The sequence below is a fragment of the Drosophila willistoni genome (assembly GCF_018902025.1).
Source record: "Drosophila willistoni isolate 14030-0811.24 chromosome 2L unlocalized genomic scaffold, UCI_dwil_1.1 Seg168, whole genome shotgun sequence".
Lineage (NCBI taxonomy): Eukaryota > Metazoa > Arthropoda > Insecta > Diptera > Drosophilidae > Drosophila > Drosophila willistoni.
The window spans coordinates 1,941,112-2,079,356 of record NW_025814047.1 but is presented as its reverse complement, the minus strand read 5'-3'; the positions used below and the strand labels follow the sequence as shown (position 1 = coordinate 2,079,356).

At 38.3% G+C, this 138,245-nt stretch overlaps 21 protein-coding genes across 25 annotated transcripts in view; 11 read left to right on the top strand and 10 right to left on the bottom strand.

Moving 5' to 3' along the window:
• Positions 1-13,506, top strand: part of LOC6643300 (lachesin) — a 17,124-nt gene extending 3,618 nt beyond the window's left edge. The window contains exon 2 of the mRNA XM_002066077.4: positions 12,382-13,506. Coding sequence (XP_002066113.3) covers positions 12,382-12,923 — 542 coding nt within the window. The 3' untranslated portion in view covers positions 12,924-13,506. The remainder of the gene's footprint in view (positions 1-12,381) is intronic.
• Positions 13,507-13,990: 484 nt separating this feature from the next.
• On the bottom strand, positions 13,991-16,376 carry LOC6643301 (augmin complex subunit dgt5). Its single transcript, XM_002066078.4, has 5 exons — positions 16,212-16,376; positions 15,868-16,145; positions 14,618-15,815; positions 14,357-14,544; positions 13,991-14,289 (listed from the first exon to the last, which is right to left on the bottom strand). Exons 1-5 carry the CDS (start codon positions 16,304-16,306, stop codon positions 14,030-14,032), a joined length of 2,019 nt encoding a protein of 672 aa, XP_002066114.1. The 5' UTR covers positions 16,307-16,376; the 3' UTR covers positions 13,991-14,029.
• Positions 16,377-16,428: 52 nt separating this feature from the next.
• LOC6643282 lies at positions 16,429-17,460 on the bottom strand. Its single transcript, XM_002066079.2, has 3 exons — positions 17,079-17,460; positions 16,907-17,017; positions 16,429-16,840 (listed from the first exon to the last, which is right to left on the bottom strand). Exons 1-3 carry the CDS (start codon positions 17,178-17,180, stop codon positions 16,499-16,501), a joined length of 555 nt encoding a protein of 184 aa, XP_002066115.1. The 5' UTR covers positions 17,181-17,460; the 3' UTR covers positions 16,429-16,498.
• Positions 17,461-17,721: 261 nt separating this feature from the next.
• LOC6643283 (CWF19-like protein 1 homolog) lies at positions 17,722-19,718 on the top strand. Its single transcript, XM_002066080.3, has 7 exons — positions 17,722-17,741; positions 17,799-17,965; positions 18,033-18,358; positions 18,419-18,736; positions 18,796-18,904; positions 18,966-19,452; positions 19,519-19,718. The coding sequence occupies exons 1-7, from the start codon at positions 17,722-17,724 to the stop codon at positions 19,667-19,669; spliced, it is 1,578 nt and encodes a 525-aa protein (XP_002066116.1). The 3' UTR covers positions 19,670-19,718.
• On the bottom strand, positions 19,484-21,639 carry LOC6643284 (farnesyl pyrophosphate synthase). 2 transcript variants are annotated; one of them, XM_002066081.4, is made up of 7 exons: positions 21,393-21,639; positions 21,036-21,130; positions 20,754-20,965; positions 20,336-20,697; positions 20,055-20,281; positions 19,768-19,989; positions 19,484-19,649 (listed from the first exon to the last, which is right to left on the bottom strand). In XM_002066081.4, exons 1-6 carry the CDS (start codon positions 21,548-21,550, stop codon positions 19,808-19,810), a joined length of 1,236 nt encoding a protein of 411 aa, XP_002066117.1. In that variant the 5' UTR covers positions 21,551-21,639; the 3' UTR covers positions 19,484-19,649; positions 19,768-19,807. The 2 variants fall into 2 exon arrangements, with proteins under 2 accessions (XP_002066117.1, XP_023032050.1); XM_023176282.2 differs by lacking the exon at positions 19,484-19,649 and having other exon boundaries at positions 19,755-19,989.
• A 221-nt stretch (positions 21,640-21,860) lies between these two features.
• On the top strand, positions 21,861-24,031 carry LOC6643285 (uncharacterized protein DDB_G0283357). Its single transcript, XM_023176306.2, has 2 exons — positions 21,861-22,133; positions 22,199-24,031. The coding sequence occupies exons 1-2, from the start codon at positions 21,983-21,985 to the stop codon at positions 23,599-23,601; spliced, it is 1,554 nt and encodes a 517-aa protein (XP_023032074.1). The 5' UTR covers positions 21,861-21,982; the 3' UTR covers positions 23,602-24,031.
• Positions 24,032-24,401: 370 nt separating this feature from the next.
• LOC6643286 lies at positions 24,402-32,305 on the bottom strand. Its single transcript, XM_023176363.1, has 18 exons — positions 32,245-32,305; positions 31,840-32,187; positions 31,481-31,762; positions 31,273-31,405; positions 31,062-31,204; positions 29,584-29,770; positions 29,371-29,483; positions 29,037-29,300; positions 28,830-28,976; positions 28,002-28,712; positions 27,426-27,891; positions 27,148-27,335; positions 26,907-27,085; positions 26,044-26,844; positions 25,813-25,982; positions 25,528-25,752; positions 25,273-25,395; positions 24,402-24,688 (listed from the first exon to the last, which is right to left on the bottom strand). Exons 1-18 carry the CDS (start codon positions 32,303-32,305, stop codon positions 24,634-24,636), a joined length of 4,596 nt encoding a protein of 1,531 aa, XP_023032131.1. The 3' UTR covers positions 24,402-24,633.
• LOC111518729 lies at positions 24,804-25,137 on the top strand. The gene is made up of 2 exons (XM_023176316.2): positions 24,804-24,905; positions 24,967-25,137. Exons 1-2 carry the CDS (start codon positions 24,839-24,841, stop codon positions 25,089-25,091), a joined length of 192 nt encoding a protein of 63 aa, XP_023032084.1. The 5' UTR covers positions 24,804-24,838; the 3' UTR covers positions 25,092-25,137.
• A 2,889-nt stretch (positions 32,306-35,194) lies between the features above and the next one.
• On the bottom strand, positions 35,195-38,865 carry LOC6643287 (odorant receptor 47b). Its single transcript, XM_002066084.2, has 6 exons — positions 38,738-38,865; positions 38,486-38,654; positions 37,893-38,410; positions 35,576-35,780; positions 35,349-35,507; positions 35,195-35,285 (listed from the first exon to the last, which is right to left on the bottom strand). Exons 1-6 carry the CDS (start codon positions 38,863-38,865, stop codon positions 35,235-35,237), a joined length of 1,230 nt encoding a protein of 409 aa, XP_002066120.1. The 3' UTR covers positions 35,195-35,234.
• Positions 38,866-47,091: 8,226 nt separating this feature from the next.
• Positions 47,092-47,919, top strand: LOC111518748 (ficolin-2-like). Its single transcript, XM_023176364.1, has one exon. The coding sequence runs from the start codon at positions 47,092-47,094 to the stop codon at positions 47,917-47,919; it is 828 nt and encodes a 275-aa protein (XP_023032132.1).
• A 7,344-nt stretch (positions 47,920-55,263) lies between these two features.
• On the top strand, positions 55,264-61,511 carry LOC6643380. Its single transcript, XM_023176318.2, has 8 exons — positions 55,264-55,482; positions 55,673-55,750; positions 55,832-56,044; positions 56,562-56,672; positions 56,738-57,067; positions 57,137-57,618; positions 57,673-57,918; positions 57,986-61,511. Exons 1-8 carry the CDS (start codon positions 55,278-55,280, stop codon positions 61,175-61,177), a joined length of 4,857 nt encoding a protein of 1,618 aa, XP_023032086.2. The 5' UTR covers positions 55,264-55,277; the 3' UTR covers positions 61,178-61,511.
• Positions 61,512-65,602: 4,091 nt separating this feature from the next.
• Positions 65,603-77,779, top strand: LOC6643382 (probable cytochrome P450 4aa1). The gene is made up of 4 exons (XM_002066087.4): positions 65,603-65,682; positions 71,780-71,963; positions 72,034-72,420; positions 76,499-77,779. Exons 1-4 carry the CDS (start codon positions 65,665-65,667, stop codon positions 77,494-77,496), a joined length of 1,587 nt encoding a protein of 528 aa, XP_002066123.2. The 5' UTR covers positions 65,603-65,664; the 3' UTR covers positions 77,497-77,779.
• Positions 66,380-67,204, top strand: LOC6643381 (cytochrome c oxidase subunit 6A, mitochondrial). Its single transcript, XM_002066086.4, has 2 exons — positions 66,380-66,975; positions 67,037-67,204. The coding sequence occupies exon 1, from the start codon at positions 66,517-66,519 to the stop codon at positions 66,838-66,840; it is 324 nt and encodes a 107-aa protein (XP_002066122.2). The 5' UTR covers positions 66,380-66,516; the 3' UTR covers positions 66,841-66,975; positions 67,037-67,204.
• On the bottom strand, positions 77,478-123,533 carry LOC6643383 (myosin light chain kinase, smooth muscle). Of its 4 annotated transcripts, XM_047009730.1 has the most exons (25): positions 123,446-123,533; positions 121,804-121,987; positions 119,747-120,038; positions 118,202-118,686; positions 118,037-118,128; positions 117,396-117,608; positions 102,162-117,338; positions 98,471-99,253; positions 97,506-98,255; positions 95,752-97,377; positions 93,213-93,920; positions 92,973-93,145; positions 92,527-92,614; positions 90,687-92,001; positions 90,493-90,625; positions 89,233-89,401; positions 86,448-86,493; positions 85,093-86,385; positions 84,683-85,025; positions 81,681-82,019; positions 81,040-81,314; positions 80,122-80,979; positions 79,962-80,063; positions 79,720-79,900; positions 77,478-78,827 (listed from the first exon to the last, which is right to left on the bottom strand). In XM_047009730.1, exons 1-25 carry the CDS (start codon positions 123,516-123,518, stop codon positions 77,769-77,771), a joined length of 26,757 nt encoding a protein of 8,918 aa, XP_046865686.1. In that variant the 5' UTR covers positions 123,519-123,533; the 3' UTR covers positions 77,478-77,768. The 4 variants fall into 4 exon arrangements, with proteins under 4 accessions (XP_046865686.1, XP_023032078.2, XP_023032079.2 ...); XM_023176310.2 differs by lacking the exons at positions 102,162-117,338; positions 117,396-117,608; positions 118,037-118,128; ... (2 more) ...; positions 121,804-121,987; positions 123,446-123,533 and adding an exon at positions 99,323-101,109; XM_023176311.2 differs by lacking the exons at positions 84,683-85,025; positions 85,093-86,385; positions 86,448-86,493; ... (14 more) ...; positions 121,804-121,987; positions 123,446-123,533 and adding an exon at positions 82,471-82,494.
• Positions 87,561-89,227, top strand: LOC6643384. The gene is made up of 3 exons (XM_002066089.3): positions 87,561-87,820; positions 87,882-88,078; positions 88,133-89,227. The coding sequence occupies exons 1-3, from the start codon at positions 87,693-87,695 to the stop codon at positions 89,152-89,154; spliced, it is 1,347 nt and encodes a 448-aa protein (XP_002066125.1). The 5' UTR covers positions 87,561-87,692; the 3' UTR covers positions 89,155-89,227.
• Positions 123,534-124,657: 1,124 nt separating the features above from the next.
• On the bottom strand, positions 124,658-125,952 carry LOC6643434 (palmitoyltransferase ZDHHC3). The gene is made up of 4 exons (XM_002066092.4): positions 125,497-125,952; positions 125,213-125,434; positions 124,928-125,140; positions 124,658-124,857 (listed from the first exon to the last, which is right to left on the bottom strand). The coding sequence occupies exons 1-4, from the start codon at positions 125,776-125,778 to the stop codon at positions 124,699-124,701; spliced, it is 876 nt and encodes a 291-aa protein (XP_002066128.1). The 5' UTR covers positions 125,779-125,952; the 3' UTR covers positions 124,658-124,698.
• A 67-nt stretch (positions 125,953-126,019) lies between these two features.
• On the bottom strand, positions 126,020-127,237 carry LOC6643435 (peroxisomal membrane protein 11B). The gene is made up of 3 exons (XM_002066093.4): positions 127,091-127,237; positions 126,782-126,897; positions 126,020-126,714 (listed from the first exon to the last, which is right to left on the bottom strand). Exons 1-3 carry the CDS (start codon positions 127,144-127,146, stop codon positions 126,161-126,163), a joined length of 726 nt encoding a protein of 241 aa, XP_002066129.1. The 5' UTR covers positions 127,147-127,237; the 3' UTR covers positions 126,020-126,160.
• Positions 127,238-128,000: 763 nt separating this feature from the next.
• LOC6643436 (protein FAM8A1) lies at positions 128,001-129,457 on the bottom strand. The gene has a single exon (XM_002066094.4). The coding sequence runs from the start codon at positions 129,160-129,162 to the stop codon at positions 128,137-128,139; it is 1,026 nt and encodes a 341-aa protein (XP_002066130.1). The 5' UTR covers positions 129,163-129,457; the 3' UTR covers positions 128,001-128,136.
• A 1,469-nt stretch (positions 129,458-130,926) lies between these two features.
• On the bottom strand, positions 130,927-133,158 carry LOC6643410 (stromal membrane-associated protein 1). Its single transcript, XM_002066095.4, has 2 exons — positions 132,667-133,158; positions 130,927-132,498 (listed from the first exon to the last, which is right to left on the bottom strand). Exons 1-2 carry the CDS (start codon positions 132,788-132,790, stop codon positions 131,021-131,023), a joined length of 1,602 nt encoding a protein of 533 aa, XP_002066131.1. The 5' UTR covers positions 132,791-133,158; the 3' UTR covers positions 130,927-131,020.
• Positions 133,159-133,205: 47 nt separating this feature from the next.
• On the top strand, positions 133,206-133,938 carry LOC6643411 (transmembrane protein 14 homolog). The gene is made up of 2 exons (XM_002066096.4): positions 133,206-133,365; positions 133,422-133,938. Exons 1-2 carry the CDS (start codon positions 133,290-133,292, stop codon positions 133,685-133,687), a joined length of 342 nt encoding a protein of 113 aa, XP_002066132.1. The 5' UTR covers positions 133,206-133,289; the 3' UTR covers positions 133,688-133,938.
• Positions 133,939-134,035: 97 nt separating this feature from the next.
• LOC111518749 (angiopoietin-related protein 7-like) lies at positions 134,036-136,633 on the top strand. The gene is made up of 4 exons (XM_047009728.1): positions 134,036-134,536; positions 134,729-135,018; positions 135,082-136,229; positions 136,294-136,633. The coding sequence occupies exons 2-4, from the start codon at positions 134,923-134,925 to the stop codon at positions 136,448-136,450; spliced, it is 1,401 nt and encodes a 466-aa protein (XP_046865684.1). The 5' UTR covers positions 134,036-134,536; positions 134,729-134,922; the 3' UTR covers positions 136,451-136,633.
• Positions 136,634-138,245: the final 1,612 nt, after the last annotated feature.

The window sequence follows — 138,245 nt, the reverse complement described above, 5'->3', positions numbered from 1 at the left end:
CAAAAACGATTTTGAAATACATAATACGATTTTTTTCAATTTCAATTTTTTCAAAAATGATTACCAGAAAATTTACACGATTTTAACGTCTGTGACTTTTAGTGAGTTGAATCAAAAGTTAGTTGACAATTAACTTTTTTATATTTTTCAATAAATGCTATTGAAAATTGTTTCTTCAATATGTCTTCAATATGCTGAGAACAACAAATTGCAAAAATTATACACATGTTTTTTAAGGCAACGAAAAAACTAAAGTGATAAAAATTGAAATTCCCCTAATCTCATTTCTGCATGTTCTTAATTGCTTATAGAGAAATTTTTATTAGTTAGCAATAACCGACGAGAAAATTCAATTTAAAATTTATGTTGCAACAATTAAATTCATTAGCATTATAATTGAATAAGAAATCAATCAATTTAAGATACATTTAGTCATATTATAAACATATTAGGAATATGTTGTTTTATTATGCTATCCTTATTATATTTGGTTTATTTTTAAAGTATTTTTAGACCGAATTGAAGCCTAAAAGAGAATTACTCATGCTTTTGCTTAATATATTCTGCCAAAAATTGTTGAGTCAAGTTTTTCTTTTTAAGAGCTATGAATGAATCATTTGATTATGTCTATAGAAAAGAATAGTGTAAGAATGGAAGTGATTTCTTTTTGTGTAGAATTTCAATTTTAAACATTGTAATAACATTTAATTTTATATATCTAAATTGTGATGTATAGATAGTTTTCCTGTGATTTAGGTTCAAGTGCAGGAAGTATCTATAACTTAAGAATAGGAGTCTCTCTCTCTCTCTCTCTCAGTCTAGGCGTTATCATACTCCACTCAATTGACATTAATTGGTCAATTATGTGGAAAAAAAGATCAGTAGACGATCCCTCCCTTCCTCTCTCTGTCTGTCTGTCTGTTGCTGTCTCCGTCTTGTGTTCGTCACCCTATAATGAAAGCTACTTGAGTGTAAATAAGTGAAAAATTCATTTTTCAAGTATTCCAATTTTGCTAATGAAATATCTAAAATGCAATTTTAATCGTTTGTGGGGGGAGGTGGGTCGGGAGGGGGAGGAACATCTCATCTAATCAGAGAGGGTGAATTTTATGTAAATTTTGTTTTTGGTATTTAGATTGAATATTTAATTTACGCAACGATAAAATTTCGATGCGCAATTGATGCTATCACTTGAGATCTCAATGGGGCGTGGCATGTGTGCATGGATAGCAAATTAGTTGCCCTTTGCCGAGAGGGTGGCCTTCTGATTTGGTTAGTGGGAATGAGATGAAAATATTTGCAAGTAATTAGGCTTTGGGCAAATAACAAATAAAAATAGCCAACTGCAAAGTGTGGGCAAAAGGGATTGCCTTCTCTCTCCCACTCTCTCTCTCTCTCAAACTCTCCTTTCTAATGCTTCTGTTTGCTCTCATTCCCATTTCGTTTCGCATCCTGTTTCCTGTTTTAACTGATGCCTGCAATTGTTATTGTTGTTGTTGTTGTTGTTATTATTATTGCAGAAGAAGAACTACCAAAGCGCAATGCAAAAAGGGAAAAAACTGAAAAACTTGTTTCGAAATGTTGGTTGCTGGGGCAACGACCATAGCAAAACTGAAAGAAAAAGAAACAACAACTAAACTGGGCAACTGACCGCTTCACGAGGAGGAGAGGAGGAGGTGGAGGAGCGGCTTCTCTCTTCTTTGTGGTCATATTGTGTCACTAGGTGTGTGTGTGTGTTGTGTGTGTGCAAGTCATAACTCTTTGGGTATTGTTGTTCTTGTTCCAATTTCTCATTTATACAGTGAAAACTTTCTTGCTCGGCTTAAGAGGGACACAATTTTGAAAAGGAAATGTTAGTTGCAGAGATAAAGTCCACGCAATGGAGGTGTCGCTTTTTGCTAGTTCTCACTGTAGTTACCTATGCATAGAAGTTTGTATGTATGTATGTATAGTAAGTCAAAGAAGTAATGCCACACTAGAAAAATATTCAACCATCAGGACTTTTGTTTCATTATTCAAAAGAAAATGTAAATATTAAATGAACTCGATTTAATACACAAGAAATTTTATTTCATTTTATTGTAGAGGCCATAGAAAAACCAAACAATATTTCTAATTACAGTAAAGGATAGTGTTTAATGAATAGAATGTTTTTATGCGTTTTGAAGTCGAACTTTTCTATACACCTAGACCTCGCTTTGCGTTGAGGATACGTTCCAAAAAAACACGACGCAAACTGAAACGACGCAAAGTGAATTAAGATTTTCTATAGGCAACCATGGAAAGATCAAAGATAGGTTCCCGGGCCATGAAAATACTACTTTTTAGAAAGAAAAATTTAACAAAGTAAACATTTAAAAACAAAAATGTTATTGCATTCATTCATTAAAAAAAAAACTGTTTCCATTAAATCAAAATAACCTATTCAATTATTTATCTTTATGAGTTTTTAGTGGCTTCGTTCACCAAAAGTTTGTCCAGAGTTTGGTGAATAGCTTTTTTGTGTAAATTTAAATAAATTTCTTGGTAGCAGTTGATGTTTGCAGCTACCGCCTGGGATACCTTAAAACTTCTGTCATTGTCAGGATCGTTTTTTATGAAAATTCTCCATTGCTTCGTCAATCAAGCCCATCGCTTTTGAAATTTGTTTGGAGGTTAAACACTGTTCTACGAACATTTCTACTAAACCCCGAGTTTTGATAGCAAGACGCAATTATAAACAGAAGTACATAGGTAAGCTAGATGTCAATGTTGAAAAACGTAAAACTGCCAAAAATTCAAAGGCAATGTTGGTAAAAGTTGATATTGGCGTTGCCACAATAGCTGATTAAGAAAAAAAAGTTAAAAACTCGAACTCAAAACAACGCAACAACGAGAATCTAACGACGCACAGTGAAAATTAGTACTAATAAAGCAGCGACGCAACTTCGAAAAAATGCAAAACGAAACGACGCAAAGCGAGGTCTAGGTGTACTATATTTCTATATAATGAAGTTCTGTTCACGGTGAATTCATATGAAGCTTTTTCTTAAATTTTCACGAGCTCTATCGAATTTCTACAGTGAAGTTCTAAATAGTAAACAAAATCTTCAAAATTTAAGTATTCAAAATGAATTCAATTTATTCTTATGAAGCGAAATAAGTACTTTTGAGTAAAATATACGATAATGTTTATCTAGGTGGCTCACTTGAGAGATTCTCCCACAAATGTATTCCAAGTTTTCTTATCAAGTAAGAACATATATGTACATATATAATGAATCCATTATTTTTGATCAGAATTTTAAAAGGGATAGGATAATAAGGCATATATTCAAAGTAAGAAGAAACTCTCATTACTACCAATTATGATAAACTTCTTCAACTCTTGATGAACTTGACATAATGTTAAAGACAATAATAATTTGCCAAACAATATCTTTAAGTATTGTAGAAGACTTTTTTGAGGATAAAGGTAAAAGATTGTAAACTAAAGTAAAAAAAAACCATTTTTTTTTTAAATGCGATAAAAAATTGTACAATTTTAACATTAAAAGTTACATAACTCAAGGGAATTGTGAGACCTTTTTAAAAGTAATGGTATTTGTATGTGTGTATATAAAATTGTTTTTGTTATCCTTGGGTACTTCATTATAAGGAATTTGGATTTTATTATGCTAAACCTTAATTAATATCGACTTGGGCGCGTCTTTGGCAGCTTACAGATATTCAATTTTTCTAGGACTATATGGACGATGATTCATGATTCCCTTTAAACACTCCAATAGATTCATATCAAGAATCCTGATACCTCTATGAGTCACTGTATGTGTGTGTTTGTGACTGTGACTATGTGACGCCATTTTCATTTCCCTAGGCCGTTTTCAGCTTATCACACATTAGCAAGAGAAGAATATTTCAAATTTAAATTCCCTTTTTTTCTCTCCCCTTGTGTTATTTACTTAGCACTTTTCATGTGTCCATGTTATGTCACCTCAGAGTCGTCCGGTCGGTCGTCCGTTCGGTTGGTCGGATCTTTTTAATCCTTATCACAAGGGCAGGCAACGGCAAAATGTCTCTAACTTACTATTTGCTCAACGGCTTTGAGCCAATATTTATTTAGGCTCGGCTCGGCTCATTCCATGTAAGATTTATTATATACACGGAAAAATACATACATTCATCAGGGTGGCAATCTTTTACTTTCTGTGTGTTTTTCTTTTACCTTTTTTGGCATAATTGCTATTTTAATAGTGTGTTCATCATTTTCAAGTACAGTCTGCCCTCAATGAATTGCAATTGCTCTTTTGTGTGTCTCTTTCTCTTTCTCTGCGTGTGTGTGTGTGTGTGGATATGGAAGTGTAATCCAATAAATGACATTGTCGTCGGGTAGAGATATAATGTTCAACTTGTGCTCGAAGAAATCACTTTTCAAAAGTCAACAACTAAGACTGTCTGCCTGTTATGCCTATTGAGGGTTGAGCAAGTCGTCGGTGGTTTGCTTAGTTCGTGGGTGGGTGGGCGGTTGAGTGGGGTTTTTCTGATTCTCAATCTTTAAGGGGGTTGCCACGGGTTTTCTGGTTCGTGTGCGGTTTTCCTTCCTTTTTTTTTTATTTTTGCACCAAGAAAGGCAAAGACCAAAGTGGGTGCATTCACATGTCTCAAGAGCTTGTTATATGCTCAATATATGTACATATGTGCATGTGTGTGTGTATCGGTGTGTGTGTGTGTGTGTGTGTGTGCAGAACGACAACAACGCTGGAGCCCCCTTTCACTTCTTGATCCTCTTTCCACTCATAATGTTGATGTTACTTGATGAGTTTGGGTGACAAAACAGGAAGAGGCCACAAATTTGCACAGGCTGGCAATTTTTGCTAGAACAACAACAAGAGACCAAGCAGTGCCAAGAGGGAGAGAGAGAGAGGGAGAAAGAGATAGCGAGAGATGATGATGAACGATGGGACACACAATGATCATCATTGGGGCCAGGTGTTATTTGTGGCCATTCAATTTAAATGAAAATTTCAATAGTTCAAAATGTTTTTTCGAAAGGGGGGCTGAAATATAAACAAACAAGTGCAGACGAAGCCAAAAAACAACAGGCATCATCCCTTTGTAAACCTCAAGCACCTCGGCATCTAACAGAGCTATGATTCTTAAATTTTGTATACGCTAATTAAAGAGTTTTAAACAAAACATACTTCAAAATCCATAAAATTGCTACTATAAAACTTTAAGAAATCGACTGTTAAAATATGGGTTTCAAAATATGTTTGAGAAAATAAATGTTTAAGATCTACATATATCTATCAGTAAAAGTTATATGGGATTTCTTATAGGGAAATTAAACTCATTGAAACCCATCAAATTTCTAATGTCAAATTACTTTTACGGTTAAAGTAGAAGAGTTATGTGTATAAAAAGGTTTCAGAAATAAAATGTTTCAATTTTATCGAAAGATAATTTGGAGACTTTAATTTCCTAACAGTATCAGTTCAGTAGAAACCTCACAAAAACATTAAAGAGTCAAATATGACACATTAGTTTATAAAAATCAGTTTCCTTACTCAAGTAACTTACGTTACGAGGTAGAAAGTCTAAGTTTTTATATAGACAAATTTGACTATATTGCAATGCAAACCTTGACATCCATAGAATTGCGACTGCTAAAACAGTCAATAATCTTAAAATAAAGGTTTCCAAACAAGATATTCTACTACAATACACATACATCTTAAAATCAATCTACTTGCCATTTCAAAACCAAACAAAACAGTATCTCACCTGAAGTAACTGACATTCTAAATGAGTTACTGCTCTAAAATTTTGTATAGGTATAGCTTAAGTCGTAATATAAAACATACTATCGAATGAAGTGATTCACCACAATCCTTCGTTTTGAATCCTCTAAGAAATATGCCTATCCAGTCGTTGTCGACCCAGAATTCTTTTGTTATCTAGCATTTCATCTATAGACCTACATTCATATCGGGTCTTTGGCAAAATTCCATTTCAAATGGCTTTCATTTGGGCAAAAGAAAAAAGTATTAAAAAGTGAAAATCCATTCGACAAGCAAACATCATGGCAGAGTAAACTCTTTTAATTGGATTTGGCAGTGTAGAAGCATAAATGTGGATGTGGATGTGCGTGCCTAGAGCAACCATTCTGGATCAACTGGGTTGAGTTTTTTTGGGCTTTGGGTTCGGGAGTCTGAGTCTGAGACCGGGTCGGGGTCTGGGTCTGGAAGTGTGCAGCAGGCGCAAATAATCTGAACCGTCATTAAATGCACACCCGTTTGTTGCCCAGTTGCCGCCGTCGCTCTATTCCCGTTGCCAGGCTTTGATTATGATGAGTCACACGTGGTTATGGCTCTTGGTGGTGGTGGTGCATTAACATTCATAATTTCCACATGGCAACGTTTTATGCTACAGAATTTTGTTGACATTTGAAGTGTTCGAAAGAAGAGTTGAAGTAAAAAGTGGACTTGCATATATGTACATATGTAGTTCTCTTTGCCAAAGTACTTTTCCACGAATCTAGCTTTCTTTTGATTTCTCTACTCTTTCTCTTTCGCTCCCTCTGTAATGCCGCGACTTTGTCGAAATTGCAGGAAATTGAAAAGGAAAAACAAATATGGCCACAGGCGCTTTTCCATTCCAAGCATTTTACAACGAGTTTGACTTTTTATTTTGGGCCCTTCTCTGATTGGTGGCTGATCCGTTTACGTATCTTATGTCGTGTTTTTTTTTTTTTTTTGCATGCCATTTAATTTCCATTTCCATAAACGACTTCTAGTTGTTGTTTTTCGGTGGTTGATTACACAAAATGGCCGTTGAGCCCTTTCCCTCCGCTACTTCTCACGGGTGTTTTTTTAATATAGTTCATCAAATTTGTTGTTGCAACCCTATTAAAAAATATTTTGTTGTCGTCAAACAACAATTTTCCAAACCAGCGCGTCCAAAACGAATGTGCGATGGACAAAAAGTCATTGAAGCGACTCGAAAAACGAAAAGTGAACCCAGGCGTAGTAGGAGGTGTAGGTGAACCTGTCAACATGACAAAGTCCCCAGTCTAGTCATTTCCTTCTAGCCCGGCCTAGGCTGAGTTACAAAAGATGAGCCTAAAACCTTTTTCTTTTACCTCCTAGACCTTAACTTACCTGCCGTGTGTTTGTGTGTGTGTGTATCTTCTCGAATCCTTTTCAAAGGTTGAGGCCTAGTCTTGGTCTCTTTTCCTCTACCTGTTCTTCACTTTTCTCACCTTGCACAATTTTCGTTTTCTGCTTTTTGTTTCTTTTTGTTGTGTTTGTTTCACTTGCCTTTAACTGACAATTTATCTCGGCTTGAATGTTTGCCCAAGGGATGCAGAGTTGGAGTCGGTTGCATTCTGTTTGAGCAAGAGAGAGAGAGAGCGAGAGGGGGAGGAGGTGGAGGAGACAGTGAGATGATGCAGACAGGTTCCTAAAAACAAATGGCTTTTGCCTCTGGTTTCCTCTTCTGTCTTTGCTGTCTGATTTTTCATTACTTGCACCTCTGTCGGAGTGCTGGAGTGTGTTTTTCTTTCATTAGTTGCATTTTCCAACGCGTCATCATCATCGTCTCCTCTCTCTCTCTCTCTGTCTTTCTCTCTCTCACTCTCTGCTAGAGGGGGCCAAAGTGTTTTTAATTCTCTCATTAGTAACAGAAATTACACCAAACACATACACAGCATTTAGACACGGGAGAAACGCATAGAGAGTTGAACAGAGAAAGAGCGAAAAAGATTTCCGGCTTTTGCCCTATGCGGGTCTGCAGTCACTCACTCCGTCACTTAGTCATTCATTCATCCAGTCAGTCAGTCAGTCAGTCATTCAGCACTCTCATTATAAATGATTGAACTCTATTCCTCGACTGATCCCCCTCCCCTTCCCCATCATCATCATCATCATGTCTCATAGAACTTGTAATTTGTCATATTAATGGAAACCCAAATACCCTACTGCAACAGAGCATCCTGCATCTAATGGTTCTAGTTATGTTTTTCATTCATTTTTTCGGTTTGCTCCTTCCTTAATTATATTTCTTGTTTTCCAAAATGATATATGAGCCAAAGCACGCTCCAATTACATAAGAGTTTGAAAGAGTTTTTCATACATAAATCTCGAATAACCCTCAAAAAGTGTCGGGAAACATTCTAGAATACATTTTGAGATCATATTTCTTTGTCTCGCCGATCTTTAACTGTGTGTGTGCATTGTGTTTGGCATAAATAATTACCAATTAAATATTTGCCACTAAATGTCATAGTCAGTCTCGACAGTCTTCGACTGGGACACGCCCCAATTAATTTAAGAAAAACTCTTCTTTGTCTGTTTTTCCTTGTCTTTTCCAACGACTATTATTGTTTGTGACTTGTCTCTAACGGTTGACATACGAAAAAACGTTAAATGGATATTTAAATTTCTGCTGGGAAAAAAGAAAACAAAATGTATTTGGAAATTAAATAAAATGTACTTTGTATCTTTTTAAACCTACCTATGTATCTATTTATGTATCTACCTACCTGACTTGCATATCATTTCATGCAAGAGTTGAGCAGAAAAGTTAACACTTTTTTTTTATTGCGTACTTTTTTCTTTCATTTTATTTATTTATTTATTTCTTTCTTTCTACCATGACTTTTCTCTTACCCTATACTTTGGCATAGAGTGAAGGGGTATATTGAAATTTGAAAAGAATTTCCAGCATGCTTAATTAACGTCAAAGTCTATATCTCATTATCTCCTTAAATTCTAAACAGAATTTAAAAAAAAACACTCACAGGTCAAGTCGAGAAAAGATTAGCTTCGTTTCATCAACACTCATAAAAATATTATATATTCACTTAACTTATCAATTTGGGGGTACAAGTTCATCTCTAAATCACATTATAAAACGTTCTTTTTAAATCAGAATTGAATTAATTAAGATTAATAATGTAGGTACACCTAATTAGCATTTGAATTTTTTTAAATCAATTTTTAAAGGACTGATTATTTGATCTATTATGGTTTTAAAATTCTCTGTAAGAGTTTTATGATGATTAAATCGGGTATATTTTATTCAGGATTTGATGATTTTTATTCAATTTTCTCTGAAACATAAAAGACTTTAGTCAAAAAAACAGAAATGTTTAGCTTATGTCGGCTATGTTTTATTTAAATATCAGATACGATCAGCTGAGCTACATATATGTATGTATTCTAATTTTCTAGAGTTATTATTGTTTAAACCTTAAAATTGTTCGTAATATTTTCAAAAAAAAGAGTCACAATTTCACAAAGTGTGAAAAGAAACTTGAAGGGCACCATCAGTCATAAAAAGATATTGTGGTTTTGAGAAAAAATCAATAATCGTATTTTTTAAAAAACTATAAAATGTAAATATTATTAGACAGAAGAGAAAATGTACACAAATGTCAAGGCCAAAAAATAAATAAATAAAATTAGCTAAAAAATGGCTGGAGAAGTTATTTTGAACTCAAAAAGAGTCTCTCTGCTTTTAAGTTATTAAAAAAATTCTTTAAAATCATAATAATATAATTTTTACATCTGAAAATTTTAGCATCTGAGAAAAAATCAATAAACAATATGTATATTCTTGACCCTTTTTCACTTGTTCTTGGTACAATGTCAAGAAAAAAGTATTGTATAAAAATGAATTCTTGTTTTTTAACACACAAGTGTGTAAACTTTAAAGATACATATTTCACAGCTGTTTTTAAAATTAATGAACATTTGAGCTTAATTGGTTTAGTAGGCAAATCAAATGTGTTTTCGGAATATAAATTTCAGCTATAATAAATATTAAAGAGTGAATTCAAGTTAGTCATTTTTACAAGTCGATTGTTGCATTTTGAGTGTTTGCCTAATATTGCAGGGTATCTCAGCAGTCAAAGGCAAGCTGAGCTTAATGCCCTTTGGTTTGTGTATAGCAGCTGCTACTGTTTTTGTGGTCAGGCTTTTAGAGAAATGAAATCTATGAAAGTTTACAGATAGAAGCGCAACAGAGAAGTGAAACCTGTTTCATGTGGTTGGCTTATTGTGTGAGTGGTCAAAAGTTGTTTAGGCAATTGTTTTTCGAGAGACATTCTGTTTGACAATTGGCCAATTAAACATTTGTCTATACACAAACACGCCGTCATGTCTTCGAATGCATTTTATGCCTCCTCCTCCTCCTACATCAAAGATATATTGAAATGAATTTGTTACCATTTGGCCCGCATCACGACCGTCTCTCCCTGTTGCCCTCTTTTGAGTTTACGAGTTCGTTGATCGTCATCAGAGAGGGAGGGAGAGAAAGAGACATGCTGTCAATTCAATTTTAATCAAACATCATGCTTTACTTCAATAATTCCCAGGCGCAATTAATTTGAAATGTTTTTGCCAGGCGCACAAAATACACACACAAACCCTTTCAGTTTGAACTCCCATCCCCTCCCATCTTTCCAGCATCGCCCGCATTTGAATGTGGCATTCCTAGCGAGCTTGGTCAATGGCTTCTCTTTAGCTTTTCTATGTAGTTTTGTGTCAATTGTTTAAGCTTGTTTGAGTCGGAGTAGACACCTCCTCGCCAGCTCCTGGCTCAGCTCAGCCTATGTATCATTCTCCTATCCATTTGGCACTCTGCTGCCAACTTCCGGTTATGTTCTAAGGGGCACCTTTTGCGAATGCGAATTCGCATTTACGCTTCAGTTGGCTTGGCAGGCGCCTGCCCACCCTGCACCCTCACTCTGCGCACTGCATTCCCATTTTGAGAAGGGCCCAAAGTGCATCTGCTCCCTTTCCCTATCTCTCATGAAATTAGTTTGCACTGCAAATACACACTAGATGGTAGATGGTTAGAAAAAACGCTTGGTTGGCTGGCTGGCTTGGCTTGGCTTGGCTTGGCTTGGCTTGGCTTGTTAGAGGTCATTAACGTTTCTATTGTATTTGGATCACAACCTCTAGAATCCATTCCATGGACAATCAAAAGGTCACCCACTACCGTTTAAGTGCTTACGGATGTTGTGCCAGTTGGGTGTATGCAATAGGGATTTTACTTTTCGTTCGTGGCGGCTCATTAAAACCAGATTTAAATCTCTAACAACGACAACGATTACAACGGCTGCACAAACACAAAGGCCCAGAGCGTTTAAACGTGTTGTTCCATTCAATGGAACACTTCTCTCGGTGACATTTCTCACTCGAACGCGCATTATCAAGCAATGAATACAATGAAAACTGATATTGACTATATATACACTTACTATATAATCATTATATGAACTTGCTACCTACTGATACTGCAGCCAGTTCATTATTTTGTTGTTCTAGCTAAATGTTTTGAAAAATTAATGGCTCCGAGCTGCCATAGTCCCTAAGGGATCTGGTTTGATTTAGGTCGGGGGTTAGACAGGGGTTATTGCGGAGAACCGTGAAAAACGGTTTGAGTGATTAAAAATCAATTTGCTTTTACAACTATTTAGAACAACTCGTTACAATTCTCGTTAGTTTGGGTAACGAAAGGCAATTGATGGATATGTGTGAAAAATTGAATTTTTTTCTATTATATTCTATTCTGAAATAAAATTTATATCATTAGGAAAGAAATGCAAATTGAATGTAAAAGTTATATCTAAGATTGTTTAGTCAATATTTGTTAGAAAGTATTTGAAACATTTCCCTCTAAGCTAAAACAAAGTATAATCGTTTAAACCTAAGAATTTCGTAAATTTTTATAGAATGGAACGCGAGGTCCTACCAAAACTACAATTAACTAAAAGGTTAATAGGTTAATATTAAACTTCATAGTGTAAAAAGCAATAACTTATAACTGAATAAACAGGAATTCGAACGAATTCATGCTAAAAATATAGTTTTTTTTTAAGTCTGTGCCAAATGAAGTTATAGATTTTCTCTCTACTAAGGTAACAAAATAGATAGATCTTTAGTAACTCAAGTAAGACTATTTATGATAATAAATATGGGTAATTTTTTAGCCTAGGGTTCCACTACTGGAGAAGGTTACAATATGATAGACGATTAAATTACTATTTCCATTCAGCTAACAAGGGGAACTTCAGGTATACAAATCACAGATTTGGATGAATTTTGGATATTTTGTAGAATAATAAATCGCGTTTAAAGCTATAGCTTCTATGACTATGACTATGACTATGACTTCTATTTTTTAATCTTAACTCTAGTTTCTTTTTAGAAATTTTATAGAGCATTTCGTTTATTTGAATGTTAAATTGGAAGTTCTTCTTTGGGTTTACTTATTTGTAATCTGTTTTCAATGGGTTTTAAAATTAAAGCATTCCTTAGAAAGTAGTTTAGTATCTTAACTTGTACATGTTAAAACACTTAAACTAACTCACATTTAATTCCTTTTCATTTACAGACAGTGCCACCTATGTGGGTAATATATTGCGCATAAAATCGGTGAAGAAGGAGGATCGCGGCACTTACTACTGTGTGGCAGACAATGGTGTCAGCAAGGGAGATCGTCGTAATATAAATGTGGAAGTTGAATTTGCTCCAGTCATAACTGTGCCCCGTCCTCGTCTGGGTCAGGCTCTGCAATATGACATGGATTTGGAGTGCCACATCGAGGCTTATCCACCACCGGCCATTGTCTGGACCAAGGATGACATTCAATTGGCCAACAATCAGCACTATAGCGTATCGCACTTCGCCACCGCCGATGAGTACACCGATTCCACATTGCGTGTGATCACCATCGAGAAGCGTCAATATGGTGATTATGTGTGCAAGGCCACCAATCGCTTTGGCGAGGCCGAGGCTCGTGTCAATCTGTTCGAGACCATCATTCCCGTATGCCCGCCAGCTTGTGGACAGGCCTACTATGGTGGAGCCGAGACCGGAGCAGCTACCTCTTTCGCTTTAGTAGCCATTGTCCTGGCTATGATGTTTGCCAGATAAGCGATTACGTCTCTTCAGTCTTTCTATCCAATGCCTCAGCTCCCAAATTGCTTCAAAATCTCCCTAAGAAACCAACTCCAAAATTCGAATACATTACATATAATAGGAATCTGCATAACTGATGATGATATACATACAAACACCCAATAGATGTCTATATAAACCATAACATTCCAAGTCGCAAAAGAAAAAGAAAAAAAACAAAAACGTAATAGAAAACATTCTAGAAATATTCCACAATTTTAACGATTTCTATTATAATTTCCAAGTTTCAAACGTCCAATATATATTAGTTGCTTTAAGTTAATTATGCTAAGTGAGAAGAATTAAATGGAAGAAAGCAATATACTAGATCTGATTTAACTTTGGAATGTCTAAGTTATTGTAGCACCTTAAAATTCTCGAATATCGAACTCGAATCCAATGCATTTCAATTCTCTGCCCGTTTTAATTTCTAATTCTTTTTTTTTTTTCGTTTGTTCTGTTTTATGTTTAAGCTAAGAATGACAATTCTCGATATCACATCACAAGCACTAAATTTAGCTTAAAAGGAGAATAAACTTTATTTTTTTATTAAATAAAACAATAAAGTTTTTCTTTCGTAATGGCAAATTTTACAACTAATTTTCCCTATTTGACAACTCGTTTGAATTTGTTGTGCCCAGTTAAAAAAAAAAATCGAAAATGTAACAACAACGAATCGAGGCAAGCATATATAGAATTCCATATCATATATATCTTTACATACATACATACTATATAAAATCCAAATCCAAATCTGTGTACATCATTCTTTAGCTCTTAAGCACACAAAACACACACACACGAACAAAAACATTTTTCGAATTACTTTTTTTGAGTAACAAACAACAAACAGAAACAAAAACAAATTTTGAACCCAATTTTTTAAGTGGGTGTAAATAAATATAATAATACATAATAATAAAAATAATACCTAATATTAACAATTTCGACTTTGTAATACAAGAAAAAGAAAAAAAAAAACATACGAAAAAGAAAATGCGAAAAAAATCAATAAAAAAATCTTAAAAATATGAAATGTTTCATTCAATTTTTGTTTTTTGCTTAGTTTATAATTTTTAACTCTAGTTACGAATAGCTCCTTGTGGCGTCATGCGCAAATATAGAGTGTATTCCGATTCAAAATCATTGAATGAGGCATTATTATATCTCTTTGTGGGCGGCACATAACGCCTCATGGGATTATCTTGAATGAATTTTGCGAGGCGCTCAACTTTTTGCACTTGATATTGGGTCTTGGCGCCAATGGCCTTCATATTGTCCAAGAGTTCGGTTATTTCATCATTCTGGCGTCTCGATTTTAACTTCAAATCATGCGGATCAACTGAAAGAGGGGGGGAGCGGAAATGAAACAAAATGTCGCGACGCCAACGAATCGAGTTTGAGCTTACCAATTAAGGGCTCCAAATTGAATTTCAAGTCAGACGTGTGTGCGGCAATTGCCGACGCCCACAAAATGCGTTTACGGACTTCCTGCAAAGCACCATAAGGAGTGAGAAGATGCCCCGGAGCCAATTGAACGGTGGATGCCAATTCCTGGGCCTCAACGATGAGCGGATTGGCTGAGAGCATATATAAGCTACATAAAAGAAGAAGGGTTGACAAACAGGAAGATTACTCAATGCTTGGACTCCTGTCCACTCCATACTCACCATGACTTTGGTATGCAGCTAAGTCTATCCATTGGCGTCTCGGCAAACGTATTCAACTCGAGGAGATGACACGGCATATTGGGGGCTTCCATTGCTAGCACAGTGGTGTCGGCGTAGCTTCTGCCCAAAATGGTATTATCATCGAATTCCAATTTGGTGCTACAAAAGACTGTATCGTTGGCCGAGGTAAAACTTTCCATTCCCATTAGTGACATATTGTTGACCTTCAATTTGGTGCTGACCAACTGAGACTTTGCATTTTGATTTTGTGTAGCCGCCTGCATATCATCCAGACGATTCTTCATTATATTCTTCGAATAGAGAATTTTCCCCTTGATCTGTGATAGTTGCAGCATTTCATGTTGGATGCGATTCACCGATGTATTGATATCACCATAGACCTGTTTAATGGAGCCCAGGAGAAGCTCATGATTCTCCAATTGCTTGGCTCCGGTCTCCAATTCCAGACGCAAGCGTTCAATCTCTTCAGCTAGATAATCATTTCGAGCAGTATTGAAATTACGCATATTATATTGAACTAGAAAATCAGAGATTATCTCTTCGGCATTGTCTATATCCTCTACGCTGGTTAGACCATTGAAAGCGTTAACCTTTCTCTGCAGCTCGTCGACAAACGAGCCATAGGCTTGGGCAAATCGTTCCTCCAATTGATTGACCTCTGTACAGACAGCCAAATATTTACAGACCATGGCCAACAGATCTCCCTTCGTTTTCAGTAGTTTCTTATCAAAGTTATTTAGACGTGGCTTGGATAGAGTCTTATTGATGGAGGAGTTATGCTCCAGTGTCGTTTTGTTCAACTCCATCACATGCTGCAGCTGCTGCTCCTTGATTTTCATTACACACGAGAAGAGCACAGGATGTGGAATGCCAGCAAATATATTGCGCATTTGGCTCCATAAATTTTGCTTGGCTAGCAGCATATTGGCACTGCCATCTTTATCACAAATCTCATAATACTTTTCCAGCTCTTTAATGGCCAGTTCCACTGCCTTCATGGCCTCCTTCTCACTGCCATTACTTGAGTTGAGACTGACTGGTATGGTGGACAATATTTGAGTTTTATTCCGTAATTCCTTTTCATAGGTTTTGTTCATTGATTCCAGTTTTAGTTCCAACATATTATTCCTGGCCTCCAGTTGGTTACGCTTGTGCTTGGCACTGGTGCATTGAATGCCTTGAAAGAAGGAATCAGAGATATGGTCATAGGTGGACTTGATTCTACTTACTTTTGCTTTTAATACTGGCTGCAAGTGCTTCGTATTCCTTTCTGACCACTGTTAATTCGCGATCGGCCTTCTCCTTGCGCTGTTGCAGCTCTTGCATGCGCAAATGGGTTTGGAGCTTGATGGGAAGAAAACTCCTGGAGGCCATTGGCACCAATTTATCTTTGTGCTTGGCCACTTCAGCAATAAGGAGATTTTGACGCACTTGCTGGACAACATGATGTGGCTGGATACGTGCCTGGAGTTGCTCAAATAGATGACTTTGACCCGATTTAAGAATGCTGCAAGAAGATCAAGTGAATTTCGAACAACAACAACAAACAAGGTATTTTCCCTTTGACTCTTACTTTTTAAGTGCCTGATCAGTGGGCAACGATTTGGGCGGGCATCCCATGTTGGTGGCCCATGTCCGGAATGACTCTATACGTTCATTTAAACTCATAATTAATAAACAATTTTAAACAAAAGCCGCGCGAAGACCCAATTGACCAATAAAAAAATAAGTGTTGGTCGTCTACCAACTTTTAGTGTTGAGTAATGAAAAACCAGTTATGGGCAAAACTGTTAAAATTTGAAAAACTGTTTTATACAAACTATTTTAAATACTAATAAACAACAATACAAAACAACAATCTCAAGCTCCCAAGCCACATTGAGTTACAAATGTCTTGGCTAAAGCACATTCCGTACTCTGGGTCCAACGATTGGCTGGACAATTCTTAAAGTACTCCATATATGTGCAACCCAGGAGAATGGCCGAAAAGGGACTGCATTTTGGTTGCTGACGTTGTTGCTGCTGGATTACGGCAAGTCTCTGTTGTGCCTGTGGCTCGCATTTGGTGAATGCCATGGACATGGCTTCTACATATTCCTTATCGGAGAACTTGGCCGACAGATTATTCCGAATGTTAGTCGCATTGATCTTCTGGGGCTCTGTTATATAATTGGATGTGGTAAGTATGCATTCCGCTAGACACTAAAAAACGAGAAGAAATATTAATTATTAATCATTAAAAGACCTTAAAGTAAACTTTAAGCTCACCGTGGCAGTTTCTATCGATGGTGGACCATTGGCAGCTGATCCAACAATTTTCTGAGCACATTGCTCAGTAATCTGATCCCGACCGCCATCTCGACAACATAATGATGGATCCTGTTGCGGAAAGAAAAATTGAAAATAAATGTGTTTTTAATTCTGATTCTCTTTAACTTACCACTAATTGAGGTGGTCGCTGGCAATTAATCTGTGTTTGACCTCGGACATTTTGTGCCAGCACTAAGCAGCAAGTTAATATCAATAAGTGACTAGCTGACATGGTTATAAGTTGTTGAATGAATTTGATTTGATTCCAACGACCCTTTTTATATACATCAACAAATTGCCATTTAATGGAAGCAGCCACGCATGACACGAGAAAACCCCAAGTTGATCAGGTTCATTGTTGCAATCGGATGTCATTTTTGGGGCCAATGTCATTTCTAATATTCAAAATGGATATGGATGGAAAACTATATATTTTCGGTTATTGACATGTCATCCAAAGGTTATATAAGAGTTTTGAACATTTGCAGCATTTGAATATGATTTCGATGATGGCTTTTCGGTTAATTAAACATAAATTGGCATGTGGCAAATTAACCAAATTCATCAAATGTGTCATGATTTCAAGGCGAGTAGTGAGTAGTGCTTCACCAGAAACATTTAAGTCCAACGGTTATAAGTGACCAGTGTTAACAGAGTTCTGTTAGAAAAAATTAAACCCCTTTCTAGAAATAGGGGCCTGCGCTCATGCTCATGTGCCATATGATGTACACTAGAGCGTTTTCCAACACTCATAATTTTTTTTGGCGCCGGTAATGGATGCAACAACAAAAATGTAAGTTAGTGGTAAATAAAAATATTATAAACGTTTATAAACTAAATTCGCTTTCAGCTTAGTGGTGGGCGATGTGCGGGGTCGTTTCAAGCAACTTTTTCAACGTGTCGAACAGGTGAACAAAAAGGCGGGACCCTTTGAAATTCTTTGCTGCGTCGGCGACTTCTTTGGCGAGGAAAAGCAAAACGACGAACTGATTGCCTACAAAAATGGTTTCAAGCATAGTAAGTTTTGTAGATTATAATCATAATAATGGAAAGGATAACTAATCTTTTTGAACCTTTTCAACAGTCACCGTGCCGACATATATACTTGGTCCCAATCGCAAGGAGCACCAACAGCACTTTGAGAATCTGACGGATGGTGAAGTTTGCCCAAATCTCACATATCTCGGCAAACGTGGCGTCTACACTCTCAGCAGTGGCGTAAAGATTGCATATTTGAGCGGCATGGAAGCAGCTGTGGGAGATGCAGCTGCCAGTCATGAGTTCACCAAAGCGGACATTGGAGCGGTGCGCAACTCCTGTTTAGTGTCCAAGAACTGCTCTACGGAATATCGTGGTGTAGATGTGTTGCTAACATCGCAATGGCCCTATGGCATACAAGAGAAGGAGAATGTATGAGAAGCATTCCTTTAATTCCAAATAGATTCTGAATCTTTTTGTCTTTTTTTGTAGACCAACGCCTCCAAGTTGATATCATTTTTGGCGCGTGAGATTAAGCCACGTTATCATTTCTGTGGCATTAATGGCAGCCACTTTGAATGCCCGCCCTTTCGTATGCCCAAGGACGAGACAACACAATTCGAGCTCTGCACACGGTTCATTTCCCTGGCCGAAGTTGGAAATGCAGAGAAGGCCAAATATATCTATGCCCTGAGTTTAAAGCCAGTGGATAAATCACGCCTTCTAGATCTAGTGCAAAAGACCACCAATGAGATAGAATGTCCATTCATTGGTCTGGATTTAAGTGGCTCAATCAGTAAAAATGAAACGGTGGGTACTCGTTAGTCTTAAGACTGAGATAGCATAATTAAAACACTTTAATTTCTTAGTCGGAGAATCGTCAGTATTTCTATGACATGGACTCGAGTGGCAATCGCAAGCGTCAAGGCAATCAAGGCGGCAAAAATAAACGGCCTAGAATACAACAAATTGATCAGGGTAAATCTATTAGAATTATTTAAATGGTGTTCAATATTTATATTCCCATTTCTTTTTTCAGAGAAATGTTGGTTCTGTTTGTCCTCACCGGATGTGGAGAAACATTTAATTATTGCCGTTGGTGAACGTTTCTATTTGGCTTTGGCCAAAGGACCCATCAACAGTCATCATGTTCTAATAATGTCCACCAAGCACATACCCTGCTCGGCGCAATTGAGTCCAGAGGACTGGGAGGAGTTGGATAAGTTTAAGAACAGTCTGAGACAATTTTTCAAGTCGCTGGGTCAGGCTGTGTGCTTTACCGAGCGTCACTACAAGTCCGTGCATTTGCAAATCAATGTCCTGGCCTTCGAAGAGGGCTATGCCTGGAAGATAAAGCATAGTTTCGAGGACAAGGCTGAGGAATTCAATTTGGAATTCGAAACACTGCCACAATTGACATCGGCGAAAATGTTACCCGAAATGGGACCATATTTCCTAGCAGAATTGCCCGATGAATCTACATTAATTACGCGACAGATGAAACATTTTCCTTTGCATTTTGCCAGGTGCGTTTAAAGTTAATAACAATTTGTGTGATTTCAGTTCAACTATTATCATTTTTATTTTTTCAGGGACGTTTTTTGTTCGGAGAATTTGCTGAATTGCGATGAGAAAGTCAATTGGAAGGAATGTCTTCTGGAGAAAGACGAAGAGCTGGCACATGTTGAATCATTCCGTAAAGCTTTCCAACCATTTGATTTTACTGATGACGATGATGATTAAATAGAAAGAGATAAGTTTTGTTTTGTATAAAATCTCATGTCAACCTTTAGTTATTTTTCGTTGTAAATGAATTAGAAACTACAAATTTGAGTAAGTACCTTATATTAATATTAAGACAAGCCATTTAAAAGTCAATGATTAGGAATCCCGTCGATAGATCTTGTTAAGGATTTGCAAGAAACTCTGATGTGGGACACCGCGTGATGTTTGTTGTATATGGGTTTTAATCATATTGTAAGATTCCTCTTCAAAGGTCGCATATGTGGTAGGCAAACTGAGCTCTTTATATAGATCCTTGATGCGATTGACTTTTATGGGATCTAAAATTAGATTATGGCAAAGATGTAGGATAAAGTTAGACATGTTTCGCATTCCCATCACTCACCTTCCTGGCCATAGCAGTCCATCATAATTTGTTTTTGCTCGGCATTTGCACGCTGCATGGCCACAACGGCCAGCCAAGAGCATTTATTATCTTGGATATCGGTGCCAATTTTGCCAGTTACGTCCGGATTGCCAAAGCAATCCAAGAAATCATCTTGCACTTGGAAAAAGTGACCCATCTCAAGAAGTATGGTCTTTGACTGGCGAAAAGCTTCGGCATCTTTGAAACTAAAATGCCAATATTAGCCGAAAGGTGATTAGAAATAAATGTATTAGGCTTACCCAGCTAAATGCATGGCCAGGGCAAATGGTAGATAAAAAGTATAGTAGGCAGTCTTATTATAGACAATAGACTTATAATTATCCATTGTGAATTCCGAGACTTTTCGATGTGAATTAATCTGGTCCAATGTTTGGCCACAAGTGGTTATGAAGCTTATCTCATGGAAAAGCTCCATTAAATCCACATAGCAATCAAGATGACTAAAGTGCTTCTTTAGTACGGCAAACATTGCGTTCTCAACCATAAGGGTATCATTGATGGCTGTCAAACCAACTCCCTCCACTCTGTGCCAACACAACTGACCACGTCTAGTCGTGCTATTGTCCATTACATCATCCGACATGATGAAGAAACTTTGTAGCTAGAAACAAAATGAATTTCTTGAATGCTCTTTTATCAGAATAAACAGATCAATACCATTTCCACACACCAGCCCAAGTAGTGAGCCAATTTCAGGGATTCTGGTGTGATTTGATCGGCTGGGACCAAGTTCTTATAGGTCAAGACGCATAGAATGCCACGATTCTTCTTTCCCCGGGGAACATTATATTGAAGAACCCTGGCAAACCAATTGGCGGCATCATTGCAGTTGTATGCCCTTGTCACTCCAGTGAGGTCACGCACAACATCTGTGACAATGCGGGAGGTTAGATTATTGTTATGTTAATTGCATGAATTCGTTTAAGCGAGATCTCTCACCTGGAAACACAGCCATAAAGTCTCGACTCTCATCTTTGGATACCGTGACGCGAGCAGCAATGGGTGCCGAGTGATTTTGTAGCGTCGATAAGGTTCTATACAACAATGGAGTATACAACGATTCGTAAATATCACTAGACTTTGGCCTACGTGACGGCACAACTTTCTCTCGAGATTTTTTCCACCCCAGCCCCCTTCTACCCATTGCCGTAGCACACAGCATAGTTTCGACCCACGCCCCAAAGTGTTAAGTAAACAAATCAAGTTCAAGTACAACCAAAAAAAAAACCGGTAGAGATTAAAACGACTCCACCTGCCCGTAATTAACACATCTTACTGCTACTACTCCAATCTCACCTGGAAGTTTTCTTCAATTTCTGCTCGTTAACCAAATCTGTGGGTAGGCCTCCAATTGTGTCCCCAGATTTGGCCTCATCACTGGTGGAAATGAAACGGGGCAGACGTCTCAGTATATGAGGCTGCTGGGGCAGCAATTGACGTGCCAATTTGAACATATTTTCCGAATTAATTTGCCTACTTTTGCGTTGCGCGCTCTGTTTATATAGGCGAGACCCAACCAGCTGAAGATGAGGTGAGATATTAAGATGAACGGTCACTCTGTTCTCTGGATAAGTTCGCTGAGAAATTAGAGATGGTAGACATTTACTGCCTTCGTGCCTCACTACGATTCGAAATATTTTAAAAACATATAATTGTAAAAAAAGAGTATTTTTAACTTTTTACATAATTTTGTGCCAAACCGGACTTGGTGACATTTCTCAATGGGCTCGAATTCACGCTCTCTCTTAAAAATGAGAGCAGTGTGACCATTTCTTTGCATTTCCTGGTGTGGCCAGATTTCTGTTGACACAATAAACAACAATTAAAAATAAAAATAATTAAGAACTAAAGTTAATTAACGCAAATAGGGAGGAGGTCCAGGCAAAATGATGGACGAACAGCTCATAGACGAGGTGGCCCATCACGGGGTCATTTACAATAGGCAGAAATATTATTTGAATGGAAGTGCTTTGGGCGGCAAGTACGAGACAAAAGAGGAGGCCTGGACAATAATAGCCATGAAATTGCGAACTGATGGTAAGTAAAGCTGAGGCTATCCGCCTGGACTTCGACTCCAAATGATTGCTTTCATTTATTTGCAGTGGAAACCTGCAAGAAGCGATGGAAATATTTGCGTGAGCGCTATGTCTCCCAACGCAAACAGGGCGATCCACCTGTGTATGAGCATCTGTCGCGTCCGTATCTGGAGAAAATGAAGTTTCTGGATCAGCATATACAGCCGCGCAAGTCTTATCGCAACGTACCCAACTTTCTTACCTCGCCGCAATCGGCAAATAGCTCCAATTATAGTGAATATAATGTGGACTCCAAATCGAATAGCTCTGTGAAGAATATGTCGCACTTTGGTCAGGGCCAGGGGCAAGGCCAGGGGAGTGGTAATGGTGCAGGCCATCATTATCATCAGCCCGATGCCATGAATGTCTTAAGCACGGCTGCTGCCTCAGCTCTGGAGACAGTCAATGGACAGGTGAAAATCGAGGCGGAGATTTTTCGAGATTTCGCAGCGGCAGTGGCCTCGCATTCCCAGCAATTGCAGCAAATCTCACAATCCCAGATGCAACAGCAACAGGCGGCTGCAGTGGCAGCTGTCATGGCGGATTCCTCGCAAGGTTATCAGGAACAATATCGGGATAATTCGGTGGTTGGGGGTGTTACAGGACCCCAGACAAGTGCCGGCAGTCTAACTTCGACCTCATCATCAATGAAATCACCATTGTCATCGCCACTAGCCGTCGGCATTGGTTCACAGCAGCAGCAACAACAGCAGACCCAATCCTCTCCTGCCTCTGGTCAACAGGCGACAACATCATCTGTGGTACATTCCTCTTCCAGTGTTAATTCCAATATGCAGCCAAACTATAATCATAAGAATAACGATGATCTAGACTCGTCAACTGGCAGTAATTATCATATGAAAAGGCCTCGTGTCCAAATGGCCAATGGCAACAATAATCATGCACCATCACAAATGTCCTCGAACAATGGAGGCGGCGATTTTCAAGATTCCGATGGTGATTCTGATTCTGATTTAATGGAACCTCAAACTATGCTCCAGCAGCATGATTATCAAAATAATAACAATAATAGTAATAACAATAGCAATAATAATAATAATAATTCGCTTAATATGCAACGTTCTGGCAACAACATTGTCAATCAGCAACAGCAGCAGCAACAACAGCAGCAACAACAACAACAACAGCAACAACATCAGAATATGTTCCCATCCAATACTGATTTCCTATTCCAATTGTATCAACAATTGCCTCAACAACAACAACAACATCAACAGGGTCCAGGCTCATCGCATCATGTGCAAAATTTTGGTAAATTTCCAGCACCACCAAATCCGCAGCCAAGTGTGCAACGTTCCTCAGAGCATTTATTGGGTGAGCTGGTGACCACCGAGCTATTGAAAATGAATAAAGATCGTAGGAAAAATGTACAAAAGCGCATCCTGGAAATACTTTTCTTCGATGATTGAATTAAGTTAGATTTAGATATGCCCTGAGCTGCATAAAGCTATAATGTATATATACTATAGAATTATTTATTTGCGGTTTATCCCTAACTTTTCATCGGCAATATTCTTCAAGTCTAAGTACAGATGAAAAGAGACTAACCGCCTATATAGATATTTATATAGTAATTAAGTAATCCCTTAAGGGTTTCATTAATCATCTCTCTGCTCATCAACTGTTAAGCTAATCCCACCAAGAAAGCTTCATTTAGTCACTAGTCACACCCTCGCTCCAACCTATCAATATTTTCGGATTGAGTATTTATATATTTTCTATATTATCATTTTCTCCTCTATAAATTTAAGCTGAAAAGTGAAGTAAACCATCTAAAGTTAAGGTATACATAGTATACATTTAAATTTTAATTTATTCAAGTCTTGAGCAAAATGTTTATTAAAGTCTATAAATTATAAAAACTGAATGAAATTAATGCAGAAGAATGTAAAAGGTTAAACACTCAAGGAAAAAAATTCTTCGTTTTCTATTCTCCTGCTGTGTGATTCATGTTTCAGCTACTGGTTTGACCCAACGAAGAGACTGAGCTCCCCCAAAGTCATTTCCTGGCCAGTTGGAGAACCATATAAGCTGCTTACCTTTTGCTGCAGAAGGAAGTCTGATTAATGCTTCTCCCCAGGGATATACATACATACATATATGGTTATGGATAAATTTATGTTTTTATTGCAATTCGATAACTTAGTATAGAGAGAATATTTTTGTTTTGCATTTCCTGTTTTGTTTTTTGGTTTTTTTTTTTGTTGTTAGGCTAGGGGTTAAATATTTGTTGTATTTTTTGGATTGTAAGATCATTTGTTTCCTGGACTGTGTGCAGTTTGTGTGTCTTAGGCTAGATTTTTGTTGGGCTAGCGTATAAATATTGAGTGGTAAATATTATTAGATGGTGGCAAACTGTTTAGCTTATATACAAACTAATCACAAGAAGACGAGCAAAAGATTCTTGTGCGTTATTATATTTGATTTTTTGTTATTATGATTTAGACCTCTTGATTATCTTCGGACTCGGCCACCATTGTCAGACTTCGCAGCGATCTGTTTAAAAGTCAAACAAATAATAATCAGTAAAAAAATTCTACGAATTTGCATTTAGTAAGTGGAACTGATAAGGTGAGCTTATTAAGATGAGGATTTCCCCGTTTGTATTTAGTACACAATTGTCTCTCAAGATTGAAACATTTCAAAATGAAATACTTGAGCAATATTTTATTAATTATATGGTTAATCTGTTTAGCCAATGTCTACGCACAGTGTGAGTAATTGAATAACTAAATGTTATGCTATAGGAAATTAGTTATTCTGTTTTCTTCTAGTGATGCCAACTTTTGAAGGCGTGTGCCAATTGAAGGGCGATTGGTGTACCACAAAATGCCAAATTGCAGGCGGAAGCGGGGGCATGTGTAATAAGGTTGCTCTATGCATTTGCCGACCCTTGTGAGAATGTTAATAACGAAAAGATTAAATGATTGATTGATCTTGAAAAATGGTTCTGTATAATTACAATTGCGTATGGTTGAGCTTGGTTGTAGAGCTTTTTTGGAATTTTGATTTCTAAAGAGATATTTTAACAAGAGAAAAATGTTGCATTCCTTTCAATTTGTCACAGAGAATGTACTTACCTGGAGCGTTCTTCGAAGAGTTCTCCATTCAAATCTGTATAGATGGGCTCGCTAGGATCCTCAAATTGTCCCGTTGTCCGCATGGGATTTATCACCGGCAGCTGGCACATGCGGGCCAAGTTGCTGTTAATACAAGATATAAACACCTTATAAATGGACCGGTTCAACAAGTAAACCAAAAGATATCTCGCGAGAGAGAGATAGAGAGAGAGAGAGAGGGGGAGAACTGATAAATTGTGATGGTGATCTCCTTACCCTGTGGCAAAAGTCTTGTGTAATGAGCCGCCAAACATGGACATGTTGGTGCGAAAAACGTTCGAGGCACGATTCGATGCACTCTGATTGGCTCCACCTCCACCTGCACTGCCAATTTCGGTAAAGCGCTCATGTGTGCGTATCGAGGAATGGGAGTGGCCCAACGAGTGTATGGGCGAGTGTCTATCGGCCAGACGATTCTTTGAAATGGACTTCCAATAGCGTCTGCAAAAAAGGAAAATTCACAATTTGTACCATCTAATTGGAGGATCCGATCAGACTCACCTATAGCCAAGGCCAGCAACTAGAGTGATGCTGAAAAGTAAAATCATCAGCAGAATGATTGCTGTGATTAGACCATGATATTCGGCTGGTGTCATGCACACTGTCTCGACGGGGGCAACCAGTTTGCGTGGATACGACTCCTTTTCGATTTCCTCACGTGTCTCAAAGACCTGACAGAGATAAGAGATTCGTTAGTCTGAATTTCTTTTTACACTAATCAAGATTTATCACCTCAATCATTTCGCGAACTTGTTCGGGTTCCTCATTCTCTTTGGGTTTCTCACCCATTTGGGTATCATTATTGAATTGTCCCTGTCCCAGAGTGGCACTCACTGTAGTGCTATTGACAATGGTTATATCATCGCCATCTGCATCCAGTTGATTGATGCCCTCCAAGGCCTGAGCTTCTGGTGCCTGTTCTGTTATGTTTTCTGTCACATTCAAAGATCTTCGTCGTCGTCCAAAGGAGGGCTCCTGTCGTCCAGCAGGTCCTGGACAATAGGCTGGTTGACAGCCATCGCGACAGGATCGCACTGTGGCCTCAAAGACCAGGAAATTCGATTCGGGTATCTTGAAGGCATTGAAACGCGCCTCTAGGGTGTCACCATCTCGCAATTTGTCCAATTCGGGGAAGACAAACGGATCTACTGGACAGCCAAATCTATCAATCAGTTGTATACTACGCCCTGAATACGGATCTCTGGCTACAACATTGGTGGCAAAGATATCGGTGACATGATTATAGCCATCCTGAGCCTCCAGACGGAATGTTAGAGGATCACCCACTGCAATTGTGGTGGTCGGTCGTCCTTGATACAAAATACTGAGACGCACTTTCGAGCTCAACGTATTTTCGGCTGGCAAATACTCAATGGGTATGGGACTACCAGAACCGGCGCCAATATAACCAGAACTGACCACAGCTTCGCCTGGTCCGCGGAAAATGCAGGTGAGATTGTAGCGTTTATCTCGACCCGTTTGCACATTGTCCGAAAACTGAACCACCACAATATTGGTCAACGTGTCGCCATACTGAAAGAATACAACTCAATTTGGTATCCAATTAGTTACCAAAAAGGAATGTGGCTAATTACCCTTTGAGTTCCGCAATCCGGATAGCCCTGTGGGCCACTGATCCTCAAGACGTTCACTGTGCCCCCATTGCCACGGAAGAAGCAACGATCATAGAAGCCATAGGTATAGATTCTTCCCAAGAAACCTTCTGGTGTGCGTATGGTAAACTCCATGCCTTCTTCATTGCATGTCTGAGTGACTGCAGGAGGCCAATTAGTTAGTTAGTTAGTTTGTCATTCTGTGAATCTCTTGCGATCTTACCATCCATGCACTCGCCATCACTGCGTCCTATGCTCCGCTCATAGAAGTCATAGTTGGAGGCGTCAAACGAACCCGGATCATGTATATCCAGTTCCCGCGAGTCTCTGTCACTTAGCTCACAGTTAGGCGACTCGCGATCCCGATCCCGATCTCGATCTCGATCATCGTAACCGCCTGCCGCTGTGTCTCTGCAAATTGAATTCGCGTTTGCATTTGCATTTGTCGTCTTGTATGTATCTTGGGCTTTTTATCTTCCATCTTGAAACTGTTCTTCTTACCTGTAGTTGAAGCTGCGGCACACGAAATCTCTGCTCTCAATGCACTCGCGTTCGCACTGTATTAAACTGGGCACGATCAGTGAACGTCGCACGAAATGACGTCTCATCTTGTGCCTGGCTGCAATCTGTTTAAAGTTATCGCTCTCCTCGCAACGAGTGATGGGCGGGCGAGGTGGTGGACCACCGCCTCCACCCACACCGATGCCAATGTGTCCAGCGTTGCCATAAGGCGTGGGTTGACTGTGTACACCCAGACCGGGCAGTGGTATGGGAGGACGATCATCAAGACTGCCAGTGCCATAGGGACGATTGAAGGGTGTATCATAGCGGCCATATGGGCCGTTGCCAGGTGGCGGCAATGGTCTTCGACTTGGTGGACCATCGTATTCTCGATCATAGGGTCCATAACGATCTCCATACCGCTCCTCGTAGTCATAGTCGTAGAAGGATGGCGGACGATCTACACCTAAAGAAGTTAATGTTTTCATTGCATTCGAATTTCATGGATATGTGCTTCAGTTTGGATTTGATACCTGGTAGATTTGGCTAGTGGTAGTGGGGTTAGTTAGTACTTACCAGGTCGTCTGCCAAGATCACTGGGTCCCAGTGGTCGATTACCGTACTTGTAGATGTCTATGGGGTAACGATCGTTGCCTACCGGAAAACGATTCGGTGTCGAGGCATATTTGCTGGCACTGCCAGTTGGAGCCAGAGGCGCAGGTGGATAACGTTTCGCCGACTCTGGCTCTGGACGCCTTGCACTATGCACTATATCATCATAACGTCCGGGTGGCCCTCTTGAGTCCGGCAAATAGGGATAGCGTGGCGCATCCATGGATGAGGGTCGATAACGTCTATCCGGAAAGATGCTATCGGGGGCATCTCGTCCCGTATAGCCACCAATGGGATCACGATCTCTTCCAGGTGGATAACGTGCAGGGGGCGGTGGATAACGACCATCATATCTATTCTCGCCATAGCGTCCACCACCACCGTAGCCATATGGTCTAAATGGAGCATCATCATCGCTGGGATAGGGTCGTGTGTGGGGCAAATCGTTGGGCAAAGTGTTATCGTTGATTCCCGGATAGGGTAGCGGTCGATAGGGCAACCTATCGCGATCTCTATCCCTCTCTCTGTCCGGATAACGCCTATCGCCATATCTATCGGCATAGCGATCCGGCGTATATCGATCCGGATAACGATCTCGATCACGATCGCCAGGATAACGATCACGATCTCTATCACGATCCCTATCGCCGCCACTGGCACCACTTGGATACCGATCTGACGTGAAGGTTAGTAAATTAGTTGTCAGTATTTCATTAGGCAGTGATTTCGCAGTCAAATTGGGTGACATTAATGGGTTTTAGATAAAGTTGAATATAAAGAAAGTTCACTTACCATAAGGATCATCAGGATAACGATCATAGGGTCGTCCATAGCCCATATCAGTTGCACCGCCAGGATACCGTGAGCCATAACGATCTGGAGGATAACGATCACGATCGCGATCACGATCTCTGTTTGCATCTCCATACGGATAAAGATCTAGATCAAGTTATTGAGGTTAAAATTGAACAAAATTATGTTATAAATTTTTAGACTCACCATAATCATTGCCCGCATAATCGGGATAGCGATCGTAGGGTCTGCCATAGTCAATGCTACCGTCACTGCCACTTGTGGGCAACCTAGTGCCTCCGCCCACTCCATTCGATCCGCCTCCTGTCCCAGTTGAACCGCCCGACGAGCCATAGCGATCGTCGTGCTTATTAGGCTGTCTCCAGTTGCTGCCCGACTGATCTCCAGGTCGCTTGCCATCATTTACCCCGTGACCCGCATCGTTATCGTTGCCACCGCCCACAACATTCACTGCAGTCAACGAAAAAAAAAAGCAGAAGCCATGAGATTAACCATTAGCACCTACCATCAAGGCACTTACACATTAGATTCTCGTAGTAATCATAATCAGCATCGTATATAATACGCATGCCATCCTTTTGATTGTACCGACTCAGGCGACAAGTACGAAAACGATCGCTATATACAGCAGACCTGCAATTTGTTTGCCCAGCGTAAGAACACAGAACAGTTAAAAGAGTTGGTTAAGAGGAAAGTCAAACAAACAAGTCAAGAATCACACACAAGCACACACCTGCATTGGAAGCTCGTCTGGCGCAGACATTCGTCCAGGCATTCACTGAGCGAACGTCCCGTGATCTCTGAGTGAAACTCACCGCCTAGTCGAGAATTGCGGTAACGTTGGAAAGCTGTATCTGGCCGCCGGCCGCTCGAGAAGAGGTGCGAGGTAACTGCGTTATCTGGATAATCGGTGGCTCGTTCTGCAATAAAAACGGGAATTGCAGCATAACAGAGATGTGAACCGGTGTTGGGGGCACCAGGCAATGGAATTAAAAACTTAAAGATGGGGTAAATTCAGCCAAGCCGAATTTTATATACTCTTGTTTAGAATTGAACCTTATATTATGCATAAAACGAACTTACTTATATTTGTAAGTACATACATATATTAAAGTCTATACTCTACCTATGTATATAGTCTGAACAATTTCATCTTGATTAAAGTTTATTCTCACAATATTTCAAGTCAAACTTCTAAGGATTAACTCAACCGATGGGTTTCAAATTTTTACACAAACTTCCTATATACATACTTTTAAAGTATTAACATGGGGAATATTTCATTTCAAAATTTACTATTATCTTTCTTTTTAAGAATCAGGAGTGCTGGACTTAATGAAATACTAAGATATTGTCAAACTTTCGAAAAAGGGGCTTGTTTTATAAAAAAAAACCATTAATGCTGTTTGGTTTCTTATCAGTAGAATTCGCTAATCACTTTAGAATTGTAATGTCATAACACTAGAACCAGTTGTGAATTACAACTAAATGAAGCGAATGATTCCAGATAACCGAATTCGTATAAAAAAATCAAGTGTAAGTTAATCTTTTTAACTCATTGATTCGTCTAGTTTATATTTTGACACTAAGATTCTAGTTTTAATTAAAGGTTTTACTTCAAATATCATGTATAACAATCATTATAATCATAAGACAAGGAAGTTAGTTTTTTATCAAAACCTATAATAGAGTAGTTCGTGCCTTAGAAAATTTCTTCGAGTATTTTGATGTGTATACTAAACACAAAATTGTGGGGAAAGAGAATATTTTGAAAAACAACAAACTACTTGATCTAAAGCTCTATTTCAGATCAGTCGGTGTCATGATATATGTATGTATGTAATTGGCTGAATCTGAAATACATTTGTCTACAGGTAGACAGACGAACATCATAATTACTTGAAAGTCCATTCTAGGCATCTTTACTGGCCAAAATAAAATGTACCCTCTTTGACTAGAGTATTAAAACACACTGTAATCTTGTTGTCGCTGTCTTGGACATTCGTCGGCATCGTCTTGGTCTCTCTCTATATATATATATGTCTGTCTCACAGTGAGATTCTTTAAGTATTCCCAGTTATTGGCCAACATTTAATGATGCAGTTAGCACTGTGGCTCAACGATGATGTGGTCTGGTTCTGCTTCTCGTTGTTGGTCCAGGTTAGTTTTTTCTGTTTTTTTTTCTTTACAGTCTTTACAGTAGCCACTTACGATTATCGAGGCACACAAGATCATAAAAATGATGTGTGGGGCTGGAGCTAATGCTAATGTCATCCTTCTGGGAAATGGAGTCCTCCTCGGACAGTATGCACTGTTTACTTTGATCATCAAACTCCACAGAGCGGCAAAAGTATCTATAATTTAAGGAGCACAAACATTTTGAGCATTAAGTGAAATGGAGTTCTGAGATTAGTTAATTTACTTCTCGGCACGCAGACACATGGTCTGGCACTCCTCCAGTGTCATGTTGGTGAATATATCCACCTCGAATGGACCACCAAGACGTTTGTTCTCCTCCTTGACAAACACAGCCAGACCATCGCAGCGTCTTTCAGCTAGAAATAAATATCAATTACCAGATCGTTCAGTTTTTTTTATCTCTCAATCTCTCTAGCACTACGATTACCCACCATTCAGACACGTATTCTCCAGATAATCAGAGTTGGGATCATCTTCCATTAGTTCGGGATGTGTGCGTCTGGTGAATCTACTCAAGGTACAGGAACGCATCGTGGAATCGAAATTAGCAGATCGACATACAAATGAGAACTCATTCAAACACTTGTCCTCACAGTCCGAACGATTGGCGGCCGTTATCTCCTTGATATCGCTGATGGGTAATTTAAGTTTCTTGCGCGGATGTCGCTCGAAAACATAACGTCTACTGGGACACTCACGCTCAGGGCGACTTGCTGCAAAAATTGTTCCACACAGACTCATAAGTTATACACCCACACAAAGCCCCCGCAAACTCCAATTTGGCACTCACATGTCAGACAGATCTCATTGAAATGGACACTATTCGGGACCAGCATCAGACTGCCTATGCCCTCCGGTCCGGCCTGTTCAGATGTCAGATAGCAAAGTGATTCCTCGTACTCGGAGGTGCCACCAAAAGAGGTGATGCGGCTGCCAGGTTGGAAATCAAAACTGGTGCATGTTCGCACCAAATTGTTGGTGCCAGTGCGATCGCGTAGACACAGATCCTGGCACTTCTCTAGGACTCTGAAAGGCGGTGCTGTGTCACGTACCACATCATCGTCATAGCCCTGCAATTGTTGATTGGGCAGACGTTCATAGAGCACACGTCCTAGACCATTTTTACAAGTAGTTTGGCCTAAAAAGAAACCCCCTAAAAATTCTGTCTGGCAATATATAGAAAGAAAAAACTTACCATAGCTTAAACCAATCAGCCAGGCTGTCAGTAAAGTAGTTAAAGCCAATTTGGCTCTCATTTTCTTCTCTAATGTATTACTGTCAATGGAATGTTTCGTGTTTAAAACCACATTCTAGATATATTCCCTTATTGGTCCACTGACTGCGTGTTTTTTGCTCTGAACAAACGAAATAATTGGTAGATACATACATATGTACTTTTATATATATTGTATATAGATTTGATCTAATTAGTTCATTGGCCAACAAAATGACATGAATTCTGCGACCTCAATAGTTTTCAAACGAAAGAAAAAAAAATGTAAAATCAACAAAATTTCACTAAAAAATTGTTAAATATTCTGTTACTGTGTCCAACAACATGTCAACTCGCTGCGCGCCATAATGTGCACAATGCGTAACGCGAATTTGGATCATTAAACTAACCAAAAAGCAACAAAATATCAACCCGACATACAATGGCTATATGTGTTGGCGGCTTCACTCTCATATCGATCCACAACTCCGGATGTCACTTCCGGCTTATTGTCCCCCCAAGCACACAGATCTGTCTATCTCTCCATACATATGTATACATTCAGATGAATATGCTTAGAATGGTTAGTTAAACCAACAATATCAACTTAAAAAAAACTAGGCAGAGAGTTTTATTCGAGTTTTTCCATTATGAAAAGCTTAAGGCAAAAGCTGTCGCATTGACCTCAACTTGGTTTTTCACTGTTGGCTGTACCATGGACATGAAAAACTTTCCCATTTTGTGAAATTATTAAGACAGAAAGAGTCAGAGAGAGCGAGTTAATAGCAAGCAAATGGGTATACGAATGTCCTTTAAGGATTCTGCTAATATTGAAAATTTAGAACCGTAGTTCTTAACTTTTGCTCGTTGAAAAGAATTATCTTAGTTTAAGGACCTTATTCGAAAAACTACACTCAAAAAAAAACCAATGAACTTTTCAAATTGACTTTTTATCCATCAAGGATCCACATTTAATTTAGATTGATTATGATCATCCTTTTTGTAACTTTCCAAAATGGGATATTTTTTTCTTCAATTTTAATTTTTCTTTTGGAACATTTTTATAAGTTAAATATAAAAACTGTTAAATGATCATTTTAATTTCATCAGTTATTAATTTTTGAAAATCGATTTTTTATAGATTCTTATGCTGTTGGAAAGTTTTTGGTTAGTTTAAGGATTCACAATGCTTATTTTATTTGATTTCTTCAATTTTAAAAGTTTTTTTTAAGAATATGACTATTATTTAATTATTCTTTAATTTTTAAAGTTTTTAATTGAATCCATAATGATTATGATCCCTTTTTTATGGATTAAGTTTAAAGCAAAATATAATTCTTTAATTTAATAATTATAATTTATTTGAATTGCATTTTGTTGCTTAATATCCATGATTCGTTTTATGAAACGATTTGAATAACTTTGAGAATATTTTAAGATTTTAGTGCCAACATATTTAGTAATTTTAGTCATTAAGTAATTAATTCATTATTTTCTTTTTAATTTTTTAGCAATTCATTTTAGGACAGATACTTTTCTCTCACTAATTTTTTTGTAAGAATTTATTAAGAATTTTATTTCGGCTTTTTATTTTAAACATTTTATTTTAGTATTCTCTTTAATATTTTATTTAGAATTTATGTTTTTGGGTTCTGTTTAAGTATTCACATTTTTGAATTACACAATTTTTAATGTTTTTGTGCTTTTAGTTCTTTTTAAGTATCCACATTTTAAAATAAAATAATTTTAAATAGATGATTTACTATTTGATGTTAATTATTGTAATGTTTTTTAAGGACTTTGTTTTAATTAAATGTAGATTTTTTTGTTTATTGAGATAGTTGATTAATTTTTCAGAATTTTATTACGTTTGCAGTTTGTTAACTTGTTTTTTTTTTTAAATTAAGGATTTCTAGTTTCAATATTTTCATCGATTAAGTTTTAATTTGCATTATTTATTAAATTTATTGCTTAACTTTCATATCAAGGTTAATTCAGCACTTAAATAATTTAAAATTGCCAGTTAGTTTACCGTTTAGCGTTATTGGATTGAGAAAAGGATATGCAATTAGAATAATAATATGGAATTATTCAACTATTATTATTTTCCCACTCGCGCTGCAGGGACTAAACCTGACCGATCGTTAGAATAAATTGCGACAAACTGAAAGCGTTGCGGCCCAGCAGACTTCAAAAAACTCCACAAGTTGGACCATTACCATCGACATGACGACGGTGATCATCCACCTCCCCCTCATTACCATTACCATTAGCTGGGGCAGCAGTTCGAATCCATGGCGACACAAACATATGTACATACAATCGGATATACTAGAATCGAGACAATGGTCAGAAAGAGGAATTAATTAGATGTGGAGACAAGCGACAGCAATGAGCAATGTGAATTTCAATTCAAATGTTAATCAGAAAAATGTATTGCGTGTGGGTGTGGCTAAAAGTTTTTGTCAGGCGTTTTTGGGGGGCATTTTCTGCATAGGTGTAAGAGGGCATGGTTCATGGACAGTATCGACCGAAATTCAAATAGAAACAACTCCCCAGATATGAAGGGCATTCCCGTTTGCTATTAGCTAAACGATCGCCGCTCCTCTCTCTATATGTACCTACATAGATATGGGAGTTGGTATGTATATGGTCCGGCCGGACCGGACCAGATCATGACAATGCATTTCACGTTTGAATAAATTCGAGGCTAGCTCCAATAACCAACCACTCCATATTCAACCACTATCTAGAGCTGCAGCTTGGAGGTTGCACCTGTCGCCGCTCTTTTGCTGGGTGTGCGTAGGTACTCACCCTGCCCGCCCCCTTGCCCCATCTAGTCATTGTTGAGTGTTAAATGGGCGAGGCCCACAACCTTAACGAGGCGAATCACAGTGAATGCAAATGCAAATCAAAGTCAACCAACAATAAACAGGTGCCCAAACTTTTATTTTCTAAAACTCAAAGTTCATCTACATTGATTCTCTCAATAAAGCCAAAATGCGATAGCATTGCTTGAGTATCTAAAAAGAAATAGAAGGTGAGTTAATCCAAAGATAAGACAGGAGATCCCACTCATGAAATACCATCGTATATGTGGTTAAGGTGAAGGGCATAAAAGGTTGGGCCACATACATCAGAGGCTTCTGTGAACGTTGAATCACAAACATTATGTCACGCTGTATAGAAACGGATTTTGTATGCCAATCCTGAATATCGAATGCCGCCTGGGCCACTTCCATTGACTATCAAGAGAGAGAGAGAGAGAGATTCCTTTGTTAAATATCCTACATACCGAAGACTTAAAACTTACCTGGGTATAGACCAAGGTGCCAGCCAAACACCAATACGAAAGCTGTATGAAAGTAATGACCATAAAGAGCACAAATTTGGCAGCCACTTTGGGATCTCCGGCAGCAGCCATGGTCTCGAAGGTGGACATGGAAATCAATGCGAAACTGGCTATCATTTGGGTAATAAAAGAGCCATAAAACACTCGATTGTTCTTTTGCACGGTGCTGAAAGGCCGCGAAAAAAGACATTCAATTTGTTTACACTTTGAGAAAAAAATGCAATTTCATGATTTATAAGTCAAAAGGATGTTCCAAGTTCTTCAATTGTGACAATAAAAGCCTTTAAAAAATTTTCTATGGTTACAGTGGATGCCTTTTTCATGTCAACTTTTCCTATGGCTTTTTTAATACTCTAACGTCCTTTTTAAATATAAATGACATTTAAACAATTGTTGTTTAAATTGTTTAACTAACATGTTTGTGTAAGACATAAATGTAAGAAACCAGCGAAATTCAAGCTCAAATCACTATATTATTGTAATATTGACTAAAAAATATAGATATTCTAAATGAAGCCAATGACTCTGGTGTATTTGATCCTAAAATTCTGCCAATTTTGCTGAATTGTAAGGCAATTAATTTGGTTGTCTTTGTTGTAAAAAGAAATTTAGATCAAAGTTTGTTGAATCTTCTTAAAATTCAAACTACTTAAATAATTAAACATATGTAAGGAAAAGCTACTTAAGTTTGTCATTTTAAGAACTTTTATTTAAAAAAAGCAAATCGATTAAAAATTGACGGTACCTTAACAACAAAGGTTTTTTTTGCCGTAAAAGGATACTTAAGCATAAACATAAAATTCTGCTTTAGAAACTTCTTTTTCATTTCAATCTTATTGATTGAAATTAGATATAATTTGTGAGTATGAAGAAGCAAGGACTCTAATAGTTGTGAGTTCTATTTTGTATTAATGTTTTTTGAATAAATTAAAGAATGACAAATGATTTTTATTGTATATATCTAAATGATTTTTCTTTTATTTAAACAAATGAATAATTTTTTATTGCCCAAAAATAAAAATGAGAATTGATTTTCATCATAAAAGATTACACAGGACAACAAAACCTTTCTTTGTTGCATTAAGTTTTTCTACTTTTGTTTACTAATTTAAATGTGCTCATTCCAAATCTGATCTACTTTTTGACTTCCTTTAATTTGAATGCTTAAGTAATTAATAGATTTTCATTATTTAGATTTAGGGTTCGCTAGAGGAAATATAGTTAAATCTTATGATGCATTGCTTATTCTTCTAAATCGAAATTACCGAAACGACAGCTTAAAGAAATTGAAATCTTAAATTTTCTTCCAGTCTTTTCGACTTGGATTGGCATTACAAGTTATAACTCTATATACTGTATACTAAAGTTTAGGTAATTATTAATCGAAAAGGGTACACAATGTAAATATTTAATACAAAATGGCTGAGCAATTTGAAGTTTAACGAGTTTTAAACATCTGGCGCCTATTTCCAGGAGGAAATATGTAAAGACTTCGGAATAGTACTCAGTACTCAGTTATGATGTGAAGTTCAGACGCGGGTGACCTAAAATGTACTTCTTTTTTTACTTATTGGTACTTTGCAAACTGCAAGGTCCTAAAGGTCCATCGAAACCAGTAAAAAATTTAAATGAAAAAGAAGCTTTGAAAAAGCCGAAATTAAAGGTAGAAAAGGGAAACCTTTCGTTCCTTATCATTTAAAGCTGCTGATGAATTTTATGTCACAAATTTTAAAGAAAAGGATTGTAAAAGAAAGAAACTTTGAACATTTTTGTGGCTGTTGTCTTCTTTTTTAAACATTGAGAGAGGTTACTTGTCTTTTATTTTGACAAAAAGCGTGTATTCAAAAAGTGGCAGAAAAAGTATTCGGTTTCATAATAGAACTACCTCTTTAACGATTTATTTAGTTACCATATCTTATTTGCTAATTTGTTGTGAAAATTTATATCAAACCTTACATTTAAACTGGCTGATGCTCAATCCTATGAAAAAGATTATTTGAAAGGTACATATGCTAATATTTGAATGATTTTTTTAAACACATTAAAATCATCCTTTTATAAGTTGTAGTAATTTGGTAAACCAAAAATTTGGTTTCGGTTAATAAACATTAAAGAAGATTATCAAAAAAGTCATCTATAGGGCTAAAACCTTTTAAAAAAGCAATGTAAAATAAGATAAGCTTATTGGAAAGAGTTTAATCCCATTGAAATTGAACACTAACTTGGCTCTAAAAGTATTTAATTTACCATTAATATAATTTTCAGTGTACTTGCTTACCTGATTACATGCTGATGGAACTTCACTAGCACACTAAACTCCTGATGGAACTGGTCATCGTTTAGTTTACCAAATTTACCCAATTTACGCATTTCCAAGCAAAGAATCTTCAAATTCAATGCCGTCTGCAAGAATGTGTGTATGCCCAGGAGATCAATTTGCAGAATACTCATCAAATTGTGATGCGAGGTTATGCTTTGCCATATATAGATGAAACTCCAGACTTTTGGGTGGATTTGACGTCGATGCCAGTTATTGGGATACATCACATGAAACGGCAAATCGCCGCCACCGATCAAAGGTTGCACACAAATGGCCAAATTGAAGAGAGTTAGCAATACAAAACAATTGATAAATATTCCCGATTCGGCCAAATAGCAAAGACGCTGCCAACGTAAGATTTCCTCATCATTATTATGTGGTCTTAATTTACCATAATAATCGAAATCCTCAATTACAGAATCGATTCCATCGGCACGTAGGTATATATAAAAAATCTTGGTCAATATCAAACTAATCTGGTCACAACATAGAAAAAGAGTAAAAGTGAGCAGGTCTGTGTCTTGGAGGAAATCCAATGATGCTTAGCTAACCCCAATGATCCAAACGAAATCTTCGCCCATATCGATAACATTCTTCGATTCATGTATTGCACTCATGACCGTAATGAGAAAGAACGTTAAATTGGCCAAGATGACCAAGTTGCATTGCCTATACACGGAATTCTCTGTCATCTTTTTGTTGGGATAGATGAAAAGTAGACTGTAAATTCCATCGACAGGCAAACAAAGAAACATACAAACATTCGAGATCTTGTCTTTCGTATTCAAATATATGTAACTTACCACAAGCAAGCCCGATGGTAATGAAGAACCAGACGCGGCGGTCTCGACTTCTTCTTCAGCACAGACAGAAACTCATCAAAGAAGCCGCTCACCAGACGTACATTTGATTTATAATCAGCCTCGGACATTTCAAATTGTACTGTATTACAGTCAGTTGGTCTTAACTTCTTTTATACATGTATGTGTACAGTGTCCATACACACATACATATAAACTTGAGTCAATCCTGGCAATTGTTCTAATTATTATATTTACTCTAAATAGCAGAAAAATAACGCAAACGCAAAAAGAAAACGCCCCAGAAATAAATATAGTTAACCAATGCTAAAGCTAAGGCGAAGGCTATCATTTGATTTAACCAAATGGACATGGATGGAGTCGTCTTTACAATTTTATTAAACAAGTTTCCTATTAGCTTTGGGGTACAATACAACTGATTAAATTTTAGACAACCTATTTTGAGTTTACCTTTAAAAGGTTCAATCTTTTAGTTTTGGGTAAACATTAATTTGAATAAGTACTAACTGTTATCCAAAGACAAATGTGGATTTCAGAGTTGAAGTCTAAATATCTAAATATGTGTTTATTTTGGTTTACACTACATCTTGATACTAGAATATTCTTTCAAATTTTAAAACTAGTCTGCGTAGAATCTTTTGAGATACAACACTTGGAAAGTTTATTGAGTTTTCCTTTTCAGGCAGTTCTAAAAACTTGTTCCACTGGTCTTATAAAGAAACTAAAGTAAGGACTTCTTAGAAGTTAAAAGCATTTGGTGTGATAATTTAAGAAAAGTTCCTTGATTTAAAACATTACCAGAAAATAGAATGATGTTTAAAAATACTGTTTTTTTTTAGCCTCTGAGCTGAGGCCTAGGTTCGGAAGGCAATAATCAAAACTAAAGCGAACTCTGGAGTTGTAATTCACAACTAGTTTAAGCATTGAAATATTACAACCTTAGAGTATTTAGCAAAGTCAAATAGAAGAGTTTTTGTTGCTATTAATAAATGACTTCGAGTCTATGTAAACGATTGTTTAATTAACACTTAAGGCTAATAACAAGCATTTAAGATTTAAAGCAAATAATAAAAGTAACTAAATTTAGCACTGAAAGCTAAATTAATTTATTTTCGGCTCTGATGAGATATTTTACAGGAATATGGAAGAAAATGTTAATTTCAATTGCTTAATTATTTAAATGCTATATATTTACTATTTTCAAGCGGGAAAAGAAGACCATTTTGAGCTTAACTTAATAATTGATCAAGTTTCTAATAGTATAAATTATTATGTACAGAACTGATTTTACACATTTTATAACACATTATTAAATCATGTTCAACAAATAAATAAAACATTGCATAAAGATGTTTTTAGATAGATTAAGACCAACTTTTAGCTGTTTGTTTTGCATAATTTCAGTTGTATTTTTACATCTTTAGAGGCAATCTTGTGTTGGCAATTTGCTGTCCGTTCGATCGTTGATTCAATGTAAATTTGAAATTTACGTACTCTAACATAAACAAGTTTTGATCATAAAAACACTTTATACATAAACCCATACACATACATAGATATGGTTGGCAATTTTAAAAGTAACGAAAGTAAAAATTTTAGTATAGAAATGTATTAGGAATAAATTCAGGAAACTAGTTGGCAAACTTCCTCTCCAGAAAAACTGAATAGAAGAGAAAAAGGAAAAAAAGGAATTTATTAAAAATGGAAGACAGGATAAAGATGATTTTTATTTTAAATAGAAAAATCATAACAAATATTCAAGCTTGCTAAATAAAACAACTTTTTATAAAAAAAAGTTTTAAAATTAAATGTTTTTAAAAGGCCAAAGTAAAGTATAGTAAAGTAATAACTTTAAAGACAAAAAAGCTGAATTTAAAATAAGTTTTTCTATTTGATTTTTAATTGAAATAAGAGGTAAAATTCAAACAGGAGTTTAGGCTAGAATCTCTGATCTAAAGTAACCAATTGATTGAGTTCGATTTACCCCAAAAGATTGAACTTCTTGACTACGCCTATGTAAGAAATGTTCTTGGCATGTGCCACAAATTGCACTCATCGATTGCCATTTGGTTAGGATAAAAGTGAGTCATTTAAATTTCCACTTGGCCCCTCCACCGCCATAATCATTTGCGATATGGATATATCTATAGTTAGACAAATGTTCATATGTACATATGTATGTGTCGTTCAATGACCTTACACCCACTGGCTAGTTTAGTTTCGCGTGACTATATTCATATTAGATCATCATCAGCATCATTAAGAACAATGCGAATAATACATTTCATGTTAAAAATATTTTTTGGACTCTCTGTTCTGTTTATTCACAATTTTTGAAGCGTATAGCAAAACATAAATACACCAAATAACTACTAGAAAAATATACAAAAACAATAGAGAGTTCAATCAACTTCCTGTTGGTGGAAAACTAGCATTCACAGGATTTTTAAGGTAATGTTTTTCTTTTGCATAAAAATTCAATCTTAAATGATTAATGTCTTAATAAGGAGTCGATTGCGTGCTCCAGGCGTAAACTAGGCGACAACTTTTAAGCCATTGAACAGAAAACATACTCATAAATTTCTCAAAAGAAAAAAAAAAGGTAGAAAGAAAAACGTCAAGTCAACCGGACATTATTCAAATTTCTCCAACACACTTTGGCAACATCATGGCATTTGGAGGTGGGTGGGGGGAGGCCATCATAAACCGCCTGGACAACAGCGACATGGACAGGTTCTCTTGGACATGTAACGGCGTTTAGATTGGCAAATTTAAAAGCCATAAGCCATATGCCCCACGAATTGCTGTTTAGCAAGGCCATTGGAATCAATCTAGGATTAAGTGCCTCATCGCATAGCGTCACAACAATTGTCCGGGCTGTTGACTCCACTCCTCGCCAAGTCACGCCACGCCAATGTAACTTCACCTTCATTCAATTGCTGGTCGTAATAATAAAGTGATTGCATTGTGGTTACCAATATAATGGTATCATAATGGCATAAACATTAAAACAAATTGATATCAATTTACCAACAATATATGCACAAATGTAACCTGGTCGGGGCCGGCTTTTGGCCAGGGCAATTGAACTCCCTAGGCAGAAGCCATCTGTGAGCCATATACATACAAAAATATATGGTCGAAACATATTCTCCACCGCCCTCGCACCTCTCCTTCATCTCTTTGTCTGTCTTTTTTCGAATTCTGATTCTATTTCGATGGCCAATAACAGTATAGACCAGTTCCAGTTCCGAGTTGAAGTTGAAGTTGAAGCTGAAAGCGCCGTTTGATGCTCTAATTTATACAGCATACTGATGAGTTGACCGCTGCACAAGTGGCCATTGCCACTGCCACTGCGAATTGTGTTCCCCCTCCTCTCTCGCTCCCTCTCTCTCTCTCTCTTGCCCACTCTCTGTCTCATGGTCGATCTATCGGTTATGTTATCCCAAGCCAAAAAGGCGGCATGATCATGAATAGAAGAAAAGAGAAAAAAAGTGGCTAAGCCAGTGGAGTATTACTACTCACCACTCACTCAGCGAAACCCCCAGGAAGCTTAAATCGTATTTATTTCAAACTGAGAATTCTAGTTAAAAGACGTGTCTCTTCAGAGTGATTAAGTGAACATACAAATCTTTAAAAGTTAAACTTAACAATTAAATAGATAGATACTACAAGCGCCTTAAAATATATCTTGTTTTTCATACCCAACAAGTTTGCAATCTGGAGATCTATCAAATTAATATTTTTTTTATTTACAAATTATTATACAAAATTTTTTTCATAACATAACAAAAATTTGCAACCCATTATTGAAAACATATTCATCTTTGGCAGATGATTAAAATACATATAGAATAAAAGCGTTTCAAAAAGTTTAAAAAGATTAAAAATAACTGAACAATTTGTAATGATTTTTATTTTAAATTGGTTAAAAAAAATGTATTAAAATTTTAATAGAATATTTTTGTACTAGTAATATTTCTGTTTTTATTTTTATTAGAATAATGTTTGGAAAATTATTATTTTTGTTTTTTTTATTACACAAATTTTTAATAGAACTGAAATAGATTTTTTTGTTTTTTTTATTACACAAATTTTTAATAGAACTGAAATAGATTTTTTTGTATAATATTGTAAAATATTATATTAAATATATATAATATTATAAAATATTAAAGTAATTTTTAATAGAATTGAAATAGAATTTTTTTGTATAATATTGTAAAATACCTATATTGTACGAGTAACATTTTTGTTTTTATTTTATAGAATAATTTATGTAAATTTGTTTTTTTTTTACACAATATTATATATATAATTATATATATAATATTAATATTAAAGTATTAATGTAATTTTGAATAGAATGCAAATAGAATTTTTTGTATAATATTATTGTTTTCTAATACAAAAAATGTTACAAATTACTACAAAATTTAAATGATTGTATTGAAGCAAAATAGAATAAAAAAAATTTTAGTCATGTCGTGTCAGATCAAAGCTCAAATGAAGATCGAGATCGAGATCGAGATATTTTGTAATTTAAATAATTTTCAAGTCGTTATTTAAAGCGTTTCTCTAATATCTTAAAGGAGGAAATTATTCTTAAACCAAACTTACTACCTCTTTATAATCTTTTTTTATCAACTTTTAATTGGATAGAAGTTTTTGAATTAAGAATAGTTTTTTATAATGGGCTCATGATTATCTTAATGTTTTTCTATTCTTATGATTTCATAGCTCTATGAAAATATTTGTATAATTGTTTGCATTTTCATTTTTGTCTTTGGTCTAGTTTCAAAACATCTGTTATATGATTTAAAAAATGTTTTTTATTTTAACATAGAAAGTTTTGAATTAAACTTTTTTAAATTTTGAGTAATATATGAAAATATGGCCTTTTTTCTCATTAAATATAATTCAAATTTAAAGAAAATTTAATGTAATTCCTGAAGCGTTTTTCAATAGGTTCAATAGGTTTCAAAAAGTTTTAAAATTAATGTCAAAGTTGTATCCATATTAAAAACCACTAATTTGAAATCTTTATTTAATTGTATTTTAATCACTTTTGTGGAAATATAGAAAAAGTATAGCCTGTTAAGCTAAAAGTAAAACTTAATGCAAATGGCTTATTAGCTAATCTGAATTAGCTTTCATTATCCTTTATCTATATTTAATTTAAAAAATATTCTTTATTTAAGCATAAAACTTCTGTTCCATATTCCTGAAAGACAATGTAATTTTGGGATCTTTAAGTTCCTATTTATTGTACTTTAAGCAACTTTTTATTAGCAAGGTTGTAAAAATGATACTTAATTAAATACCGCCTGAGGCTGTTCATTGAGAAACCCCATGAAATTAAGTTTAGTAAGTACTAAAATCAACAAGCCTCTATGGTTATGTATTAAAATATAAACTGCAGTAGCAGATGAGCCATAAATATGATTTTAAGTGCCCATCAATAGGCAACAATTGCGTAGTTAAAGTGTGAGTATTAAGTATCAATTTAAGAACGATTTTCTCCTCACGGTCTTCATCATAATCATTGAGCCTGGGCAGTATTTAGTTTTTTTTCTTTAAGTGTAGAGAAGAATACCACCTGACCAGTTGGCAAGAATGGAAATATTTGTAGTGGTTAGCGTTTAATTGAAATGCATTTGGCTTGTTTGCTGTCAATCAGAGACCGAGAAGTGAAGGAGTTCGAGACCGGATTCCTGATAGTGGTTCAAAATGTGGAGCCTGGAGATGCATGATGCACGCGACGACCCTATGGAGACATTATTGTTGGAGTCATCATCAGAGTGTTGCTGCTTGTTACACGCAGTTCACCCATTATGGGTAAATGCATCCTGCTGTGCTCCTCTCAACTTCTTCACCAATCGCTGATAATGATCTAATAATTAAGTGACTGCCCTGGTTCTAGCTACACTCCTAACCGTTATTTGAGCACATTTTCATGTTTATTGCCGGCAATTGATAATAAGTATGCGACCGCCAAACCAAAAAACCGTACACAAAATGCATTTTTCAATCGTTATTTATGAATACAATTGCAAGTTTGTTTAGCCATAGCATGAACACGTATCAATATAACTAGCTCCTGCTGCCTGGTGCCTGCTGGCGGCAGCCTGGATGGCCAACCACATGAACTGGTTTCGGCTGCAAGAAACAAACAGACAGACGGACGTACGGACAGACAGAAATACAAACGCAACTTCGGGCTACATCTTCTTACCTGAACCTGGGACGTGTGCCAAAAAAAAAAGTTTGCATAAGTTTTTTTTTTCTCTTTTCTTCTCCTGGACCAAGTTGCCTCCTTTTTACAGTTAAAGATTTATGGATCATGTTGAGGAAAATGGCAAACAGATACGTGGATAATTCCGTGAGTGTGTGTGCAACTAGAACACGATAAGGTCTTTGCCAGGGGCAGGCAGTTAGAGTCATACCCAAACCGAGACACTGAGACTGAGATAGATATTCTGATCTGCATTTTACATCGATTTAGATTCCAAATTCAAACCAAAACGTAACCGTTACAAACACATGAAAACTAATTCGACTAATCATATAAAATCCCCCATCCTCTCCATCTCCATCTAAGATCAAACATTTCTCAACCTCTCTCAGTCATAAAAAACACAACCGAAAACACAAAAAAATGTTAAGGGGGGAGACCGCAGTATCTAGTATCTGATGTTTATTTCTGTGTGCCCAAGAACTGTATTTGGTTCGATAATGTATATGAAACTTTCTAAATAAATAAAAAAAAAAGCAAAAAAATAACCCAAACCAAAACTGTAAATGCAGCCAAAGCTAATAGTAAATAGTTATATGCATTTGAAGTGGCGTCGCCAACTAAAGCATAATTATTGCCTTACCCAAGATTGGCCATACAGATTCAACAGTTTTCCAGAGAGGTTTTCATTCGAGATTCGAGACCGAGACGAAGCACGTTCGCAGCAGACATCAACTGCAACTGCAACTCTAACTCCTCCATGGTCGTCGCATCGTCATCCCCAAGATCCGCAGCAGTTAGAGCCAAGTTAGATAGAGCCAAAAGACGACAAGTGCGTTTCTTCTTCGAACTTGTACTTGCCTGCAACTTGCCATGTGCTTAACTGTTTTTAATTGAAACCAGTTTGTGGTAATTGTTTTTCTTTTTTCTATAATTTCTTTCTATTTATTTTCCCCCTGGTTTTTTTTTTAACCCAACTCGCCACGACACACGCCTTTTGCAGGCTCCGAAAATATATAATCCAATGAATAATTCTAAACCCAAGTCAATAGTCTCTGAGACCTTATCTCAGTCGCACGTGTGAAGAGCACTAATAAGTAAATTCTATTTTCCAAAATGAAACTCCAAAGTGTCCTCCCACTTTGTGGTCTCTTCTTTCTTTTTGGACTCCAGCAAGTCATCTCGACATCAGATGAACACAGCGTGAGTGGTCCTGTGAATAGTGAAAAGTTAAATTGAATCTCAATGATTAATCTGTTTACACATATAGGAACGCGGTTTCTCAAATGACGAAGAGACTCTCTGTTCAGCATATTGTCACAAGTCCGTGAAATTCATACTAGCATATACACTCGAGTTAAAGGAAAAGATCAAAACGCTGGAACAGAATCATTCCGAGGGAGAGAATAGTCAACTAAGTAAAGCAGTTGAGACTTTGCAAACTAAAATTGAACAACAGAATATACACATAGCTAGTATTGACGATTTCATAACGAATACGATTAGCAGTCTTAAAATTGAAAATGAAAAATTACAGAAAATAAATTATGAAAAGTCAATGGAGACGAAAGCAAAATATGAAAATGAGATAGAAAATTTAAATAGAGAAATAAAAGAGTTGACAGATAATTTAGATATGGTTCAACGAGAAGCAGCAAAGAATATGGAGGAAAGGACTGCTGAAGAAAATACTTTAAGAGATAATATTGAACAAATCTTGGCAGACAATAAAGAGGAGAGAGAGGAAGCCAGCAATAGGCAAATTCAAATCGAAATGAAATTAAACGATGAAATAGAGAACTTAAAAGAGAAATTGGCCAACCAAAAAGCAAATCTAGATGAAGCAATCATAGAACTTGGCCTGAAAAAGAAGGAATTGGATGAATATCATCTTAAAGAAAAGAATTCTGGCGATGAAATTGATGAATGTAAGTCTGATGTTTTATCTTTAAAAAAGAAATTGGAAAAATCCCAAAGTCAATTGACTGACTTAAAGAAGGAATTGAAAGAATATCAGTCTAATGAAAAGGATTCCGGTGATGAAATGAAAGAATGTAAGTCTGATATTTTATCTTTAAAGAAAAAATTGGCTGATTCCAAAATGGAATTGGAAGAATATCATTTAAAAGAAAAGAATTCCGGCGATGAAATTAAAGAATGCAATTCAGATCTTTTATCTTTGAAGAAAAAATTGGATAAATCTCAAAGTCAGTTGAGTGATTCAAAGAAGGAATTGGAACAATATCTGTTCAAAGAGAAGGATTCCGGCGATGAAATTAAAGAATGCAAGTCAGATCTTTTATCTTTAAAGAAAAAATTGGAAAAATCTGAAAGTGATTTGACTGACTCAAATCATTTAGTTGAAAGACACTCTCTACAACTAAATCAAACTGAGATAAATCTAATCAAGTGCCAGGAAAGATCTTCAAAAACTGGTTGCAAAGGCCTCCCATCGGGAATTCATACAGTTGAAATTCCCGGACTCAAGACAATTGCTCCTCTCTGCAACGGAGATATAGAAGGTGGCGGTTGGATAGTTATCCATAAACGATTTGACGGCAGCGTTGTCTTTCAAAGATCTTGGTATGAGTATCGTAACGGATTCGGTAACAAGGAGGGCGAGTTCTTCATTGGGCTCGAGAACTTGCATCGCATTACCAATTCCCAAGTCTATGAATTGTACGTGCAACTAGGATATTTCAATGGAACTTACCTCTTTGCCAGATATGATAATTTCAGAATTGGTAATGAAGCAACGAAGTACAAGTTGGAGTCGTTGGGAGAGTTTAAAGGGACAGCTAGGAATGCTATGGGCAGGGATGTGAATCAAGCATTTTCCACTTTTGACCATGACAATGATCAATGGAAATACGGAAATTGTGCAACACGTGATGGTGCCTGGTGGCACAAGGATTGTAGCTGGATGTAAGTCACTAGTTTAAAATAACCTTTTAGAAAACAAGTGTTAACAAATGTCTTTTTCATTAGCCGCCTCAATGGAAAACATTTCCAAAGTGAAGTCGACGATTGTACTAGCATGAGCTGGGGCAATTGCAATTGTCTCAAATCTGTGCAGATGCTTATTCGACCAAAATAAACTTTTCATCCTATCTAAAAATCAAAGGAAATCAGTCTAAAACGGAGCATTAGCAAAATTTGATAATTTACCACCTCTTCTTAGCCCACATCTCTTTTGTGTGGACAATGTCTTCTTCGTACGTTATGTTCCTTTGGTTCCTTTAATTTATATAAATATTCTTATTGAAATGCTTCAAAAATATATGAATTAAATCGATGAAATATTCTTTTGTTCAGTATTGTGTTTTAAACAGTTGTTTCAACGTGACGACTTGAGTGGGAAATGTTTTATTTGTTTCATCTATATAATTAACAAATGATGATAATGATTGAAAAAATGAAAGATCGATAAATCGCGTTAGGACGAACTATCGAGGTTGGCGGATCTGCTTAGTGATCTTTCTGACTGATGTATAATTCATTGAGCTGTCCAACCCTGGGCTTAAAGATCTTTCTGACCAATCTATAATTCATTTAGCTGTCCAATGCAAATCCTGGGCATAAAGATCTTAGGAATAGGTAAATTACGACGCCAAAGCATATATTTCGGGACTGTAAAGGGAAATTCTACAGATCGGATTAGAAAATGGATATGTTGGCAGTCCTAAATTTCCCGAAAATACTATCCAATGTTAAGATATACCTAAACTTATTCACTTTGAAGAGCTGTTGGGTTTTTTAAATGGTTCCTTCAAAATTTGTCTAAATTGGACAATACCAAACCGAGGATTAATCTTTACTAACTTTGCCCATAACTTAAAATGGGCTGACCTAATTTTGGGTACAAATTTTGAGATCAATAATACCAACAGAATAATAAAATTTATGAGTATGTAATCTAATGCTTGTGCATTGCCAACAAAACCTTTCAAAAGTGTTTAAAATTCGTTTCATGGTCTATTATTATAATAGATAAATGTAAGTAGATAATAAAGCTTGATTCTTTATTAAGACTGCTGGCAAACTTAGGGTAATTTTCTTATTCATTTATTTATTAGTCTCGACCAACCGAGCAGACGATAAAAGATAGTGAGACAAAAAATTAGCTTAAAACAGGAGTGTTAGCCTTGAGCTAACAAGTAGCTAAAGACTAGATTCCAAGCCTGTGATATTTATTTGTTTCTACAATGGACCAGCTTTGGCACAACTTATAGCCAAAGAGGTCAAGGATGGCCTTCAGGCTGAATAATATTTACGAGATTATTAGTTTTCGAACGAAATAGCAATGAGTTGAATGGAATAAGCAAAATATCTAAAGAAATGTGTGTGAATGAAAAAGAAGTGCAGAATAATTTGTTTAGTTTCCTTAGTTTCCTTCCTCAAATGGATGCAGATCTTTTAATCATTCCAGTGCTTTATAAGTGACAAGTTCAATTGTCAGACATAATATTGAACAAACATAATATATTATTACACATCTCATATACAAATCTAAACTTACTTCTCTATTAATAACTCCATTAAGCCTTACAAATATTAATAAAAATTAATATTTAGTTTTATTTAAATGATCTGAATTAAGACAAGACTAAACAAAAATGGTATGTAAATCCTTAAATTGTAGAAATATCAACCAAGAAATGAGTTATTAAACAACTTGAAACCAGCTAAAAATGCTAAAAATTCATATACTGAATTGCATTATAATTTAATAGATGTTGATTGAACAAAATCAGTAAAAAATCTATCTATTAAGGCTAAACTGATATTAAGAGTAAGCTTATAAATCACAGGAAAAGGAAAGGTTCAAATTCATTCAAGTCCTCGGAAAATATAGTTAAAATTCGATAATTGTCTTACTATATTTTCAAAGCTAAACTAAAAAAAAGAGTAAATAGTTTCTTAGATTCACCTAATTCCATAGTAGCTTAAATTATGGTCTACATTTAATTGGAAATGGTGTCAGATTGATTGCCCTTTAATACATATATACAGACGTTAAATTTTCCCTCTGTGTAGTTGCCGTAAGTTCCACTTGAAGTGTCGCTTTTGGGAAAGTTTATTTTTGTTTTTGTTATTTTTCCTCACCTTGTTCTAGTTTAATTTTCACTCTGCATTCCGCACTGGAGTGTGACTAAAATGAGTAAATTGTTATAAATTAACCAAGACAAAATGACAAATGATGCTTCTTTGCGATTAGCCAGAGAGGTTAAGGTTCTTATTAAATTGAGAGCGAAGACAATCGAACGGTAGAAGTTGCCGCTTCACTTGGCGTATACTTGATATGCGATATCAAGTACCTACCCATGTCTGTACATATGTATCTCAGTCTCAGTCCCCTACCCATTACTATCTCTGTCATACTGTCAGTGTGTCTGATGTGTGTGTTTGTGTTAATTAGTCTTGAAGATTTTCTTATACAATTTGTCAAAACAAACTTATACTTTCGAGATATAAGAGCGTGTAAAGCCCGAATGTAAAGTAGAAATGGAAAGAAAAACTAGTTTCAGATCGTCTCTGCTTTGCAATTGCAGCCAAGACTTTAAAAACTTTTTACTTGGCCAAAGCCAAGCTTCAGTCGCTCCAGCGACGGCGACCTTGATAGACGTGTCTAGCGGTCTATTCCCCCCCTAAAAGAAGAAACGAAAAAAGAAAGAAGAAAATTAAAGAAAAAGAAATTAACAAACCAAAAAAAAAAGTCTTCAAAGAGTCGCGCGCGTCGCATTCGAATTCGTCTTTGGTCGTGGTCGTGTTACTTAAAGCTTTCTATTAAAAAAAAAAAAAAAAAAACTATAACAAAAAAACATGTGGCCAATTGTTGTTGTTGATGTTGCATTTCATGTGTGTCTTGTTGCAAATGATTCAAAAATGTGGCATAAAAAATGAAACAAAAAAAAAAAAACAAAATGCCTTCAATGTTGTTGTGAATTGTGAAAATGCATGCAAAATTCAAAAATTTGTAAAAGTGAAAAATAATCCTTAAGAAGACAAAATCATCCAAAAACGGAAAACTACATTTCTCTACAAGGTGTTAATTTATTCATCTAATTTTTCCAACCTGACGCTGTGAGTAAGAGTTTCAAGTTGAAGTTGAAGTTGAAATTGAGTTTGTTGTTTTGCCCTTTATTTTTTTTTTCTGTTGTGTTTCTGTGTGTCTTGTGAGAGGAGGAAGACAAGGGGTAAAGACTTATTAGAGCATTAACTTGCCCATGCCCCAAACACTGCTTTAGTTTAGGTCACTAAGCACTAGCCAAAAATAGAGAAAAAACAAAACAAAAATTAAGATTTTCTACTATTTTTGGAAGGAGAAAGTAATTTGCCAAAGATATACAACAAAAAAAAAAAAAGTAAATTGAAATCACTGTCCAAGCGGCAGGCAAACGCCGGCCATTGCCCAGTCAGAGTCGTCTCCTTTCTTCCTCATCTACTACTTTATCTCGGCGTTCAGTGCTCTGTCGTAATTTAGTTTTAACAACTATCTGGAAACCGTTGGCCAGCCCTACAAGTTGGCTAAAAGCATAAGCATAAGTACATATTAAAGCACATTAAGGCGGCGAGCAAATGATGCGCTCCTCTGGCCACACAATGGACGTGAACAAACAACAACAACAACAACGAAAAAAATTAACTCAAAAAATGGAAAAGAAAAAAAAAATGTATATAAAGAGGGAATAAATTTGAAATTTGTTATTATGTGAGGTTGGCGTGTTCTAAGTGTTAAAAGTACGCCGAGTGTGACGTCGACTGGCTGCACCTCGCTGTTTGGTTGCTACACTCTGCACTCGGAAGTGAAGCCCACATCACATCCCATCCCATCGTATCCACATCCCATCCCATGCTAGAGCCAACTTCAATTCCACCAATTCCACCGACCAGCTTCAGACAATGGAGCAGAACTAACTCTAGAATCTGCGTGTGCATGTGAATATGCTTGGGTTACAATGCGTTGTAGTTGTTGTTGTTGTAGTTGCAGTTGTTGTTGTTGTTGTAGTGCAAATCTATACCCTAACCAGCGAACAAAGAATTTATCCAATTAAAATCAATATGTGAGTGCAATGATTCAGCTTATTAGAAGTTGGAAGAGATCATTTGGAATGGTCTTAGCATATAGGAGAGATTTGGTTAGAGTGGACTTGGGTTGCCAAAGAGTATAGGAATTTTTCCTAAAGAGAAGACGTTAACACATTTCCAAAGACCTAAAGATATCAGAAAAAAAATCTGTTTTGTTAGCTTGTTTATAAACACAGACATCTGTGTCATAAATTGTTTGCCTTTCTATGGTATAGTTATATTTACAAATAGACTAAAAGCCATTTTTAAGGGGATTTCTAAGAAAATGCTAGTTTGTTTTGTATTGAATTGTTTTCAGTTTGGTTTAATTTTACAAAACTAAATCAGTTGGGAAGTAAATATTTTTTAAGATATTCAACAATATATTACAAGCAAACATGAAGTGTATTAAAATATAATCTAATTTGTGAGAGTTGATAATAAATGAAGATAATTTACTAAGTTCTGTTTAGAAATTTGTGCCTATAAATAATTTAAAAAATTCTGACAGAGTGACAAGAACCTTCAATTCGTATTTAGTTAGTATTTCTAATTTTTTAAATCACAAATTTTTTATTTTATTATTTTACATTTTACATTTTCACATTTTTACATTTTATTTTAAAAAATTTTCTCAAAACAAATTTTTTTTACCTTTTATTCAACTTCTTTTTAAATCCTGTTAGATTTTGAAATTGCTAGACGAAATTATCACTAAGAAAGATGAATTTTATGCCTAAATCCAACACTAATGTTAACTTTATTTGTCTTTGTGGCTTAATCGAAAGGTTTTTTATATGTGATGGTCCACAAACTTATGTGAATTTGCTTCGCAATGAAAAAGTTTATTTTTATAAATGTTCCAAAACTTTAGTTGAAAAATATAATGTTCAATAAGTATTTTTGTCCTTTTTTCAAACCATTAAGCAATTTTTTTATTTTTTTATACGTAAGCATAATTTTATACTTTCGTTTTTGTTATTTCAATTATAATTTCTACAAAATTATTTCATACAAATTTCAATCTGTCAATATGTATATTTAGTATTTCCAATATGTTAAATGAAGTTTTCATGTTTAGTCGAAATTAATTTAAAATTCATTTTTACCAAAATGTTAAATTTTTACAATTCTAAAATTTGTTCAGATTGTATTTACATAATTGTGTTGATTATATACAAATTTAACCAAATTAGAGATTTCAATATGTTTGCTTACATTATAAATCTCTGAACTTGACGATCTTAAAAAATATTTCTACATATTCTTACTTGTATTGTCAATTTAGACTTTATATACGGAATTTAAAATATTTCGCCATTAGAACTAATTTCATACATAATCATTAGGAACTTGGAATTCTTTTTTTTTTTTCATCTTTATATAAATAATCCATTTATCATTCAATCAATAGCCGTCCCATGAAACATGGAAATGCCGTTAACTCTTGGCTTTTGTATAGGCATTAGAATAAATTTGTTAGTTTGTTAGTTTTGAAAGTGGCTAAAGCAAACTGTGTCATATTTATTATTGAAATAAATAAGATTTTCCATTAGTTTTCAATTGGACAGATTAAATGATTTTCACAAATGACTTAGAGTATCTGCTGTTTGGCCAACCAGCACCAGCCGACTCTGGCTCGTACCCTCCCCCATCCCCATGGCACCACCTGCGTTTTGGCTTTATGGATAGATAAATTTATGCACAGACTTAGAACAATGTGCAGCACACGCTCTTTCTCGTGTTGCCCAATAATTAATGGATGTATGGAATATGGATGGAAACAACAAAAAATAAAAACACATAGGAGGAATCATCATAATATATGCAGTCCGACGAGTTCAATTACCTGTTAATTGAGTTTAGCTGAGTGCACAAGAGTCAAGAGTTCTGGCAGAATTGTGCAGAATTGAAGTTAGACTTAGGACCACAGTCAGCAAAAGAAAATGAGGGGTTCTTCTTGGTTTTTTTGTTGTTGTTGTTGTTGTTTTCTGTTTCCCCATTTTCATTTTTGCGTTTGTGTCTGTGTTGGCAGATTTTCCCAGCATCATCAAAATCGCATCACCTTGTGCATGGTTTGAAGATATGGCTAAAACCAGGTCATTATAGCCATTAAATAAGTTTCGTTTCGAAAATGCATGAGCCAAGAGATTGAAAAGCAACAAAAAACTGAAGCCATAAACAAATCAACAAAATAATATTGTTATATTTAAATGCCATAACTGTACAGCAGGTTGAGTGATAGATGTTTAAACGAGTGACAGAGATAGGGATAGCGTTAGAGACAGAGACACAGAGACTCGCTGACTGGTCAATCAAAAAAGGTAAGAAAAAAAAAAATCAAGCCCAAGCCAACGTAAATTTTACTTTCAAATTAGGCCGCAACTGTTGCTTTTTATCGCTTTCTTCACCATTCATTTATTCTCCTCTCTGCACATTATGATTGTTTCTTTAGGGGGCTTTGGTTTTTTTTTTTTTTGGCCTTTGTTGTTCTTCTTTTGAATAGCCAGAACTACTAGATAGAAACAGTTAGGAGTCCCCAATAATTTTTGTTATTTTGTGTGTTGATTTTTTGTTTTCTTCTCGAGTTTTTTTTTTCTTTTTTTGTGTGAAATATTTATGTAAATTGCCTTGTGAGCAGCTGCTAAAGTGCAACTGATTAGCGGTATAAACGGGGATGGAGAGAAAGACCCAAGTGCAGCGCATTTGTAACGGTACCAAACACACACACACACATACACCTCGACAGACACGCAGCAAAATATTTCCCACTGCGACGCACTTGCTCCAGTGCTGGAGTGGAATAAAGTGGATTGCAGTAGTACCACCTTGTCTATACTTATTTAAACATTTGCGGGGCAGACAGAACAAGTTTTAATTGCAACATTTGTTTAAATGTTGTCCGTTAGTTAACGACACTCGGCACACCAGCAGCAACAACAGCAACAACAGGCAGGAGGTGGTGCGACTAGGTGGACTGGGTGGTTGCTCCATTTACCAAGCCAAAACTATTTTTGCCTCATTACGACTTAAAAGTAGACAGAGAGAGGGAGAGGAAGAGAGAGAGAGAGAGAGAGAGAGAGAGAGAGAAGAATGTGAAGCCAGTTTTGGACTTTTGCTTTAATTAATTGACAACAAATCTCCACTCTTTTCCCCACTCTTTTCTTGGCCATTTTTCTTTAAAGGTGTTGGAGTTGGAGAAGCTATGTGGCTTTTAAGATGTGTCACAAATCCCTACTACTACTCTCATTATTATGGCTACTACACAATGCCAGGCCAGGTGGCGGATCACCCACCCAAAAAGTTCGAAATGACAATATAATGGCTGCAAATTTACTGTTAGAGGATCTACAGGCACAACCATCACATAGTCAGCTAATCAATCTGACAAGACATCACGATGGTGATCTCTTCCATACGAATGGTAAGTAAGAAAAGTCTTTTTTTTTTTTTTTTGGGGGGGCAAAGCAAATAGAGTTGTGCCTCGGCGTTGACAACAACTTATTAGCCGCCCCACTCCAATAGCCAAATGCGTGTGTGGATGTGGTTGTTGGAGAGAATGTTGTGAAGGCTTAAGTCAATCCATCTTGATCACTCTTTTCTCCTTGTTGTAGGCATTGCCAGTATTTGCAATGCGGACACCTGCATTGGCCTATCCAGTGGAACGGCGGCTCTAGTGCGTCAAGTCAACGGTAAGAGATTAAATGTTCATAAATAGTTTTTTTTGTTTTTTCTCTCTTTTTTCAACAACAATTTTCTCCTCTATGCTGTAGATGGACTAGGTCAAGCCTCCGCCTCGCTGTCATCACAAGGCGGTCATCGCCTGAAACTTCAACAGAAATTGGTAGCTGGAGCAAGAGTGGTGGGATCTGGTGAATTAGGTACGACTAGCGGGGATTTGGATACAGGCTCATGCTCATGTCGCTGTCTACCGTATTTACCGGCCTATCGGGAGGATTTGGGCATTTGTGTGGACGACATACACGGTAGGTTTTACCCCCACGGAAGTGATGAATGAATAATTAACCAACAGGCAAACAAATGGTATGTGTTTCTGTTTCTCTCAGTGTGTGTGTGTGTGTGTGTGTGGTGCTCCATTTTGTGGCATGTTTTGGAACCCGATACCCACCACCTGGGAGCTGTTCCCATCTATTGTTTTGTCATATACAATGAAACGAGTAGATTGCCCAACTCCTCATAAGTAAAAAAAAAAACAAAATATAAAGCAAAAAGAAATGCTGTAATAACAGGCACAAAAATTGTGATTGTGCAGGGTGCAGAGAGAGGGAGAATGAAAACGAAATGTGACGCCATTGAGAGGGCCAAGTAGAGGGGAAGGGGGAAAACTATGTGTTATTATTATTATATCGAACAAATCGTTTTCTTTTGATGAAAGGAAACTTTCGCCGCAAGAAAGTAAAAACACTAAACAGATAGACAGACAGACAGACAGAAATACAGACAGCCTCTAGCTTATCAATAATGTGTGTGTGTCTTTTTCAGAGTGTTCACTATCGCCCTTTGTCAGTGGCTCATCGTCGGAGAAAATTCCATTTGTATTTTTGCCATTGCGTGGACAGATCATATATCCCAGTCGTGAGATTAGTTTTCCCAGTAAGTTGAGCGAAAAAAGTCCCCATGCCAGGTGAACTTAAATTGTTCCTCTTAACTCTCTTTAGACATACATACTCCTGTGTGTGCTGTGACGGGAGCCCAATATCTTGGATCGAATGGCTGGTCAGATTTAAGGAATCCCATCGATACGGATTATCCATTTCGCATGTTCCGCGATGAGGGAAGAAGTTTTCTTCAGTGGCTCGGCGAGGCGGAATTGCGTCAGAAGATGCAAGGTCGTTTGATTGTGGTGCATTTGGTGTGTCGTGATATGACCATTAACTTGAATGCCACCAAGAAGGCATTGATTGGTGACCAATTGATGTCTCCCCGAAATGTTCATTCCCCCTGTGTGGCCTTTCGAGTCAATGGGAGTCCAGTGAAATACGTTCACAGTGAGTAAACATCAACAATCAATGGAAAAGCCATACCGAATCCATTTCTCTCGCTCTCCCGCTGTTTAGATGTACCCGAGGTGTTCTTTCAGCCAGCCAACTCCACACGTTTGGCCTCCACTTCTGATGGCATGACCATGCGCGAGTATGTGGTCATTGGCATTTGTAGTTTACTTCTAGGACTCATCTATGTGGCCTCGGTATTCCTCTATCTGTTTATGAAGAAGCGCAAGAGTCGTCGTCACAATTCACGCAACTCCCTGGATAATTTGCCCAACGAGATTAATTATCCCAAGAACGATCAGGTCACCTATGGAGCTCCTTTTAGTCGTGTGGGCAGCATTTACTCGGCTCACAGTCTGGGCATGGGGGGGAATGAGGCATCCGCTGGGCGCCCCTCAATGAACGGCTTGAAAGACGATTTGGGCATAGTCAAGAATAATCCTCTACTCCAGCATTTCCCCCAGTTGGGAGATAGGGAACAGAATTCTGGATTTGCCAGCGATATATCTAACTCGAATTCCGAATGTGAAATGGAGGAGAAGATCAAGGTGAATATTATAAAAGTTTTATTTGACTTTAAATTTGATTTGATTTCCATTTAGACTTCTGTTCTGGTTCATCCACAGTTGAACAAGTCGCCCAAACCGGGTGCTATTGGCATGGAGAATCCGTCTTTAGAGGCCGATGATTTTCTCCAGGAGAATGAATGCTTGCCCACGGAAAATGTGGCCGTAATTGAAGATCTAATGAGTGAGGAAAAAATGGAAAATCTAAGGGCCATGGTTAGTGGAAATGTGAGAAAGAAACTCTATTTTAATCCAGCCTACTTTGAGCCACATCTATTAGCGGTAAGATGGGAATTAAGTGGAAAATAGGAACCTCTATTAACAATGGGTTTTCTAATTTGTTTTGTAGGAGCCTCCCCAAGCGGCTATAGAGTTCTTGCAAAAAATTCGGGAGGTCATTGCCATTGCCAAATATAAAATGGCTGCCAAGCGCTATCAGCCATCTCTAAATATTATACACGAAGAGGTTCCAGGGGAAGATAACAAGAGCAGCTCTGCTAGAGCCATGTACAACGTGCCGCTGCAGGAGAATCTATCGGCCAAGGAGGGTATGGGAGATAAACGGAATAGCATTGAACAATGGCTACAAAGTGTACCCAATTCGGATCAAAAGAGCATAGATCGACCCACATTGATGCAAGCTAAGAAGGGTAGTGTTTCGCCTTCTAAAGGTTCGGTGCGGAAAGAGATTTCAGCTCCCAAAGAACGTCCACCACCGCCACCACAGCATTCCATGCAGAAAGCCAAGCCAGAAGACCCGCCTCCTTCGCCTCCTTCTCTTGCCCCCATTGCAGAGTCTGTTAAATCGAAATTTCCAATTTCTTCAATTGCCAAGACTACTTATGATAGTTATTCAGCTTACTCGGCGGCTGCAAATGTCTATGGATTCGCTGGCGGAGAGATTTACAATAATCCGAAATTCATGTTGGGTGATTCACCAGCCGCCTCGCTGCGTAGTTCCTCTAGCCGTTCCAAGAGTCTGCGCAAGCGTAGTGAAGTCCTGGATCAGTTTGCTGCCGCCAATTCCACGCCCACTTCGCTCAACTCCTTCGATCGTCAGCACTATAACATGCTAAGGAATATGAAACCCTCGGATATAATTTACGATTCTCTAAAGCGCGAATTCTCGGCCAATATACCAACACCCGATTATGACAGCACTATGGAGAAGAAGATCAAGGATATCTATAGCAGCACTCAGAGCAGTATTCCATCAGTTCCGACGCCGGACTACAGTTCGTTGAGTCGCAAATCGCTGAAGCAGTTTCAACCGGACTCACCGATCTACAGACGCAAGTCACCGCAGTATTTGATAGTCGACTACGAGACGGATAGTCTGGAACGTTTGGAGCCTAGCAAACGCAAGAGTTCACACTCTTCGAGTTCCCCATCGTCCGATGTGAGCTCTCAGCTAAGTCCTAGCCTCAGTACAGCTCTACCACTTGAAGAGGAGATGGAAATAAGCCATACGGTCTATGATAGGAAAGATGGGGGTCCCATTAAGAAACGTCATCATTCCCATCATCCACATCCTCATCAGCAACATGGCAGGCAAAAGGAGGCTGCAGCCCGCATCAAATATGACACGCCCTTTCGGGGCAGCATGACCATTGAAGTGGAGCATGAGCCTCCCTCGGACTTGGAGCGTACCGACAGCGATCAATTCGAACCGGACACCTTGGATCGTAAGCCCAAGAAACAGAGCTTTTGCGACATCTCAGCCTGGCACCAGCAACAGGAACGTCAGCAACAGCAGATCGCTCCAGAACCAGATTTCAATCAGATCAATTCATTGCCCGATTTGAGTCGCCAACAGGAGCTGTCCAACAAGCCTCGCACAGCCTCTTTTATATTGAGATCGAGCAATTCTTTTCGCAATCTACGTGAGATCTACGAATCGCCCCTGGCCATCCAAGACACGAGTTGCAAATGCGAAAGACGAGAATCGATCAGTGAGATAGAGGGACGTCTTCTTACCCTAGAGGCCAAGCACTCGAGACGTCAACGGGGAATGCAGAGTTCACCCACTTTGTCCATTGTCGATGTGGCCAAAGTGAATAAGACAACGATAACGATATCATCGCCCAAGCAGCAGCAGCATCATCAGCAACAGCAAGTGAGAAAATCTCCGCCCAATCACCATTATTGCCCGCCTTTGGTGCAAAGTAAACGACCTTTGCCACCGCCGCCACCACCTGCCGCAACAGAGACCCAAACACAAGAGGAGGATACATTCAGTATGCACAGTGAGGTCACTGAGATTACAGGCGTCTCGGAGTTTGAGAACTCTTGCAACAACACACTCTCCAGTGTTATATCAGCCACCACAGAGGAGAGGAAACACACAAAAGAGGCGGATTATGATAGCACCTTGTACAACAAGAAGATTAACAGCTTGCGTAATGACTACAGCCTGACCAAGTATCTCAATCGTCGCAAGTCATCGAGGGAGGGAGACAATGTGAACGAGAATGAGAAGAAGGAGAAGACCAAACCGGAGATGGAAATTAATAATGCAAAAAACCTTAAAGAAGTTGATCTCAATCAGTTTGATGCCTTGTCCATTAGCTCCCGTTCGAATCGGAGTAGCAGTCATCTCTCGGAGCGTACCAAGGAGATGTATCGTAATGCTGGAGTTCCTGTTGGCATTGCCTATCCCCAGCGATCGGCAGCCAATTCGACCAACAATACCAACTCTGGCAATGTTGTTCAAACGGTCTATCGATGTGAGATTGAACCATCCCAGTTGACCAATGGCATGCAGATAGCTATAGGACTAAAGGATCGAGCCAAAAAGGCCAAGGACTTAAAGAATGCCTGGCGTAAATTTGTCACAATGGCAGCGAATAAATTCAGCCCCAGTCAGAGTCCGGCTCCCACATATGGGAGCAGTAAGCACTCGTCTGGTTTCTTGGAATCCCTTGAACGCGATGAGGGCATTGCCTCGATCATTGAAGACGCCGCGAGTCAGTCAACTGGGGTGGGCCTTGGCTTAGGTGGCAATCCACCTGGCAGTCAGACTTACTATGAACAGCGTTTCGGTCAATTGGATAGTGGCTACATGAGCACCGATTCGAATGAGTTGTACAAACGGCAGGTCTATGATCGTTATAATTTCAAGATGCAGACAGGACGAGGCCATCAGGTCATTCGAGTGGATACCATCGAAGACACTGAGGAGGAGAATGATAATCGATTCGAGGACCTGGAGCATATGGAACAGAGTCATAGCAGGGCCATTACAGCGCCCAATGAGGATCTTAATCTAAGTGATGCGGACTCGGATAAAACGCTGACCCGCTCACACTCTCAGACCGATTCCCATGAGCGTAATGTAAGAGGCAGTACCACTACCATGTCATCGTCCTATTCCTCATCCGAGGAGGACCATGGCCATGGTCACGGACGCAGCAGCACATGCTGCGGCTCCTCCGAAACCGATGAGGAGGAGGAGGAGACCAATACCGAAGACATGTGGGAATCGGGTGCCGAGAGCATCGAAACCCATTCAGTACTCTACAAGATGATTAGAAAGAGTTAGTTTAAGGCATTTTGTGTGCAATATTTAGAAGATGAAAGACTTTCCATAGACTTAGACTAAGCAATTAGACATTAGAAGCAATCAGTGCAATAATTTTTTTTGTCTATATAATCCTGATGCTTGCCAAACCACAAAAGGTGCAATTTATATATCATACTCTATAATTATTTTTAGTATTAAATACTTAGTTTAAGTTATACATCCAATCCAAAATCCAAGTGCAATCAATATAAATATTTATCCAAAATCAGATTATATATCGTATGCGAATTGTGATAACATAATGTCAGCAAGTCTCTTGGGCCGGAAATGTGCAATCTTAGTGTTAATTTAGATGTCTCAGTGTAAATTTTAATGAAGAGATAGCTCTAAGTTTATTTTAACATAATGTGTAAAATATAAGTTAAGAATTAATAACAATAAAAAGCAATAATTAACAATCCATTAACGAAAAATTTATGTCTTAGCCAAGAAGATTGCAGTACAAGGATTGAAGAAATTAAGCAGGAAGGGTATGCGATCTTCACAATGAACAAGGTATTCCAGTCCAAGCTGCTAAAAAACATATTTTATCGATTCAATTTCAATAACTTGCACAAAATAATATAATGATTTTATTCGAATTTTTAAAAAATCTTTTTAGGGGATAGAGCATGAATAGAATTTGTTAGCTTATAGATAGATCTTACTTAAACAATCGTGGACTGCACTTTCAAAATGTATGGCATAAAGCATTCTAATGATGCTAATACAAAATATCAAAATTGCCAATTTTTGTTTTGTAAAAGACCACAATTAGTTGGTTATTTATAACGATTGGTCCACTAGCCACCAATTTTTATCACAATTCAATGTAGTAACAAAAACAACTCAATTGTATATACAAACTTTAAAGTCCGGCCAAATAAAGAGACTGTCACTATTACTAAATTTTAGTAGTAATTAAAATTTCTGGCCAATTTTATAGTACTTTCTGTGAGGGACTTACAACCAGCAAGGGTATAAAAACTTAAGAAAGACCGATATAAGTAGGATACTTTTAATTTTGTTAACATTTCCACCATTCATCAGTTTCCTATTCTTATCTTATGGAATAAATTAAATATAATACATTAAATATTATGAAGATAAGTAAAAAACGTCAGGAACATTTTTGATTTATAAAAAAAAGTTGCATCTTATCTCGGATGTATGTGCAGTGGCTCACAGCTTATTGCAGGGGTGCAATAAAACTTTAACAGCGTGTATCTCTTAAACTATTTAAGATATCAAGAAAATTTAAATGCAGTTTTATTTAGTGGTCATTTATAATATATTCATGCACTTCATTGTTTTTCTTACTTATAAAATAACTATTAAAACTAAAACAAATGAACATCAGTGGCTTTTTCTATGTCACAGCTTATTTCGTGCACTTCACTTTACTCTAAAAATTAGTCTAAGCAAATTAAACTAGTATTTGGTGTGACCTCCCTTTTGTTTAATCACCTCTTTAATGCGTGTTTCCATCGAGGAAACCAATTTTTTTGTAACTTCAGTAGATATTTTTCCCCATTCTTCCATTAGCGCATTTTTGAGGTAATTTTTATTGGAAATTGACCTTTTCCGGATGGCCATGTCCAATATTACCCACAAGTTCTCTATCACATTAAGGTCAGGAGACTAGGCAGGAGGATTGGCCACATGGGGGGGATTCCAGATCAACCAGGACTGGACAATGCCGGATTTGTATGTATGTACATTTTTAACGTTTACACTTTTAATTTCATTTACATGGGACCCATTTTTAAATTCATTTCTTTTTTTTTAAATACAAATTTTTTAATGCAGTATACATACATACATATATGTATATAATTCATGTTTTCAAATTGGTTAATTTCTTTTTTAAGTTAGTGTAATTCCCATATTCTCATGTAAAATTTAATTGTTTTAATATTTCTCAGCGATTTTCTAATTTTATCAAACGATTTGGTCCAAATTAAGTAGAAAATGTGACGCGCTCCTTTTAGTATCCTTCAGTTCAGTTCTTTAATGAGCAAAGCAACTACCTAATCTAACTCGCTACATAGAGTCTACATTTTTAGTATGGGTTTCTTTGCATCATTTGTATTAGTTTCGTTCTAAAAATACTTAGACTTCATTTAAACACATTTTAGATCGTAGCTATTGAACTAGTTCAACTACTCATTACACACGTATACTAAAAAAATAAAAAAAGATGTTAAAATAAAAACGGTCTTTGGGGAAATTATGTTTGGAATTCTGTGGAGGGTTTCTTCTGGTGCCAAATTAAATGTTGACAATTTTGACCACAACTCAAACTTGGATAAACAGAATACTCCACAAAGTATGCACTTAAAAGTTGCTAACAGGAAAGCCGCGAAGTATGCTCTGTGATTTTAGTTTTTATTCACAGCTAACAGCGCTCTGTTATACTGGATACCCTAGTTTTAAAGGTAGCGTGAGAACCTAAATTTATAGATTGAGGTTCTTCCGAACTTCCAATTGGAAGATTGCTTTAACAGAAACCACCTGAGATGATGAGTACATTTTGACCCATAAATAACTATTATATATTTTCAAAATCTGATTAGTTAAGCGAAATGAAAAACAAATTTTAGTTATTATCAAGTTTGATTGACATTATAATTATAAATGGAGTCAAAACTGAGAATTAGTGATTAGAAAATGAGCTCATTTATGACTATTTTAATCAAAAACAGGAATTGAATCCAATATTTTTTAAAACGCTTGGCGGAATTAAATAAAATTGTTTGACTTTAAAAGGGATAAGTTTTAAAAAAAAAGTTTATGGATAAATTTTCGTTTCCAAGCAATTATAGGCCAAAACCAAAACTTTAAGGGTATGTTTCTTTGGTTGTGCATCCAATTGTATTTCTGTAAATTGCAACCGGGGCTTGTTTCAATTTTATAAACAATTACATTTTATTATTTTACAAAGTTCAGACCTGGCAGGAAATTGTGTCAGAAAATTTTTGTTATTTCTTCTTCTATTTCTTATTATTTTGATAGAGAATCGTTAATTTACATAACTAAACAATTGGAAAGAACAAGAAATATGTTATATGGAATATTTAAATAAGACAGAAATATTTTACAAGCCCTTACAGAATGAGATCCGGTCCATATGGTCCTTTAGTCAACCGAAATATCTTGCATTCAAGTTCTAAACCAGGACAAACTTACAAACAAATAAACCATTTAAGAAGTACTTTAAATAATAGCGGAATACCAAATCAAAAATTTTTTTGCTTGAATCGGATCAAAAAATGTCCTTGGATAAATTGAATTATTCATTACTGCAATCACATTGTTTACAGATAAATTTAAAAATATTAACAAATATTATTTAAAATTGATGATTAATAATAACGCACTTTTAATTAGTCATAATAAACGATTAATGTGTAGTATCACTAATTTTAACACTTGCTTAATTTTTGTTAAAATATTGTAGCATACAAATTTGTTGTACGTTTCATTTGTTCTATATATATTATTTAATATTTAGTACTCACATTTTTTAAGTATTTAGTTAATAAATAATGATGAAAGAGCTTTATTATGTAGGCATTAAATTGAACACAAAAAATAATTAACCAAAATGTTCTACCGGTATCCCCTTTGATGTGACTCCCGCACCTAGACATTAGAAAGAATAAATCTTCTATATGGATTATTAAGGTTTCCCATTCATTCTTTTGTGTTTATTTTGTTTACCCAAACAATCACATTATGAATTGAAATTTCGCGGAAATGCCTCGACAGTAAGTCTTTTCCTTAAAACGACCAAAAACAACTTGAAGCCGTCAAATTTACTTTTTCAATATTAGGCATGCGAGTAAATTTAGAAATTTGATGCAAATGATTAGCTATGCGATTTGGGGAGAAAAGCAAAGTGCAGGTTCATTGAAATTTTAGCAAACTATTTAAGTATCGTTAAACACTTGAATTATACAACACACGACAATTTAATATGACCCTCAAAATGGTGGACAATTGTATAGAACTTGACCAAATCCGAGTCACTGGATTATGGTTATGGGGCATGGCCACTTGATTGATCGCCCAACCGAAAATTAACTTCTACTTCTAACTACTTAGCACATTGAGTGGCGACTAGTTGGCCAATTAATACATACAATATTTAATATTTACTCTCACTCTCTCACATATAGGTAAACATAATTCCACTGCAATTCCTCCAGCTCCAGCTCCAGCTCCAGCTCACGTACGTCTCGCAGTCGTTTTCGTTGTCGTTTGGCTTTTCGGTTATAAATAAACGCCAATCGGTTTTGAGATTCACCATTTGAAATTCAACTGTCGGCGGGTGTGGAACATAAATATCTCTGGAAAAATAAATAAAAGAAACATATTACATAATTTCAATTGAAAAAAATTTTGGTTTAATCGGCCAGGATACAAATTGAGAACGAAATTGTGAATGTGAATTTTTAAGTGAAATGTTTGTGGAAAAATTGGTAAGTGACCAAGAAAAGTGAACTCTATACAAAAACTGATCAAATGAATATAGAAAGTCGTGAATATGATTTGACCAAATATATAAAAAACACCTCATTATGTGTGCTTGTTACTCCATAGCACGTAGACTCAGGTTCCTCCACCCTCTATTGCACAAATCAACCGTATTACGGCTACTCAGGCCGGGAACTGGAGATGGGTGTGCTGGAAATGAAAAAAAAAAAAAAATAAGAGACGATTATGATAATTTATAAAATTAGTGAGAAATATAATCATGTACATTTATTAGTGGGCAAGTGTCAATTGTTATACAAATATGCGACTTTTTTTTTCTTTTCTTTGGATTCTGCATACTTAAATTCGTAACCAATCGGCTGGATATGGCTAAAAGACCGATCCGATTGTCTATATATGTATGTGTGTATGTGTGTGTGAGTTTTGTGATAAAGAGAGATGGCTGATCGGAAGCATCCCCCCGGCTCAAGCATATTGATATTGGCTTGACGCTTCAATGGTTAAGTTAGACAAATATTAACCCAAGAAGAACCTAAGCAAGTTTTGTGTGTGTATTGTGGAGGTTGCTGGCATATGTTCTCCTTGAAAGCCCCTAATTGCAAAATACTCGCACTCCCCCACATTATGCCCCCACCCCCTCTCCATATCACACTAAGCAGGCGCGTGTGAAATCATTCCATATTCATTCATGTCAGTATTCATGCTCAACAATAGTATCAGATCTTAGATATAAAACAACAAAAAGAAAAATAGAAAAAACCCTTTTGAAAAACAAAAAAACAAAAAAAGAACAACAAATTTATTTTAGAATCTAGAAAATGTGGCAAATATGGAAGAAAGTGAATCCTAGGATGGGTATACAAATGGCCACTACCATGGCCAAGCGCCATTTGGCCAAGGCCCAAGATCATAACAATTCAAATATGTGGAAGAAATTGACCTTCATGGTGGCCACACCAGCCATCTGCCTCTGCATGGTCAATGCCTTCGTTGTCCCCCATAAGGAAGTGGAGCCGGAGCCATTTGTCAAGTACGAGCATTTGCGTCGACGCACCAAACGTTTCCCTTGGGGCGATGGGAATCGTAGTCTATTCCATAATGCCAAATCGAATGCTTTGCCCGATGGCTATGAGCATCAATAAGGATCACCCAGAAATGGAATATACACCTATATATCTTGTCTTTTTTTGGGATGGCGGGAGACCAATTGAAACCCAACGAAAACAAAATGGTTAATTTATAAACAAAAAAACAAAAGGTTTATTGAAATACGGAAGGTATGTGATCCTCAGGGTTTTTATCTAGTTTTTCATTTTCAATCCCATTTTACTTTTCTAGAATTTTCTGTTTATCTTTGTTTGTTTTTTGGCGTTCCGATGTGCTGATGAGAGAATGTCATCTAAAGAATTAACCATTCAATGGACTGGGCATTCGCATTTCCTGTTTAAATTGTATTATTGTTTCGAAATTTTTGAGCAATCATAAAAAAAGTAAAAAAAAAAAGCATTACAAAATGTGGAAAATTTCTCAGTCAGAATAAGTTTACTTGAAATAGAGGTATGCCTAAATTCTACATCAGCTTAGAATTTAGAATACAACTAATTATTTCCATATTAATTCGGAGGATTTCATAAGATTTTACTGTATTTAAAGGAATACATTAACCCTGAGTTCAAACATGGATAAAGGTGGGACTAATCGGTGCCCTTTTAACACTACCGGAATTTTTTTGAAGTAATCAATTACATAATCTTTATATTTTGTACACAGTATCGATTTTAGTCCTAAACATTTCTCGATAACAACGTAGTTTACTTTTGTGTGGGCGTGGCAGCTTTTCACTTACTATTAATGGAAATCAGGCAAAAATGTATTCACTTATTAACCTCGTTACTAATAAAAAGTAAGCGGCTTAGTAAACACATTTACAGAGTGACCCTTGAAAATAAAAAAGTTACTACATCGCATCGATACTGTTCTAAAGTGGTCAAAACATTTAAATTGTTTTGTATTTTCTTCATTATGTGTCTTTTAGACAAGGCTTTTATCCATCAAGCCGTAAGACTACATTTACGTAGTCTAGGTATGATAAATAGATTTCCATCGGTTAGATTAGATTATTGTCACTTATAGCTTTTGTGAATGCCTGGCAATTTTGACTATAGCAGTGAGCTACATTCCTACGAGTCCTTACAAAGCTGACTTACAATGCTGGCGATGACGATTGATTCAAAACAAGTGAATCGTCCGAGATTGCCGAGATGAAAATTTTTTAGATGTCCTTAACTTAAATACATATCGTGTCTTAAGCCAATTCAAATGAAATTTCCATATTTTTCATTCATCACTCTAATTAGCCCAAATTATATCTGAATAACAGCCCAAAATTGTTGTTAACAACTTGGAGTAAACTTAAGTAAACATCTATGTAAATTTTTATATTTTTTTTTACAATGAAACTATCTACACAATTAACAATATCAGCAGGATTATGGTTAAATCTGTCGACGACAGCGGAAATTTAAGGTTTAAGCACTAACCATAGAACACATAGATGGGACAAACTCATGATTTTTTGATTGCAAACGCTAGCCTAGTCATGGAACCCCAGAGAACTTCGGGAAAACCCGAACGCTCGTACTCTCAATGAGAGCGTAAAGTGGGGAGAGGGCCAAGCAGCTACGAAAATAATTCAGTCTAGCACAGACTACAGAACGACGAAGGCAGGCCTATGTCGCTTGTGATTTCGTTCTGTCTATGTATGTGTACACTCGTCGGTACATGCTCAGGCTTCGTAGTGTGTGTGTGACGTGAAGTTGTACAACATCGCATTTCAATATCTCGCTCAACCAAAATTTTTAATTTTCCACAAAACAGCGACAATGCGAATAGAAAATGCCCCCGTGGAAAGAATATCAAGAAATATTGGCATCAGCTTTGTATGTATTTCGGTGGCTGTACCGATAGAGTGCTCGCTTCGTGATGTGTCTTAGGGAATATCCCTGGTTCGATTCCCATTTCGAGACCCGACCAATAAGGTTTTTTATATTTTTTAATAAAAATAGAGTAAAAAAGAAAAATAAACAAAAAATAAAGAAACAAAAAAATCAACAAAAAAATAAAAACAAAATTATAAAATAGACAAAAACCTTATTTAAGCCGACGAATTCGAGTTGGGAATCGAACCAGGGACATTCCTATCGCCAAGCGAACACTCTAACGGCACAGCCACCGGGATACATACGAAGCAGATGGCAATATTTCTTGATATTCTTTCCACGGGGGCATTTTCTATTCGCATTGTCGCTGTTTTGTGGAAAATTAAAAATTTTGGTTGAGCGAGATATTGAAATGCGATGTTGTACAACTTCACGTCACACACACACTACGAAGCCTGAGCATGTACCGACGAGTGTACACATACATAGACAGAACGAAATCACAAGCGACATAGGCCTGCCTTCGTCGTTCTGTAGTCTGTGCTAGACTGAATTATTTTCGTAGCTGCTTGGCCCTCTCCCCACTTTACGCTCTCATTGAGAGTACGAACGTTCGGGTTTTCCCGAAGTTCTATGGGGTTCCATGACTAGGCTAGCGTTTGCAATCAAAAAATCATGAGTTTGTCCCATCTATGTGTTCTATGGTTAGTGGTTTAAGACTTGTTTGAAATTTTTATCCAAAAATTTAATTTTGGTTTTATGTACTTGTTTGATTCCGAAATATTCCTGAATAAGCTATTGGATATGTTTGTTCTAAATTGACTAAAAAGGTTTGAGTTTTTATGGCAGAAATTATTGCCAAGTTTGGATTAAAAACCCTTCTTTTTTTTGACTGTTCCTTTCATCGTTCACCATTTGTACATAATTTTTATACTTTTATTCTCATTTATATTAGGATAGTCGGTGTCCGAGTTTTCTGCCTCAAATCAGGCCACTTTTATGCGCATTTCAAAACAACAACTTTAATATTGTATTAGACAATGGAAAATAACGAATAATTCAGATCATATTAGTTAATGGATTTCGCAAACTACTTTTTCTTTTCTCGTTCAGAAATAAAAATCTCAACGTATATCTAAAGATCGGACTGGTTTGCCTTTCTACCCAATTCATTTGAATAAGAAATTTTGAAAAGAAACAAATGGTATAACAAATTTTTAGCAACAATTTGCAAATATCTAATTAATGCCAATATCAAATTGCAATTCATTTAACCGATTGAAAGTTGTGTAAAAAATAATTTACGAACCTTTTTTAAGAAAAAAAATCGAAGAAAAGGAATTACTACTAGAACTTTAAATTATTTACCAAAGAAAAAAATGCAAAAGGTAGAATAAATATTTCATAAGAAAGATAAAAATAAATATGTCTAGTCGTTCAGCTATTACGAATAAAGTTAAAAATGATTGCAGGCAAACATTTTTTTTTAAATCGATTGATATAAAAGTCATATTTTTTAAACAAATAGTTTTTTCACTAGTCGAGAGGCCCTTGAATTCCACGAAAAGTGTCTGAATCTGACAGCCTATTGTGAGAGATTCAGTCATTAACTAAAGCCAAAAATTTATCCTTGAATAAAATTAAAAAACAATTGTATTATTCCCTTGGGGAAGGCAATTATAAAGTTATTTTTGGAGATTGTTCATTTTAAATAATAAAGTCAATTTAGGTCATAATTACTTGTACCAACTCGAACTGGTTGTCTCTATACAAGTGCGAAAAAAGAATTTCACGGAAAACACTTCTTATTGAAGAATCCAAAATAAAAATGTAGAATATGAAAATAAAGTCCACATAAGCTAATTCTAATTAGCTAAATTAAGTTTAAACCACAACAAAGGTGGCGATTTTTTTTACCTGGTTAAGTAATGCCGAAAGGTAATTCGGGGGGTATAAAAAGTGGAATAGTGAGGAATTCATTTTTAAGCTGAATCTTTAACTCATGAATTTGAGAACTTTTCGAAATAATAAGATATATAAACAGGAAAGATTTATATATGAATGAATTGGGTAACTTTTATTTAATTTATTTCAATTTTGTTTTCTGTTATACCCAAATAATAATAATAATGATTTTCACAACTAAAATGTGACTTTTTTTTACGACTTGAACGTGTGCAATTGACCCTGACTTTTTGTTTGAAAATAAAAAAAAAAAGTGACGAAGAGATGTTGTTTGTTGTTACTTTTGACAGCAGTCAGTTGGCGGTTCATGGGATACTCAGATACTCGGTATCTGTATCTCATTATTTTCACTTTTAGTTCAGAATCGAACAAAGCCAAAAAGAAAAAAGGCCCAATACATACTTTTGTTTCCCGTTTTTGTTTTCTCGGTTTGGTTTGGTTTGGTTTCGGTAGATCATCAACATTGGCATCATCATCATTTGTCATCCTGTCGCAAAGCTGTTGCACTTGTTCCAAAAAAAAAACTAAAAAAAACCCAAAGTCAGATACAAATTTACGTACATCAGAAAACCAAACCAAGAGAGCAATGAGATTTCAATGAAAGTCTTCGGTGTTGAATTGAGATAACCTAGGTTAAGTGGCAACTCATTTAATCGGCCATTAAAAATCATGCTCATATATTTATTTACAAATTTATAAATATTAGATAGATCGACCATACGACATGTTGTCCCAACTAATTTACACTTTCAATGGAGGTTTGGGAATTGGGTTTGGTTTTTGTGGATTTGAATTTGGTTTTTAGTTTGGATTATGATGGGAAGAGTATGTATGTGTGTGTCTGTGTGTGTGTTTGACAATTACTTACGACACAAAGTTGCCCCCGACTTCAGTCGCTAGTTGTTTATACTCATCACATCGTTGATCGTTGCATATGACGTTGTCCATTTAATTAGATTCACAATATATATATATATGGATATTGCTATTTACCCATATATATATATATATATATATAGATATATACCATGCGAATAGTTACAACTGTCTAGAGAGCCGCATTTGTTCGAGCGCAATTAAAATGAAGTGCGTTTAAAGGGTCATTTACGGGGTCTGGGTTAGCCAAACAAAAATTCGAGACAAACAACTTAACTTCCCCCCTCTCTCTTTCCCACAGCTTCAACGGGCCACCAAGTCGGAGCTATGCACTGTGTTGGCTCTTATCCTAGTCAGTTTGAGTGTGTACAGATTCTATGCACATCTACAAACCTATCTCAGATCAGTTCTTCTATCACTGCGTCTATCGGGTCCACCCACATTGCCATTTCTGGGCAACTGTATGCTCATTAAGGAGAAAGACTGTAAGAATCACCAAAATAATAGAACTTAACCTAAACGTGATAGCGTTTAATATTTATTTTTAACTTTCAGTAATGCGCAAACGTGCCGCCAAGGCCTTTGATCTATATGGCTCTCTTATACGTATATGGGTCTTGTTATTTCCCTTTTTTGTGGTCCTCCAGCCAGAGGACTTACAGGTGATTCTCTCGTCAAAGAAGCATACGAACAAAGTGTTCTTCTACAGGCTAATGCACAATTTTCTGGGAGATGGCCTCATCACTAGCAGTGGCAGCAAATGGAGCAGTCATAGGAAACTGATTCAACCGGCCTTCCATCTCAGTTTGTTGGGCAAGTTCATTGATACCTTCGTGGATGCCTCTCAGTCGTTGTATGAGCATCTGGATGATGCTGCAGCAGTGGGCAGTGATCTAAACATAGCCAAATATGTCAACAATTGTGTGCTGGATATATTGAATGGTAAGTCAAATTTTTCATGTAAACAGTTGCCACACTTGATGGATCACTATGTGCCATACATAAAAACCCATTGCCCATGCTAATCTAAATAGTTTTGTTTGGTTAATCGCTTACAGATAGAACGAAAAAGCAATGATAAAACTTTATAATGATAAAACCTTTCTTTGCCAAATGGTTTTCTCTTTATTGGTTTTACAAAAAATATTAAACAGAGTACAGTTTTCTATTCAATTAAAGCGCGCTGAATACGAATACTGTGTCCAAATGTTCAGATTTACTTTAGGATCGTAACCCAAAAGTGCCGAGTGTCTGTCTTTTTGTGTCGGTCGAAAAAAATAATGTTTTCAAGATTGAAAGCCCCTAAAAATTTCAAAAACTCAACAACTTGTTTGCTTCTTAATCGTGTTAGACATTTCAAATTTAAATCAAACTTTTTTAAAATTTAAATTATCGAACCTTCCACCTAAGCCAAATTAATGTCAATTTTTCGAAGAAAACTATTTCATAGACAAAAGAAGAACTTAAACAGGTTGTCAATGTTTATGTTTTAGACTTTAGACTTTACATGGTAAAACAAACTTTTTATGTGAAACAGACATGGGTTTAATGTCAATTATAAGTGTAAAAAGAATGAAATGAAAAATTTTCTGAAGAAAACTGGAAGTGTGTGCCGAACTTGGTGTCTCTAGCTCTTAAAGTTTTCGAAAACTTCTTAAACGGAGAAGCGCTAATAGTTAGATTAACCCAGGGAGGCAGATTTTGGCGCCAATTTTGCTTATTTATTTTGGTAAATCGGTTTTTTATACAATGACAACGTCCCTGAATGCTACCCGTAGGAAGATTAGTATATACTTTACGAGATCATTAATTGCTTAATTGTAGAAATTTCCTTCTTACTATTTAATTTTCGCTTGGGGCACCCTCGTCTATATTAAGTATTTGTATTTCTTTCTCACTATTATATACTCAGTGTATCTTATGTTATACACATGTGAAAAGTATATTACCTAGATAAATATCAATTCGGTCTCATAAATTTAAAATAGTTGATTCCATCGGTGCATGGTATTTATTTTTATACTGAAATTAAATCTTATGTATGTAGGTATTCAACAAAATAAAAAAATATTTTTCGTTATCCACAATCGTTTCCATTATCCTCGACGGAACTACCTTTTAGTATTGCTTTATCAGGGGAAAACTCCACCTTCGTCGGGGTTTGAACTCGAGAACAAAAGAATTGTAGATTTAGTAGAACAAATTTATTTGAATTATACATTTAATCAAAATCAAAATTGGCCATGCAAGAAAGATCTCCGGTCAGAAAGTAGATCGCTAAGGAAGTTATCATTGTATTTAAGTTAAATTATAAATTTTTGTTAATTTAGCGAGATTTTTCCGGATTTGAATTGACTTTAAAATTAAGTCCATCTTTGTTTTGGTCTGATAAGCATTTGGGCAGATTTGATAGAATAGCAGCTCCACCATCTCATATATGAATTATGGCAATCTAATTTTGTCACATACTTGCCATTGAGATGTCTAATAAAAATAGAAACATGAAAAAATATTGATAATTTTTGTTTTTAAAAAAAATATTACATACACATAACGAATTTGTTACTCACACGTAGCTACAATTCTCGTACCACCAGGCCCCACTGAATGTTTTGGCACAATTACCTCCAACCCATTGATCATTATCACGATCAAATGTCGAAAATACTTCACCTAAACTGTGGACCATAGCATTCACTGCTGTCCCTTTAAATTCTCCCAATGACTCCAACTTGTATTTCATTGTTTCATTACCAATTCTAAAATGATCATAACTAGCAAATAGGACACTTCCATTGTAAAATCCTAACTGCAAATTTTCCAACCCAATGAAAAATTCGCCCTCCATGTTGCCGAAACCATTGCGATACTCAGACCAATTTCTATTAAAGTCTACACTACCATTGAATCGTTTATGAACAACTATCCACCCACCACCATCTAAATCTCCCTCACAGAGAGCAGAAATTGGATCAACTGGTATATCAATTTTATAAACTCCCGATGAGAGGCCTTTGCAACTATTTTTTGGTAACATTTTCAAGCATTCGGCCAAATTTTTCTCAGTTTGGTTCAGTTGATCAGCTTGATATTTCGATTCACTCAACTGAGTTTGAGAGTTTTCTAACTTTTCCTTTAAGGACGAAACTTCTGAATTTAATTCTTTAATTTCATTACTACAATTCTTCCCTTTAGTCTGATACTCTTCTAACTGCTTTCTTTGCGACTCAAGTTCTTTTTTCGATTCATGTAAATTTATGTCTAATCTGTCTAAATCCTCTTTCAGATTCTTCATTTCTCTATTTAAATTTATTATTATCAGACTTTGTTTATTTTTAGCCATCACCATCTCTTCTTTTTCTTTCTTATCTGTCAAGATTTGTTCAACTTTATTTTTTAAATTATATTGTTCAGCTAAGATGTCTTCTTTATCTTTTGCTGTTTGACGTTGCAAATTTTCAAAACTTTCCTTTAATTGTTTGGCTAGGAGAATATTCTGTTGTATAATTATGCTACGTATGTCCTCAACTGCTTTATTATGTTGACTATTATCCCTCTCTGAATAATTTTGTTCGAGTTTTTTAATATTTTCTTTCAACTCGACTATATATCCTAGACCGAGTTTCATGGACTTGTAGCAATATGACGCACAGAGACCTTCGTTTATGAATCCGCATTCCTGAATAATTTATGGATTTATCATTAAGATTAAATTTCACTTTTTACTATTCCACTCACTCCACGGTCGTCGGTTATCAAAGAACTTGTTGAGATTACTTCCTTGAATCCGAGAAGAAGGAAAATGCCACAAAATGAAAGGACACTTTTTAGATTCATTTTGGAAAGTATTTCCAAATATATTAAATTTGGCGAATTAGTTTTACTTTCACTTTCAGCTAAGAGGTCTCAAAATGGAATGATTTAAGCTTAGAAATATTCATTGAATTTATATATTGGCAGAGTCGGAGATTGACGTGTCCCGCGATAAGAATTTATTGTTATCTGTTCGTTATTGTTATTTAGTTCGAAATTTGTATATAGCATTTTAATTGAATTATGTGTTTGCTTTTTATTATTTCCAAAAATATTACAATACATCAAAAATTTTTTGTTTGAGCAGGCTTCAGGTCAATCTTACTGATTTATTGTAAGACTTTAAATCATAGGCAGCACAAAAGGTGAGCATACCATGGGTATGCACACAAAAAAGGTGGAATCTGCAGTTGCAAGCTTTGCCGTTCTTTTTTCGCTTCATTTAGTTGGCAATGTAATTCCCAACTAGTTTTAGTGTTGAAGATATGGTATGGCCATTACAATTGTGGATTCTTTAGCGAAGTCTGCTGATGATAGAACTTGGTGGTTCTTGAAATAGCTATACAGACAACCTGCTCACCTTTTGTGCTGCCTATGATTTAAAGTCTTACAATAAATCAGTAAGATTGACCTGAAGCCTGCTCAAACAAAATTTTTGATTAACTTCAATAAGGTCGAAATCTAGACAAATATTACAATACATTTGCATCTTATCTCGGATGTACGCACCTACATACAGACATAAATTCAAAAAGTATTCCTAAATATACATACGTATTCTCAAAATCTCAATGTTATATGTTCTAATTTCATAATAATAAAAAACAAAAGCTATTATGTTGATGTTGACTCAAGTAACCGTAGACTTTCTCGATTCCATTAACTCTTAATCGATGTTCTACTACAGAACTACTTCTGCTCCGATTATAACCTGTATTTAATCTGCTCAGAGTCTTATTTTCCTATTCTGAAACTGTCTTGTATATAGCTATTTCTATTCAGCCGATAGATGGCTGTAGTTATAATATAGTTTAATCTGTTTGTTTCTCCATTTGCCTTAAGCTGAGCCCCTCTTGAATTCACACTCCTAGTTTATTTTTCAAAAATGAGCAATACTGGCAAAGGGGTCCAAAAATGACCAAAAGTGGCAACCGTTCCAGGATTTTCTCCTTCTTTAATTAACCCGATTTTCTTTCTCATCCTTTAGAGGCTGTTTTGGGTGTGCCAATACGTAAAAAGAATCAAGAATTAGTGGATATGGAGGAATCACCTTTTCGTCAGGGAAAACTCATGATACCCACTCGCTTCGCCAATCCCTGGCTGCTTTGGGATGGACTCTATCACTGGACTAAATTGGCCAATGATGAATTGAATCAGAAGAAGCGTTTGAATGATTTCACTCGTCAGATGATCAAGCGACGTCGCGAAATTATGGTCAATTGCGGCAACAACAACACAGATGAACGCAAATGTCTGCTCGACTATATGATTGAGATATCGGAAAGTAATCCCGATTTCACCGAAGAGGATATAGTCAATGAGGCCTGCACATTTATGCTGGCTGGCCAGGATTCAGTTGGTGCCGCTGTAGCTTTTACGATATTCCTGCTGGCCCAGAATCCTGAATGTCAGGAGAAATGCTGCGAGGAGCTGGAACGAATTTTCGATTATACCAATCGAGCACCGAGTATGAGTGATCTGAGGGAGATGCGGTATATGGAAATGTGCATCAAGGAGTCGCTTCGCTTGTATCCCAGTGTACCGTTAATTGCTCGCAAATTGGGCGAGGAGGTGAGCCTTAATGGCGGTGCCTACACTCTGCCAGCGGGTAGTAATGTATTCATTTGTCCCTATGCCACTCATCGTTTGGCTCACATCTATCCGGAGCCTGAGAAATTTATGCCCGAACGTTTCTCACCGGAGAACGCCGAACATCGTCATCCGTACGCCTTTTTACCATTTAGCGCTGGGCCGCGTTATTGCATTGGCAATCGCTTTGCCATCTTGGAGATTAAGACAATTGTGTCGAGACTGTTGCGTAGCTACCAGTTGTTGCCAGTGCCCGGCAGGACGACCTTTGAGGCCACTTTCCGCATTACTCTTCGAGCCTCTGGTGGCCTGTGGGTCAGACTGAAGCCACGAGAACATCCCATAACCCATACCCATACCCATACAAACAGCAAAAATGATATGGAAATATTCTAATTATTTTTTGTTTTTTAGGCGGGGAGGGGAGAAATTCGTTACACATTAACTTTAATTAGTATGGTAAAATATATAGTAAATATAATATGTATGTGTATATCAATTGATGCAATAATAATTTAAGTATCCTTAGTCCCTAAGTGCCCAAGACCGGGGTATCGCTGCCTCGGGTGCATCTGATCAATCTATTGTGTGGGTGTGCATATTCGAGTGTTTTTTCATCGTTAAGTGGGGTTTTCATATTTGTTTTATAAAATAAAATAAAGTTAAGTCTAGGACGTGATATGCTTCGTTTCGTTGAATCTATTGATGAGTCTTCGTGCACGTGACTCATGGACATTGCCATCACCATGCGCTGGATTCGTTTGCTTCCCACTGAGACGCTGCGAGCTGGCCAGCGTATGCTGCTGGGCAAGTCTCTGGGTTGTCTCCAGGACACGTTGGCTCATCAGCCGCGTTGGCGTTGCACTGCGCTGGGGCAATGGAGAGCCGGGCATAGAGCGGGTTTGTTTGCCACTGACAGTGGCTTCTATAAAATGGAAGGGAAAATAGTTTGAATACAAATTCTCAGATTTAGTTAATGGTTTGTTTGGATTACTTGGCTGCAGATGACCCACGCTCGCTACTTTGGCGATTTTATGGGGCTCATTGTGCTTAAGCTTTAATTGGTTAGCAGCGGGAGCAGCAGCAGCAGCAGCAGCTGTGGTAAGTGGAGCTACTGCATCTGGAGTGGGCGATTGAAATTTATCCTTCAATTGGGATACCTTCAGCTTACATTCACTCATCGGTTTGGGTTGGGGTTTCGGTTTCTCTCGCGTGCAGCTATCCTCTAGAGATTTTTTACGCATTTTAATGGTATTGGTGAAATCGGAACGCATTATGGCCTCACCCTTGGTGGGCAATTCGAGTGTGGATGCCGCCTCACTTTCACTCTCTCCCAGACTGCAGCTGGCCTTGGCAATCTGCTCGAGTTTCGTTTTGGCCAATGAGAGAAGTAATGTTTCCTGTGTGCCCAGACTGCAATTGGAGCACTCACTGTATCCAGAGTCACTGCGTTCGCTGCATTGGGATTTATCCCGCAAACGCAAGGCGGTGTGACGCTTCTCCAGGTGCGTTGGCATCTCCACACTGAAATCATCTTCCTCCTCATGGAGGGAAGCCATTTGCGAGCTGGCGCTGCCGCTGACAGCTGTCACATTTAGCATACCCAAACCGGAAATGGATATCGACGGTCGGGGACTATTCAAGGCTCCCATAGCAATGGCGGAATTCCTTCTCGAAGCGGATAGCGTGGCCATGCGACCCAATGCACGTATAGCATTGCCGGTTTTCTGATTAAGCAATAAGCAGCGGGAAATTAAGCAAAAGCAGCAGGTTAGGCTAACGAGTAGTGTTGGATCACTTGTGCATGATTGAATCACTCAATCTCTTGTTCAAGCAGTGACTCACTTGTTCACTAACTAACTCAATTGTTCACCGACTCTCCAACAATATCCCAAAAATTGATTTCTTCATTTTATAATAATTGAATTTGGTAGAAAACGTAAGTTATGAGGTACATTTTTCTATGACAGTTTTTAAATTAATGGATAAAAGAATGTAGACTAAGTCATATAAATAATATAGTCACAGACGAACTTTCGATCAATATCAAGGGATATCCCTTTAAATTTGGTCCAAAAACTAATCAGAGAACTCAAAAAAATAATTGAGTTATTGACCCTTACAGTATTTGATTGAATAGCAAACGAATCTTTTTCGAATCACTTCACCTCCAATGACAAATGAGTAGAAAATGGTGGCTAGGTAGCTACGACATTTGACGAGTTCCTTATAAGCAACTACATATATCCCTATACCAGGCTATGGACCCTTCTTTTAATCAATTGGGACTTCTTTTTGACTCATATTTTTAATCAAAAAACACTAGCAGAATCAAATTGGGAGGGCGATTCTTTTTCTAATCGTATTTTAAGTAAGTATGAAACTAAAACTATTTAAGTGAACAAGGCGGCTTAGATTAGACTCACTAGTGTGATTTCTGTTAAAACAATCTTTCTAATGTTGGGTAGGGAAGAACTCAACAAGAAAGTTAAGCGGATCAGTCAGTCAGCCAACTGAACAAGTGAACAAATGAATGAGTGAGTAAATGAACTTGTTCACTCCCTAAATAGTGAGCCATAGAACACTACTAACTGGAGAATCTTATTCTCCCTCACTTACCTGCCACTTGCGTCGTATGATAAACTTCTTTAGCTTGTCGGTGCAGATTTTGTTATTACTCATGGTATTGTCATCATGTCGCTGCTTTAACCATTTGGATTCTAGACATTCTCGAGCCGTCAGACGATCCTCCTTGCGATGAACCAACAACTGGGATATGAAATCTTTGGCCTCCTGCGAACTACAGAGAAATACAAGGATATATATTCACTTTAAATCGATGTATTCAGTTTCCCACTTACACGCAATCAAAGGCCTCATCATCGTAGTCATAATCCGCTCGAGTGATATTCGAAAAGGTTTCCACATCAGAGTCGCCCATGAAAGGCGAAAGCCCCGAGAGTCTACAGAGGGCAAACAAATGAAAAAAACTCTTATGATCTCTTCTCACTCCTCACTCACAGTACGTAACAGATGACGCCTACGCTCCACATATCGGATTGGAAATCGATGGGCTCATAGCCAATTATCTCGGGGGGTATAAATTCAGGTGTACCGAAAAGTACTCGTGTCGGTGCCTTTGTGTCCAGTCGTTGGGCCAGACCAAAGTCAATGATTTTAATTTGATGACTTGTCCGTGTGTGGCACATTATATTCTCGGGCTTGAGATCCAAATGGACTACACTCTGGCTATGCATATAGGCAACACCTTCGCACACTTGACGCAAAAACAAAATGCAATCCATTTCGGTTAAGGTAAAATCATCGGCCACAACGCGCTCGAAGAGTTCGCCTCCAGTTATGTATTCCATTACCATGACAATTTCCCGTTGACTCTCAAAGGACGCAGCCAGCTGAAGTAATTTTGGATGCTGCAGGGAACGCATTATGGAAATCTCATCGAGAACCTTTTGACGATCTCTCGCTTTAATGCATTTGATCACTTTGGCGGCTAAAAGTTGCTCGGGTTGATTGCGTTCCTGCACCTTGTAGACAACACCGAAACGTCCTTTGCCCAATTCTTCAATGATTTCGAAACGTGATTTGAAATCTCCGCCGGATTGTACACATGGGACGGCCCGATCAGGTGTCGAATCGCGTTCTCTCCAACTAATACCTGTGATCTGAACCCATTCGCTTGGCTGACTGGGTGGACTCAAGCCATGGATATTCTCGGCTCTAACGCGGAATCTGTATTGCAAATGGGGTTGAAGATTCTTAACCGTATAGGCCAGAGAGTCCACAACACTGGCCACTTGTTGCCACGTCGATGATGCCATGGCATTTTCCATGTTATCACAGTTCTCCTGCATCTCAATGCTGTGAAAGAATAAAAGAATGTAAATCCAAGAAATTGCGAAACTCTTAAGGGTGACTCACTTAAAGCCCGTGATCATGCATCCGCCATCATAGGGTGGACCACACCAGGCCACTGCCACACGATCCGGTCCCAGGGAGACACTCGGCTGACCACTTGGCGGCTCTGGAGGACCTTCGACAGCAACTGAAGCGGCTGCTGCTTCCACACCGAAATCATTCATTATTTCCACTGTATATTTGCCGCTATCATCCGCCGTGATGTCCGTGATATAAAGCGTGGATTGCTGCGTGGTTGTTCGTATGGTAACATGCGGGCTCTCCACAATGGCATGGGACTAGAGGAGTGTATGAAAAGAGGAGGAGAAGAGATCTCTATAGATTAACCTTCGTCAAAAGCAAAAAACACGTATATTGTACACAAGTTGCTTTTTGCTGTTTGCGGTCAGACGTCAATACCGCAAACTGATCGTGACACAGTCTCCTAGACTGATCTTTGTCGCGTTCACAGAGAGATTGAGAGCTAGATCTAATACCTAAACGTGCCCATAATGAGATGAAGATAGCTTTATTTATACCCAGTCATCTGTCATCTATGGGCTTATGACGTGAGATAAAGAAGTAAGTAATCCCTTGAGCTGGTTTTACCTTAATTGGGTCAGGCCCACAAAGATCTGGCATGGCCAAATCGGATGGAAACTTACCGCCTTATACCAAACGACCTTGGTTTGGCCTGGGTATGGCTCGAAACGTACGCTTAGTCGCACATTGCCACCTATCAGGGCGGTGCAATCTTCGGGGCACGTTAAAATGCAGCTTCTGTTGGTGGGTAGGGAGGCGCAATTGTTGTTGTTGTTGTTGTTGTTGTTATTGATGGGCAATACCAACAAACTTGTATAAGTGCGTGATGTAGGTGTACGTCTTCCTCCAATCCCTTCGCCACGCTGTGGATGTTTCACCTGCAGGCGTACCTCACCGCTTTGAGGCAGTTGCAAGTTCCGCATGCGCAGCAACCGAATGCCGTTCTCTGGATACGACTCCAACTAAAAAGAAGAAAGGGGAATGTATAAATAAGATCTTTCTCTCGACCTCTCTTTCTCCATATATATTTGTATATATGTATGTATGTAGGCACAAGTGTGTCGTCGCTCTGAAGGTTGAGCTAGAACTACTGCCATTGCGGAGAGAGTACACACACTTTAATTAATTGAGGCACCCGATTCTGACGATCGTGACAATGACACTTTAACGATCGCTCTCATTTTCATTGGAGCAAAACACAAAAGCGACAACTGTTTTACATGCGACGACGACGACGACCCAGAACCCCAAACCCCCCAACCCCCACACTAACCATCTCTTTCACTGTCTTTCTCTTGGCCTATGTTTACACATGTTTTGTGTGTGTGTTAGGCGTTGTTGAGGTATTTTATCTATATACACATGTAACCGATATCGATAGTAGTACTTATGCCCGATCTTATCTAATTTTACCTGCGACATTTTGCCCTCTTCCTCGGAGGGGGGATCTCTACTATGTGAATGGTGTTGCGCCTTGCTTGAATGCCGCTGAGCGAATGATTTTTGTCTTTTTCTCTGTTTTTTAAGCTATACTTATTATTAATGCTTCTCCTCCGTTTGGTAACGTCGACGGCGACGCGACGCGTCACTGAAATCGTTTGGCATGCAGCTCACATTCATTGGTATTTTTATTTTTTTGGATTCGTTTTTGTTGTTTTCAATTTTTATGTGTTATTATTATTGTTTTCTCTGGCATATATCAAGGTGTGAATGAGAGGCAGACCCGGCTGCTGGACCTGGAGTTGGAATGGAGTTGGCACTGGAGAGATTGTTTGCCTTAGGTGACAATGACAGAGACAGAGACAGAGACTGAGACTGAGAAGTGGCAATGTGAAGAGCCGCCCAATTGGGGCCAAATCGTTCGAGGAGGAAACTTATGTAAATTTAAATGTCATTTGTTTTTAAATCTTATGAAAAGTGATGAAGGGTACATTTGTTTACACATTGAGTATGTATGAAACGGTCAAGGAAAAGCATTGAAAAGCATTAAAGGTTACTAAAAGTAGAATTTATTATAAATTTTCAACATAAATATTATCATAATTAAGTAGACTAAAGTGGCAATTTTTCGTAAATCTATCTGTAAGTTCAACAGCCAAAAGAAGAGAAATTTCAAATTTTAAACAATTTACAAATACGATATGTAAACAATAAAAAGAGAAGATTATTTCTTTCTTTCTTAATAAACAAATACTTTAAACATTTTTTTAATCACATACATTAGCAAAACTAAAATTCGTATAAATTGTTATTAACTATGTCTAAAATGAATTTAAACTCAACCAAAATAAAATAAATAAAAAATAAATATTTTGTCAAATCTTTCATATCAAATGAAGTTTATAAATTAATTTTATAATGGGAATAACTAAATGATTTTATAATTTTTAACACTTTTTAAACCGAAATATGTTAGCAACATAGAAAACAATTGAAGAGTAATAAAGAATTCTTTAATAATTTTAGGAATTATTTTTTATGAATTTAATGAGTTGAGGAAAAAGTTTAGATCTAGACAAAAAAAAAGGGAATGTTTACTTCAAAGTATTATGGCTTGAATGGAAATTGGTAATAAAAAGTTTTTAGATAGGTGATAAAAAACGCTTCACAAAACAAAACAAAATAAATAATTCATTAAAGGAGAGCAAAGAAATTAATTCTTTAACAAACTTGATATAAAATTTGTGATTGAAGAAATTTTAAAAGAATAAATATAATAACTAATAATCGAACACTGCAAAAACTTTTTAACCAAAATTAAGAAGTCTGAACTTGTTCATTGAAGCAATGAACAGGATATTTTTTTAAAACCGACGAAATTTCAGAATTCTTTTTTTTACCCCCCATTTATTTAAAACTTTAAAACTATATATCACAAATTCTCCTATTGGTCCCAGAAATATCAAATTTGTTTTTCAACGAACATTTTAACTTGAATTATTGAAGGTATAACACTGAGGAATATGATCAAAGTCTCTGATTTTCACTATAGTAGACTTATGCAAATTATTCTGAATTCCACTTAAAGTTTTAAGTGCATATGCTTATATCTATCCTGACATAAAGAGAACCTGATACATCTTAAATGTTCAAAGCTTAAAAATTCAAAAATTTTAAAATTTTTTATGGTTCAAAAATAAGTTTAAGGTTTATAAGTTTTTTTTTAAATTCAAAATTTTTTAAAACAAAAACTAAACTTTATATATATTCGATAAAGTTTCAAACAGTTTGACAAAAATCAAGAGAACTTATAATTTTAAAGGAAAATATTTTTTACAAATTTGTAGAATCAAGAAACGAACGAAAATTTCAATAATTTTTTAAGTTTTATCTTTCAATTAAAAACCTGTTAAGGAGGAAAAAGTTATGACAACTCACAATGAATTTATCTATTTTGACATAGTTAATTAAAATCTTTTTGTGTATGAACTGATAAAGTCATTTTAGGTGAGTTCATTACCATAAAGATATTATCTTATGAGTTAATCATTCTATATCTTAGTCAGCACTACAAGCTGATATGCTAAATACATCAAGTCATGTGTTAATTAAAGGGCATTGAAAGTGCGTGATAACCACAAAAGTGAGTATTGGGAATTTCTATATTTTTGGGCCTCATACTCACCGTCATGTTAAGTGAGTCATCTTCGATGAGTTTTCCATTGAGAAACCATTCGGCTTCCGCTTGGCAGGGATAGACGCGGGCATAGTAGACGGCCTCCCCGCCCGCTCCGCAGACCACTGGGAGAGGAGACTTGAGCAATTGTATGCTCTCTTCGGCATCGCTGTCAGTCAGATCGCGTTCCAGCACACAGAGTTCGCCGCTGCTTGTGCAGTCGCATTCGCAGTCGACGTCACTGCCATCTGAGGCGGACTGGCTAAACACCTGACAGGTGTAGCACCCCGAATCAATATCGAAGGCATCGTTGATACGCAGGGCCAGTAAACCATTGCCATGATCGATGTAACTGTGTGTGAAAATTGTAATGAAAAAGTTTTGACCATTGGCTGAGAGTGTTTTGATTTCGAACTTACTTGAACTCTGCGCCATCGGGAATGATCTCTCCGTTGCGCCTCCACACATAATAGTATGGCTCGCTGCAGTCTATTTCACAGCACAGATCAATGATCTCACCCTCCACAGCTCTGGTTATTTCGGGCAGAGGTTCCACTATGCTGGCTGGCAGTCTGACAATATCAATGTCCGACCCGTAAAACTTGATGCTCGTAGATGTAATCAAAGGATCATGATCGGGGCCACTTATGATGCATGTGTAAATGCCCTCATCGTCGTGGGTGACATTATCGACAATGAGGAACGCCTCATTTTGCTCGACAACAATGTGCACCCGGTCGGAGGGCTCCAGTTCCTCATTGTTGTGATAGAATCTTACGGAGGGAACAGATGAACCACGATAACCTGTGGCCAGAGCCATGCGTCCACCAATGGCTGTCGAGGGACCCATTATACGCCTATGTAGATAGGCATTTCTTCGGGACGAGGATGCTCTGACACTTCGCACAGATGGGGATTTGGAGTAGCGGGAGCTGCGTATGACATCCAATCGAGCGGTGGCCTCTATGCGTCCGAAATCATTTTCCAAGGTGATCCGATAGAGACCAGCATCTTCAAAGCCGACTTCATCGATTTCAATGAAGCGAAGATCATCCACTTCCTTAACAGCTATGCGGCCAGTGGGCGTGACTATCAAGCCGTCTTTATCCCAGGTAGCCCAGGGCGTGGGATGACCAGCTATAGCACACTGGAAGCGTACGCTCTCGCCCTCCTCGACAACCCGATTGTAAGGAATGGCCAGGAATTTTGGAGCTGTGATGGCATGGCGTCCATCGCTACGTCGTCGTTCCACCAATCCGCCGCTTAAGTCGATGCTGCTGTGCCTATAGGACAAACGCATAGGAGAGAAACTGCGGTTTGGTGTTGAACGGGGCGTCGAACGGGGCGTGGAGTGGGCGGAAAGCAGACCACTGGGACGCGCCAATTGTCGACTGAGCATATTCTCTTTTTCCTCCGGCACATCGACAATAATGCAGGCCGATGAAAGAGATCGTCCAACTGAGTTCTTGGCCACGCATGTGTATTCGCCCTCATCCTCTGGGTATACTCGAGGTATACTCAAAGTCGCCTTTACGCCATCAAAAGACATTACATAATCCTTGTTGTCGCTGGGCACAACACGACCGTCCTTTTCCCAAATGATGAATGGTTCGGGCATAGCCTCCACATGGCACTCCAGGGAAATTGCATCGCCATCGCAGCAACGCAAATTTCTCAGGTTACGGATGAAACGTGGAAGAGTTTCAATATTTCTATGAAAGAGGATAAAATTTACATAATCAGCAAGTTTGATATTAGTACTTTACAAACTTACCCATGTCTCGTGTGGACCTTGTCCATCCGTCTATTTGTAAGTATATCTGTTGTAATATAAGCAAATAAAATCAAAAGTAAGTAAATTACGCGCCAATTAATCGATTTCTTACATTTCTCATCGGAACTCATTTTGAGACGTGCAATTTAACATTAAAAAATATTAAATAGCTAAAAACCTGGCTAAAGTAAGATTTAGTGCTGCCAGCCTGTTTTTTTTTTTTTTTTGGGCGCGTAGTTTGAACTGTGTATAATTATGTTTCCACACAACTTGGTTTCATGAAACCGGAAGTATTCGGCTGCCAGAGTGTGCATATACTGAGCCATATTTGAAATCCAGGAATATTCGAATGCTTTGGCAGCCGAAAATTTTGCTTTAAGTTAAATTCTATTTACGATTATAACTTGGACCGATTATTATGAAAACTGGGATTTATATATATTTTAAGAAACGAATACTATATAAAATGTACATACATAAATACTTCACTCGGATTGAATATTTGTAATTTCCGTGAGCTAATTATATTATTTTCTACAGTGACTTATTAAAGGTCATCGAACGTGTATGTGATAAATTTGACTGCTGATTTGATCTGCATCACAGAGGAAATCAAACACTTAATATATGGACCTTGCGGAGTTTTCAATTAGAATTGGCCTTTAATGGTCAACAGTAAAAGTTCTAAGCTATTGTTTGTTTGTTGGTTTTTTAAACAATCATGGGGAATTCGGCTGCCAGAGCAGCTGTATACTGAACTATATTTTCTTCTATGAAATCAAAAAGTATTGTAAACTGAACATTATTTTCGTTTCAAAAAGCCCGCGTATTTCTGTGTCAACTGCATGTGAAATGTGGCGTCTGGCAGCCCATATTAACGTCATTCCCAACACTATCTCAAAAATGGAAAGCTATTTTATAGCCGGGAACAGCTCTTTTTGGCTACGATCCAACTAAAAATATAAATATGATTTGTTGCTAATTTAACAAAAACTGCGCAATAAACGCAATTTATCCCTTTCGTTTTATACAATGGCTGTTTTGGGCCCAAGTAGCAAATGTAAATATTAAATTTGTTTATTTTTTCACCGTTCAAAAGGTGGCAGCACTGTCTAGAACACATTGCTAATCAGCTGTTTTTCGCGCTCAAATAATTGGCAATTGGTGTTAAATTCAACGGAATATAATTCAAATATTATCGCGAAATATTCTTGCTTAATGCAAGGAAACGAGATTTGATAGATCATGACGGGCCTAATTATTGTGTCCATGGACTTGGATCCTGGTTACCGCAAAGCAAATGTCCATACTCTGCCAGCGCTTACCAGCCCAATGGTTTTTAATTTTTGCCTGGGCAGCAACGCCAAAGAAATGTAAGCAATAGAACGACAAATATGTACAACAATAATTCTAAATACTTTTCTTTCTTTGCAGATCGACAACAGATAAAAACGATTTATTAGTGGATTATGTCCAAGTACGCCGACAAGGCGGATGCTGCGAATTGAAGGCTTTGATATTTTCCTCCTCCAATTTTGCAAACACCGGAACTCATGCCAATGTAGAACTTAAAATAGTGGAAACGCAGCGAATCATAGAACATGGGCAATGTAGTCTTTGCCCAAATGCAGGTAAATGCACAACAAGCAATAAGTGGCCAACAATTTAATGGAATTTCTTTACAGGATGCTGTACCCATATAGTGACATTCGTATTCTGGCTTTTACATAAGAGTTCAGAGCAGAAACCGACAGCTTTAGTGGAATATTGGGGACATGAACTGGAAACACTGGTCCAGCCCGCTCCGACAAAACTCCTGCAGATATGCGATATGATACCCAAAGACGAGATACGCCTTGAGGCCGAGTTGGACCCCCAGGAGGGATATGGCCAGGCATTCTTGGAATCTGTTCTTGATGAATTGGCCATTTGTGGACGGGACTCGGCCCTGTTTCGACAATGTGTCGATGCTGAGGATGAATTCGAACCTATATTTATACACCATGCATTTTTGAAAGCTTTGGAATTTAACATAGTCGATGTTCCCAGTTTGGTGATGCACATGGAATTGCAGGCACAAGCTGGTCTCTTTGATAAGCTCAGCGAGATAACAAAAACTCAATATAAATCCCAGCTCTGGTTGGAGGTGCAGTATATGCGAATACGTTGCTCCATGATGCACTTGATTGCCACACGCAAAACGCCCGAAGACGATGAGAAAATATTTCAAATGCTTTTCTGCAAGGGTCGCGATAAGAATCTTGATGAACGCATCCAGCAGAAGCAACACAAACGTTTCATACTTAAGCAAACGGAGAAATTAGAGAACAAAAAATATACCGAATGTGGTCTGCTCTTGCATGAAAGTTATCCTTTCCTATGCGGAGCTCCGGATGGGATTACAGATGATCATTTGGTTGAAATTAAATCACCAAAAACCGATGAGGATTTTGAAAAGTATTTGGAATCTGGCGAATCAATTGCCCCGAAATATATGGCCCAAATACAAATACAAATGTTTTTGGCCAATATAAAGAAGGCTCTATACTGTGTCTTGAGTCCAACATTCGAAACAAGTGGTGCCCTTCATTATGTCTGGGTACAGGCCGATCCGGAATTCGTAAATAGCCTCTTGACCATGGCCGAAGACTTTTGGGGAAAATATGTTTTCCCACGACTCATTAACATTTATCCACAAATCACATGAGTGTGAGGAGTCTCTTAACACCCTAACAAACCTTTCTAGTCAATAAATATATAAAAACAAAATGTAAACTATACTTACCTTTGGCAAATATTTGTAAAGATATTACAGCCTTGGCCTCGCCATGACAATTGTTGGCTATAATTGAATATGTTCCGGTGAAATCTAATTTGGCACTTGGAATCTCTAAACGATATTCAGGTCCCTCGCCAATGCGTCGAAAATGTGGAGCGTCTTTATAGTATTCCGGCTGCAAAAATTAAGAACAGGTGAACACACAGGTAAGTGAGTCCAAGGTCACTTTTTTCAAGTTGAATTATAAGGATTAATAACGCGGCTGTCACAGCGAATGATTCACAACTTGTCTTGTCTGTCTGTCTGATCTCTGATGTAAAATGAGGCTGACGATGCTGTTGCTGCCAATGCATTGGTTGTTGTTGTTGTATAACGCTTTTGCCCATATAAGTACAAAATTGAATTGAATTTCAAATTTTGTGTTTATGTCGTTAGAAACTGGTTGATGGTGGCCACCCTGACCTCCTGCTTCCTGACAACGACGCACGATTTGTGGCTTAATAATTTTGTATTTTTTTTCTCTAGTTTTTTAACATGTTTTTCAGTCTTTTTTTTAGTTGATATTTTCCCTTTTTGGTTCGTAATTGTTTTGGCTGTTATTTGATATGGGTTGAACTTGAATTAGCGTTTGACAGCGAATCACAGCAAATCGTTTTTTTTTTTTTAAGATCTGTATGTTGACCACGTTAGTTGGTTATTCTATTGTATAACTTGACTAACATGACGCATTTAGTTGGTAATTTGAGTTGCATTATTATTAACTCGTTGTTGTTGTTGTTGTTGTTATGTGTGCTCTGTTTTGTACCTTTTTCAATTAGGTTTTTACTTCATATATGTATACACTTTGTTCGCTTTAAAAACGGATCAATTGTTTTAAAATCTATCCGAAACACGAGCAACTGCAAAGAAAATACGCAACGCACTAAACTTATTAATCCCACAAGAGTTGGCTATTTATATTGAATTGAATTATGGCGGAAATCGGAATTGGAAAGTGTTTTTGTTTTTCAAATTGAATTCTCTCACTTCCTGAGGGCTGAACACAGCCCACATTGGCCCACCTAAACTTGAGTTTATATTTGAATTGTTATCGCAACGAGATCCAGAACTGAAACGAGACTTGCGACCCACATTTGCTGATGTTGTAAATGCAACTGATTGGTATTGCGCTTGCGTTGCCGCCGCCGCCGCAGCTGCAATTTGATTCTCGTCTCTAATGACGTCACAAAAGTTTTTTATAAGCTCGTAAATTGTTGTTGTACTTACATTGAGAAAATCGCGCAGCCAAACCACTTCGGGCTTGGGATCGCCAACAACTTCACAGAATATGATGACATTATCACCCTCATAGGCCTCACTTGAACGTGGTTTGACCACAAAGAGCGGCTCCTTGGAATAACTACAAGAATTTAAAATGGAATTCATAACAAAGAAATATTAAGTTGAACAAGTTTACGTACGGCATATCGTTGGTCTTAATGGTGGGTATTTCCAATGCTCTTGGTGGTGACCCTTCATTCTCTTCAATGGCCACACGGCAAATGGTCTCCACTTTGCCCACCACATTGGAGGCAACACAAACATAAATGCCAGCATCTCGTATTGTTGCATCAGCAATAATTAGTTCCACAAATCCATTGGAATCCAGGGTGGCAGTGAGACGGCGACTTGGACGTAAACGCATGCCATTACGATGCCAGGTGACACCAACAGATGGATAGGCCTCAACTTTGGTCGATAGACGTATTTCCGAACCCTCGCGGAACATATAGATAGGATCGAGGGGCACATAGAAATCGGGTGAGATATAGGCACGTATGCCCTTGTCCACAACCAAAGTGGAGTGGCAGGATACAGAGCCCAGTTCATTTTTGGCCAAGCAAGTATAATTGCCGCTATCATCGAGCGTTGTGGCTGCAATTTCCAAGGTGAAGAACTGACCATCCGATGAGATTAGATGTCTTCTATCGCTGTTGATGATTTGCTGATCCTTATACCACAATATTTCTGGCTGTGGATAGCCGACTATTTGGCATGTAAGACGCACTGGGTAAGTCACTTGCACACGGCGATCCCTCAAACGCATGGTGAAAATGGGCAAAGAGTCACCCACATCTGCCGCATTGCGTCCATGGGCGATTTCTTTCAAGCGTGAGTCAGCCTCGTATAAACGTGGATCGGAGACAACTTGTAGACGTGCAAATGTAGAGACACGCCCCTTGGCATTTGTAGCCTCACAGGTATAGCGACCCGAATCCAATTCGCTTACTGTCGTTATGGTCAAAGCGCAGGTGGAACCAATTTGTCGTATTTTGACCCGCTCTGAGCTGCTGCTCAACTGAATGCCATCCTTATACCAAGTGACTTGTGGTCTTGGAGCGCCACGCATATTACATTGCAGGGTGAACGAAGAGCCGAGCAATGCTTTCACCTGACCAGGTAGAATTTTCACAAACTCTGGTAGACATTCGACGCCGCCCACCTGCAGAGGGGAACTTGTTTGCACCGCTGGACCCCAGCCATAGCGATTCTTGGGCGTTACACGGAAATGGTATTCCAAATTTGGTTTCAAATTGAAAGCATCGAAAGAGTTAATCGGACTTAGACCCAATTCACGCCAATAGGCGCCACCCTCATGACCAAGGATCCAGGATTCCACCTTGTAGGCTATAACTGGAGCCGAATTGCCACTCACCGGCTTGCCCCACGACAGAGAGATGTGTGTGGGTCCGGAATCGACAACCAACGGTTCAGTCGATATGCAACCTGGTGGGTCTATAAACAAAATCATATATGTACATATTTAGGCAAAAAGTCAAGGAAACAGTTTGGAATTCTATTTAAGGCATTTAACCATCCAATCAAACTCATTACGCCCCGGAGAATTCATTTTTTATTTTTGTTTTTTTCTTGTTTTCACTACGTAAATGTATAAGCTGGATTGCTGTGCTTTATATAATACATTATATTCGATAAAATATGATAAATAAAATAAAGTAGTAAAAGTAAAAATAATGTCAATCGTTCAGGAAAATACTAACAAAAGATAAAGATAAATACACGAATTCGTATTTCTCACAGGAAATTTCTTGATTTGGTCGTTTGTATATATAGCGCTGAATATCGGAACGATCTGCAAAAAGTATACAGTGCCAGCAACAATGAGATAAAAGTGTGGTAAAACTGTGACATTTAACATGAACGGACAACGCAAGGATACTAGGAAAAACGGAAAATCTCTTCACAAACACACACAAACAGACACACACATGAAAAATTCCCCATGGAATTCACACTCACCTCGGAAATAGGTTGTATCACTGTAACTGTCCAAGGGTAGACCCCATCGTGGTTGGGTTGGCGTTTCGGATCGTGTGCGCGGGTTTACCTATAAATTTTGTAGTCAGAACGATGTTATTATATTGCTTTTTGAGTGAACACATAGAGTAGAGTTAGCAGGAAGCCAAGACTGAGGATTAAAAGTATCTAAATTTTGGCATAGGCGAAAGGTTTTTCAAAATTTTCTTTTTTTCTTTTGGCAAAACGAAAATGAATATGTATATAATATGTAGAGTTAATTAATAAGCTTTAAGCTAAGCTTTCTTTCTTTTTCGGTATTTTAATCTAAGGAGGAAGAGAAAGAAGATAAAGAATTGCGGCAAGTTAATAAGCAGAAGCGTTAAAAAAATATGAACACGCAAACAATTAACACAAAGATTGCCTCCAAAAAATATGTAAGAACCTACCGTTACAGTCACGAATATCCTGTCCGTGCCGTTGTTGTTGCGAGCAACAACAAAGTAGGTGCCCGAATCAGAGATTTGAGCTTGCTGCACTGTGAATCTGGTGTAATCATCGGATACCTCTTTGCTGACCTTATCCGATTGGGTAATGTCCTTAGTGCCTTTCATAAAGGTGACTATTTAAAGATCAAAAAATCAATGACTTAAATGATTCATCTGCCTATCGACTTCATTTGGACTTACGCTTCGGTTTCGGATCGCCTGCAATGCGGAAAGATATGGAGAACGGATCACCGACAGCAATCTTCATTTCAGTATCTGGCCTAGACAGGAATAACGGTGGACGTTCGTCTTTGGTATCGGCAATGGTAACATCAACATTAGCATGAGATTCAATGCGTCCATATGCATTGGATGCACGGCACGTGTATGTGCCCTCCCATTCAGGTGAGGCATTCATAATGGTTAGCGTGTAAACGCCACGATCGGCTAGAGATTTGACATTGGGTCCCTCGACAGCACGGCGATCGCGATACCATTTGACCTCAATGGGCGTGCTTGTCTGCATGAATTCGGCGGAAATGGCAACTGTGCCGCCGTTGCAAACCGTCTGATTGCCCAATGGTGTTAGGAAGTGCGGCTTGTTGGGATCGCGATGGAAGAAACCGTGCGTCTTCTCCAATGTGTAATGTTCACGTCCCTTGAAGTCCACGTGATGGGGCATCTTATTTTCGGCTCCTTCGTTGCGTGCCACACACGAATAGATGCCAGAATCCTTTTCAGTGGGATTACGTATGATCAATTTAGAGTAGCCATCGGCCTGATCCACTTGCTGATATCGGCCCTCGGGCTCGATATATTCATTGCCCTTCATCCATTGAATTTCGGGACGTGGCTGGCCACGTACGCGGCAATCCAGAACTAACTCATTCTCATTAAGAGAATATGTGTCTGCGAAAAAGTAAATATCAATTAGCTAAAAACATGGCCAATAAAAGTTAGAAAAACAAATCAAAAGCAATTAGAACATAAAACGAAAACATAAAAAAATGTGCAAAAAGGCGAAAGTGATGGTAACCCAAAGCTCTTTTTTCCTGGCTTATACCTCGAATTGGCTGCGTAAAAGTACTTGGCATTGTAGCTTCCTTGAAGTGTTTATATACCCGTAGTTGGGCATGAGTTAAACTCTCTCCAAAATCGTTTGTGGCACAGCAAGTATAATTGCCACTATCATCGGCAACTGCGGCGAAGATTTCCAAGGAGGCTTCACCATTCATATAGACAGTCTGATAGCGAGTATCCCTGGGCAATGGTTTGTGGTTCTTTAGCCATTCAATGTGCGTATTCTCATGACCCGAAACAGAGCAAACTAAACGTAAATTGCCTCCCTCGGAGATGGTGCGATCGTGTAGTAATGTATGGAAAAGTGGCTTGGACTGGTCAACACTTCGTAAAATGCGATCGCCAACACGTTGAAGATCTCCATGACCATTTAAATGGCTTGCAGGGCTAATCTGAGACTGCGATTGCGACTGGCTTCGCCATTCTTCACGCTCGTTACTTTGACTAGGTACTGTGATCAATCGTTTCAAATCGCTGGCTCTAATTGTTGTACTGATGGAGTCAATTCTCTCTTCGTGCTCAGCATAGCAGGCAAAGATGCCACAGTCGGATGATATAGGATTTCGTATAACTAGCTTACGCAAACCGCCTGGCTCTTCCAGTGTTTTGTATCGATTGTTGCATATCGAATGATCATCACGCATCCAGCTAATACTTGGACGACCGTGAACATAGCAGCTCAGAACAATTTCATTACGCTGGTCATCATAGGATTCTGAAAGGCGACATAAATTTATTAAATTAATTAGATAACTCGATATAAAGGTAAAGGTTTCACATACCTGTAATTCCACTTGAAAAGCTTTCAGGTAATTGTCCTTTGGACTCGTCCAGTACGCTAAGTTGTCCTGCACTTTCAACGGTCTGTTTGCTATTCTTTACGATACACCGATAGTGGCCACTATCCTCGACTCTAGCATCATAGATTTCCAAACTGATGGCTCCGTTTATATTATAGATCTTATGACGGGCGTCTTTGGTTACACGTTCGTCATCCTTCATCCAATATACATCCTCAATGAAGCCCGTAACATAGCATATCAATTGAGCTTTGTTGCCACTGCCGATTGTCATGGTCTTTAATTTCGTCTCCAGGCTAAGACGCAACTTGGCTTCGCGGGCCTTTGTCTTGGCCAGGGAACTATCAGTGGTCATAGTTCTGCCTGATTCTTCTCGTTTTATATTTTCTTCGACTACATCGATTGGTTTCTTATCAATTATTCTTCCCCTTAAGTAGTCAGAAGTCTGTACAAATTTACTTATTTTCATTTGACCATTTTCGCTTTCAGCATAACAAGTGTAGAGACCAGAATCCTGGGGACCCAAATTCGAAATAATCAATTGCTTGATTCCATCATTTTGCTCGGCATATTGGTATTTAGAACCTTCTATGGGCAGCAATGTATTATCCTTCTGCCAATAGATTTGAGGTTTAGGACTGCCTGACACCTTGCACTCCAAAAAGAGCTGATTATTTTGGGAATGATATGCATCTACAATAAAATAAAAAGTGACAGGCCACAAAACACATAAGACAACATCACAGAACAAATTTGGTATCAAGTTGGGGTTAGTTGACTTAAATTACATATAACTCAAACCAATTTGGACATACAGCTGGACGTACTCCTTCAAAAAAAAACCACAATCAATGTCCCACCTTTAATACCCACAACAAAAGTGGGCGGAATAACCTCAGCTTTACCCGTGCTGTAAACAAAGAGGTTGCAAGTGCTCACTATTTCGTTTTCGGATCCTCTTACTCTCAACGTATATTCTCCGGCATCTTCTTCAGTGACTCCAACCAAGTTCAACCAGGCAATGCCATCTTGCATAGACATTTTGCTCTTGGGTCCGAAAGCAATTGGTTGATCGCCATGGAACCATTTGGCAGTTGGCTCCGGCCCGTCAATGTTGACCATCCACTTTACATTGCTTCCCGAGAGTACAGTCCGGTTAGATAAGAAATTCCTGAAGTACAAACGTTTCCTTAGATCTGGTGGTGCTGGCACTTCTCTCCTCGAGCTCGTCTGCTCTTCTTCGTCGGGCTTTGGTTTCCTGCGCTTCTTCTCGCCGCCCTCACCTGCTTCGCCTTCTGCACCTTCTTCGCCTGCAGCTGCTTCATCTTCTTCAGCTGCTCCTCCTGGACGAGGTGGTCTGCCCTCTCTTGGTGGCGACAATCGTGGTGCCCGTACACGAGGTTCCACAGTCACCATATGCACAATTTCCGTCTTTCCCTCACGATTTTCAGCTTGACAAACATATTTTCCGCTATCCGACTGCTTCGGATGACTAATGAACAGCTCACTTGTGCCGTCTTCGTGATCAACCTGTTGGTATTTATCACTATTCTCAATCTTGACACCATCCTTAACCCATGTGATCGATGGTGTTGGCAATCCACGAACATGTACATCCAACTGGAGTTCGTTGATCTTGCCGTGCAAAGTGTCCTTAATATTGCGCGTAAATGTTGGAGGAACATCGCCTGTTCCGGGGCTTTCATAGACCTCCAATCTACACGAAGTGGAAGCTTCTCCGGTCTCGTCACGACCCCAGCACTTGTACTCGCCATTGTCTTCTACGGTGGCGCTTGTGATTTCTAAGAGACAAAGGCCTTCGCTGTAACGTCCGCGAAGCTTCGGAGAATTTTGGATTTGTTCACCATCTTTGAACCATTTTACTTGAGGTTCCTTTGCATCAAGGAAGCATGATATCTTCACTTTGGAACCCTCGGCTACAACACGATCCCTCATTGAAGTACTGAAATGAATAACAATGTTCTTTTCGCGCCGCTTGCTCGACAAACTAGCCGTATCTGAGGCGTAGTCCGATGCATAGGCCGAAGCACTTTCATCTTCTTCATTCTTCTTGCGGCCTCGACCTTTGCTTCCTTCACCTTCGCTTTCGGCAGCAGCTGGTTCGACTGGTGCTGGTTTCTTTTCAACGGGCTTTTCCACTTCTTTGGGACGCATTAGACTTTTGTCGGCATGGAAAACTCCGTGAATGTTATCCGCAATGTGATGCGCCTTACCCTCGAAGAGCACATAGTGAGAAATCTCCATTTTTCCAGCACGACTCTCGGCCTTGACTACATATTTGCCAGAGTCCTTATTGTCTGGGCGATCGATGAGTAGCTCACAGGTTCCATCTTGGTGTTCAAGAATCTGATAGCGACCACCGCTTTGGATTTCAACGCTGTCCTTAAACCACTGCACCTCTGGTGTAGGTTGACCGCGCACAGCGGTCTCCAAAATCAATTCATTACTGTTGAGATGATAGGTCTCTGATAGATAGCAGAAATAACAACACATGTTACATAAGTTCGGAATGACAAGATTGTTGCACAATGACTAATGGAAGTCATTGCATAATGGTGTCTAATTTTGAACGTCAATGCGTCTGCCTGCTTACCTTTTAGAGAGCGAATGAAGACTGGTTGCACATCCGTATCGACCTTTGGCTGGTAGACATGCAGCAATGCTGAGGTAGTTATCTTACAGAATTCATTCTGCGCAATGATAGTATAGGTGCCCGAATCCTCGGCTTGAGCATTAACAAACTCCAAAACCGCCAAACTGTCACGATTCATGTTGCGGATACGAGGTCCGTACTGAACATTCTGGTCATCTTTTTGCCATTTAATTGTGGGTTCGGGACCTCCAATAACCGCCTGTAACTTGACCTTGGATCCCTCGGCCACATAGCGATTAGACAAATTGACTGTGAAATAAAGCATTTGCTTGGGGCTGGGATCTGGCATCCGGCTGCGACGCTCATAACCACCCTCTCCGCCCGCTGGTTCTTCTTGAACACTCTTCTTCTTCTTGGCCTTGGCCTTGGCCTGGCCATCGGCAGATTCACCTTCCTGCATTGCAGAGAGTACACTCGAACGGCGCGAGTTGTGTGTGGTGTCGACAACAACGGTGTGAGTGGTCGACTGACTGCCCAATTTGTTCTTTGCCGTGCAAACATAGATGCCATTGTCATTCGTCGTTGGTTTGTTTATGATCAGCTCACAGATGCCGTCCAAATGCTCGATTTGTACGATGCGATCGTCAAGCACCACGGGTATCTGATCTTTAGTCCACGAGATTGCGGGACGGGGATTGCCTCGCACCTTCGTGTCGAGAATTAAATCGTTCTGCGATGCATGATACACATCTACATAGATTGTTGCAAATGTACAAGAGAATTAGAAAGCAAATCAATCAATATGTCTATTTTTGTACACGGACGGCCTCAATCGGCGACAATCAACGAGAAAAATGTGTTCATTCGATCTTCTTGTGTTTCGTATTGGTGTGGTGACATGAAAAAAATAGAACCACTGACACACACACACATATTCGAGGACTGGCACAGACATACAGAAATACCTCGCAGGGGTAGGGCGAATATGGGCTCGGATTCATCGCCATCGGCCTGTGCCGCATACACCTTGAAGTAGCAAGACGTTTCGATTTCGCTGAGATCATTTTTGGCTACACACTTGTATACGCCCGAGTCGGCAGAGGTGACATTGCTGATCTCGAGAATGGCTTTGCCCTCTTCGGAAAGATTTTTAATATTTCCACCAACTACGACCCATTTGTCATCCTTCATCCAGCGAGTATTGGGCTCTGGTCCAATGACCGTGGCCACAAACTTAATAGTGGAACCCTCAAGCGCCATACGATCACGCAATTGAGTGGCAAAAGATAGCTTTTGTTTAGCTGGTACCAAAACTTCTGGTTCTTTGGGGGCAGGGCGTAATCGCTGCTGTTCAGCCTCTGCGTCTGCCCGCTTTTGATCCGACTCGGCCTTCGATTTAAGCGCTGCGTCCATAGCCTTCTTGGCCTGCTTCAAGCTGTCCAGTTGGATTCTGTCGCGCGCATGGAAGATGCCAGGAACATGGTAGTGCAGATTTTTGGCGACTTCGACAGTATGATTGATCTGGGCTTCACCACTTGAATTAAAGGCCTTCAGTGTGTATATTCCACCATCCTTATTGCCCGGCTTATAAATAAGCAGTTTACAGACACCGTGCGCCTCTTCCAACATGGTAAATTTGTAGCTGGGCTTCACCTGGAAAGCACCGCGCCACCATGTTATGACAGGTCGGGGTACACCATGAACATGGCACTCAATGGTGAGTTCGTCGTCACGCAAATGATAGTACTCTGTAATGGGGAAAACATATGATCTTAAATATAACTGCGGCCTTATTTATGCAGCCACTAAGCATGTACCTTTGATATACTGAATTGAGGGAGGTTTGGGTTCATCCTTAAACACTTCATAAACGGTAACAATACACGAGGAGGTAACTTCATCGTTTTGATTCGAAATTACACATGAATACTCGCCAGAGTCCAGGATGTTTGTGTTAACAACTTCAAGGACCAGAATGTTGTTGTTATTACTTATCCGGTGAGTGCCATCCCGTTCTAGTTGCCTGCGATCCTTAAACCATTTGGCCGATAACTCTGGCCCATCAACAGCACACGCTAAGCGAACATTCTGACCAGCTTCAACAGTACGGTCGGACAGAAAGTTAATGAACTTCGGCATACGAGCCTGTTCACGACGTCGCTGCCAGTCAGCGTCCCGCTCTTTCTCACTAACACGCTTAGCTATGCTGTACTTGCGCATCTGCATCATGAATTCCTCACCCTCGACAGCGGCAATACGCTGCCAGCGTTCCTCGTCATAAGGATCAGGACGCACAAAGTCGTCGGATGAATCGCTGCCACGTCGCTTTTCAGGCAATGCAGCAACCTCATCCGCCTCTTCATCTTCCTCAGCATCTTCACCTCCGGCTTCTGTGCCAATGTTACTTTGCTCGTCTCCGTAAGCTGTACCGGCCTCAGTGGCTTCGTCACCCTCTCCCTCGACATCCTCATCCTCTTCGGCTTCCGCCTCGGCTTCAGCCTCTTCTAGGGCCCGCTGCTCAGCTTCTAGACGTTCCTCTTCTTCTTTTTCGGCTTTTAGACGCTTCTGGCGTTCTTCAAATGTTTCGCCTTTGGGCTTGGCACGATTGGCCTCTTCTTCAGCGGCTTTTGCTGCAGCCTTAGCCTGCTCCTCCATTTGCAGGACCATTTTACTCTTTTTCGGCGGAGGCTTGGGAGCTGCTGCTTGTTGCTCAAACATTTTCTTGCTGGCCTTTTGACCGCCACCCATTTCAAGTTTCAAGGTCAATTTTGGACTAGGTGATTTTTCCTTCTTGTCCTTTTTCTTTGGAGGTGCCTTCTTTTTGCCTTTCTTCACAGGCTCATCCGATTCATCGAAGTCCACGCTGTCCTCTCGATCTTCAGCACCAAACTCGCCAAATTCATCTGCCTCTCCGGACGGACTTGCCTCCTTGTCAATAGACTTTCGTTGAGTTCGTGGTTTCCGAGCCTTCTTCTCCTTTTTCTTAGGCTTAACTTCCTCAATGAGTTCTTCTTCCTCAACTTCTTCGTATTCTTCAACCACGTAAATAACCTCAACATTCGACACATCCATTACGGCAGCGCGATCAATAACAGACAAATCGGATGTTATATAACGCACGGGTTTTTGCACATCCAATGGCTCGGAGATATCCATTACTAGGGCCCGATCGAAAACGGCAATATTGCATGTCGTTTGACTCTTAATATCCCGTCCTAACTCGAAGGGAGTCTTTTCTTTTTCCTCCCGTTTTAGAAAGGGCGTTATGCTACGCCATGTCGAGGGTGTGGCACTTCGTCGAGTCATGTACAACGTAAACGGTGTCTGACTCCGACCATGAATGGGAGTTGCACTACGGCCGCGTAAACTTCCCGGAGTTGGAGATTTAAGTTTGCGCTTTTTTTGCGTTGGCACTTGCAAAGTTTCCTGGGCTGGCGCAGCCTCCTCAACATCACCGTCCGTTTCACCCATCGTAATAGGGTTCGGTTCTTCTTTGTTTTTTGAAGGGAAAAAGGATTACGTGGGAATAAATGATGCGTAAATGAAAACCGATTAAAATTATATCCGTTCGAGTTGTATATGTATTTATCTGTTATATATAATAAATATATAACCCGCAACGGTTCGATCGAAAGTTTGTTTTTCAGGACGTTAGACGTCCGTTCGATGCAAATGAAGAAACACGACTGATACCGAACGTGGTGAAAAATTCGAAAATACATTCCTTCTCGAATCATTTTGCCAATTAATTGCCAATCCATTGTTATGCTAAGAACAATTTTACGAATTCTCTTTTATTGATCGTCTTCGAACTTCACACAGCTATGTAAATACACACACACAAACACATGCAACGTTGGTTGCCAAAAAATCATTTCTATTTATGTATCTAGATACTGACCACTTTTTTAATTAATGCTAAATGCACAGGCAATACACATAAATGAAATTATATAAAAGAACCAATTCACGACTGTCATTTGAATTCGATTTACTATTTTTAGACGCGTCCACATCTATTTATGTGCACCTAATAAAATTAATGATTTACCCCCAACTTTTAACTCATGACATATTCGCGAACCGAAAGTGAGAGACGATTAGTTAGTCAAGTGAAAATATTGTTGACATGCTACTTCGACATGTACACAAGCATACACTTGCCACTTCCTATATACTAAAATGGGATATATTTTAATTCAATTATCTGAATACATGGCGTTTGCATTTACAAGTTAATATACCCTTGCATAGAGTATGTTAATTTTGATCAGAAATTTGCAGCACAAGCAAGCATAACTGACCCTGTAGGGTATAATAAACACAGTTCCTATTTCTTTAGGCAGACGTCCGTCTAGAAATTGGACTATAATTGTAGATCGGACCACTATAGGATATATGTAGTTATTATTACTTTGACTATATCATTCTGTATAAAGCTGATTGCTTTGGTCTAAATTTACATAGGGCGGTTCTTGGCATAAATTTAACTTTTTAGACATAAAGTTTTTTAACTTTAACGTAGCACAAACGCTTGCAAGGGTATCACAACTTTAGCATGACCGAAGTTAGCCCGGCCCTCTGGTTTTTGTCGTTAATTAGCTTTCAAATTCGGCAATTAGATCACTAGGTGGCACAGGCATAGACTGCACTTACCTCGAATGTTGCGTGTAAATATTGGTGGTGTGCCAAATTTACTTGAAGGTGCTTCGTATATAGTCACAAGACAGCTCGTTTCGACTTCTCCATTTCTATTAGTGGCGATGCATCGATAAACCCCAGAATCATTAAGCTCTGCCGACTTTATTTCAAGGCAAGACAGTCCATCGTTCAATGTTTTTCTGTACTTGGCATTGTTTTCAATGGGAGTGTTCTGAATAAACCATTGTACGTTCATATCGTGTCCAGAAATAGCGCACGTCAATTTTAGGTCCGTGCCCGTAGCCGAATTTCGATTCGTTAGCTGGATATCAACAGTTGGTTTCCGTTTAGCACTGCGTGACTCCTTTTTGTCCTTGTATTCTATACCCAAGGATTTTGACGATGTACTTTGAATACTCAAAGAGTCAATTTTTTCGCTGGAATTTTCATCCATTCTTTTGTTTTCTACTTCTTTTTTAGACATCTCTAGTTTCTTTTCGTCCAGCTTTTTATCTTCCCGAGTTTTCATCTCTACAGCCTTGGCCGATTGAGTTTCAGCTTCCGAGTCTTCTGATTCAGGTTTCTTTTCCGGTTTTACTATTATTTGAGCCTCAGCCTCCGACTCTAAACCTTTAGGTTTCTTTTTCTTTTCTACACATTCTTCAGTTATCTGATCGGCAACAACTTCGGATACTTCGCTCTGTTGAGCCTTCTTCTCGGCATCTTTTTCAGCTTGCTTCTGTTTATTCGCATTCAGCTCCTTTTGTTCCAGGGATATATTCTCTAAGGCCTTGTTGGTTTGTGCCACACCTTCCGAGTGCTTAACTTTAGGTTTCTTTGTCTTTTTTTCCTTTTCTTCAATTATCTTTTCGGCAACAACTTCAGAAACTTCGCCTTTTTGAGACTTCTTCTCGGCATCTTTTTCGGCTTGCTTCTGTTTCTTCGCATCCAGTTCCTTTTGTTCCAGGGATTTCTTCTCCAAGGCCTTGGCATTTTGAGCTTCAGCTTCCGCATCCTTTACCCCAGGTTTCTGTGTCTCTTCCACTTTTTCTTGAGTTATCTTTTCGGCAACAACTTCGGAAACTTCGCCTTGTTGAGCTTTCTTCTCGGCATCTTTTTCGGCTTGCTTCTGTTTCTGCGCATCCAGTTCCTTTTGTTCCAGGGATTTCTTCTCTAACTTCTTGGCGGTTTGGTCCTCAGGTTCGGAGTCCGTAACTTTAGATTTCTTTGTCTCTTCCACCTTTACTTCAGTTATCTTTTCGACAACAACTTCGTATTCTTCGCCTTGTTGAGTCTTCTTATCAACATCTTTTTCGACTTGCTTCTGTTTCTGCGCATCTAGTTTCTTTTGTTCCATGGATTTCTTCTCCAAGGGCTTGACACTTTGAGCTTCAGCTTCCGCATCCTTTACCCCAGGTTTCTGTGTCTCTTCCACTTTTTCTTGAGTTATCTTTTCGGCAACAACTTCGGAAACTTCGCCTTGTTGAGCTTTCTTCTCGGCATCTTTTTCGGCTTGCTTCTGTTTCTGCGCATCTAGTTTCTTTTGTTCCAGGGATTTCTTCTCCAAGGCCTCGGCATTTTGAGCTTTAGCTTCCGCATCCTTTACGCTAGGTTTCTGTGTCTCTTCCACTTTTTCCTGAGTTATTTTTTTTTTGGCAACAACTTCGCCTTGTTGAGCCTTGTTCTCGGCATCTTTTTCGGCTTGCTTCTGTTTCTTCGCATCCAGTTCCTTTTGTTCCAGGGATTTCTTCTCCAAGGCCTTGGCATTTTGAGCTTCAGCTTCCGAATCCTTTACGCTAGGTTTCTGTGTCTTTTCCACTTTTTCTTCAGTTATCTTTTCGGCAACAACTTCGGAAATTTCGCCTTGTTGAGCTTTCTTCTCCGCATCTTTTTTGGCTTGATTCTGTGTCTGCGCATCCAGTTCCTTTTGTTCCAGGGATTTCTTCTCCAAGGCCTTGGCATTTTCAGCTTCAGCTTCCGAATCTTTTACGCCAGATTTGTGTGTCGCTTCCACTTTTTCTTCAGTTATCTTTTCCGCAACAACTTCGGATACTTTGCCTTGTTGAGCCTTTTTCTCGGCATCTTTTTCGGCTTGATTCTGTTTCTTCGCATCCAGTTGCTTTTGTTCCAGGGACTTCTTCTCCAAGGCCTTGGCATTTTGAGCTTCAGCTTCCGAATCCTTTACGCTAGGTTTCTGTGTCTTTTCCACTTTTTCTTCAGTTATTTTTTCGGCAACAACTTCGGAAACTTCGCCTTGTTGAGACTTCTTCTCGGCATCTTTTTCGGCTTGTTTCTGTTTCTCCGCATCCAGTTCCTTTTGTTCCAGGGATTTCTTCTCCAAGACCTTGGCATTTTGAGCTTCAGCTTCCGAATCCTTTACGCTAGGTTTCTGTGTCTCTTTCACTTTTTCTTCAATTATCTTTTCGGCAACAACTTCGGAAACTTCGCATTGTTGAGCCTTGTTCTCGGCATCTTTTTCGGCTTGCTTCTGTTTCTTCGCATCCAGTTCCTTTTGTTCCAGGGATTTCTTCTCCAAGGCCTTGGCATTTTGAGCTTCAGCTTCCGAATCCTTTACGCTAGGTTTCTGTGTCTCTTCCACTTTTTCTTCAGTTATCTTTTCGGCAACAACTTCGGAAACTTCGCCTTGTTGAGCTTTCTTCTCGGCATCTTTTTCGGCTTGCTTCTGTTTCTTCGCATCCAGTTCCTTTTGTTCCAGGGATTTCTTCTCCAAGGCCTTGGCATTTTGAGCTTCAGCTTTCGAATCCCTTACGCTAGGTTTCTGTGTCTCTTCCACTTTTTCTTCAGTTATCTTTTCGGCAATAACTTCGGATACTTCGCCTTGTTGAGCCTTCTTCTCGGCATCTTTTTCGGCTTGCTTCTGTTTCTTCGCATCCAGTTCCTTTTGTTCCAGGGATTTCTTCTCCAAGGCCTTGGCATTTTGAGCTTCAGCTTGCGAATCCTTTATGCTAGGTTTCTGTTTCTCTTCCACTTTTTCTTCAGTTATCTTTTCGGCAACAACTTCGGAAACTTCGCCTTGTTGAGCCTTCTTCTCGGCATCTTTTTCGGCTTGCTTCTGTTTCTTCGCATCCAGTTCCTTTTGTTCCAGGGATTTCTTCTCCAAGGCCTTGGCATTTTGAGCTTCAGCTTCCGAATCCTTTACGCTAGATTTCTGTGTCTCTTCCACTTTTTCTTCAGTTATCTTTTCGGCAACAACTTCGGATTCTTCGCCTTGTTGAGACTTCTTCTCGGCATCTTTTTCGGCTTGCTTCTGTTTCTTCGCATCCAGTTTCTTTTGTTCCAGGGATTTCTTCTCCAAGGCCTTGGCATTTTGAGCTTCAGCTTCCGAATCCTTTACGCTAGATTTCTGTGTCTCTTCCACTTTTTCTTCAGTTATCTTTTCGGCAACAACTTCGGAAACTTCGCCTTGTTGAGCTTTCTTCTCGGCATCCTTTTCGGCTTGGTTCTGTTTCTGCGCATCCAGTTCCTTTTGTTCCAGGGATTTCTTCTCCAAGGCCTTGGCATTTTGAGCTTCAGCTTCCGAATCCTTTACGCTAGGTTTCTGTGTCTCTTCCACTTTTTCTTCAGTTATCTTTTCGGCAACAACTTCGGAAACTTTGCCTTGATGAGCCTTCTTCTCGGCATCTTTTTCGGCTTGCTTCTGTTTCTTCGCATCCAGTTCGTTTTGTTGCAGGGATTTCTTCTCCAAGGCCTTAGCATTTTGAGCTTCAGCTTCCGAATCCTTTATGCTAGGTTTTTGTGTCTCTTCCACTTTTTCTTCAGTTATCTTTTCGGCAACAACTTCGGAAACTTCGCCTTGTTGAGCCTTCTTCTCGGCATCTTTTTCGGCTTGCTTCTGTTTCTTCGCATCCAGTTCCTTTTGTTCCAGGGATTTCTTCTCCAAGGCCTTGGCATTTTGAGCTTCAGCTTCCGAATCCTTTACGCTAGATTTCTGTGTCTCTTCCACTTTTTCTTCAGTTATCTTTTCGGCAACAACTTCGGATTCTTCGCCTTGTTGAGACTTCTTCTCGGCATCTTTTTCGGCTTGCTTCTGTTTCTTCGCATCCAGTTTCTTTTGTTCCAGGGATTTCTTCTCCAAGGCCTTGGCATTTTGAGCTTCAGCTTCCGAATCCTTTACGCTAGATTTCTGTGTCTCTTCCACTTTTTCTTCAGTTATCTTTTCGGCAACAACTTCGGATACTTCGCCTTGTTGAGCCTTGTTCTCGGCATCTTTTTCGGCTTGCTTCTGTTTCTTCGCATCCAGTTCCTTTTGATCCAGGGATTTCTTCTCCAAGGCCTTGGCATTTTGAGCTGCAGCTTCCGAATCCTTTACGCTAGGTTTCTGTGTCTCTTCCACTTTTTCTTCAGTTATCTTTTCGGCAACAACTTCGGAAACTTCGCCTTGTTCAGCCTTCTTCTCGGCATCTTTTTCGGCTTGCTTCTGTTTCTTCGCATCCAGTTCCTTTTGATCCAGGGATTTCTTCTCCAAGGCCTTGGCATTTTGAGCTTCAGCTTCCGAATCCTTTACGCTAGGTTTCTGTGTCTCTTCCACTTTTTCTTCAGTTATCTTTTCGGAAACAACTTCGGAAACTTCGCCTTGTTCAGCCTTCTTCTCGGCATCTTTTTCGGCTTGCTTCTGTTTCTTCGCATCCAGTTCCTTTTGTTCCAGGGATTTTTTCTCCAAGGCCTTGGCATTTTGAGCTTCAGTTTCCGAATCTTTTACGTCAGGTTTCTGTGTCGCTTCCACTTTTTCTTCAGTTATCTTTTCGGCAACAACTTCAGAAACTTCGCCTTGTTCAGCCTTCGGATCGGCATCTTTTTCGGCTTGCTTCTGTTTCTTCGCATCCAGTTCCTTTTGTTCCAGGGATTTCTTCTCCAAGGCCTTAGCATTTTGAGCTTCAGCTTCCAAATCCTTTACGCTAGGTTTCTGTGTCTCTTCCACTTTTTCTTCAGTTATCTTTTCAGCAACAATTTCGGATTCTTCGCCTCGTTGAGACTTCTTCTCGGCATCTTTTTCGGCTTGTTTCTGTTTCTGCGCATCCAGTTCCTTTTGTTCCAGGGATTTCTTCTCCAAGACCTTGGCATTTTGAGCTTCAGCTTCCGAATCTTTTACGCCAGGTTTCTGTGTCGCTTCCACTTTTTCTTCAGTTATCTTTTCGGCAACAACTTCAGAAACTTCGCCTTGTTCAGCCTTCTTCTCGGCATCTTTTTCGGCTTGCTTCTGTTTCTTCGCATTCAGTTCCTTTTGTTCCAGGGATTTCTTTTCCAAAGCCTTGGCATTTTGAGCTTCAGCTTCGGAATCTTTTACGCCAGGTTTCTGTATCGCTTCTACTTTTTCTTGAGTTATCTTTTCGGCAACAACTTCGGAGCCTTCGTGTTGAGTCTTCTTCTCGGCATCTTTTTCGGCTTGCTTCTGTTTCTTCGCATCAAGTTCCTCTTCTACCAGAGATTTCTTTTCCAAGGTCTTTGCGGAATCCTCTATGCCAGGTTTCTCTGCTTCTTCTTCTTTCTTTTCAGGTGACTTTTCAACCATAATATCTTCGACCGTTTTCGTATCGTCCCCCTGTTTCTTTTGAATATCTTGGTTTAAATCTTGAGCTGATTCCTTCTCTAAAAGAGTGAGTGCAGCATTATCAACAACATCTTTTGCCGTTTCTTCGGCATCAGTTTGACTGGCTATTAGCTCTTGTAATTCTTCCGAAATGTTCAACATTTTCTGTGTAATAATAAAAATTTGTTCCTGTATGATGGCAGTATTAAGTTTACCTTCCTTCTTTTCAATATAGTCGTACTCTTTAAGCAAAGCTGTTTTTGCGTCTTCAATTTGGGGTCTTAACTTATCAGTTTTTTCATCTAACAAGTCATCAAGGATAATAAAAATGTCCATTAGATTCTGCTGCAAGTTAATCATTTTTTCAGATGACTTATCCAGTTGCAATTTTGATTGTGTTTCATCCGATATATGTTCCAAATTAACGAGTTTCGGGATCAATAAGGAAGGCTTCAAAAACATTTCGCTTTCATTAATTAGCTGAATGGCTGCTTTTGTTAGAATGATATTTGTCTTTATTTCCTTCACATAGTTGTGTATTAGTTGCTTTGACGCATCCGGACAGAACTCGAGAAGCGATTCGATGAAGGCCTCCACAGCTTCTCTATCAGTTTGTTCTTCTAGAGGCTTACCATCATAAGTGTGAACTATATGCTCTTTTAATTTAAATATGGCCTTAGCTGTTTTTTCTCCATTTTCCAGGTTGTCGATTGCATCTTTTGTTTCCTTTAGAATGGACTGAAGCTCTTCGTTACATGATGACGACGCCAAACCTTTTGATAAGTCTTTGAACTTTTCCGACAAAATTACTTTAATCTCTTTAGTTTTTAGAATATGCTCTTTTTCTTCTTGTATTGAAGCTTCGTTGGGTTTTGAATCTAAGGATTCTTGTTTTTTTTCAGCGGAAGTCTCTTCAATAGAAGCTTTCTGTTTTTTTGCATCCAATTTCTCTTCTTTCAGAGATATATTCTCCAAGTCCTTGGCATTTTCAGCTTCAGCTTCCGAATCCTTTACGCTAGGTTTCTGTGTCTCTTCCACTTTTTCTTGAGTTATCTTTTCGGCAACAATTTCGGAAACTTCGCCTTGTTGAGCCTTCTTCTCGGCATCTTTTTCGGCTTGCTTCTGTTTCTTCGCATCCAGTTCCTTTTGTTCCAGGGATTTCTTCTCCAAGGCCTTGGCATTTTGAGCTTCAGCTTCCGAATCCTTTACGCTAGGTTTCTGTGTCTCTTCCACTTTTTCTTCAGTTATCTTTTCGGCAACAACTTCGGAAACTTCGTCTTGTTGAGCCTTCTTCTCGGCATCTTTTTCGGCTTGCTTCTGTTTCTTCGCATCCAGTTCCTTTTGTTCCAGGGATTTCTTCTCCAAGGCCTTGGCATTTTGAGCTTCAGCTTTCGAATCCTTTACGCTAGGTTTCTGTGTCTCTTCCACTTTTTCTTCAGTTATCTTTTCGGCAACAACTTCGGAAACTTCGCCTTGTTGAGCCTTCTTCTCGGCATCTTTTTCGGCTTGCTTCTGTTTCTTCGCATCCAGTTCCTTTTGTTCCAGGGATTTCTTCTCCAAGGCCTTGGCATTTTGAGCTTCAGCTTCCGAATCCTTTACGCTAGGTTTCTGTGTCTCTTCCACTTTTTCTTCAGTTATCTTTTCGGCAACAACTTCGGATTCTTCGCCTTGTTGAGACTTCTTCTCGGCATCTTTTTCGGCTTGTTTCTGTTTCTGCGCATCCAGTTCCTTTTGTTCCAGGGATTTCTTCTCCAAGGCCTTGGCATTTTGAGCTTCAGCTTCCGAATCCTTTACGCTAGGTTTCTGTGTCTCTTCCACTTTTTCTTCAGTTATCTTTTCGGCAACAACTTCGGAAACTTCGCCTTGTTGAGCCTTCTTCTCGGCATCTTTTTCGGCTTGCTTCTGTTTCTTCGCATCCAGTTTCTTTTGTTCCAGGGATTTCTTCTCCAAGGCCTTGGCATTTTGAGCTTCAGCTTCCGAATCCTTTACGCTAGATTTCTGTGTCTCTTCCACTTTTTCTTCAGTTATCTTTTCGGCAACAACTTCGGAAACTTCGCCTTGTTGAGCTTTCTTCTCGGCATCTTTTTCGGCTTGCTTCTGTTTCTTCGCATCCAGTTTCTTTTGTTCCAGGGATTTCTTCTCCAAGGCCTTGGCATTTTGAGCTTCAGCTTCCGAATCCTTTACGCTAGATTTCTGTGTCTCTTCCACTTTTTCTTCAGTTATCTTTTCGGCAACAACTTCGGAAACTTCGCCTTGTTGAGCTTTCTTCTCGGCATCTTTTTCGGCTTGGTTCTGTTTCTTCGCATCCAGTTCCTTTTGTTCTAGGGATTTCTTGTCCAAGGGCTTAGCATTTTGAGCTTCAGCTTCCGAATCTTTTACGCCAGGTTTCTGTGTCGCTTCCACTTTTTCTTCAGTTATCTTTTCGGCAACAACTTCAGAAACTTCGCCTTGTTCAGCCTTCTTCTCGGCATCTTTTTCGGCTTGCTTCTGTTTCTTCGCATTCAGTTCCTTTTGTTCCAGGGATTTCTTTTCCAAAGCCTTGGCATTTTGAGCTTCAGCTTCGGAATCTTTTACGCCAGGTTTCTGTATCGCTTCTACTTTTTCTTGAGTTATCTTTTCGGCAACAACTTCGGAGCCTTCGTGTTGAGTCTTCTTCTCGGCATCTTTTTCGGCTTGCTTCTGTTTCTTCGCATCAAGTTCCTCTTCTACCAGAGATTTCTTTTCCAAGGTCTTTGCGGAATCCTCTATGCCAGGTTTCTCTGCTTCTTCTTCTTTCTTTTCAGGTGACTTTTCAACCATAATATCTTCGACCGTTTTCGTATCGTCCCCCTGTTTCTTTTGAATATCTTGGTTTAAATCTTGAGCTGATTCCTTCTCTAAAAGAGTGAGTGCAGCATTATCAACAACATCTTTTGCCGTTTCTTCGGCATCAGTTTGACTGGCTATTAGCTCTTGTAATTCTTCCGAAATGTTCAACATTTTCTGTGTAATAATAAAAATTTGTTCCTGTATGATGGCAGTATTAAGTTTACCTTCCTTCTTTTCAATATAGTCGTACTCTTTAAGCAAAGCTGTTTTTGCGTCTTCAATTTGGGGTCTTAACTTATCAGTTTTTTCATCTAACAAGTCATCAAGGATAATGAAAATGTCCATTAGATTCTGCTGCAAGTTAATCATTTTTTCAGATGACTTATCCAGTTGCAATTTTGATTGTGTTTCATCCGATATATGTTCCAAATTAACGAGTTTCGGGATCAATAAGGAAGGCTTCAAAAACATTTCGCTTTCATTAATTAGCTGAATGGCTGCTTTTGTTAGAATGATATTTGTCTTTATTTCCTTCACATAGTTGTGTATTAGTTGCTTTGACGCATCCGGACAGAACTCGAGAAGCGATTCGATGAAGGCCTCCACAGCTTCTCTATCATTTTGTTCGTCTAGAGGCCTACCATCATAAGTATGAACTATATGCTCTTTTAATTTAAATATGGCCTTAGCTACTTTATCTCCATTTTCGAGGCTCTCGATTGTATCTTTTGTTTCCTTTAGAATGGACTGTACTTCATCCTTACAGGACGACGCCGCCAAACCTTTTGATAAGTCTTCGAATTTTTCCGACAAAATTTCTTGGATCTCTTTAATTTCTAGAATTGTTTTATTTTCTTCTTGTACTATTGCTTCAGGTAGTACTTGAAGATTTTGATCGGAACTAGTTTCGATTGAAGCTTCAGATACTTCGCTTGGGTGAACCGCCTTTTCAGCTTCTTTGGTTTTCTCCAGTTTCTTTTCCTTCTCTTGAAGCTTTTTCGTCTTATCTGATTCTGCGACTTGTTCAGAAATTTGTTCTTTGTTCACTTTTTTCCGTTTCTCTGTATGGATCTCTTCATCGGTAGATTCTTTGTCTATTATCTTGGGTTTTTTATTTTCGGGTTCGTCGGGTTGTTGCGCTTCTGCTATAACTTTTTGTTTGGATATCTTAGCAAGATTTTCGATCTTTGTGTCTTGCTGTAGTTGCTGATCTTCATTAGGTGGTTTAACAAATGCCTTTTGCTTATCCTGATTATGAGCATCAATAGCTTCAGAACTTGATTGCAAGAGCTCTTCATCTGTGGCCAAGACGGATTCACTGGATGATGTATTTAGATAGTTTAATTTTTCTTGGAAGATGTTTAGTTGTGTTTGAAGAGTTTCAATAAGCGCAAATTGCTTTGGAGTTATTTGATTGAGTTGAGGTTGGGAGAGGATTTCATTCTCAATCTGAATCAAGGTCGCCTCTAACTGACCAATGTCCTCGCTGTTTTCATTAAGAAGAAGAACACTTAAGGGATTATCGTTTTTCAGTCCTTCCTCAAGTTCTGTTAGAAATGCTTTGCCAGAAGAGACGTTTTCAATAATTACGCCAATATCGATAGGCACTGTTGGCTCTACGGGAACCAAGGATAAAGTGTTAAGCTCCGTTGTGATCGCATCTATTTCCTGTAGTAATTCAATTATACGAATTGTGCATTCATTGTTTTCAATAAAGTCAAAGACAGCGACCAGACTACTCTGAGTTTTTAGAAGACCAACGGAGATATCATTATCCGCTTTCTCACTGACCTCATTTAAAGCTCTAAAGGCAGACATCAGATTCGACTGAAGATTCACAATGACTATTGATGACTTATCAATATCAACAGTTGCCTGCATTGCCAATGTCTTAATAGACTGTAACAGCGAATCAAATGGCCCTTTCAGCCTAACCAATTGATGTGTTTGATCGACTGTGTCGTAATGCTGACAATTCATGTTGAAGACATTTAATGATTTTTCGATTTTCGCAAACATCTCTTGCGCTAATTGCGACTCCAAAATGGGAAGTGAAAGCAAAATATCCTCAAATGCACTTTCTACCGTCTCCAGAGAATCAACCAATCCTGATTCATATGTATGCACAAGACTCTCCTTCAGCTTAAACATGGTGCCCGCTATTTTCGCCTGCGCCAGAACAGTTTCCTGTTCATCAGTATTTGAAATAAGTGTTGTCTGAATGCTCTCCAAATCGGATTTAAGCTGTTTCATTATTTGGCTGACTTGATGAAGCTCTTCGGTGTTAGTTGTTTGTGTTACCTCCAGGCATGCTTGCAATTGTTTAATGCCACTGGCAACACCCTGTTGTATGTCAAATACTTCAACCAGAGGTTCCTGTTGTACCTCAGCTTTTTCTTCAGCGCCAATTTGTTCTGTTTGCTTTTGGCCGCTTGTTTTAAGTTGTGAAATATCTTCTTGCGTAGACATATCAATGGCGTGATCTAAAACTTGGTTATAAATCTGCTCGCAATATTGCCTTACATCTTTTAGTGGGGTGGCCAATGCCTTTAATTTCGATAGTTCTAGTTCACTGATTTCATCCAGACCACTTTGGGCTATACATTCTTCCACGTGCAGAACGCAACGTTCCAAACTGCATAAAGCCTCGGCAAACGTTCCTTGGTGACTACCTGACTCTGAGGACAAGGAGTGGGCTGTTTCAGCAATATTGGTTTCGTGTACGAGAGCAATACTATTCTGGAGGTCTTGCATCTTGATAATGGCGGCATGTACTTGCTGGGCGCTGGGGCCAACCATGGAAGTCACATCGATATCTTCGCAGTGTGAGAGAACAGCCGAAATACCATGGTTCAGGTCAGAGAGCAAAACATCAGCTGTAAGTGATGGCTTTTCAGTCGCAGCGGGCAACTCAATTTCTGGCTCGGTTGGCAACGATTCAGCAATCGACTTAAGTACAGAGATATCATCCAATGTAGACAAATCTTCCACAGACGTCGATTCCTTCAAAGGTTGCTCTAAATGCTCCAAAGCTTGAATAAGACTAGCAAGAGGTCCATCAACGGATAACTTCTCATCGCTTGCTTTCTTCTGTTGGCCTACAATCTCGCAGAATTGACTTAGAACTTGCTTAAATTCACAGCCAACTTCTTGGATTGGACTTCCCAAAGATTTTGCCAAATCCGCAAAACTTTTGGCACATTCAAATAAGATTCGGGTTGTATTCGCTTCGTGTGGATTAAGTGTGGTCTCTGCCTCACTGAAAGTGGCCAAATTTTTGGCAATCTGCAGAATATGCAACAAAGATACTTGTGCTTCCGTTGCTGATTTCTTGACCTGCTCAGCGGCCTTAGTGTTCTCGTTAATTTGATTTAGAGCCAATTGCAGCGTTTCCATATTGTCAATGGCTTCTTCCAAAGAGACCTTTGTTTCAAGAGCCTTTCTTAGAGCACTAAACGATTTATCGTGCTGCTGCTGCGAAGCCTGTTCTTCGTCCTGTTGAATCTCCTGTTGTAGAATCTTGAATTCATGCTCCTCAATGTCTATAACTGCATTTCGGATGATGCTGCGTATATTTTCTAGAGTCTGAAGGGATTGCTTGTCAGGCTCGCGGGCTGTTAGCATTAAGCCATGTCCTTTCTGTGTATTTTCTTGCAGCATACTCAAGGGTTCAATTAGGTCTGCTAGTGAACCTGTCATAGACTTCACTTCCGTTTGGCGAATGCAGTAGTTTAACTCGTCAATGGGACTCTTTAATTGCTCGAGAAGCTCCACATGATGGCGAGTGATGTCCTTATCTAAAATTGTACCAATAAGGGCAGACAGTTCATCCTTAAGATTCTGCAGGCGTATCTTGACATTCGCCGAAAGGCGTGGAGAAATTCGTTCGATATTTGTCTCGAAATGCAAAACAGCTTGAGCAATTGATTGTAATAGTTTTTGGGTATCAGCCACATCCAGCGATGGTTCGGTTAAGTTTTGTATGACATCCTCATGTGCCATTAATGCTGCCTGGCCCCCGGAACTTTCCAAATCCTGTCCTAGTTGGGCCAGACCGTTTTGAATCTCTTGCAAAGGTGGAACCATCGATTCCACTGTGCTAACTGTTAACATGCCTCCCTCTACGCTGTCGGACTTTTCGTTGAGTATCACTTCCAATCCTTTGTTGAGCTCAAAAAGTGGTGGTGTCACAATGTCCAAAATCGCCATATTAATCTTTTGTTCCATGGACTCGGTGCCAGCCAGAGATTCCGTTTTATCCTCGATGGAATGAAGTGTGCTTTGTAGTTCCCTGATGGGCTCCACAATGCTTTCAAGTACTTTTTGATGCACCTTTTTGTAAATTTCTTCTTCAGACTCTTCAAGTGAGAGTTCCATCTCAACGCGTTCTAAGGCCTCTTGTATTTTAGCCACCGGCTGGCAGATCTCTTTTAAAGCGCTAGCCTCACTGGGTAAATTTGCCTCAGATATGGTAGCAAAAGACATTGACTCGTTGGTATCCTGCTGCATTTTCTCCACTGTCTCCGTAAAATGCTGGGCAGCCTCAAGATCTTGGGCCTCTTGTAATAGAGCCTGCGATTTAATGGTGCCTTGAGTGATTTCCAAACCTTGTTGAATATCATCAGCAGTCAATTCAATTTGTGCCCTTAAACTTTCCGAATGGAATTTTTTGCTCACAATTTTCAGTTCTTCGAGTGCTCTTTTCATCTGTTCGCCTACAGTGTCAATAATGCAGACACTAGTCCGTTGGATAAGTGTGGCTCCAGTTTCGTCTATTTCCACACATTTTTCTATCACCTGCAGACCCATGTGTAACCTGCGTATATCATCGTCCATAGATTGAATGAGAGCATCGATTTGAGTCTCGCCTGAATAAACGCGTAGTTTTGACTCAATTTGCTTAATCGGCTCCACAATGTTTCGTATAATAGCAATGCTTTGATCCGCAGCAGCTGGTGTCATCATCATGGTTGATTGATCCAATACCTCATGCTCAACAACTGTTAGATGATTCTCTATCACCTTCAATAATTTGGCTAGCGGCACAAGAGCTATAAGATTTCTATTGATCTCTGATTCATCGGTAATTGCTTTTAAATGTGCGGCTGGTGACATCAAAAGACCATCGCCTACTGCCCCTGAAATATCCTGCAAGCGAGCTTCATCCTCGGTAGTCTTTGAAGAGTCAGTGTCAGAAGGTTTCTTGGATTTTTTGCGCTTTGGCGCTGCCAATGTTTCGTGATCATGCTCCTGCTCTGATTTGGCTGATACTTGCTTCTGATTATGGGATGTGGACATTTGGGCACTGGCGAAAGTTTGCAAGTCCGACGTTTCCTCTTCATCACCTTGACTTCCCGATGCCTTGGAGAGGCTGAAAAATTCTTCCGTCTCAGTTGGCCTTGACTTTTTGCGTTTACGGGCTACAGGGGCCGACAAGGATAGCTCTTCCTCCATTTTCTCAAACGATTCCTGGACATATTGCTGCGTTTCCCTGTCGATTAATCCAACTCCATCTCGACCAGATGAGCCATGCACAGTAATTTCTGTAATGGAAATATCATCCATATCGGCCTCTGTTCTTAGATCATCTTCGTGGCTGAAATACTCTGGTGCTATGTCGATAACCACCGCCTCCATTAAAAGTTTACCCGATTGGGAGGTCTCTTTAACGAAACGCAGTGGCGGCAATTCGACAATATTGTGTTCTGTTACATGCTCTGATATTTGATCGGCATACATTTCAACAATCTTGAGAGCTTCCTCCTCGGTTAGATCGGGTGTTTCGTAGAGTGATACAGAAACCTCTTTACCATCAAATGAAAAGGACACATCGCCCTTATCGTCGATTGTTATGTCGCCGACCGGCGTCTCATAAAGTTGCGAAGTTCGCTCCTCTTGAATGGTTGAAAGCGAGAAATTCCGTTGCAATTCGTTCTCGTGGACTTGCTGCTCATTCTTTTGACTCTGATTCCGTTGGGCGTCCTCGAAGCCAAGAAGAGAGGCGGAGCTGGCTACCACTCCCATGCAGTTTCTTGCCTCGCAAGTGTAGGTACCCAAGCAACAGGTGCCATCTTGGCCAGATATAATGCGATGAATATCCCCGGGTTTCAGCTCCACCCCATCCTTATACCACTTAAGCACAGGCTGTGGTACACCTATGACCTTACACTCCAAATTGACGGCACCCTCGTCAGTTAGAACGGCTCGCAGACATTCCAAGAATCGTGGTTTCTTATAATGTCTTGGGATCTGCAACTTTAGGAAACAGGAAGTGATGCTAGTGCCAAAGTCATTGACGGCAACGCATTTCCATTCAGCCTGATCAACAAATTCCACTGCTTTGATATCCATAAGCCATTCTTCATCCTCACCACGATAATGGTTATAACGATCATTCGGATCGATGGGCAGTTCATCGCGAAACCATGTTAGGACGGGATCCGGAGAAGCTCTGACCACTACTTTGAATTGAAAAGGTTCATTGATCTTTGCATCGGTGCTTTTTAGTCCAGTTAAAAATCTTGGTGCTTGATTTTGATGGGTAAACACGAGACGTTCCTCATCGGTTAATTGATTTTGAATATCCTCCACGGTCAGTACGGCCGTGCTGCTTGTCTCTCCCATGCAATTACGGGCGATGCAGCAGTAAGTGCCCAAAGAATTAGTTCCGGTTAACTGATAGACATCTCCAGGTTTTAACTCGTGGCCATCCTTGAACCATTTGAGGACGGGAGTTGGAAAACCAACAACCTTGCACTCAAAAGAAACAAGTCCCTCCTCGGTAAGTACAGCACGTAGACTCTCCATGAATCTAGGCTTTCGATAATTTTTGGGAACTGCAAGCATAAAATGTATTTAGTAAAGGATCAAAAGGATGATATCTGTAAACTTACTATCCATGGTGACTACACTGGTGGAGATGCCCACACAACCCTCAAAACTTGTAACAACACATTTCCATTCGCCAGCATCACAGGATTCTGATGGCTTAATCTCAATCATGTATACGCCAAGACCATCCTCAATTAATTTATAACGATCGGAAGTTTCGACACGTCCATCTGTGTTATACCAAGCAACACTTTTCGGCCATGGTGGTACCACCACTACCAAAGATGATGAAACGCAAGGGATTGCCCAAGAGAAAGAAAGAGAGAGAGAGGGAGAGAGGCAAAAAAAGTGGGAGAGGGAGAGATAAATAAATTAATAAGATCATCATTTACTCCCACCACATGGAAGAGAGCAATTTCTCACGACAGCATTTTTGTTATTTTCTCAGTTCTCTGGGCAATTATCGTAAGTTTTGTTTTGATCGAAACGTTTCGCCGATGCTGTTGACCCACCTCAACATTCGCGGTATTTCAACCATTTCATCGAGTTCAAGTTTCTAGAGCAAACAAGCATGTAGACAAAACTAGACCGTGTCCGTGTCCGTGCCCGAGTGTGTGAGAAAAGTAAACAAAAATGATTTTGGCACGATGCCAAGGAAGATGCTCAAGAATTGCTCACTGCTTGTGATGATGATAATGCTCACCTTGACAGCCGAGAATGATTGTCTCGCCAATGCGGACGCTCATGTCCCGCAGTTCGTTCGTAAATATCGGAGGCGGTGAATTATTGGAGACACTAAAGAGAAATACAAGGAACATCAAGAGTTTTGGTCTAGTAAGAGATTTAATAATGTCACATCGACACTCACTTATCGGCCGGCTTAAGGGAACCCTCACGACTACCGCGTCCGACCACATGCACCTTGGAACTGGAATAGGTGACGCCCATGCAATTCCTTGCCTCACATGTGTATGTGCCCAGCGATGTGGGATCATCGGCATTAGCCGTTAGAGCGAATATATCACCAGCCTTTATTTCCTTGGAGTCCTTAAACCAGCGCAAATGTGGTGTAGGCACTCCCACCACTTTGCATTCGAGTGACACGGTGCCCTGCTCCGTTAATACAGCACGTAGTTCTTCGACAAATTCGGGTGTCTTATACGCCTTGGGCACCAGGACGTTAAGTGTGCCCAAACATGAATTACGTCCACCCAAATTCTCGGCCATTAACATCCATTGGCCACCATCCTCCAAGGTAACTGGGCTTACTTCCAAATAGTGGAATGTTCCCTCATTGATCTCAGTAATGCGATCATTTTCGCATACTCGTCGATCGTTTCGATACCAGGTTAGCTGTAAGCAAAACAAATCGTAAAACCAAAAATGGCTAAGAACCTGTAACCTTCTTTTCCTAATAGGTATAAACTATGGATAGCCAAAGACACTAGTTCAAGAGAAGTTTATAAGATTAAACAAACAAAAAGAGAAAATTGAGACAACCTCAATAAACCATAAATCAAGCCTAATCTAACAAAATGTTAAAATAAAATTGGGGCTCATTTTCCATTTTGGAAACTGTAAAAATTTTTGATTTTAAGGTGCAAACTAAATTTTTTTTTTGTGTAATAGCATTTAAGGAATCCAAATCTGTGGTCAAAATGTTTCCTATTTTGGTTTAGGTTCATGTAAACTTTATTTCGTAATTTATTCTTTTTTAAATTTTAGATAATATTGGAATATTTTACATTATTTTTAATTAAAGCCCCACATAAGTCACAAAAATGTTAAGTGAAACTAACTAACTGACTGTATACTTCTCTTTGATTTCAAATAAAAAACAGAATTTATAAAAACATACAAAACTTGCTATCTCAAAAGTTGAGCACTGGTCCAAAATGGGTTAAAGATCTGTTGTTGCAGCTTCAAAAATAGTTATTTTTAGAAATAAACATTTACAAATATACTCCAAAGTTACCCAAATATGTGTAAAAATCATTAAAATAATAATTCACAGAAAAATATTGTTGAAAATTTAATTTTTGAGTGCTCCTAGCCCTTTGATAATTTTAAGCACTAACACAAAGTTTCAAGTAAAATTATAAATAAAATATTAGGTTTAAATAAATTAAAAATTATAAGGAAATATAACTCAACGAAATAATCGGTGAAATTTCTTTCACATTTATTTTAATCTAATATTTTATTTATAATTAAAATGGAAATTCGTTCAAACTTTTTGTAAGCGCTAAAAATGACTTTCCTACACAAAGCCCCGGAATATACTGAATACTATTTGCCTTATCTTGGTATCGTTCTTGAAATTGTTTTTTGAGAAATTAGTTTAGACTCTAGAGATTTAATCGTTGATGTCAATTTGTATTCTCAATCTTTTTCCTTTGCCAATAAACTTTACCTTAAGATCTGTTGAACTGCGTATTTCGGTGAGTAGGCGTGTTCGGGTTCCCACTTTAACGGACAGATCAACCAGGCGACGCACAAACACTGGAGGATCTTCACCCATCGATCTGTCCTCGACAATGAGCTCGACATGACGGCGCACCACATCGTTGCTCTTTGTGCGTGCGATAAGAGTATAATGACCAGCATCCTCGCGCTGCACATGCTCCACAGCCAATTGGACAGCATTGCTGGTCTGTGTAATGCGAAAGCGATCGGAGTTTTCAATGGGTATCTCGCCACGGCTCCTGTTAGAACAATGAAAACGTTAAGATGAGCAATCACCCCACACAGCCCTTTGGGAGTCAGAGTACACGATGGGCATCATTCCTATAAATGGATCTATACCTTTTCCTATAGACTGACGAGGCAGACGAGAGCGCGCCATGAATTTGTTTATGTTCATTACACTGGCAGCATTTCGAACATCCGTTGCCCATTGCGTTTCCGATTCAAAAACTTAACAATTTATATATATACAGTTGATGTACACAAAAGTATTCTCCTTGCTTGGACGATTGACTAATGAGTTTTTCAATATTTTCAAAAATATTTTGGCACGTGCAAACATTGAGTGTTAAAACGTGTTCACGTCATTTATTTATTTTGGCATTTTATTATTACCTAATAAACAGAGAAATAAGCCAAAAATAATAACAACAACATTTAACCAATGAAAAATGACGAAAATATATCAATCTAAACAAGAATGTTTATAAATAAAATGCTCGAATTGTATTTCGGTTCTTCAGAATACAAAAAATTGCAATAATTTAGACGCGCGCGAGATATATAGAGAAAGAAAAAAAGAGAGAGAGAGAGAGTTAGAGAGCCTAGACAACAGGTTCTTTTGCTGCGGTTTGTTTTATTTTTCTTTGGCATTTTATTTTTGGGTTGTGTTTTTCATTTTGAAACGCTAATAACTTGTTGTTAGCCCCTCACGAAAATGAGAATTTTCAAATGTTGTTTCGATTGCGTTCTTGTTTTTTTTTTTATTTTGTTTGTTCTTTGTTGTTCTCGCACGGGAAATAGCCCGACACTAGGTACAATGTATTATGTAATTTTCAATTTCATTTGAAGGAAAACTATTTTCAGCACTTTTAAGGCATAAAAATTGAAATGTTTTTGACGCACACTATTAAAATACCAAATTACCCGAAAATTCCGAAATGCCCCAACAAAACAAAAACAGCAACAACAACAACCACGTCAAACAACACAACAGAATACGACAACGACACAAGACGTCCGAGAACCGATTTGTTAATCTAGCTAAATTTAGCTATTTGCCATAGTTTTCTTTAGTGGTCCGTGGAATATATAGCAGGCAGGTATCATTAGAACACTCTCTCGAACTATATATACATAGTAGCTAGTAATAAATATTCAAACATTTCAAAATTTCGAAAGTAATTACCACGAAATTGATTGATTTCCAAGTATTTCTCTGATTTATTAAGTATACGTCGTGTGAACAGTCCTAAATATTTTTACGCACGATACGCACTCTCCCGCACTCAAATTGTATATATATATGCGTGCGTGTGTGTGTGTGTGTGTGTGAGTGTATATCTAAAGATATATAGATTGAAAAACGAAAATGCTTGGGCAACGGATATGTTAATGCGCCGATCGACAAAGTGGAACTGGCCGCCAATTCGTGCTCATTTGGCCAGGGCAGCCCATAAGAACTAAATTGAGAAAGATGTTGTCAAGAGTTGACCAAAAAATGTGTGGCGCAGTCGCAGGCAAATATCACTCTCCAAATCTTCATTTATTTCTCTTCTGTCTCTCTATCTCAGCTCTGCTTGCGTCTTGTTCTCTGTCTTCTCTGGCTGGCAAGGCGTGAAGGAGAAATCATATGTTAATGCGCAAAATTTGGCATTTGGCATTATGCAGAGACCAGCCAGACCAACCCCCTTGTTGTGCCCCAATAGCCGGTGAATCATTCTCAAAAGCCAAAAACATTAGTGCTGCACACAGGTACACGATAATTAATGGCCTCTGACTTACCATTCGAATTTGAAGGGCAGCAATTCCGTTTCATCCTCCTCATCGCAATCGATTTTGACAAATAATGTTGCACGCTCGTTGGGTATGCAGCGGATTAGGGAACTGGAATTCTCGCTAAAGGTGATGCGGGGCGGCGGTCTATTTCGTGTTAGTGATGATGATTCTATGTTCTGGCCAGGAGGTTCTGTAAACAATAATTACATGAAACGGATATAAATCAACTGTCAGTATTTCGCTTTATTCTTCTAACTAAATGAATACTAATAAATATTTGCAAAACAAAAATGTTTAAATATTCGAAAAATTATTCATGTGACTACGACTATCTAAACATCTACACATATTTATACCGGCAACATCGTTGTCTATAATCAAAATTGCTAAAACTGCTCGATTTATTGTTACCCTAGAAAGTCAAATGAAGGCATCAAATAATGTTAACATATTTGGTTTTAAGTTTTGCCGAGTTTTTTTTATTAAAATGTTTTTGTGAAGTTATTTAAATTCCCAAAACAAAAACAAAACTCTTAAACGTATTCATCAAATTTTTATCACTAAATAGTGATCTAAAATATTTTTATTTAAATGTTCAGATTGCATTAACTTCTAAAATTATCCATCTAAATCAGAAATTTCTTTAAATAATTTGTACAAAATAAGAAAAACCACTGCCATATTCATGATGAATTACGATATATGTATATATCTTATTTTTTAAAGTTGGTTAAATTTTCAAAAGGGACTTGTTGAATTTTGTATACTCCATATAATAAACAAGTAACTCTTTATTAATCGAGAAATTTGCTAAACGTTCAGAAGAAACATATGGAAATTCTTCAATTAAATAAATTTTTAAAACGAATAATAAACTTCCTGTTTTAAGTACTTAATTAATTTGATTGTCATCGTTAAATCAGGTAATTTATTATGCTTACTTTTGGCATTTTACATAAAAGTTTCCTTTCTAGTACCTAAATTATCAATACTAAAGAAATACTAAGAAAAGGAAAACTGGATAATATCAAAAACTAATTATTGACTTTCGAATAATGACATGTTACAGCATTATATGCTTTTGTATTATAAAGAATTATCTCAGATTAAAGACTAGGCGGTATTTAATTTTAATTGAATAGTTTAATATAATAGTTTTCAGGTGCCAATACGCTCTCTTTTATGGTATAACGACACAAGGGTATCGCAAAAGTATGCACTAAAAATAGTTCCAAATATTATTCATAAACGCAGACAAAAACTATATTCAATTCGACCATGTCGAAGTTTTCTACATGAACGACTATAATCAAATGTGAAGCAAAGAAAAAGCATCCCGATCTCGAGTTGGCAAACCCCCTTCGGCGGCCTCCCTATATAATATGTACAATTCGACAATCTGACAAGCATTTTCCAAGATACAATAATGAAAATTTTTTGCTTTTTTCAAACAAAAAAAATTACGTAACCGCACTAGAGTCCGGATAGACAAGATCCGGACATGGACCACGTAGACGTGGCTGTAGACAGAGCCCGTACGATGGTCATAAAAATACACACACACACACAACCAAAAAGAAAAATTCTATTGTCTGTGTTGAAAGGGGCGGGCTGGGGGTAAAACGGGAGAAAACGGGGAACAACTTACCTACTGCGACGTCTGCCTCAACAGCGGCAACTGCCTCTGCTGCTGCAGCTTCTGCTGGTGGCGATCTTTCCATGTTCAGGTCTCACTATATAATTAGCCAAAACAGGGCCACCTTAACATGGGGCAAGCAAACACGCACACACACACTGGCACTTAAGCACACACAGATGCACAGAGGCAGCACCTTCTTCTTTTTCTATTAGAAAAATTGGGTGAAAAAGTTTTCAGGACTTTTTCGCTCACTCTATATAGGGGATTGCTTTTCAATATTTCTTTGTAGGATTAGGGCGCAATACGGCAAACAAATTGTTAAATATTTCTTTTCTTATTTTTTTTTTTAATGCGGCATTAACTGAAAACGGATTTTTATATTTAGAAATCGGCGGCGGCGGCGGCGCACACAAAAACACATAAATACAATTTTTCTTTTATTCTTTTCGAAAATTTTCCGTTTTTCTCGAAAAAATTTAACTGAAATTGATAGAAGAAAAATTTCCTGTATTTTCTTTTTGTTGGAATTGCTTGGATGGCGATTAATATGAAATTATTTAATTAAAATTGAAAATGCACCGCAATACACACACTCAAACTCTCGCACATTCACCACGAAATCTCACATAATTGACACCGAAATAATAAAAAAAAAACCACACACTTTTTTCATTTGCCTGCTTTTCTATATATAAATACTATATACAACCGAACTAGCAAACTCGCGCGCGCACCACGTCCAGCAGACACCTCCTGGATCTCCGATCGTTGTTCTCAGACTAAACTCATAGAGCAGATACACGGATAATTTTGGCCTCGACTGAGAGAGAGTGAGAGAAAGTGCCAAAGTTGTGCTGCTGCCAAACAGATGATGACCGAGAGTACCAAAAATCCAAAGAGTTTTGAGGAATATTAATATATATGTGTATATGATCTGATCTCTGCTCATCTTTGTGATTTTTTATATGGGGAAAATGCATTTGTTGTTTGCTTTGTGTTGTTCTATTTGCTTATAACTTTATTGAAATTTTTGTTTTGTTTTTCTTTTTGTTCATAGAATTTCAGTTATTGCATTAAGTAATAAAAATAAATACAGTTTATAGTTTAAGTAAAGAAATTCTTAAGTTATAAAAAGCACATACACACACACAGACTTATACATACAAACGCATACAAAAGGGAGTGGGGTGATTATATGGGGCAACAACTTGTTGTTGTTTGTACGTTTTAATATTGTTCGTTTTTATTTAAGCCAAGATACTTCAAACCGAATAGAAATGTGTGCTAAACTTTGTGCGACAAGTTGGCTTCGTGAACGGTGAGAACCAAGCCAAAGAGAAACGTCCAAATACCGATTGTATGCTCTTAAGACGCGACTTCTTGGCCCAACGGGCTTCCTCTTTCTTTAATTGTTCGATTCCCTGAAAAAGGAAGAAAAAGAAAAAAACACAATTTAATGCTAGTTAATGACCAATTGGCTACCGTCCTTACAGTTTGATCATTGAAAATGGCTGTTAGTTGAGTGGCCAGCATTATAATAGTGAAAATGCCAAACATTAGACCCTCAAAGGTGAGAAATAGCAAGAGAAATATGGTGGCCGGCGGTGAGTACGGAGAGCAGGTGCGCCAATCGTTCTTAACGCATTCGGCGAACTGTGTTAGAACCAAGAAGAGTGTATGCAGCGAAATGGAGGCAATGTAAAACTGTAAAAGAGAAAGTCCATAAGAGAAATGAAAAGAGAGAGTGCGAATTATGTGTGATTTGTTTCTACTAACCGTGAAGAGTACAAAATACTTTTGATTATTCTCGCCCACACAATTGTTAACCCATGGGCAATGATGGTCCATTTTGCGTATGCAACGCTGACACACCGAGCAATGATGGGCCCGATCTGGCTTAATGCTACAACATTTAGGGCATTTGTAAAACATTTGACCCTCACGATAGCCCATTTGTTCAATCATCTCTTTGGTGGCATTACCCCGAGGAACAGCTCCCTGAAATGCGAAGAAAAATTACATTTATCTCTGGTTACATTTTGCTATCGTCGAGGGCTTACCGGATCCGAGAGCATGGTGCGTATGTGGGAGGCAAAGGCCAAAAAGGCCAAGGCCTGAAATATAATCATATTGATCGTACTGAATACCGTATAATTGCTGGGCATCAGTATCAAACGCATGACCACGAATTCGGCAAACAATATGAGAAGCCATGTCATGATAACACAGAATATGCCGCATATGTCCTTGACACACCAGGCCCGATGGCCACAACAATTCTTGAAATTATGCTGATCCACGGTGCCACCGCCGGCCAGTGCCGAATATGTGTAATTATTCATATTGCAATTCACTGCTGCTCCGCTCCAAGTTGGCTATAATGACACATTGAAATGATGGACTTCAATTACCAGATAAGCGCCACCAACTACCAGTGAAAACAACAAAAAAGTTCTCGGCCAATTGATAAAAAAAGGGAACATAAAATAAACCAAAGTATTTGCCATTCACCTAAAAGCGAATGCAAATCAGCTGTTGCCATGCCATTCATCTGGAAACGCTTAGAGATGGAACATTTTTAAATACAAATGGTTTAAAATCGTTTATTTATGCACTTTTACAACTTAATAGACTTATTGTTAAATTAAGACAACAGGAATACACACACACATTTAGTACATATTTACAACAAACAGAATTATATCAGGTCACATATAAAATACACTATGCAGGTGTCAGCTTGGCCGTGGGCTCTAACATGGCCCATAGACCAGCCACTGACGAAATGGCTCCTAGGACACCAATTGTCCTTGGTGTGAGACTAGTGTAGCCCAGAGCTGTCAACGGTATAAAGAAGTCGCATAAGTTCTTCAATGTATCCACAGCAACAGCCTTGTGTCCTTGCAAAATGATATACGAATGCAGAGCCAAGCGTTTGAAATCCGCCGGAGAGTTTAGACTGCAGGGAATTTGGCAACGAGTGATGCCACTCTTAACACCAGCCTTGTGCAAGTCGAGGACTCTGACAATCTCATAGAAATCGCGGCATAAATTCATAATGATCGAGAAAAGCCAATACTTGTTGGCCATGTTGGACCATCGCTTGGCATCGACTGTTGTAAGGCCAGTCCTGGCCAGCCATAGGAAATGATCGGCGAAAAGGAACAACGATTGCGACAGCTTGCCCAGTGTCAAGGTAACGCGTATAGTTAGATCCGGATAATGAAGAGTACGTAATGAAGCATAAAACACATCCAGACATTTGCCAAATCGTAGCACTATGGGATTAGAGGTGCATTAGATTAGATAAATTTTCTAAATATAGTTTTAAGACTTTTGACTCACATTTACGGAATGTACTGAGGATATACTCAACAGTTTTGAAATTGTCTACCAAGGCGGGTGTGGAATTGGTGGACTCCAAACTGTCCCAAAGTGCACGCGAGGCATACTGTATAAGCCTGCGAGACGAGTGCAAGGATATAGTGATACAATTAAAATCATCTTGTAAGCAAACAGGAGTCTGTTAATATTTACTAAATTTCTCATTATATCATATTTATTAAGGGATTTGAATTGGGCCAGTTTTTCAATCTTGCCGCCCATTTGGAAAATCGTGAATGGAGACAAACATTCAATGAAATGTCCACTCACCTTGCAATTTTGTCCCTTCCTGCTGCCTGATTATTAAGCTGCACCCACTTGTCCATGTTGTTTCAGTTTAAACAAAAATAAAGTCCACAATAACAAGATGAAAGTCCATTTGGGTTTAATTCCAACAAGCCGCAATTTATTTTACGCCGTTGCGTAAATCGCAATTGAGATGGCCCTCGATTGGAGATGGCACTCAGTTAGGGATGGCCACTCAATTGTTTTTTTTTTCTTGAAAACCTTCAACTTTTAGTTTCGCTGTCAAAAACTTTTTGTTTCTACAAATGACTGATTTTGATGCAAGTAATCTGTCGATTATGTCTATGCTGAAATGGTTTTCCCATTTCATGCAAAGGAAACGGCTTTAGTAGCCCAGCATTAAAAGCTATAAATAGTGAATAAAGTGCAACAACATGCCGAAATTGCTATATTCGGTTCAAAATGTGTGATTTTACGGTTGACAACTGTCCGGAGGAAGGAAGGCTGAAACCATTCAAAACGATGAATTAAAGGTATTGTTGCATTAGGATCGTTACCAAGAAGTGATTAGATTACCCGCGAATCTATCGATGTATCTTAGCAATTACATGCGGTGGGAATGATCCGGAATCCGTAAAACCCTTCCTCAAATTGGAAGTTTTACTCCACCCGCCGAATTCGCCAGATATTCCCCCAATGTACTGTTCATGGACTGTATGTCCAGTTTGGTTCTTATGTCCCTTTTTTGATTTTTTTTTTTCCTTTGGGCTAACTTCCATCCAATTGAAAATCTATTATGTCTTGCATAATTTCATTATTCCTCTCTTAAGGTTTACAATTCCCCCAGTTGAATGCTATCTAAGCCCAAATGAATCTTAAGAAGTCGAAGATCTTCTGCGAGGGGAATCTGTCACCATTTCTTAAGAAATTTAAATCATTTGAGAATCTCAGGTGTATTTACTATCTTATTTTACTTTACAAGACCGACATCAATATATAACGATATAAATTTAGTTTTATCTGTAACAGAAACTTAAAATTCTTGTACACAATTTGGCTGCTACACTCGACTAGCGCATTCTGGCCTGCGGCGGTAGTAGGTTCCTATATATGGCATTGGAATTGGTCTCCACCACAATAGTCTTCGTTATCATGTCATACGCGGTCCGATTATTCTTGAAGAAAACCATCACAATGCAAATGGGGAAAAGCAGCGTCATCACAAGATTTTTGGCCAGAGCCCGCATAAAGGCTCTAATTAGGCCGGGAGTCTCCGCCGGAAAGAGCAGGGCCCGAATCGGTTCGCGAGGATGAACCACAAATTGTGGCGCATTCTGAAACGGTAATACAGCTTCGGCATAATGAATCCGAATCTTCATCAGCGATTTGCCTGGAGTGGCGCCATTGTAAAACACAGTCCATATAGCCTCATAAACGCAGACAATCAATTTAGTCAGTAGCTCGATGATCAATAGATTCGATGACAGCGACAAAAAGTCCATGGAGATGTCAAAGAAACTAAAGAATATATCCTCCTCGTCCAGGGTGCGTCGCATGACATCCTTGTCAAAATCAATGTCAAAGAAATTAACAATGCCAAAGGTCACAATGATTTTCAGCACGAACAACATGAGCATATCGATGGCCTCGGCCACCGCCCGTTTCCAGAATGGAGCCAGCACATATTCGTAGCCTCCATATGTCTCGATGATCTGCTCTTGTTCGTGTTCATCTGGCACTCGAAGTCGATTAAAAGCTGGACGTGCGGCTGGAACTAGCCCGGGGGCAGCAGCCGGAGCTGCAGCTGCCCCTGGACCTGGTACAGCTGTTCGTGATATCCGAAAAGGGCCAGCTGTTGGTATGGCCGTCGTTCCTGGGCCAGCAATTGGCGTTTGGAATAACTGTGGATAGTTGGCCATTAGGTAATATGGAAACATGGCCGTTGCATTTTGTGCTATGGCCGCCTGTTTGGCCCATTCCGCAAGTGATGCGAAATATGCTTCCTTCGTTGACATCTCGGATTGAATTGGTTTTCCATCTTCGTTCGCTCCTTTTGACTTCTCGTCATGTGGTGGATTTTCATTTGGTTCGCCCATTTTTCTCAAACGACAATTTGGAATGGGTGAATTTCTGAAGTATTTGGATAGGCTTTTATTTATTGTTTTTGGTTGACGTGTTATAAAGGTGTCTGGGGGGTGGTCAGGGTAGGCGGTGTGTGTGTTTAATAAACACAATAAGTAAGAAATTGCAACATAGATTTCAGAGTTGATTTGGTCAAACGCGTCTCCATGGGAATGGCGACTATGTGAGCGGGTGTTTAGGAAAATTCAAAATGTAGTCAAACGAACAGATGGTCAGGTTTCCTAAATATTTGCCTACTAGTTTATGTGTTTGTTTAATTGAAAATTGAAGCTATCGGGTTAAGCTGATTACGCTTCTTTGTTCTCTGTCTATTGGACTTGGATGGAAAATTGAGGGAATACAAAGAATATTGCTTAATAAAGCAACACTTACTTACATATATAAAAACTATATTAAGAAAATCCACTTATATTTTTAAGTTCTGATTATTTTTACAAATGTTGCTTTATACAAGTTTAGTTTCTTGTATTTCCCCAGTTTTCCTATTTAAATAAATCTCACTTTATGGCAGCTACTTACATAGAAATTATTTAAGAAACAAATCACTTTTTGCGATGGTAAATCGTTATTGAATATCGAAAATCAATAGGTTTTATTTCAATAATTTGATCCCTATGTACAAATTGAACTAAATTTACATTATATAGAGAACGTAATGCTGTTTACGCTAAAATAAACAGATGATATTTTAGGAGGGAAATTGGTCTTAAGTATCGAAAATCAACTATGTTTTAATACCAATTAGTTAAATAATAGATAGCAAACTCCCCAACTTGCCCTAAATCCGCCTCTGTTTGCTGGTTATTTCAATATGCTACAAGAAGATAACAAGGTTTATTAATACCTCATACCACACATATTACATCGAAAAATAATGATACGAAAGGTAATTTGGGGTATATTCAAATATATGATCAATTGTTAGTAAGTAGGGATTTATGGCCCTTAAAAAAGTATTCTTTAAAACAAGACTAGATTAGATAATGTACCTTAACATCTTAATCTCTATTGACAATTGTTTGATCAAATAAAATAAAATGAAATATACGTAGTTATTGAATCGTGCTACTTCTCGTGAAAGCAACGACATTTCATTAGATAAAGGCAAAAGGCCTTAACTTTATCATCCTCACTATCAATGCCAATCTAGATTATATGTTCTTGGGACATCTTGGGGTATCCAAAATCATTACCTTTCTCTAACAATTACAAACAGTTTAACCTTAACTCTGATCAGAGAGGGAGAAAAAGAGATTTCATTTCAATATTACACAAGTTTACTTTATTATTTTGTTTAAAAAACCAATACATAAATTCTCAATTCGCTCAAAGAAGTACGCTTGCCAAAAATCTCTTTGTGGACGAATTACGTATATGCATAAGATGTATGTTAATGTGTTTATATGTAAATCTAGCTAAATTGTTGCTGCTCATGAACAAAAATCTTCATTATCATCATCATTATTTCCATATGATTTTTAATATTATTAATTAATTGGAATAAATAAGCACGGGCCAACACACTCATTTTGCACGTTGCTTGGAAATCGAATTACGTACGTGTATACATAAGTATGTCAATATTGAATCTGAGATGAACTAAATTGAATTGGCGGCAAGTAGTTACAGGGAAATCAATTACATGTACATAAATATGTATGTTTTTTGTTTTGCATGTACTGTATTAACCAATCAACCAATATGCACATATATATATGTATATGTATATATAAATTGAATTTACTTATGTCTTAAACAATTACACAAAGGAATATTGTTGTTGGTGGCCAGAAGCAATAGCCTCTGGGTTGTTTATTGCCAGACATTACCGATATTTAAGTTGCCGAATTGTTGATTCAGATTTGATGTCATTGATGAGGGGATCGAACCATTGGGATTCATTCCGCCAAGGTTAGAAGCAGCTGCCGCACTTCCGCCACTTGCCATTGGTTGCAGCAGATTCATCCCAAGGCCAGCCAATTGCGGATGGAGCTGCTGCTGCTGCTGTTGTTGTTGCTGCGGAGACCAATTCATGCCACCACTAATCAAGCTCTGGTTAGTCTGCATAAGATTCGCTGCTGTTCCTTGTACTGGCAGGGTATTGTATGGACTGCCGACAACAGCTCCGCCTGCAGCCGGGAAACCCACTCCCATGCCCATGGAAGCATTACTAAAGGCATTGGGAGCTGCCATAACTGGCGCATTGTACATGCTAACTGAATTGGGCGGCGTCATGAACTGATGCGGCATCTGTTGTTGCTGCTGCTGCTGGGGCACATAGCCACCGGGTGCCATGCCCGTGAAGCTACCGAAACTCATTTGTGGATTGTGGCCAGTCGGTGCATTGCCATAGAGGGCCAGAATGCTATCCTTAGAGAGCTTGCCGGCCTGATCTTTCTCACCAGTGCCACCGCACAGTGAACCCTGATTGAAGAAGTCCTGCTCCTCCTGAGCCAACGAACTGGGCTTGATGGCTTGATTAGTACTGGACGAGGGTGACGCTAAGGCGTTGGCAATAGCTTCTCCCGCATTGCCATTAATTTGCTCACATGTGCCGGCGCTGAGGAAACTGGTGAAACTTTCGTTATGTAGATCTTGGCTGGCAGAACCACTGCCATTCCCACTGCCAGCCAAGGGCTTTGTGGGAGACGACAGACCCAGGAGATCGCTTTCAATGGCAACGGCACTGGAATTGTTGCTACTAGGATTTCGTAGATTAGTCTTTGGACTGCAACCTGCTCCGCCGCCCCCAACTTGATGAGGTTTCGGCTTGGGCAATGGTGCAGGCAGTGGTGTATGCTTGGCAGTGGATGTTGTCGTACTGCCGCTATTTGTAGCTGAAGAACGTTTATCACCGCCCGTTGAACCCAGTGCACTGATGCCTCCGCCTCCGCCTCCACCACTACCACCACCACCCAAGCCGCCGGTGGCCTTCTTTTTGCGTTTCTGTCGCTCCAATTCCTCATCGATTTCCTTGCCCCAATCGACTTTCGGTGGCGAAGGTGGCACCCATTCGCGAGCCAAATACTTTTTATGCTCATACTTGGCACGTATAAAATTCTCCAGAGCCGTATCTGTCTGCGGGCGACGGAAACCATCCGGCAATTGTGCCTCATAGACGGCACGAGCACGCGAATTGCCCATTTGCTGCAATGAGATGACCTGTTCCGGTGTCCATGTATCCAAATTCACTGATTTTACTCGTGAAATATGAACACCGAGATTCCGATGGATACCAGCACACCGAATGCATAGGAACATGCCAAGATTCCACGAAGCCCATCGTGGACCTACAGAGACAGAAAGAGAAATCATTCAGATGAAATGGTGAATCATGGTGTATCCCAGTATCATTTCAACAGTTTCTGTTTTATTCTGTATATCAATCTCATTATTTGTGGGTGTACGTCAGCAGATTTCGCCTTATCTAGCCTTCTCTTTTCCGACTAGCCACTTACCCTTCGCATCGCAATCCACGCAATATTTGTTATCCTCATCGCGCAGCATTTGGGTAAGAAGAGTTTGACATTTCTCCTGGATCATACGCTGGCGTTGGCTTTGGTTTGCATTCGAGGTGCTCATCTTGTTTGCCTCTCCCTCTCGTCTCTCTCTCCACTCCACTCCTCACCTAAAAAAAACCACTAACAAACACTCCTCGCTCACCTAAAACCTGGCGTGTGTGTGTATTTGTTTGGAGTTGCAGTGTAGAACCAATTGAATCTGCTTCTATCTGATGCGACGTGGCGTTGGATAGGGGCCTACAACAAATCGAAGATAACCACGAGATGCTAATATTGAGTTTTTTAAAATTTTTGTAATTTTCCTGTAATCTAGAGCTGGAGAAACATCGATGGCTACAGCGATTATATCGATTACAGTGTAATCTCCAACAATTTACAATTTTTCGGGGCGAATTCACACGAACAACAGCGCGGCGAATTCAGAAACACGAGTAGAGTCTTGTATATCGATATATTTATCTAATCGTCACGAGCCCATCACCCATCCAGTAGCTAATCTTGCCTTTGTGTTTACATTTAATTTATAAACTTTAAAAAATATAAAACTTATTGACAATAAAATGCCTGTTGACTGGTTGGGATACGTCTACGCTGCCACAGTTGCCGCTGGCGGCATCATGGGCTATGCCAAAGCTGGTAAATTTAATTAACACAATTATTGTGCAACATATTATTTCACAATTTTCGTAAAGGGTCCGTTCCTTCTTTGGGGGCCGGTTTGGCTTTTGGAGCTCTGCTTGGCTACGGCGCTCATCTTAACTCCCAGGATCCGCCACGTCCACTTCTTCAGTTGGGAACTTCTTTATTTTTAGCTGGTATGATGGGTGCCCGATGGAATCGATCTGGAAAACTAATGCCTGCCGGTTTTGTTTGTGTGCTCTCTGTGGCGGCTTTGGTGCGGAATTTGGTCACATATAATCGTTACTTGCCCCTGCCCACAGGCACTAAGGGCGCCTAAATATTTACATGCCAGGAAACAAAGATTTGATGCTCAACTTGCCTGGATATTTTTATTTAAACTGATACCTTAATCTGCTCTTAATTTGTTTTATTTTTCTTCTCTATTTTGAAGCGAACAATTTTTTATATGTGATGGGTAAATACTTAAATAAAACTATGTCACTTTTTTAGTTATTAGCGATAAGATAACATAGAAAGTTGACTACTTTCAAAAAGTTAGTATAATGCTGACTGAAATGTTTTCATGAAGTTGACCTGTTTCTTATCAAATAACATAATTAAATGATTAAAAGCAATGGCAGTCGAAATTGTAATCAATGTTATATAGAGAAATGTGATGGTATATGGAGAAAATTTCTCTGATATAATGAAGTGCACAGCAAATGATCACGTTTAGTCTTTCTCGAAAAGAAATTGAACAATTGATTTTGCCCAAACTAGAGAAAAGTGAACGTTTCAGCAAAGATTTACTCCCATTCCACTTCCAATATCAATTTAAAAAGACATTTGAGTCTCTCCGAGTCAGATGAAGTCGATGGGCGTCCTCTTTTTTTTGCGTCGCATCAAATATCCTATAATCTAATTGATTTTTGAGTCAGTTACTAAAACAAATTCTACCAAAATTACAATTTCAAAATTAGAATGTACTCTATTTTGTCCGCGTCCCCAGAAAGTGGCAGTGTACGCCCCTCGAATCCGATCCCCGGTGCAGTCAACCAAATGTTCCTGCATCTTGCCGACTGAGTGCACGTTCGCCTGATAGCACAACAGGAACACGCAGACTCGACGAATCCTATGAAGAGAGATCAGATTCGGATGAAGTTGATTGTTCGTTATTTTCTGAATGGTATAAAAATTATTATTGATGAATTGCAAAAAATTTTATTTTCTTTGATTTATCTTACATATTAAATATTATTCTGCTTCCGAAAATCGTGTAAGTGATTTCGGAAATGCCCATATATATATATATATATATATATGTATACATAAGAGATAAGATAATTTAACATTTTCGTACACAACCTTATCGTTTTAGTCAATAGATTTTGGACTAAGAAAAGAATAAATTCTTATCGCGACAAACGACAATACAATCCGAAAAATATATTATTCAATGCATATTTCAAAATTAAATCATTGCTCTCAGAGACATAATCTCACTCGCAAGTGTAAAGTAAATTAAACATTGACAAATTTATTATTGGCATATATTCTGGATTACTTTTTAAAATGAGAAGGAAATTCCTCCCACTTGTTGGCCTCTTCCTTGTTCTTGGTTTCCAGCATGTAATCTCAGAATCTCTTCTCCTAATGGATGATCATTGGGTAAGTGGACAAGTGAATAGTTCAAAGTGAAGTTTAATCTAATTAATAAATCTGTTTACATAGGAGTGTGGATTCTCCAGTGACGAGGAAGATTTGTGTGCCTCATATTGCCATAGGTCCATGAAACTCGGTCTAGCTTATATGATTGAGTTGAAGGAAAAAATCAAAATACTCGAAGAGCTTCATTCAGAAAATGAAAATAGTCAGCTGAGCAAAACAGTTGAGAATTTGCAAAGTAAAATTGATCAACAGAATATACAAATAGCTAATATTAACGAATTCATCACAAACTCAGTCAGGCAGAAAGAGGTGGAAGGGAAAGCCAAATCTCAAACTGAGATAGACAATTTGAAGAGACAAGTAGAACAATTAAAAGAGAGTTTAAGAAATGTTCAACGTCAAGCAGCAAAAGATAAGGAAGAAAGCTTAGCTCAACAAAATAGAGAAATAGAGAATCTAAACGAGAAATTAGCTACCCAAAAATCAGATTTAGATGAAGCAATTAAAGACCTCGAGTCGAAAAAGAAGGAATTCGAAGAATATCAGACTAAGGAAAATAATTCCAACAGCAAAATTGGAGAATTAAATTCTAATATTTCATCCTTACATAAAAAATTAGAAGAATCTGAAACGCAGTTGACTGATTCGAATCATTTACTTGAAAAACAACTACACCAAACTAAGGAATATTTAATCAAGTGTCGAAAGAGAATACCAACTGCTTGCAAAGGCATCTCTTCGGGAATTCATGAAGTTGAAATTACCCGGATTGTTCCGACTTCTGTTCTCTGCGAGGGAGATATAGAAGGTGGTGGGTGGATAGTCATTCATAAACGATTTAATGGCAGTGTAGACTTTAATAGAACTTGGACTGAGTATCGTAATGGGTTCGGTAACAAGAAAGGAGAATTTTTTATTGGTCTGGAGAATTTGCATCGTATTACCAATTCCCAAACCTATGAACTTTATGTCCAATTGGAATTTCATAATGGAACTTTCCAATTTGCTGGTTATGAAAGTTTTAGAATTGGCAACGAAACTACGAAATATAAGTTGGAGTCGTTGGGAGAATTTAGAGGAACAGCTTATAATGCTATGAAGATCAATTTAAATAATGCATTTACCAGTGTTGATCAAGATAATGATCAACGGGAAGGTTTTAATTGTGCTCTAAGGTATGGAGCCTGGTGGCATAAACATTGTAGTTTGATGTAAGTAATCAATTTAATTATACAAGAATGATCAATTGTCAAATATTTTGTTTATCTTAATTAGCCACCTCAACGGAAAATATTTCAATAGAGAAGTCGAGGATTATTCAAGTATGAGCTGGTATAACTGGATTTCTCTCAAATCTTTCCAGATGCTCATCCGACCAAAACAAAGATGGACTTCATCTCAAAATCAAGGAAAATCTAAAATCTTAATCTAAACTATGCAACCATAAAAAAATTGATATTTCAGCAACAAAACAAATAATTTTCAAACAAAACTTCTGGACGGATCCAATCCTGAGTGGACAATTTCCCTTTTCTGTTTTGTCTCTTTGTTAGATGACAATCTCTGTCTTTCTAAAAGAATATTTACTGTAGTTCAAATGCAAATATAATCTTTCTTTTTGGAATTTCCTATAATGATATATAAATAAAAAAAAATCAATCAAAACGAAATTGCGACATCTATTTTATTAACAAGATAATATAAAACACGTTCTATTCAATTTCCCTAACAGTATACAAATATGTCCTAACCAAGGAATGAATTGTGTAAGTATAACCTAAATTAATTGTAGCCAGAGAACCTGACTTACGATAATTCAATCATGCTGAAGTTTCAATTTCTTATATTCTGTGATCCCTTGGCAAAAGTGCAAAACTTGTTGTGTCGAAAGAAAAGAAAGAAAGAACATGACGAGGTGAGTTTATAAAGTTAGTGTGTCTGCCCATCTGTCAGTCTGTCTGGATTAACATGCAAACTCTATATCCCGTAAAAGATATAATGCTGAAATTGAAGCAACTTTAAAATTTATTCCTTACATTTCCGCCTTTAAGTCTAAACAGACGGCAATACAAATAGAATGAAATTATGTTTTTATCTTATTTTGATCAGAAAATCTAAATAATAAAAAAACCAAACTAAAAAATATTAAATGGAGTGTCAGAAAAGATTACCAAAAACTGGTTGTAAAGGCCTCTCATCGGCAATTCATAAAATCAAAATACCTGGACCTGCGAGGGAGATATTCCCAAACCTATGAACTTTACGTGCAGTTGGTATATCACAGGGGAACTCTCTGATTTAATAGTTGTTTTAGAATTGGCAACGAAACTACGAAATATAAATTGGAGTCGTTGAGAGAATTTAGAGTAACAGTTGAGGATTCTATGAATTAAGTGTAATATTTAAATGGATCATTTTCCACTCTGGATCAAGGTAATGATCAAAGTGAAGATGGTAGATAATTCTAAATTTCAATTCAAATAACATAAATCTATCCAAATGATAGATAGAATAAATAAATAAATTAATAGAAAAAAATCAAGAAGCTAACTTCGTCTACGCCGAAGTTTAAATGCCCTTGCAGTCGTTGCCAATAATCTTTTTACAAGCTCAAAATTCTTTTTCTGTAACTCAATTCATCAATATGTAATTTATTTCACCTACTTTTCCTATAAGACTATATGATATAGGGGTCGAATGCGGTCGATTTTTATACCTGATCTCACGCAGGTAATAAAAAACCCAAAAAATGCATCTCGATAGTTTTCTAGCCCGATGAGTAAAACGGATACGCACCGACGGACAGACGGATATGGCTATATCGACTCAACTTCTTATGCTGATCAAGAATATATATACTTTATGCGGTCAGAAACGTCTCCATCTGTGCCTTACAAACTTCTGATGAATTTTATAATACTCAGAAAGGGTATAAAAAGATAAGATAGATAGGAGATTTTAAAAACCAAAACCCAACAATATTTTTTATACCCTTGCAAAGGGGGATATTAATTTTGAAGGAAGCATATCCGACCATATAAAGTCCGTCCGTTGGTCTGGATCACCTCCTAGACCGTGTGACTATCAATAACTTCGTTATTTGCTAAGCTAAGATGGTAGGTAGGCCGTTCTTTCGCAAACATTAGACTTTTTAGACAAAACGTTTTTCCACTTTGACGGCTACAGGTGAGGAAAGAGTATATTTTGGAATATTTAAATATTCTACT

Coding starts and splice junctions, on each gene's coding strand:
- LOC111518729 (XM_023176316.2), top strand. CDS start 24,839: ATGAAATACTTGAGCAATATTTTATTAATTATATGGTTAATCTGTTTA. Junction 24,906..24,966: donor AGCCAATGTCTACGCACAGT/GTGAGTAATTGA, acceptor GTTTTCTTCTAG/TGATGCCAACTTTTGAAGGC.
- LOC6643283 (XM_002066080.3), top strand. CDS start 17,722: ATGGATGCAACAACAAAAAT. Junction 17,742..17,798: donor ATGGATGCAACAACAAAAAT/GTAAGTTAGTGG, acceptor ATTCGCTTTCAG/CTTAGTGGTGGGCGATGTGC. Junction 18,359..18,418: donor GCATACAAGAGAAGGAGAAT/GTATGAGAAGCA, acceptor CTTTTTTTGTAG/ACCAACGCCTCCAAGTTGAT.
- LOC6643285 (XM_023176306.2), top strand. CDS start 21,983: ATGATGGACGAACAGCTCATAGACGAGGTGGCCCATCACGGGGTCATT. Junction 22,134..22,198: donor CATGAAATTGCGAACTGATG/GTAAGTAAAGCT, acceptor ATTTATTTGCAG/TGGAAACCTGCAAGAAGCGA.
- LOC6643383 (XM_047009730.1), bottom strand. CDS start 123,518: ATGGAAAGATCGCCACCAGCAGAAGCTGCAGCAGCAGAGGCAGTTGCC. Junction 86,386..86,447: donor AAGGTCCACACGAGACATGG/GTAAGTTTGTAA, acceptor CCTCTTTCATAG/AAATATTGAAACTCTTCCAC. Junction 82,020..84,682: donor ATGACTCACTTAACATGACG/GTGAGTATGAGG, acceptor TCTTCTTTTTAG/TTGGAGTCGTATCCAGAGAA.
- LOC6643380 (XM_023176318.2), top strand. CDS start 55,278: ATGTGTCACAAATCCCTACTACTACTCTCATTATTATGGCTACTACAC. Junction 55,483..55,672: donor TGATCTCTTCCATACGAATG/GTAAGTAAGAAA, acceptor TCCTTGTTGTAG/GCATTGCCAGTATTTGCAAT. Junction 56,673..56,737: donor TCGTGAGATTAGTTTTCCCA/GTAAGTTGAGCG, acceptor AACTCTCTTTAG/ACATACATACTCCTGTGTGT.
- LOC111518748 (XM_023176364.1), top strand. CDS start 47,092: ATGGAATTGGAAGAATATCATTTAAAAGAAAAGAATTCCGGCGATGAA.
- LOC6643301 (XM_002066078.4), bottom strand. CDS start 16,306: ATGAGTTTAAATGAACGTATAGAGTCATTCCGGACATGGGCCACCAAC. Junction 16,146..16,211: donor ACTGATCAGGCACTTAAAAA/GTAAGAGTCAAA, acceptor ATCTTCTTGCAG/CATTCTTAAATCGGGTCAAA. Junction 14,545..14,617: donor AGCTGCATACCAAAGTCATG/GTGAGTATGGAG, acceptor TCTTTTATGTAG/CTTATATATGCTCTCAGCCA.
- LOC111518749 (XM_047009728.1), top strand. CDS start 134,923: ATGAGAAGGAAATTCCTCCCACTTGTTGGCCTCTTCCTTGTTCTTGGT. Junction 135,019..135,081: donor TCCTAATGGATGATCATTGG/GTAAGTGGACAA, acceptor CTGTTTACATAG/GAGTGTGGATTCTCCAGTGA. Junction 136,230..136,293: donor CATAAACATTGTAGTTTGAT/GTAAGTAATCAA, acceptor TATCTTAATTAG/CCACCTCAACGGAAAATATT.
- LOC6643282 (XM_002066079.2), bottom strand. CDS start 17,180: ATGTCAGCTAGTCACTTATTGATATTAACTTGCTGCTTAGTGCTGGCA. Junction 17,018..17,078: donor AGCGACCACCTCAATTAGTG/GTAAGTTAAAGA, acceptor TTTCCGCAACAG/GATCCATCATTATGTTGTCG. Junction 16,841..16,906: donor CATCGATAGAAACTGCCACG/GTGAGCTTAAAG, acceptor CTCGTTTTTTAG/TGTCTAGCGGAATGCATACT.
- LOC6643381 (XM_002066086.4), top strand. CDS start 66,517: ATGTGGCAAATATGGAAGAAAGTGAATCCTAGGATGGGTATACAAATG.
- LOC6643286 (XM_023176363.1), bottom strand. CDS start 32,305: ATGAGAGCCAAATTGGCTTTAACTACTTTACTGACAGCCTGGCTGATT. Junction 31,763..31,839: donor CAATGAGATCTGTCTGACAT/GTGAGTGCCAAA, acceptor CAATTTTTGCAG/CAAGTCGCCCTGAGCGTGAG. Junction 24,689..25,272: donor CTCTTCGAAGAACGCTCCAG/GTAAGTACATTC, acceptor ACTTTTAAACAG/ATCGCTGCGAAGTCTGACAA.
- LOC6643284 (XM_002066081.4), bottom strand. CDS start 21,550: ATGTTCAAATTGGCACGTCAATTGCTGCCCCAGCAGCCTCATATACTG. Junction 20,966..21,035: donor CTTTATGGCTGTGTTTCCAG/GTGAGAGATCTC, acceptor GCATTGTCACAG/ATGTTGTGCGTGACCTCACT. Junction 20,282..20,335: donor CTGGCCATGCATTTAGCTGG/GTAAGCCTAATA, acceptor TTGGCATTTTAG/TTTCAAAGATGCCGAAGCTT.
- LOC6643410 (XM_002066095.4), bottom strand. CDS start 132,790: ATGAGCACCTCGAATGCAAACCAAAGCCAACGCCAGCGTATGATCCAG. Junction 132,499..132,666: donor CGTGGATTGCGATGCGAAGG/GTAAGTGGCTAG, acceptor CTGTCTCTGTAG/GTCCACGATGGGCTTCGTGG.
- LOC6643434 (XM_002066092.4), bottom strand. CDS start 125,778: ATGAATAATTACACATATTCGGCACTGGCCGGCGGTGGCACCGTGGAT. Junction 125,141..125,212: donor AGTATTTTGTACTCTTCACG/GTTAGTAGAAAC, acceptor TCTCTTTTACAG/TTTTACATTGCCTCCATTTC. Junction 124,858..124,927: donor CCATTTTCAATGATCAAACT/GTAAGGACGGTA, acceptor TTCCTTTTTCAG/GGAATCGAACAATTAAAGAA.
- LOC6643287 (XM_002066084.2), bottom strand. CDS start 38,865: ATGTCCGAGGCTGATTATAAATCAAATGTACGTCTGGTGAGCGGCTTC. Junction 38,411..38,485: donor ATTTCGTTTGGATCATTGGG/GTTAGCTAAGCA, acceptor TGTTGTGACCAG/ATTAGTTTGATATTGACCAA. Junction 35,781..37,892: donor TTCCATCAGCATGTAATCAG/GTAAGCAAGTAC, acceptor GCGGCCTTTCAG/CACCGTGCAAAAGAACAATC.
- LOC6643411 (XM_002066096.4), top strand. CDS start 133,290: ATGCCTGTTGACTGGTTGGGATACGTCTACGCTGCCACAGTTGCCGCT. Junction 133,366..133,421: donor CATGGGCTATGCCAAAGCTG/GTAAATTTAATT, acceptor ATTTTCGTAAAG/GGTCCGTTCCTTCTTTGGGG.
- LOC6643382 (XM_002066087.4), top strand. Junction 71,964..72,033: donor GCTCATTAAGGAGAAAGACT/GTAAGAATCACC, acceptor TTTAACTTTCAG/TAATGCGCAAACGTGCCGCC. Junction 72,421..76,498: donor TGTGCTGGATATATTGAATG/GTAAGTCAAATT, acceptor CTCATCCTTTAG/AGGCTGTTTTGGGTGTGCCA.
- LOC6643436 (XM_002066094.4), bottom strand. CDS start 129,162: ATGGGCGAACCAAATGAAAATCCACCACATGACGAGAAGTCAAAAGGA.
- LOC6643384 (XM_002066089.3), top strand. CDS start 87,693: ATGACGGGCCTAATTATTGTGTCCATGGACTTGGATCCTGGTTACCGC. Junction 87,821..87,881: donor GGCAGCAACGCCAAAGAAAT/GTAAGCAATAGA, acceptor CTTTCTTTGCAG/ATCGACAACAGATAAAAACG. Junction 88,079..88,132: donor TAGTCTTTGCCCAAATGCAG/GTAAATGCACAA, acceptor ATTTCTTTACAG/GATGCTGTACCCATATAGTG.
- LOC6643435 (XM_002066093.4), bottom strand. CDS start 127,146: ATGGACAAGTGGGTGCAGCTTAATAATCAGGCAGCAGGAAGGGACAAA. Junction 126,898..127,090: donor GGAAGGGACAAAATTGCAAG/GTGAGTGGACAT, acceptor CTCGTCTCGCAG/GCTTATACAGTATGCCTCGC. Junction 126,715..126,781: donor CCTCAGTACATTCCGTAAAT/GTGAGTCAAAAG, acceptor CTAATCCCATAG/TGCTACGATTTGGCAAATGT.